This window comes from Protomyctophum parallelum, assembly GCF_964188405.1.
Source record: "Protomyctophum parallelum genome assembly, chromosome: 5".
Lineage (NCBI taxonomy): Eukaryota > Metazoa > Chordata > Actinopteri > Myctophiformes > Myctophidae > Protomyctophum > Protomyctophum parallelum.
The window spans coordinates 39,850,105-39,994,283 of record NC_139702.1 but is presented as its reverse complement, the minus strand read 5'-3'; the positions used below and the strand labels follow the sequence as shown (position 1 = coordinate 39,994,283).

Genomic DNA, 144,179 nt, shown 5'->3' with positions numbered 1-144,179 from the left:
TTGAGAAAAAAAATTAACCTAGTTTTTCATCATTTTTGAACATGGGCTATAGCCCATACCGTATGGCATACTATAGCACGCCGTTTTTCATCATTTTTGAGGTTTTGAAAAAATGGAAAAAAAAAACATGGGTTATAGCCCATCGTTTTTTGAAATTAAAAAAAAAAAAAAAAACATGGGTTATAGCCCATCGTTTTTTTAAATTTTGATATATTTTTTTAACCTCGTTTTTCATCATTTTTGAACATGGGCTATAGCCCATACCGTACGGCATACTATAGCACGCCTTTTTTCATCATTTTTGAGGTTTAAAAAAAAACAAAAAAACATGGGTTATAGCCCATCGTTTTTTGAAATTTTGATAAAAAAAAATTAACCTCGTTTTTCATCATTTTTGAACATGGGCTATAGCCCCTACCGTACGGTATACTATAGCACGCTGTTTTTCATCATTTTTGAGGATTTGAAAAAAAAAAAGAAAGAAAAAAGAAACATGGGTTATAGCCCATTGTTTTTTTTATTTTTTGAAAAAAATAATATCCTCGTTTTTCATCATTTTGGACCATGGGCTATAGCCCATATCGTACGGCATACTATAGCACGCCGTTTTTCATCATTTTTGCCATTGAGCCCCATTGTAAATTTTAAAGCACTATATTTCTAAAACTATGAAACATTTCAAAGATTCCTTTTCAGGCAAACATGTCCACCGTAAGATGAACCTAAGTAGGCTAGAATGGGGTTGCTAGGTGTAAGTATGTAGGACTAGTAGCATGCCAAATGTTGTGCTATTGCCATAGAGAATGCATTGGGCGTTTAAGTTAAATAACTCATAAACTACAAAACATAAAAATAAAAAAAAGTTCCAGCATGTGTCTCCACAGTAAGCTGAATAATAAAAAGTGTGAATGGAGTTTCTAGGTGAAAGTGACTTTTGACGTGCCTATAGAGCTGCCATTGAGCCCCATGTTAAATGTCTCAAATTTGAAAGCACTATATTTCTAAAACTATGAAACATTTCAAAGATTCCTTTTCAGGCAAACATGTCCACCGTAAGATGAACCTAAGTAGGCTAGAATGGGGTTGCTAGGTGTAAGTATGTAGGACTATTAGCATGCCAAATTTTGTGCTATTACCATAGAGAATGCATTGGGCGTTTAAGTTAAATAACTCATAAACTACAAAAAATAAAAATAAAAAAAAGTTCCAGCATGTGTCTCCACAGTAAGCTGAATAATAAAAAGTGTGAATGGAGTTTCTAGGTGAAAGTGACTTTTGACGTGCCTATAGAGCTGCCATTGAGCCCCATGTTAAATGTCTCAAATTTGAAAGCACTATATTTCTAAAACTATGAAACATTTCAAAGATTCCTTTTCAGGCAAACATGTCCACCGTAAGATGAACCTAAGTAGGCTAGAATGGGGTTGCTAGGTGTAAGTATGTAGGACTAGTAGCATGCCAAAGTTTGTGCTATTGCCATAGAGAATGCATTGGGCGTTTAAGTTAAAGGTATATTCAGTGATTTCACTTAATTCAAATATCACTTATTTTTTTGTTTTGTTGTGATAATCCTCCCTACTATAGAGTGTTCTGACCATATAAGGAGTTCCTCCCTGTCCCCAGTTAACCCCTGGGGTCAAAAAACCCTAGGTTTCGTTTTTGACTCTCTATCCTGATTGGACGAAAGGCTGGGTCCCACAGCTAAAAACGAAACCTAAGGTTTTTTGAGTGAAATCACTGAATATACCTTTAAATAACTCATAAACTACAAAACATAAAAATAAAAAAAAGTTCCAGCATGTGTCTCCACAGTAAGCTGAATAATAAAAAGTGTGAATGGAGTTTCTAGGTGAAAGTGACTTTTGACGTGCCTATAGAGCTGCCATTGAGCCCCATGTTAAATGTCTCAAATTTGAAAGCACTATATTTCTAAAACTATGAAACATTTCAAAGATTCCTTTTCAGGCAAACATGTCCACCGTAAGATGAACCTAAGTAGGCTAGAATGGGGTTGCTAGGTGTAAGTATGTAGGACTAGTAGCATGCCAAAGTTTGTGCTATTGCCATAGAGAATGCATTGTGTTGCGGAGGATGAGAGGAATGCTCTCATCCTCCGCAACACCCATTCTCATACAACGCTATACACCGCAAGGATATGGGCTATAGCCCATATCGTACGGCATACTATACTGTAGCACGCCGTTTTTCATCATTTTTGAGGATTTGGAAAAAATTAAAAAATTAAAAAAACGATGGGTTATAGCCCATTGTTTTTTTTAATTTTTGAAAAAAATAATATCCTCGTTTTTCATCATTTTGGACCATGGGCTATAGCCCATATCGTACGGCATACTATAGCACGCCGTTTTTCATCATTTTTGAGGATTTGAAAAAAAAGGGAAAAAAAAGAAAAAAACATGGGTTATAGCCCATCGTTTTTTGAAAAAAGAATTAACCTAGTTTTTCATCATTTTTGAACATGGGCTATAGCCCATACCGTACGGCATACTATAGCACGCCGTTTTTCATCATTTTTGAGGTTTTGAAAAAATGAAGAAAAAAAAACATAGGTTATAGCCCATCGTTTTTTGAAATTTTGAAAAAAAAAAAAAAACATGGGTTATAGCCCATCGTTTTTTGAAATTTTTATATATTTTTTTAACCTCGTTTTTCATCATTTTTGAACATGGGCTATAGCCCCTACCGTACGGTATACTATAGCACGCTGTTTTTCATCATTTTTGAGGATTTGAAAAAAACAAACAAAAAAGAAACATGGGTTATAGCCCATTGTTTTTTTTAATTTTTGAAAAAAATAATATCCTCGTTTTTCATCATTTTGGACCATGGGCTATAGCCCATATCGTACGGCATACTATAGCACGCCGTTTTTCATCATTTTTGCCATTGAGCCCCATTGTAAATTTGAAAGCACTATATTTCTAAAACTATGAAACATTTCAAAGATTCCTTTTCAGGCAAACATGTCCACCGTAAGATGAACCTAAGTAGGCTAGAATGGGGTTGCTAGGTGTAAGTATGTAGGACTAGCATGCCAAATGTTGTGCTATTGCCATAGAGAATGCATTGGGCGTTTAAGTTAAATAACTCATAAACTACAAAACATAAAAATAAAAAGAAGTTCCAGCATGTGTCTCCACAGTAAGCTGAATAATAAAAAGTGTGAATGGAGTTTCTAGGTGAAAGTGACTTTTGACGTGCCTATAGAGCTGCCATTGAGCCCCATGTTAAATGTCTCAAATTTGAAAGCACTATATTTCTAAAACTATGAAACATTTCAAAGATTCCTTTTCAGGCAAACATGTCCACCGTAAGATGAACCTAAGTAGGCTAGAATGGGGTTGCTAGGTGTAAGTATGTAGGACTATTAGCATGCCAAATTTTGTGCTATTACCATAGAGAATGCATTGGGCGTTTAAGTTAAATAACTCATAAACTACAAAAAATTAAAATAAAAAAAAGTTCCAGCATGTGTCTCCACAGTAAGCTGAATAATAAAAAGTGTGAATGGAGTTTCTAGGTGAAAGTGACTTTTGACGTGCCTATAGAGCTGCCATTGAGCCCCATGTTAAATGTCTCAAATTTGAAAGCACTATATTTCTAAAACTTTGAAACATTTCAAAGATTCCTTTTCAGGCAAACATGTCCACCGTAAGATGAACCTAAGTAGGCTAGAATGGGGTTGCTAGGTGTAAGTATGTAGGACTAGTAGCATGCCAAAGTTTGTGCTATTGCCATAGAGAATGCATTGGGCGTTTAAGTTAAATAACTCATAAACTACAAAACATAAAAATAAAAAAAAGTTCCAGCATGTGTCTCCACAGTAGGCTGAATAATAAAAAGTGTGAATGGAGTTTCTAGGTGAAAGTGACTTTTGACGTGCCTATAGAGCTGCCATTGAGCCCCATGTTAAATGTCTCAAATTTGAAAGCACTATATTTCTAAAACTTTGAAACATTTCAAAGATTCCTTTTCAGGCAAACATGTCCACCGTAAGATGAACCTAAGTAGGCTAGAATGGGGTTGCTAGGTGTAAGTATGTAGGACTAGTAGCATGCCAAAGTTTGTGCTATTGCCATAGAGAATGCATTGTGTTGCGGAGGATGAGAGGAATGCTCTCATCCTCCGCAACACCCATTCTCATACAACGCTATACACCGCAAGGATATGGGCTATAGCCCATATCGTACGGCATACTATACTGTAGCACGCCGTTTTTCATCATTTTTGAGGATTTGGAAAAAATTAAAAAATTAAAAAAACGATGGGTTATAGCCCATTGTTTTTTTTAATTTTTGAAAAAAATAATATCCTCGTTTTTCATCATTTTGGACCATGGGCTATAGCCCATATCGTACGGCATACTATAGCACGCCGTTTTTCATCATTTTTGAGGATTTGAAAAAAATGGGAAAAAAAAGAAAAAAACATGGGTTATAGCCCATCGTTTTTTGAAAAAAGAATTAACCTAGTTTTTCATCATTTTTGAACATGGGCTATAGCCCATACCGTACGGCATACTATAGCACGCCGTTTTTCATCATTTTTGAGGTTTTGAAAAAATGAAGAAAAAAAAACATAGGTTATAGCCCATCGTTTTTTGAAATTTTGAAAAAAAAAAAAAAACATGGGTTATAGCCCATCGTTTTTTGAAATTTTTATATATTTTTTTAACCTCGTTTTTCATCATTTTTGAACATGGGCTATAGCCCATACCATACGGCATACTATAGCACGCCGTTTTTCATCATTTTTGAGGTTTTGAAAAAAAAAAAAAAAAAAAAAAAACATGGGTTATAGCCCATCGTTTTTAGAAATTTTGATAAAAATAATTTAACCTCGTTTTTCATCATTTTTGAACATGGGCTATAGCCCCTACCGTACGGTATACTATAGCACGCTGTTTTTCATCATTTTTGAGGATTTGAAAAAAACAAACAAAAAAGAAACATGGGTTATAGCCCATTGTTTTTTGTTTTTTTTGAAAAAAATAATATCCTCGTTTTTCATCATTTTGGACCATGGGCTATAGCCCATATCGTACGGCATACTATAGCACCCCGTTTTTCATCATTTTTGCCATTGAGCCCCATTGTAAATTTGAAAGCACTATATTTCTAAAACTATGAAACATTTCAAAGATTCCTTTTCAGGCAAACATGTCCACCGTAAGATGAACCTAAGTAGGCTAGAATGGGGTTGCTAGGTGTAAGTATGTAGGACTAGTAGCATGCCAAATGTTGTGCTATTGCCATAGAGAATGCATTGGGCGTTTAAGTTAAATAACTCATAAACTACAAAACATAAAAATAAAAAGAAGTTCCAGCATGTGTCTCCACAGTAAGCTGAATAATAAAAAGTGTGAATGGAGTTTCTATAGTGAAAGTGACTTTTGACGTGCCTATAGAGCTGCCATTGAGCCCCATGTTAAATGTCTCAAATTTGAAAGCACTATATTTCTAAAACTATGAAACATTTCAAAGATTCCTTTTCAGGCAAACATGTCCACCGTAAGATGAACCTAAGTAGGCTAGAATGGGGTTGCTAGGTGTAAGTATGTAGGACTATTAGCATGCCAAATTTTGTGCTATTACCATAGAGAATGCATTGGGCGTTTAAGTTAAATAACTCATAAACTACAAAAAATTAAAATTAAAAAAAGTTCCAGCATGTGTCTCCACAGTAAGCTGAATAATAAAAAGTGTGAATGGAGTTTCTAGGTGAAAGTGACTTTTGACGTGCCTATAGAGCTGCCATTGAGCCCCATGTTAAATGTCTCAAATTTGGAAGCACTATATTTCTAAAACTATGAAACATTTCAAAGATTCCTTTTCAGGCAAACATGTCCACCGTAAGATGAACCTAAGTAGGCTAGAATGGGGTTGCTAGGTGTAAGTATGTAGGACTAGTAGCATGCCAAATGTTGTGCTATTGCCATAGAGAATGCATTGGGCGTTTAAGTTAAATAACTCATAAACTACAAAACATAAAAATAAAAAAAAGTTCCAGCATGTGTCTCCACAGTAAGCTGAATAATAAAAAGTGTGAATGGAGTTTCTAGGTGAAAGTGACTTTTGACGTGCCTATAGAGCTGCCATTGAGCCCCATGTTAAATGTCTCAAATTTGAAAGCACTATATTTCTAAAACTATGAAACATTTCAAAGATTCCTTTTCAGGCAAACATGTCCACCGTAAGATGAACCTAAGTAGGCTAGAATGGGGTTGCTAGGTGTAAGTATGTAAGACTAGTAGCATGCCAAAGTTTGTGCTATTGCCATAGAGAATGCATTGGGCGTTTAAGTTAAATAACTCATAAACTACAAAACATAAAAATAAAAAAAAGTTCCAGCATGTGTCTCCACAGTAAGCTGAATAATAAAAAGTGTGAATGGAGTTTCTAGGTGAAAGTGACTTTTGACGTGCCTATAGAGCTGCCATTGAGCCCCATGTTAAATGTCTCAAATTTGAAAGCACTATATTTCTAAAACTATGAAACATTTCAAAGATTCCTTTTCAGGCAAACATGTCCACCGTAAGATGAACCTAAGTAGGCTAGAATGGGGTTGCTAGGTGTAAGTATGTAGGACTAGTAGCATGCCAAAGTTTGTGCTATTGCCATAGAGAATGCATTGTGTTGCGGAGGATGAGAGGAATGCTCTCATCCTCCGCAACACCCATTCTCATACAACGCTATACACCGCAAGGATATGGGCTATAGCCCATATCGTACGGCATACTATACTGTAGCACGCCGTTTTTCATCATTTTTGAGGATTTGGAAAAAATTAAAAAATTAAAAAAACGATGGGTTATAGCCCATTGTTTTTTTTTATTTTTGAAAAAAATAATATCCTCGTTTTTCATCATTTTGGACCATGGGCTATAGCCCATATCGTACGGCATACTATAGCACGCCGTTTTTCATCATTTTTGAGGATTTGAAAAAAATGGAAAAAAAAAGAAAAAAACATGGGTTATAGCCCATCGTTTTTTGAGAAAAAAAATTAACCTAGTTTTTCATCATTTTTGAACATGGGCTATAGCCCATACCGTATGGCATACTATAGCACGCCGTTTTTCATCATTTTTGAGGTTTTGAAAAAATGGAAAAAAAAAAACATGGGTTATAGCCCATCGTTTTTTGAAATTTTGAAAAAAAAAAAAAACATGGGTTATAGCCCATCGTTTTTTGAAATTTTGATATATTTTTTTAACCTCGTTTTTCATCATTTTTGAACATGGGCTATAGCCCATACCGTACGGCATACTATAGCACGCCTTTTTTCATCATTTTTGAGGTTTAAAAAAAAACAAAAAAACATGGGTTATAGCCCATCGTTTTTTGAAATTTTGATAAAAAAAAATTTACCTCGTTTTTCATCATTTTTGAACATGGGCTATAGCCCCTACCGTACGGTATACTATAGCACGCTGTTTTTCATCATTTTTGAGGATTTGAAAAAAAAAAAAAAAAAAAAAAAAACATGGGTTATAGCCCATTGTTTTTTTTATTTTTTGAAAAAAATAATATCCTCGTTTTTCATCATTTTGGACCATGGGCTATAGCCCATATCGTACGGCATACTATAGCACGCCGTTTTTCATCATTTTTGAGGTTTTGAAAAAAAAAAAAAAAAAAAAAAAAACATGGGTTATAGCCCATCGTTTTTTGAAATTTTGATAAAAATAATTTAACCTCGTTTTTCATCATTTTTGAACATGGGCTATAGCCCCTACCGTACGGTATACTATAGCACGCTGTTTTTCATCATTTTTGAGGATTTGAAAAAAACAAACAAAAAAGAAACATGGGTTATAGCCCATTGTTTTTTTTATTTTTTGAAAAAAATAATATCCTCGTTTTTCATCATTTTGGACCATGGGCTATAGCCCATATCGTACGGCATACTATAGCACGCCGTTTTTCATCATTTTTGCCATTGAGCCCCATTGTAAATTTGAAAGCACTATATTTCTAAAACTATGAAACATTTCAAAGATTCCTTTTCAGGCAAACATGTCCACCGTAAGATGAACCTAAGTAGGCTAGAATGGGGTTGCTAGGTGTAAGTATGTAGGACTAGTAGCATGCCAAATGTTGTGCTATTGCCATAGAGAATGCATTGGGCGTTTAAGTTAAATAACTCATAAACTACAAAACATAAAAATAAAAAGAAGTTCCAGCATGTGTCTCCACAGTAAGCTGAATAATAAAAAGTGTGAATGGAGTTTCTAGGTGAAAGTGACTTTTGACGTGCCTATAGAGCTGCCATTGAGCCCCATGTTAAATGTCTCAAATTTGAAAGCACTATATTTCTAAAACTATGAAACATTTCAAAGATTCCTTTTCAGGCAAACATGTCCACCGTAAGATGAACCTAAGTAGGCTAGAATGGGGTTGCTAGGTGTAAGTATGTAGGACTATTAGCATGCCAAATTTTGTGCTATTACCATAGAGAATGCATTGGGCGTTTAAGTTAAATAACTCATAAACTACAAAAAATAAAAATAAAAAAAAGTTCCAGCATGTGTCTCCACAGTAAGCTGAATAATAAAAAGTGTGAATGGAGTTTCTAGGTGAAAGTGACTTTTGACGTGCCTATAGAGCTGCCATTGAGCCCCATGTTAAATGTCTCAAATTTGAAAGCACTATATTTCTAAAACTATGAAACATTTCAAAGATTCCTTTTCAGGCAAACATGTCCACCGTAAGATGAACCTAAGTAGGCTAGAATGGGGTTGCTAGGTGTAAGTATGTAGGACTAGTAGCATGCCAAAGTTTGTGCTATTGCCATAGAGAATGCATTGGGCGTTTAAGTTAAATAACTCATAAACTACAAAACATAAAAATAAAAAAAAGTTCCAGCATGTGTCTCCACAGTAAGCTGAATAATAAAAAGTGTGAATGGAGTTTCTAGGTGAAAGTGACTTTTGACGTGCCTATAGAGCTGCCATTGAGCCCCATGTTAAATGTCTCAAATTTGAAAGCACTATATTTCTAAAACTATGAAACATTTCAAAGATTCCTTTTCAGGCAAACATGTCCACCGTAAGATGAACCTAAGTAGGCTAGAATGGGGTTGCTAGGTGTAAGTATATAAGACTAGTAGCATGCCAAAGTTTGTGCTATTGCCATAGAGAATGCATTGGGCGTTTAAGTTAAATAACTCATAAACTACAAAACATAAAAATAAAAAAAAGTTCCAGCATGTGTCTCCACAGTAAGCTGAATAATAAAAAGTGTGAATGGAGTTTCTAGGTGAAAGTGACTTTTGACGTGCCTATAGAGCTGCCATTGAGCCCCATGTTAAATGTCTCAAATTTGAAAGCACTATATTTCTAAAACTATGAAACATTTCAAAGATTCCTTTTCAGGCAAACATGTCCACCGTAAGATGAACCTAAGTAGGCTAGAATGGGGTTGCTAGGTGTAAGTATGTAGGACTAGTAGCATGCCAAAGTTTGTGCTATTGCCATAGAGAATGCATTGTGTTGCGGAGGATGAGAGGAATGCTCTCATCCTCCGCAACACCCATTCTCATACAACGCTATACACCGCAAGGATATGGGCTATAGCCCATATCGTACGGCATACTATACTGTAGCACGCCGTTTTTCATCATTTTTGAGGATTTGGAAAAAATTAAAAAATTAAAAAAACGATGGGTTATAGCCCATTGTTTTTTTTAATTTTTGAAAAAAATAATATCCTCGTTTTTCATCATTTTGGACCATGGGCTATAGCCCATATCGTACGGCATACTATAGCACGCCGTTTTTCATCATTTTTGAGGATTTGAAAAAAATGGGAAAAAAAAGAAAAAAACATGGGTTATAGCCCATCGTTTTTTGAGAAAAAAAATTAACCTAGTTTTTCATCATTTTTGAACATGGGCTATAGCCCATACCGTATGGCATACTATAGCACGCCGTTTTTCATCATTTTTGAGGTTTTGAAAAAATGGAAAAAAAAAACATGGGTTATAGCCCATCGTTTTTTGAAATTTTGAAAAAAAAAAAAAAACATGGGTTATAGCCCATCGTTTTTTGAAATTTTTATATATTTTTTTAACCTCGTTTTTCATCATTTTTGAACATGGGCTATAGCCCATACCATACGGCATACTATAGCACGCCGTTTTTCATCATTTTTGAGGTTTTGAAAAAAAAAAAAAAAAAAAAAAAAAACATGGGTTATAGCCCATCGTTTTTTGAAATTTTGATAAAAATAATTTAACCTCGTTTTTCATCATTTTTGAACATGGGCTATAGCCCCTACCGTACGGTATACTATAGCACGCTGTTTTTCATCATTTTTGAGGATTTGAAAAAAACAAACAAAAAAGAAACATGGGTTATAGCCCATTGTTTTTTTTAATTTTTGAAAAAAATAATATCCTCGTTTTTCATCATTTTGGACCATGGGCTATAGCCCATATCGTACGGCATACTATAGCACGCAGTTTTTCATCATTTTTGCCATTGAGCCCCATTGTAAATTTGAAAGCACTATATTTCTAAAACTATGAAACATTTCAAAGATTCCTTTTCAGGCAAACATGTCCACCGTAAGATGAACCTAAGTAGGCTAGAATGGGGTTGCTAGGTGTAAGTATGTAGGACTAGTAGCATGCCAAATGTTGTGCTATTGCCATAGAGAATGCATTGGGCGTTTAAGTTAAATAACTCATAAACTACAAAACATAAAAATAAAAAGAAGTTCCAGCATGTGTCTCCACAGTAAGCTGAATAATAAAAAGTGTGAATGGAGTTTCTAGGTGAAAGTGACTTTTGACGTGCCTATAGAGCTGCCATTGAGCCCCATGTTAAATGTCTCAAATTTGAAAGCACTATATTTCTAAAACTATGAAACATTTCAAAGATTCCTTTTCAGGCAAACATGTCCACCGTAAGATGAACCTAAGTAGGCTAGAATGGGGTTGCTAGGTGTAAGTATGTAGGACTATTAGCATGCCAAATTTTGTGCTATTACCATAGAGAATGCATTGGGCGTTTAAGTTAAATAACTCATAAACTACAAAAAATTAAAATAAAAAAAAGTTCCAGCATGTGTCTCCACAGTAAGCTGAATAATAAAAAGTGTGAATGGAGTTTCTAGGTGAAAGTGACTTTTGACGTGCCTATAGAGCTGCCATTGAGCCCCATGTTAAATGTCTCAAATTTGAAAGCACTATATTTCTAAAACTATGAAACATTTCAAAGATTCCTTTTCAGGCAAACATGTCCACCGTAAGATGAACCTAAGTAGGCTAGAATGGGGTTGCTAGGTGTAAGTATGTAGGACTAGTAGCATGCCAAAGTTTGTGCTATTGCCATAGAGAATGCATTGGGCGTTTAAGTTAAATAACTCATAAACTACAAAACATAAAAATAAAAAAAAGTTCCAGCATGTGTCTCCACAGTAAGCTGAATAATAAAAAGTGTGAATGGAGTTTCTAGGTGAAAGTGACTTTTGACGTGCCTATAGAGCTGCCATTGAGCCCCATGTTAAATGTCTCAAATTTGAAAGCACTATATTTCTAAAACTTTGAAACATTTCAAAGATTCCTTTTCAGGCAAACATGTCCACCGTAAGATGAACCTAAGTAGGCTAGAATGGGGTTGCTAGGTGTAAGTATGTAGGACTAGTAGCATGCCAAAGTTTGTGCTATTGCCATAGAGAATGCATTGTGTTGCGGAGGATGAGAGGAATGCTCTCATCCTCCGCAACACCCATTCTCATACAACGCTATACACCGCAAGGATATGGGCTATAGCCCATATCGTACGGCATACTATACTGTAGCACGCCGTTTTTCATCATTTTTGAGCATTTGGAAAAAATTAAAAAATTAAAAAAACGATGGGTTATAGCCCATTGTTTTTTTTTATTTTTGAAAAAAATAATATCCTCGTTTTTCATCATTTTGGACCATGGGCTATAGCCCATATCGTACGGCATACTATAGCACGCCGTTTTTCATCATTTTTGAGGATTTGAAAAAAATGGAAAAAAAAAGAAAAAAACATGGGTTATAGCCCATCGTTTTTTGAGAAAAAAAATTAACCTAGTTTTTCATCATTTTTGAACATGGGCTATAGCCCATACCGTATGGCATACTATAGCACGCCGTTTTTCATCATTTTTGAGGGTTTGAAAAAATGGAAAAAAAAAACATGGGTTATAGCCCATCGTTTTTTGAAATTTTGAAAAAAAAAAAAAACATGGGCTATAGCCCATCGTTTTTTGAAATTTTGATATATTTTTTTAACCTCGTTTTTCATCATTTTTGAACATGGGCTATAGCCCATACCGTACGGCATACTATAGCACGCCTTTTTTCATCATTTTTGAGGTTTAAAAAAAAACAAAAAAACATGGGTTATAGCCCATCGTTTTTTGAAATTTTGATTAAAAAAAATTAACCTTGTTTTTCATCATTTTTGAACATGGGCTATAGCCCCTACCGTACGGTATACTATAGCACGCTGTTTTTCATCATTTTTGAGGATTTAAAAAAAAAAAAAACATGGGTTATAGCCCATTGTTTTTTTATTTTTTGAAAAAAATAATATCCTCGTTTTTCATCATTTTGGACCATGGGCTATAGCCCATATCGTACGGCATAGTATAGCACGCCGTTTTTCATCATTTTTGCCATTGAGCCCCATTGTAAATTTTAAAGCACTATATTTCTAAAACTATGAAACATTTCAAAGATTCCTTTTCAGGCAAACATGTCCACCGTAAGATGAACCTAAGTAGGCTAGAATGGGGTTGCTAGGTGTAAGTATGTAGGACTAGTAGCATGCCAAATGTTGTGCTATTGCCATAGAGAATGCATTGGGCGTTTAAGTTAAATAACTCATAAACTACAAAACATAAAAATAAAAAAAAGTTCCAGCATGTGTCTCCACAGTAAGCTGAATAATAAAAAGTGTGAATGGAGTTTCTAGGTGAAAGTGACTTTTGACGTGCCTATAGAGCTGCCATTGAGCCCCATGTTAAATGTCTCAAATTTGAAAGCACTATATTTCTAAAACTATGAAACATTTCAAAGATTCCTTTTCAGGCAAACATGTCCACCGTAAGATGAACCTAAGTAGGCTAGAATGGGGTTGCTAGGTGTAAGTATGTAAGACTAGTAGCATGCCAAAGTTTGTGCTATTGCCATAGAGAATGCATTGGGCGTTTAAGTTAAATAACTCATAAACTACAAAACATAAAAATAAAAAAAAGTTCCAGCATGTGTCTCCACAGTAAGCTGAATAATAAAAAGTGTGAATGGAGTTTCTAGGTGAAAGTGACTTTTGACGTGCCTATAGAGCTGCCATTGAGCCCCATGTTAAATGTCTCAAATTTGAAAGCACTATATTTCTAAAACTATGAAACATTTCAAAGATTCCTTTTCAGGCAAACATGTCCACCGTAAGATGAACCTAAGTAGGCTAGAATGGGGTTGCTAGGTGTAAGTATGTAGGACTAGTAGCATGCCAAAGTTTGTGCTATTGCCATAGAGAATGCATTGGGCGTTTAAGTTAAATAACTCATAAACTACAAAACATAAAAATAAAAAAAAGTTCCAGCATGTGTCTCCACAGTAAGCTGAATAATAAAAAGTGTGAATGGAGTTTCTAGGTGAAAGTGACTTTTGACGTGCCTATAGAGCTGCCATTGAGCCCCATGTTAAATGTCTCAAATTTGAAAGCACTATATTTCTAAAACTATGAAACATTTCAAAGATTCCTTTTCAGGCAAACATGTCCACCGTAAGATGAACCTAAGTAGGCTAGAATGGGGTTGCTAGGTGTAAGTATGTAGGACTAGTAGCATGCCAAAGTTTGTGCTATTGCCATAGAGAATGCATTGTGTTGCGGAGGATGAGAGGAATGCTCTCATCCTCCGCAACACCCATTCTCATACAACGCTATACACCGCAAGGATATGGGCTATAGCCCATATCGTACGGCATACTATACTGTAGCACGCCGTTTTTCATCATTTTTGAGGATTTGGAAAAAATTAAAAAATTAAAAAAACGATGGGTTATAGCCCATTGTTTTTTTTAATTTTTGAAAGAAATAATATCCTCGTTTTTCATCATTTTGGACCATGGGCTATAGCCCATATCGTACGGCATACTATAGCACGCCGTTTTTCATCATTTTTGAGGATTTGAAAAAAATGGAAAAAAAAAGAAAAAAACATGGGTTATAGCCCATCGTTTTTTGAGAAAAAAAATTAACCTAGTTTTTCATCATTTTTGAACATGGGCTATAGCCCATACCGTATGGCATACTATAGCACGCCGTTTTTCATCATTTTTGAGGTTTTGAAAAAATGGAAAAAAAAAACATGGGTTATAGCCCATCGTTTTTTGAAATTTTGATATATTTTTTTAACCTCGTTTTTCATCATTTTTCAACATGGGCTATAGCCCATACCGTACGGCATACTATAGCACGCCTTTTTTCATCATTTTTGAGGTTTAAAAAAAAACAAAAAAACATGGGTTATAGCCCATCGTTTTTTGAAATTTTGATAAAAAAAAATTAACCTCGTTTTTCATCATTTTTGAACATGGGCTATAGCCCCTACCGTACGATATACTAAAGCACGCTGTTTTTCATCATTTTTGAGGATTTGAAAAAAAAAAAAAAAAAAAAAAAACATGGGTTATAGCCCATTGTTTTTTTTATTTTTTGAAAAAAATAATATCCTCGTTTTTCATCATTTTGGACCATGGGCTATAGCCCATATCGTACGGCATACTATAGCACGCCGTTTTTCATCATTTTTGCCATTGAGCCCCATTGTAAATTTTAAAGCACTATATTTCTAAAACTATGAAACATTTCAAAGATTCCTTTTCAGGCAAACATGTCCACCGTAAGATGAACCTAAGTAGGCTAGAATGGGGTTGCTAGGTGTAAGTATGTAGGACTAGTAGCATGCCAAAGTTTGTGCTATTGCCATAGAGAATGCATTGTGTTGCGGAGGATGAGAGGAATGCTCTCATCCTCCGCAACACCCATTCTCATACAACGCTATACACCGCAAGGATATGGGCTATAGCCCATATCGTACGGCATACTATACTGTAGCACGCCGTTTTTCATCATTTTTGAGGATTTGGAAAAAATTAAAAAATTAAAAAAACGATGGGTTATAGCCCATTGTTTTTTTTAATTTTTGAAAAAAATAATATCCTCGTTTTTCATCATTTTGGACCATGGGCTATAGCCCATATCGTACGGCATACTATAGCACGCCGTTTTTCATCATTTTTGAGGATTTGAAAAAAATGGAAAAAAAAAGAAAAAAACATGGGTTATAGCCCATCGTTTTTTGAGAAAAAAAATTAACCTAGTTTTTCATCATTTTTGAACATGGGCTATAGCCCATACCGTATGGCATACTATAGCACGCCGTTTTTCATCATTTTTGAGGTTTTGAAAAAATGAAAAAAAAAAAACATGGGTTATAGCCCATCGTTTTTTGAAATTTTGAAAAAAAAAAAAAACATGGGTTATAGCCCATCGTTTTTTGAAATTTTGATATATTTTTTTAACCTCGTTTTTCATCATTTTTGAACATGGGCTATAGCCCATACCGTACGGCATACTATAGCACGCCTTTTTTCATCATTTTTGAGGTTTAAAAAAAAAAAAAAAAAAAAAAAACATGGGTTATAGCCCATCGTTTTTTGAAATTTTGATTAAAAAAAATTAACCTTGTTTTTCATCATTTTTGAACATGGGCTATAGCCCCTACCGTACGGTATACTATAGCACGCTGTTTTTCATCATTTTTGAGGATTTAAAAAAAAAAAAAACATGGGTTATAGCCCATTGTTTTTTTATTTTTTGAAAAAAATAATATCCTCGTTTTTCATCATTTTGGACCATGGGCTATAGCCCATATCGTACGGCATAGTATAGCACGCCGTTTTTCATCATTTTTGCCATTGAGCCCCATTGTAAATTTTAAAGCACTATATTTCTAAAACTATGAAACATTTCAAAGATTCCTTTTCAGGCAAACATGTCCACCGTAAGATGAACCTAAGTAGGCTAGAATGGGGTTGCTAGGTGTAAGTATGTAGGACTAGTAGCATGCCAAATGTTGTGCTATTGCCATAGAGAATGCATTGGGCGTTTAAGTTAAATAACTCATAAACTACAAAACATAAAAATAAAAAAAAGTTCCAGCATGTGTCTCCACAGTAAGCTGAATAATAAAAAGTGTGAATGGAGTTTCTAGGTGAAAGTGACTTTTGACGTGCCTATAGAGCTGCCATTGAGCCCCATGTTAAATGTCTCAAATTTGAAAGCACTATATTTCTAAAACTATGAAACATTTCAAAGATTCCTTTTCAGGCAAACATGTCCACCGTAAGATGAACCTAAGTAGGCTAGAATGGGGTTGCTAGGTGTAAGTATGTAAGACTAGTAGCATGCCAAAGTTTGTGCTATTGCCATAGAGAATGCATTGGGCGTTTAAGTTAAATAACTCATAAACTACAAAACATAAAAATAAAAAAAAGTTCCAGCATGTGTCTCCACAGTAAGCTGAATAATAAAAAGTGTGAATGGAGTTTCTAGGTGAAAGTGACTTTTGACGTGCCTATAGAGCTGCCATTGAGCCCCATGTTAAATGTCTCAAATTTGAAAGCACTATATTTCTAAAACTATGAAACATTTCAAAGATTCCTTTTCAGGCAAACATGTCCACCGTAAGATGAACCTAAGTAGGCTAGAATGGGGTTGCTAGGTGTAAGTATGTAGGACTAGTAGCATGCCAAAGTTTGTGCTATTGCCATAGAGAATGCATTGGGCGTTTAAGTTAAATAACTCATAAACTACAAAACATAAAAATAAAAAAAAGTTCCAGCATGTGTCTCCACAGTAAGCTGAATAATAAAAAGTGTGAATGGAGTTTCTAGGTGAAAGTGACTTTTGACGTGCCTATAGAGCTGCCATTGAGCCCCATGTTAAATGTCTCAAATTTGAAAGCACTATATTTCTAAAACTATGAAACATTTCAAAGATTCCTTTTCAGGCAAACATGTCCACCGTAAGATGAACCTAAGTAGGCTAGAATGGGGTTGCTAGGTGTAAGTATGTAGGACTAGTAGCATGCCAAAGTTTGTGCTATTGCCATAGAGAATGCATTGTGTTGCGGAGGATGAGAGGAATGCTCTCATCCTCCGCAACACCCATTCTCATACAACGCTATACACCGCAAGGATATGGGCTATAGCCCATATCGTACGGCATACTATACTGTAGCACGCCGTTTTTCATCATTTTTGAGGATTTGGAAAAAATTAAAAAATTAAAAAAACGATGGGTTATAGCCCATTGTTTTTTTTAATTTTTGAAAGAAATAATATCCTCGTTTTTCATCATTTTGGACCATGGGCTATAGCCCATATCGTACGGCATACTATAGCACGCCGTTTTTCATCATTTTTGAGGATTTGAAAAAAATGGAAAAAAAAAGAAAAAAACATGGGTTATAGCCCATCGTTTTTTGAGAAAAAAAATTAACCTAGTTTTTCATCATTTTTGAACATGGGCTATAGCCCATACCGTATGGCATACTATAGCACGCCGTTTTTCATCATTTTTGAGGTTTTGAAAAAATGGAAAAAAAAAACATGGGTTATAGCCCATCGTTTTTTGAAATTTTGAAAAAAAAAAAAAACATGGGCTATAGCCCATCGTTTTTTGAAATTTTGATATATTTTTTTAACCTCGTTTTTCATCATTTTTGAACATGGGCTATAGCCCATACCGTACGGCATACTATAGCACGCCTTTTTTCATCATTTTTGAGGTTTAAAAAAAAACAAAAAAACATGGGTTATAGCCCATCGTTTTTTGAAATTTTGATTAAAAAAAATTAACCTCGTTTTTCATCATTTTTGAACATGGGCTATAGCCCCTACCGTACGATATACTAAAGCACGCTGTTTTTCATCATTTTTGAGGATTTGAAAAAAAAAAAAAAAAAAAAAAAACATGGGTTATAGCCCATTGTTTTTTTTATTTTTTGAAAAAAATAATATCCTCGTTTTTCATCATTTTGGACCATGGGCTATAGCCCATATCGTACGGCATACTATAGCACGCCGTTTTTCATCATTTTTGCCATTGAGCCCCATTGTAAATTTTAAAGCACTATATTTCTAAAACTATGAAACATTTCAAAGATTCCTTTTCAGGCAAACATGTCCACCGTAAGATGAACCTAAGTAGGCTAGAATGGGGTTGCTAGGTGTAAGTATGTAGGACTAGTAGCATGCCAAAGTTTGTGCTATTGCCATAGAGAATGCATTGTGTTGCGGAGGATGAGAGGAATGCTCTCATCCTCCGCAACACCCATTCTCATACAACGCTATACACCGCAAGGATATGGGCTATAGCCCATATCGTACGGCATACTATACTGTAGCACGCCGTTTTTCATCATTTTTGAGGATTTGGAAAAAATTAAAAAATTAAAAAAACGATGGGTTATAGCCCATTGTTTTTTTTAATTTTTGAAAAAAATAATATCCTCGTTTTTCATCATTTTGGACCATGGGCTATAGCCCATATCGTACGGCATACTATAGCACGCCGTTTTTCATCATTTTTGAGGATTTGAAAAAAATGGGAAAAAAAAGAAAAAAACATGGGTTATAGCCCATCGTTTTTTGAGAAAAAAAATTAACCTAGTTTTTCATCATTTTTGAACATGGGCTATAGCCCATACCGTATGGCATACTATAGCACGCCGTTTTTCATCATTTTTGAGGTTTTGAAAAAATGAAAAAAAAAAAACATGGGTTATAGCCCATCGTTTTTTGAAATTTTGAAAAAAAAAAAAAACATGGGTTATAGCCCATCGTTTTTTGAAATTTTGATATATTTTTTTAACCTCGTTTTTCATCATTTTTGAACATGGGCTATAGCCCATACCGTACGGCATACTATAGCACGCCTTTTTTCATCATTTTTGAGGTTTAAAAAAAAAAAAAAAAAAAAAAAAACATGGGTTATAGCCCATCGTTTTTTGAAATTTTGATAAAAAAAAATTAACCTCGTTTTTCATCATTTTTGAACATGGGCTTTAGCCCCTACCGTACGGTATACTATAGCACGCTGTTTTTCATCATTTTTGAGGATTTGAAAAAAAAAAAAAAAAAAAAAAAAACATGGGTTATAGCCCCTTGTTTTTTTTATTTTTTGAAAAAAATAATATCCTCGTTTTTCATCATTTTGGACCATGGGCTATAGCCCATATCGTACGGCATACTATAGCACGCCGTTTTTCATCATTTTTGAGGTTTTGAAAAAAAAAAAAAAAAAAAAAAAAACATGGGTTATAGCCCATCGTTTTTTGAAATTTTGATAAAAATAATTTAACCTCGTTTTTCATCATTTTTGAACATGGGCTATAGCCCCTACCGTACGGTATACTATAGCACGCTGTTTTTCATCATTTTTGAGGATTTGAAAAAAACAAACAAAAAAGAAACATGGGTTATAGCCCATTGTTTTTTTTAATTTTTGAAAAAAATAATATCCTCGTTTTTCATCATTTTGGACCATGGGCTATAGCCCATATCGTACGGCATACTATAGCACGCCGTTTTTCATCATTTTTGCCATTGAGCCCCATTGTAAATTTGAAAGCACTATATTTCTAAAACTATGAAACATTTCAAAGATTCCTTTTCAGGCAAACATGTCCACCGTAAGATGAACCTAAGTAGGCTAGAATGGGGTTGCTAGGTGTAAGTATGTAGGACTAGTAGCATGCCAAATGTTGTGCTATTGCCATAGAGAATGCATTGGGCGTTTAAGTTAAATAACTCATAAACTACAAAACATAAAAATAAAAAGAAGTTCCAGCATGTGTCTCCACAGTAAGCTGAATAATAAAAAGTGTGAATGGAGTTTCTAGGTGAAAGTGACTTTTGACGTGCCTATAGAGCTGCCATTGAGCCCCATGTTAAATGTCTCAAATTTGAAAGCACTATATTTCTAAAACTATGAAACATTTCAAAGATTCCTTTTCAGGCAAACATGTCCACCGTAAGATGAACCTAAGTAGGCTAGAATGGGGTTGCTAGGTGTAAGTATGTAGGACTATTAGCATGCCAAATTTTGTGCTATTACCATAGAGAATGCATTGGGCGTTTAAGTTAAATAACTCATAAACTACAAAAAATAAAAATAAAAAAAAGTTCCAGCATGTGTCTCCACAGTAAGCTGAATAATAAAAAGTGTGAATGGAGTTTCTAGGTGAAAGTGACTTTTGACGTGCCTATAGAGCTGCCATTGAGCCCCATGTTAAATGTCTCAAATTTGAAAGCACTATATTTCTAAAACTATGAAACATTTCAAAGATTCCTTTTCAGGCAAACATGTCCACCGTAAGATGAACCTAAGTAGGCTAGAATGGGGTTGCTAGGTGTAAGTATGTAGGACTAGTAGCATGCCAAAGTTTGTGCTATTGCCATAGAGAATGCATTGGGCGTTTAAGTTAAATAACTCATAAACTACAAAACATAAAAATTAAAAAAAGTTCCAGCATGTGTCTCCACAGTAAGCTGAATAATAAAAAGTGTGAATGGAGTTTCTAGGTGAAAGTGACTTTTGACGTGCCTATAGAGCTGCCATTGAGCCCCATGTTAAATGTCTCAAATTTGAAAGCACTATATTTCTAAAACTATGAAACATTTCAAAGATTCCTTTTCAGGCAAACATGTCCACCGTAAGATGAACCTAAGTAGGCTAGAATGGGGTTGCTAGGTGTAAGTATGTAGGACTAGTAGCATGCCAAAGTTTGTGCTATTGCCATAGAGAATGCATTGTGTTGCGGAGGATGAGAGGAATGCTCTCATCCTCCGCAACACCCATTCTCATACAACGCTATACACCGCAAGGATATGGGCTATAGCCCATATCGTACGGCATACTATACTGTAGCACGCCGTTTTTCATCATTTTTGAGGATTTGGAAAAAATTAAAAAATTAAAAAAACGATGGGTTATAGCCCATTGTTTTTTTTTATTTTTGAAAAAAATAATATCCTCGTTTTTCATCATTTTGGACCATGGGCTATAGCCCATATCGTACGGCATACTATAGCACGCCGTTTTTCATCATTTTTGAGGATTTGAAAAAAATGGAAAAAAAAAGAAAAAAACATGGGTTATAGCCCATCGTTTTTTGAGAAAAAAAATTAACCTAGTTTTTCATCATTTTTGAACATGGGCTATAGCCCATACCGTATGGCATACTATAGCACGCCGTTTTTCATCATTTTTGAAAAAATGGAAAAAAAAAAACATGGGTTATAGCCCATCGTTTTTTGAAATTTTGAAAAAAAAAAAAAACATGGGTTATAGCCCATCGTTTTTTGAAATTTTGATATATTTTTTTAACCTCGTTTTTCATCATTTTTGAACATGGGCTATAGCCCATACCGTACGGCATACTATAGCACGCCTTTTTTCATCATTTTTGAGGTTTAAAAAAAAACAAAAAAACATGGGTTATAGCCCATCGTTTTTTGAAATTTTGATAAAAAAAAATTAACCTCGTTTTTCATCATTTTTGAACATGGGCTATAGCCCCTACCGTACGGTATACTATAGCACGCTGTTTTTCATCATTTTTGAGGATTTGAAAAAAAAAAAAAAAAAAAAAAAACATGGGTTATAGCCCATTGTTTTTTTTATTTTTTGAAAAAAATAATATCCTCGTTTTTCATCATTTTGGACCATGGGCTATAGCCCATATCGTACGGCATACTATAGCACGCCGTTTTTCATTTTTTTTGAGGTTTTGAAAAAAAAAAAAAAAAAAAAAAAAAACATGGGTTATAGCCCATTGTTTTTTTTAATTTTTGAAAAAAATAATATCCTCGTTTTTCATCATTTTGGACCATGGGCTATAGCCCATATCGTACGGCATACTATAGCACGCCGTTTTTCATCATTTTTGCCATTGAGCCCCATTGTAAATTTGAAAGCACTATATTTCTAAAACTATGAAACATTTCAAAGATTCCTTTTCAGGCAAACATGTCCACCGTAAGATGAACCTAAGTAGGCTAGAATGGGGTTGCTAGGTGTAAGTATGTAGGACTAGTAGCATGCCAAATGTTGTGCTATTGCCATAGAGAATGCATTGGGCGTTTAAGTTAAATAACTCATAAACTACAAAACATAAAAATAAAAAGAAGTTCCAGCATGTGTCTCCACAGTAAGCTGAATAATAAAAAGTGTGAATGGAGTTTCTAGGTGAAAGTGACTTTTGACGTGCCTATAGAGCTGCCATTGAGCCCCATGTTAAATGTCTCAAATTTGAAAGCACTATATTTCTAAAACTATGAAACATTTCAAAGATTCCTTTTCAGGCAAACATGTCCACCGTAAGATGAACCTAAGTAGGCTAGAATGGGGTTGCTAGGTGTAAGTATGTAGGACTATTAGCATGCCAAATTTTGTGCTATTACCATAGAGAATGCATTGGGCGTTTAAGTTAAATAACTCATAAACTACAAAAAATAAAAATAAAAAAAAGTTCCAGCATGTGTCTCCACAGTAAGCTGAATAATAAAAAGTGTGAATGGAGTTTCTAGGTGAAAGTGACTTTTGACGTGCCTATAGAGCTGCCATTGAGCCCCATGTTAAATGTCTCAAATTTGAAAGCACTATATTTCTAAAACTATGAAACATTTCAAAGATTCCTTTTCAGGCAAACATGTCCACCGTAAGATGAACCTAAGTAGGCTAGAATGGGGTTGCTAGGTGTAAGTATGTAGGACTAGTAGCATGCCAAAGTTTGTGCTATTGCCATAGAGAATGCATTGGGCGTTTAAGTTAAATAACTCATAAACTACAAAACATAAAAATAAAAAGAAGTTCCAGCATGTGTCTCCACAGTAAGCTGAATAATAAAAAGTGTGAATGGAGTTTCTAGGTGAAAGTGACTTTTGACGTGCCTATAGAGCTGCCATTGAGCCCCATGTTAAATGTCTCAAATTTGAAAGCACTATATTTCTAAAACTATGAAACATTTCAAAGATTCCTTTTCAGGCAAACATGTCCACCGTAAGATGAACCTAAGTAGGCTAGAATGGGGTTGCTAGGTGTAAGTATGTAGGACTAGTAGCATGCCAAAGTTTGTGCTATTGCCATAGAGAATGCATTGTGTTGCGGAGGATGAGAGGAATGCTCTCATCCTCCGCAACACCCATTCTCATACAACGCTATAGACCGCAAGGATATGGGCTATAGCCCATATCGTACGGCATACTATACTGTAGCACGCCGTTTTTCATCATTTTTGAGGATTTGGAAAAAATTAAAAAATTAAAAAAACGATGGGTTATAGCCCATTGTTTTTTTTAATTTTTGAAAAAAATAATATCCTCGTTTTTCATCATTTTGGACCATGGGCTATAGCCCATATCGTACGGCATACTATAGCACGCCGTTTTTCATCATTTTTGAGGATTTGAAAAAATGAAAAAAAAAAAACATGGGTTATAGCCCATCGTTTTTTGAAATTTTGAAAAAAAAAAAAAACATGGGTTATAGCCCATCGTTTTTTGAAATTTTGATATATTTTTTTAACCTCGTTTTTCATCATTTTTGAACATGGGCTATAGCCCATACCGTACGGCATACTATAGCACGCCTTTTTTCATCATTTTTGAGGTTAAAAAAAAAAAAAAAAACATGGGTTATAGCCCATCGTTTTTTGAAATTTTGATAAAAAAAAATTAACCTCGTTTTTCATCATTTTTGAACATGGGCTATAGCCCCTACCGTACGGTATACTATAGCACGCTGTTTTTCATCATTTTTGAGGATTTGGAAAAAAAAAAAAAAAAAAAAAAAACATGGGTTATAGCCCATCGTTTTTTGAAATTTTGATAAAAATAATTTAACCTCGTTTTTCATCATTTTTGAACATGGGCTATAGCCCCTACCGTACGGTATACTATAGCACGCTGTTTTTCATCATTTTTGAGGATTTGAAAAAAACAAACAAAAAAGAAACATGGGTTATAGCCCATTGTTTTTTTTAATTTTTGAAAAAAATAATATCCTCGTTTTTCATCATTTTGGACCATGGGCTATAGCCCATATCGTACGGCATACTATAGCACGCCGTTTTTCATCATTTTTGAGGATTTGAAAAAAATGGAAAAAAAAAGAAAAAAACATGGGTTATAGCCCATCGTTTTTTGAGAAAAAAAATTAACCTAGTTTTTCATCATTTTTGAACATGGGCTATAGCCCATACCGTATGGCATACTATAGCACGCCGTTTTTCATCATTTTTGAGGTTTTGAAAAAATGAAAAAAAAAAAAACATGGGTTATAGCCCATCGTTTTTTGAAATAAAAAAAAAAAAAAAAAACATGGGTTATAGCCCATCGTTTTTTGAAATTTTGATATATTTTTTTAACCTCGTTTTTCATCATTTTTGAACATGGGCTATAGCCCATACCGTACGGCATACTATAGCACGCCTTTTTTCATCATTTTTGAGGTTTAAAAAAAAACAAAAAAACATGGGTTATAGCCCATCGTTTTTTGAAAATTTGATAAAAAAAAATTAACCTCGTTTTTCATCATTTTTGAACATGGGCTATAGCCCCTACCGTACGGTATACTATAGCACGCTGTTTTTCATCATTTTTGAGGATTTGAAAAAAAAAAAAAAAAAAAGAAAACATGGGTTATAGCCCCTTGTTTTTTTTATTTTTTGAAAAAAATAATATCCTTGTTTTTCATCATTTTGGACCATGGGCTATAGCCCATATCGTACGGCATACTATAGCACGCCGTTTTTCATCATTTTTGAGGTTTTGAAAAAAAAAAAAAAAAAAAAGAAAACATGGGTTATAGCCCATCGTTTTTTGAAATTTTGATAAAAATAATTTAACCTCGTTTTTCATCATTTTTGAACATGGGCTATAGCCCCTACCGTACGGTATACTATAGCACGCTGTTTTTCATCATTTTTGAGGATTTGAAAAAAACAAACAAAAAAGAAACATGGGTTATAGCCCATTGTTTTTTTTAATTTTTGAAAAAAATAATATCCTCGTTTTTCATCATTTTGGACCATGGGCTATAGCCCATATCGTACGGCATACTATAGCACGCCGTTTTTCATCATTTTTGCCATTGAGCCCCATTGTAAATTTGAAAGCACTATATTTCTAAAACTATGAAACATTTCAAAGATTCCTTTTCAGGCAAACATGTCCACCGTAAGATGAACCTAAGTAGGCTAGAATGGGGTTGCTAGGTGTAAGTATGTAGGACTAGTAGCATGCCAAATGTTGTGCTATTGCCATAGAGAATGCATTGGGCGTTTAAGTTAAATAACTCATAAACTACAAAACATAAAAATAAAAAGAAGTTCCAGCATGTGTCTCCACAGTAAGCTGAATAATAAAAAGTGTGAATGGAGTTTCTAGGTGAAAGTGACTTTTGACGTGCCTATAGAGCTGCCATTGAGCCCCATGTTAAATGTCTCAAATTTGAAAGCACTATATTTCTAAAACTATGAAACATTTCAAAGATTCCTTTTCAGGCAAACATGTCCACCGTAAGATGAACCTAAGTAGGCTAGAATGGGGTTGCTAGGTGTAAGTATGTAGGACTATTAGCATGCCAAATTTTGTGCTATTACCATAGAGAATGCATTGGGCGTTTAAGTTAAATAACTCATAAACTACAAAAAATAAAAATAAAAAAAAGTTCCAGCATGTGTCTCCACAGTAAGCTGAATAATAAAAAGTGTGAATGGAGTTTCTAGGTGAAAGTGACTTTTGACGTGCCTATAGAGCTGCCATTGAGCCCCATGTTAAATGTCTCAAATTTGAAAGCACTATATTTCTAAAACTATGAAACATTTCAAAGATTCCTTTTCAGGCAAACATGTCCACCGTAAGATGAACCTAAGTAGGCTAGAATGGGGTTGCTAGGTGTAAGTATGTAGGACTAGTAGCATGCCAAAGTTTGTGCTATTGCCATAGAGAATGCATTGGGCGTTTAAGTTAAATAACTCATAAACTACAAAACATAAAAATAAAAAAAAGTTCCAGCATGTGTCTCCACAGTAAGCTGAATAATAAAAAGTGTGAATGGAGTTTCTAGGTGAAAGTGACTTTTGACGTGCCTATAGAGCTGCCATTGAGCCCCATGTTAAATGTCTCAAATTTGAAAGCACTATATTTCTAAAACTATGAAACATTTCAAAGATTCCTTTTCAGGCAAACATGTCCACCGTAAGATGAACCTAAGTAGGCTAGAATGGGGTTGCTAGGTGTAAGTATGTAGGACTAGTAGCATGCCAAAGTTTGTGCTATTGCCATAGAGAATGCATTGTGTTGCGGAGGATGAGAGGAATGCTCTCATCCTCCGCAACACCCATTCTCATACAACGCTATACACCGCAAGGATATGGGCTATAGCCCATATCGTACGGCATACTATACTGTAGCACGCCGTTTTTCATCATTTTTGAGGATTTGGAAAAAATTAAAAAATTAAAAAAACGATGGGTTATAGCCCATTGTTTTTTTTAATTTTTGAAAAAAATAATATCCTCGTTTTTCATCATTTTGGACCATGGGCTATAGCCCATATCGTACGGCATACTATAGCACGCCGTTTTTCATCATTTTTGAGGATTTGAAAAAAATGGAAAAAAAAAGAAAAAAACATGGGTTATAGCCCATCGTTTTTTGAGAAAAAAAATTAACCTAGTTTTTCATCATTTTTGAACATGGGCTATAGCCCATACCGTATGGCATACTATAGCACGCCGTTTTTCATCATTTTTGAGGTTTTGAAAAAATGGAAAAAAAAAAACATGGGTTATAGCCCATCGTTTTTTGAAATTTTGAAAAAAAAAAAAAACATGGGTTATAGCCCATCGTTTTTTGAAATTTTGATATATTTTTTTAACCTCGTTTTTCATCATTTTTGAACATGGGCTATAGCCCATACCGTACGGCATACTATAGCACGCCTTTTTTCATCATTTTTGAGGTTTAAAAAAAAACAAAAAAACATGGGTTATAGCCCATCGTTTTTTGAAATTTTGATAAAAAAAAATTAACCTCGTTTTTCATCATTTTTGAACATGGGCTATAGCCCCTACCGTACGGTATACTATAGCACGCTGTTTTTCATCATTTTTGAGGATTTGGAAAAAAAAAAAAAAAAAAAAAAACATGGGTTATAGCCCATCGTTTTTTGAAATTTTGATAAAAATAATTTAACCTCGTTTTTCATCATTTTTGAACATGGGCTATAGCCCCTACCGTACGGTATACTATAGCACGCTGTTTTTCATCATTTTTGAGGATTTGAAAAAAACAAACAAAAAAGAAACATGGGTTATAGCCCATTGTTTTTTTTAATTTTTGAAAAAAATAATATCCTCGTTTTTCATCATTTTGGACCATGGGCTATAGCCCATATCGTACGGCATACTATAGCACGCCGTTTTTCATCATTTTTGCCATTGAGCCCCATTGTAAATTTGAAAGCACTATATTTCTAAAACTATGAAACATTTCAAAGATTCCTTTTCAGGCAAACATGTCCACCGTAAGATGAACCTAAGTAGGCTAGAATGGGGTTGCTAGGTGTAAGTATGTAGGACTAGTAGCATGCCAAATGTTGTGCTATTGCCATAGAGAATGCATTGGGCGTTTAAGTTAAATAACTCATAAACTACAAAACATAAAAATAAAAAGAAGTTCCAGCATGTGTATCCACAGTAAGCTGAATAATAAAAAGTGTGAATGGAGTTTCTAGGTGAAAGTGACTTTTGACGTGCCTATAGAGCTGCCATTGAGCCCCATGTTAAATGTCTCAAATTTGAAAGCACTATATTTCTAAAACTATGAAACATTTCAAAGATTCCTTTTCAGGCAAACATGTCCACCGTAAGATGAACCTAAGTAGGCTAGAATGGGGTTGCTAGGTGTAAGTATGTAGGACTATTAGCATGCCAAATTTTGTGCTATTACCATAGAGAATGCATTGGGCGTTTAAGTTAAATAACTCATAAACTACAAAAAATAAAAATAAAAAAAAGTTCCAGCATGTGTCTCCACAGTAAGCTGAATAATAAAAAGTGTGAATGGAGTTTCTAGGTGAAAGTGACTTTTGACGTGCCTATAGAGCTGCCATTGAGCCCCATGTTAAATGTCTCAAATTTGAAAGCACTATATTTCTAAAACTATGAAACATTTCAAAGATTCCTTTTCAGGCAAACATGTCCACCGTAAGATGAACCTAAGTAGGCTAGAATGGGGTTGCTAGGTGTAAGTATGTAGGACTAGTAGCATGCCAAAGTTTGTGCTATTGCCATAGAGAATGCATTGGGCGTTTAACTTAAATAACTCATAAACTACAAAACATAAAAATAAAAAAAAGTTCCAGCATGTGTCTCCACAGTAAGCTGAATAATAAAAAGTGTGAATGGAGTTTCTAGGTGAAAGTGACTTTTGACGTGTCTATAGAGCTGCCATTGAGCCCCATGTTAAATGTCTCAAATTTGAAAGCACTATATTTCTAAAACTTTGAAACATTTCAAAGATTCCTTTTCAGGCAAACATGTCCACCGTAAGATGAACCTAAGTAGGCTAGAATGGGGTTGCTAGGTGTAAGTATGTAGGACTAGTAGCATGCCAAAGTTTGTGCTATTGCCATAGAGAATGCATTGTGTTGCGGAGGATGAGAGGAATGCTCTCATCCTCCGCAACACCCATTCTCATACAACGCTATAGACCGCAAGGATATGGGCTATAGCCCATATCGTACGGCATACTATACTGTAGCACGCCGTTTTTCATCATTTTTGAGGATTTGGAAAAAATTAAAAAATTAAAAAAACGATGGGTTATAGCCCATTGTTTTTTTTTATTTTTGAAAAAAATAATATCCTCGTTTTTCATCATTTTGGACCATGGGCTATAGCCCATATCGTACGGCATACTATAGCACGCCGTTTTTCATCATTTTTGAGGATTTGAAAAAAATGGGAAAAAAAAGAAAAAAACATGGGTTATAGCCCATCGTTTTTTGAGAAAAAACATTAACCTAGTTTTTCATCATTTTTGAACATGGGCTGTAGCCCATACCGTATGGCATACTATAGCACGCCGTTTTTCATCATTTTTGAGGTTTTGAAAAAATGGAAAAAAAAAAACATGGGTTATAGCCCATCGTTTTTTGAAATTTTGAAAAAAAAAAAAAACATGGGTTATAGCCCATCGTTTTTTGAAATTTTGATATATTTTTTTAACCTCGTTTTTCATCATTTTTGAACATGGGCTATAGCCCATACCGTACGGCATACTATAGCACGCCTTTTTTCATCATTTTTGAGGTTTAAAAAAAAACAAAAAAACATGGGTTATAGCCCATCGTTTTTTGAAATTTTGATAAAAAAAAATTAACCTCGTTTTTCATCATTTTTGAACATGGGCTATAGCCCCTACCGTACGGTATACTATAGCACGCTGTTTTTCATCATTTTTGAGGATTTGAAAAAAAAAAAAAAAAACATGGGTTATAGCCCATCGTTTTTTGAAATTTTGATAAAAATAATTTAACCTCGTTTTTCATCATTTTTGAACATGGGCTATAGCCCCTACCGTACGGTATACTATAGCACGCTGTTTTTCATCATTTTTGAGGATTTGAAAAAAACAAACAAAAAAGAAACATGGGTTATAGCCCATTGTTTTTTTTAATTTTTGAAAAAAATAATATCCTCGTTTTTCATCATTTTGGACCATGGGCTATAGCCCATATCGTACGGCATACTATAGCACGCCGTTTTTCATCATTTTTGCCATTGAGCCCCATTGTAAATTTGAAAGCACTATATTTCTAAAACTATGAAACATTTCAAAGATTCCTTTTCAGGCAAACATGTCCACCGTAAGATGAACCTAAGTAGGCTAGAATGGGGTTGCTAGGTGTAAGTATGTAGGACTAGTAGCATGCCAAATGTTGTGCTATTGCCATAGAGAATGCATTGGGCGTTTAAGTTAAATAACTCATAAACTACAAAACATAAAAATAAAAAGAAGTTCCAGCATGTGTATCCACAGTAAGCTGAATAATAAAAAGTGTGAATGGAGTTTCTAGGTGAAAGTGACTTTTGACGTGCCTATAGAGCTGCCATTGAGCCCCATGTTAAATGTCTCAAATTTGAAAGCACTATATTTCTAAAACTATGAAACATTTCAAAGATTCCTTTTCAGGCAAACATGTCCACCGTAAGATGAACCTAAGTAGGCTAGAATGGGGTTGCTAGGTGTAAGTATGTAGGACTATTAGCATGCCAAATTTTGTGCTATTACCATAGAGAATGCATTGCGCGTTTAAGTTAAATAACTCATAAACTACAAAAAATAAAAATAAAAAAAAGTTCCAGCATGTGTCTCCACAGTAAGCTGAATAATAAAAAGTGTGAATGGAGTTTCTAGGTGAAAGTGACTTTTGACGTGCCTATAGAGCTGCCATTGAGCCCCATGTTAAATGTCTCAAATTTGAAAGCACTATATTTCTAAAACTATGAAACATTTCAAAGATTCCTTTTCAGGCAAACATGTCCACCGTAAGATGAACCTAAGTAGGCTAGAATGGGGTTGCTAGGTGTAAGTATGTAGGACTAGTAGCATGCCAAAGTTTGTGCTATTGCCATAGAGAATGCATTGGGCGTTTAACTTAAATAACTCATAAACTACAAAACATAAAAATAAAAAAAAGTTCCAGCATGTGTCTCCACAGTAAGCTGAATAATAAAAAGTGTGAATGGAGTTTCTAGGTGAAAGTGACTTTTGACGTGCCTATAGAGCTGCCATTGAGCCCCATGTTAAATGTCTCAAATTTGAAAGCACTATATTTCTAAAACTTTGAAACATTTCAAAGATTCCTTTTCAGGCAAACATGTCCACCGTAAGATGAACCTAAGTAGGCTAGAATGGGGTTGCTAGGTGTAAGTATGTAGGACTAGTAGCATGCCAAAGTTTGTGCTATTGCCATAGAGAATGCATTGTGTTGCGGAGGATGAGAGGAATGCTCTCATCCTCCGCAACACCCATTCTCATACAACGCTATAGACCGCAAGGATATGGGCTATAGCCCATATCGTACGGCATACTATACTGTAGCACGCCGTTTTTCATCATTTTTGAGGATTTGGAAAAAATTAAAAAATTAAAAAAACGATGGGTTATAGCCCATTGTTTTTTTTTATTTTTGAAAAAAATAATATCCTCGTTTTTCATCATTTTGGACCATGGGCTATAGCCCATATCGTACGGCATACTATAGCACGCCGTTTTTCATCATTTTTGAGGATTTGAAAAAAATGGGAAAAAAAAGAAAAAAACATGGGTTATAGCCCATCGTTTTTTGAGAAAAAAAATTAACCTAGTTTTTCATCATTTTTGAACATGGGCTGTAGCCCATACCGTATGGCATACTATAGCACGCCGTTTTTCATCATTTTTGAGGTTTTGAAAAAATGGAAAAAAAAAAACATGGGTTATAGCCCATCGTTTTTTGAAATTTTGAAAAAAAAAAAAAACATGGGTTATAGCCCATCGTTTTTTGAAATTTTGATATATTTTTTTAACCTCGTTTTTCATCATTTTTGAACATGGGCTATAGCCCATACCGTACGGCATACTATAGCACGCCTTTTTTCATCATTTTTGAGGTTTAAAAAAAAACAAAAAAACATGGGTTATAGCCCATCGTTTTTTGAAATTTTGATAAAAAAAAATTAACCTCGTTTTTCATCATTTTTGAACATGGGCTATAGCCCCTACCGTACGGTATACTATAGCACGCTGTTTTTCATCATTTTTGAGGATTTGGAAAAAAAAAAAAAAAACATGGGTTATAGCCCATCGTTTTTTGAAATTTTGATAAAAATAATTTAACCTCGTTTTTCATCATTTTTGAACATGGGCTATAGCCCCTACCGTACGGTATACTATAGCACGCTGTTTTTCATCATTTTTGAGGATTTGAAAAAAACAAACAAAAAAGAAACATGGGTTATAGCCCATTGTTTTTTTTAATTTTTGAAAAAAATAATATCCTCGTTTTTCATCATTTTGGACCATGGGCTATAGCCCATATCGTACGGCATACTATAGCACGCCGTTTTTCATCATTTTTGCCATTGAGCCCCATTGTAAATTTGAAAGCACTATATTTCTAAAACTATGAAACATTTCAAAGATTCCTTTTCAGGCAAACATGTCCACCGTAAGATGAACCTAAGTAGGCTAGAATGGGGTTGCTAGGTGTAAGTATGTAGGACTAGTAGCATGCCAAATGTTGTGCTATTGCCATAGAGAATGCATTGGGCGTTTAAGTTAAATAACTCATAAACTACAAAACATAAAAATAAAAAGAAGTTCCAGCATGTGTATCCACAGTAAGCTGAATAATAAAAAGTGTGAATGGAGTTTCTAGGTGAAAGTGACTTTTGACGTGCCTATAGAGCTGCCATTGAGCCCCATGTTAAATGTCTCAAATTTGAAAGCACTATATTTCTAAAACTATGAAACATTTCAAAGATTCCTTTTCAGGCAAACATGTCCACCGTAAGATGAACCTAAGTAGGCTAGAATGGGGTTGCTAGGTGTAAGTATGTAGGACTATTAGCATGCCAAATTTTGTGCTATTACCATAGAGAATGCATTGGGCGTTTAAGTTAAATAACTCATAAACTACAAAAAATAAAAATAAAAAAAAGTTCCAGCATGTGTCTCCACAGTAAGCTGAATAATAAAAAGTGTGAATGGAGTTTCTAGGTGAAAGTGACTTTTGACGTGCCTATAGAGCTGCCATTGAGCCCCATGTTAAATGTCTCAAATTTGAAAGCACTATATTTCTAAAACTATGAAACATTTCAAAGATTCCTTTTCAGGCAAACATGTCCACCGTAAGATGAACCTAAGTAGGCTAGAATGGGGTTGCTAGGTGTAAGTATGTAGGACTAGTAGCATGCCAAAGTTTGTGCTATTGCCATAGAGAATGCATTGGGCGTTTAACTTAAATAACTCATAAACTACAAAACATAAAAATAAAAAAAAGTTCCAGCATGTGTCTCCACAGTAAGCTGAATAATAAAAAGTGTGAATGGAGTTTCTAGGTGAAAGTGACTTTTGACGTGCCTATAGAGCTGCCATTGAGCCCCATGTTAAATGTCTCAAATTTGAAAGCACTATATTTCTAAAACTTTGAAACATTTCAAAGATTCCTTTTCAGGCAAACATGTCCACCGTAAGATGAACCTAAGTAGGCTAGAATGGGGTTGCTAGGTGTAAGTATGTAGGACTAGTAGCATGCCAAAGTTTGTGCTATTGCCATAGAGAATGCATTGTGTTGCGGAGGATGAGAGGAATGCTCTCATCCTCCGCAACACCCATTCTCATACAACGCTATAGACCGCAAGGATATGGGCTATAGCCCATATCGTACGGCATACTATACTGTAGCACGCCGTTTTTCATCATTTTTGAGGATTTGGAAAAAATTAAAAAATTAAAAAAACGATGGGTTATAGCCCATTGTTTTTTTTTATTTTTGAAAAAAATAATATCCTCTTTTTTCATCATTTTGGACCATGGGCTATAGCCCATATCGTACGGCATACTATAGCACGCCGTTTTTCATCATTTTTGAGGATTTGAAAAAAATGGGAAAAAAAAGAAAAAAACATGGGTTATAGCCCATCGTTTTTTGAGAAAAAAAATTAACCTAGTTTTTCATCATTTTTGAACATGGGCTGTAGCCCATACCGTATGGCATACTATAGCACGCCGTTTTTCATCATTTTTGAGGTTTTGAAAAAATGGAAAAAAAAAACATGGGTTATAGCCCATCGTTTTTTGAAATTTTGAAAAAAAAAAAAAACATGGGTTATAGCCCATCGCTTTTTGAAATTTTGATATATTTTTTTAACCTCGTTTTTCATCATTTTTGAACATGGGCTATAGCCCATACCGTACGGCATACTATAGCACGCCTTTTTTCATCATTTTTGAGGTTTTAAAAAAAACAAAAAAACATGGGTTATAGCCCATCGTTTTTTGAAATTTTGATAAAAAAAAATTAACCTCGTTTTTCATCATTTTTGAACATGGGCTATAGCCCCTACCGTACGGTATACTATAGCACGCTGTTTTTCATCATTTTTGAGGATTTGAAAAAAAAAAAAAAAAAAAAAAACATGGGTTATAGCCCATTGTTTTTTTTATTTTTTGAAAAAAATAATATCCTCGTTTTTCATCATTTTGGACCATGGGCTATAGCCCATATCGTACGGCATACTATAGCACGCCGTTTTTCATCATTTTTGCCATTGAGCCCCATTGTAAATTTGAAAGCACTATATTTCTAAAACTATGAAACATTTCAAAGATTCCTTTTCAGGCAAACATGTCCACCGTAAGATGAACCTAAGTAGGCTAGAATGGGGTTGCTAGGTGTAAGTATGTAGGACTAGTAGCATGCCAAATGTTGTGCTATTGCCATAGAGAATGCATTGGGCGTTTAAGTTAAATAACTCATAAACTACAAAACATAAAAATAAAAAGAAGTTCCAGCATGTGTCTCCACAGTAAGCTGAATAATAAAAAGTGTGAATGGAGTTTCTAGGTGAAAGTGACTTTTGACGTGCCTATAGAGCTGCCATTGAGCCCCATGTTAAATGTCTCAAATTTGAAAGCACTATATTTCTAAAACTATGAAACATTTCAAAGATTCCTTTTCAGGCAAACATGTCCACCGTAAGATGAACCTAAGTAGGCTAGAATGGGGTTGCTAGGTGTAAGTATGTAGGACTATTAGCATGCCAAATTTTGTGCTATTACCATAGAGAATGCATTGGGCGTTTAAGTTAAATAACTCATAAACTACAAAAAATAAAAATAAAAAAAAGTTCCAGCATGTGTCTCCACAGTAAGCTGAATAATAAAAAGTGTGAATGGAGTTTCTAGGTGAAAGTGACTTTTGACGTGCCTATAGAGCTGCCATTGAGCCCCATGTTAAATGTCTCAAATTTGAAAGCACTATATTTCTAAAACTATGAAACATTTCAAAGATTCCTTTTCAGGCAAACATGTCCACCGTAAGATGAACCTAAGTAGGCTAGAATGGGGTTGCTAGGTGTAAGTATGTAGGACTAGTAGCATGCCAAAGTTTGTGCTATTGCCATAGAGAATGCATTGGGCGTTTAAGTTAAATAACTCATAAACTACAAAACATAAAAATAAAAAAAAGTTCCAGCATGTGTCTCCACAGTAAGCTGAATAATAAAAAGTGTGAATGGAGTTTCTAGGTGAAAGTGACTTTTGACGTGCCTATAGAGCTGCCATTGAGCCCCATGTTAAATGTCTCAAATTTGAAAGCACTATATTTCTAAAACTATGAAACATTTCAAAGATTCCTTTTCAGGCAAACATGTCCACCGTAAGATGAACCTAAGTAGGCTAGAATGGGGTTGCTAGGTGTAAGTATGTAGGACTAGTAGCATGCCAAAGTTTGTGCTATTGCCATAGAGAATGCATTGTGTTGCGGAGGATGAGAGGAATGCTCTCATCCTCCGCAACACCCATTCTCATACAACGCTATACACCGCAAGGATATGGGCTATAGCCCATATCGTACGGCATACTATACTGTAGCACGCCGTTTTTCATCATTTTTGAGGATTTGGAAAAAATTAAAAAATTAAAAAAACGATGGGTTATAGCCCATTGTTTTTTTTAATTTTTGAAAAAAATAATATCCTCGTTTTTCATCATTTTGGACCATGGGCTATAGCCCATATCGTACGGCATACTATAGCACGCCGTTTTTCATCATTTTTGAGGATTTGAAAAAAATGGAAAAAAAAAGAAAAAAACATGGGTTATAGCCCATCGTTTTTTGAGAAAAAAAATTAACCTAGTTTTTCATCATTTTTGAACATGGGCTATAGCCCATACCGTATGGCATACTATAGCACGCCGTTTTTCATCATTTTTGAGGTTTTGAAAAAATGGAAAAAAAAAAACATGGGTTATAGCCCATCGTTTTTTGAAATTTTGAAAAAAAAAAAAAACATGGGTTATAGCCCATCGTTTTTTGAAATTTTGATATATTTTTTTAACCTCGTTTTTCATCATTTTTGAACATGGGCTATAGCCCATACCGTACGGCATACTATAGCACGCCTTTTTTCATCATTTTTGAGGTTTAAAAAAAAACAAAAAAACATGGGTTATAGCCCATCGTTTTTTGAAATTTTGATAAAAAAAAATTAACCTCGTTTTTCATCATTTTTGAACATGGGCTATAGCCCCTACCGTACGGTATACTATAGCACGCTGTTTTTCATCATTTTTGAGGATTTAAAAAAAAAAAAAAAAAAAAAAAAACATGGGTTATAGCCCATCGTTTTTTGAAATTTTGATAAAAATAATTTAACCTCGTTTTTCATCATTTTTGAACATGGGCTATAGCCCCTACCGTACGGTATACTATAGCACGCTGTTTTTCATCATTTTTGAGGATTTGAAAAAAACAAACAAAAAAGAAACATGGGTTATAGCCCATTGTTTTTTTTATTTTTTGAAAAAAATAATATCCTCGTTTTTCATCATTTTGGACCATGGGCTATAGCCCATATCGTACGGCATACTATAGCACGCCGTTTTTCATCATTTTTGCCATTGAGCCCCATTGTAAATTTTAAAGCACTATATTTCTAAAACTATGAAACATTTCAAAGATTCCTTTTCAGGCAAACATGTCCACCGTAAGATGAACCTAAGTAGGCTAGAATGGGGTTGCTAGGTGTAAGTATGTAGGACTAGTAGCATGCCTAATGTTGTGCTATTGCCATAGAGAATGCATTGGGCGTTTAAGTTAAATAACTCATAAACTACAAAACATCAAAATAAAAAAAAGTTCCAGCATGTGTCTCCACAGTAAGCTGAATAATAAAAAGTGTGAATGGAGTTTCTAGGTGAAAGTGACTTTTGACGTGCCTATAGAGCTGCCATTGAGCCCCATGTTAAATGTCTCAAATTTGAAAGCACTATATTTCTAAAACTATGAAACATTTCAAAGATTCCTTTTCAGGCAAACATGTCCACCGTAAGATGAACCTAAGTAGGCTAGAATGGGGTTGCTAGGTGTAAGTATGTAGGACTATTAGCATGCCAAATTTTGTGCTATTACCATAGAGAATGCATTGGGCGTTTAAGTTAAATAACTCATAAACTACAAAAAATAAAAATAAAAAAAAGTTCCAGCATGTGTCTCCACAGTAAGCTGAATAATAAAAAGTGTGAATGGAGTTTCTAGGTGAAAGTGACTTTTGACGTGCCTATAGAGCTGCCATTGAGCCCCATGTTAAATGTCTCAAATTTGAAAGCACTATATTTCTAAAACTATGAAACATTTCAAAGATTCCTTTTCAGGCAAACATGTCCACCGTAAGATGAACCTAAGTAGGCTAGAATGGGGTTGCTAGGTGTAAGTATGTAGGACTAGTAGCATGCCAAAGTTTGTGCTATTGCCATAGAGAATGCATTGGGCGTTTAAGTTAAATAACTCATAAACTACAAAACATAAAAATAAAAAAAAGTTCCAGCATGTGTCTCCACAGTAAGCTGAATAATAAAAAGTGTGAATGGAGTTTCTAGGTGAAAGTGACTTTTGACGTGCCTATAGAGCTGCCATTGAGCCCCATGTTAAATGTCTCAAATTTGAAAGCACTATATTTCTAAAACTATGAAACATTTCAAAGATTCCTTTTCAGGCAAACATGTCCACCGTAAGATGAACCTAAGTAGGCTAGAATGGGGTTGCTAGGTGTAAGTATGTAGGACTAGTAGCATGCCAAATGTTGTGCTATTGCCATAGAGAATGCATTGGGCGTTTAAGTTAAATAACTCATAAACTACAAAACATAAAAATAAAAAGAAGTTCCAGCATGTGTCTCCACAGTAAGCTGAATAATAAAAAGTGTGAATGGAGTTTCTAGGTGAAAGTGACTTTTGACGTGCCTATAGAGCTGCCATTGAGCCCCATGTTAAATGTCTCAAATTTGAAAGCACTATATTTCTAAAACTATGAAACATTTCAAAGATTCCTTTTCAGGCAAACATGTCCACCGTAAGATGAACCTAAGTAGGCTAGAATGGGGTTGCTAGGTGTAAGTATGTAGGACTATTAGCATGCCAAATTTTGTGCTATTACCATAGAGAATGCATTGGGCGTTTAAGTTAAATAACTCATAAACTACAAAAAATAAAAATAAAAAAAAGTTCCAGCATGTGTCTCCACAGTAAGCTGAATAATAAAAAGTGTGAATGGAGTTTCTAGGTGAAAGTGACTTTTGACGTGCCTATAGAGCTGCCATTGAGCCCCATGTTAAATGTCTCAAATTTGAAAGCACTATATTTCTAAAACTATGAAACATTTCAAAGATTCCTTTTCAGGCAAACATGTCCACCGTAAGATGAACCTAAGTAGGCTAGAATGGGGTTGCTAGGTGTAAGTATGTAGGACTAGTAGCATGCCAAAGTTTGTGCTATTGCCATAGAGAATGCATTGGGCGTTTAAGTTAAATAACTCATAAACTACAAAACATAAAAATAAAAAAAAGTTCCAGCATGTGTCTCCACAGTAAGCTGAATAATAAAAAGTGTGAATGGAGTTTCTAGGTGAAAGTGACTTTTGACGTGCCTATAGAGCTGCCATTGAGCCCCATGTTAAATGTCTCAAATTTGAAAGCACTATATTTCTAAAACTATGAAACATTTCAAAGATTCCTTTTCAGGCAAACATGTCCACCGTAAGATGAACCTAAGTAGGCTAGAATGGGGTTGCTAGGTGTAAGTATGTAGGACTAGTAGCATGCCAAAGTTTGTGCTATTGCCATAGAGAATGCATTGTGTTGCGGAGGATGAGAGGAATGCTCTCATCCTCCGCAACACCCATTCTCATACAACGCTATACACCGCAAGGATATGGGCTATAGCCCATATCGTACGGCATACTATACTGTAGCACGCCGTTTTTCATCATTTTTGAGGATTTGGAAAAAATTAAAAAATTAAAAAAACGATGGGTTATAGCCCATTGTTTTTTTTAATTTTTGAAAAAAATAATATCCTCGTTTTTCATCATTTTGGACCATGGGCTATAGCCCATATCGTACGGCATACTATAGCACGCCGTTTTTCATCATTTTTGAGGATTTGAAAAAAATGGAAAAAAAAAGAAAAAAACATGGGTTATAGCCCATCGTTTTTTGAGAAAAAAAATTAACCTAGTTTTTCATCATTTTTGAACATGGGCTATAGCCCATACCGTATGGCATACTATAGCACGCCGTTTTTCATCATTTTTGAGGTTTTGAAAAAATGGAAAAAAAAAAACATGGGTTATAGCCCATCGTTTTTTGAAATTTTGAAAAAAAAAAAAAACATGGGTTATAGCCCATCGTTTTTTGAAATTTTGATATATTTTTTTAACCTCGTTTTTCATCATTTTTGAACATGGGCTATAGCCCATACCGTACGGCATACTATAGCACGCCTTTTTTCATCATTTTTGAGGTTTAAAAAAAAACAAAAAAACATGGGTTATAGCCCATCGTTTTTTGAAATTTTGATAAAAAAAAATTAACCTCGTTTTTCATCATTTTTGAACATGGGCTATAGCCCCTACCGTACGGTATACTATAGCACGCTGTTTTTCATCATTTTTGAGGATTTAAAAAAAAAAAAAAAAAAAAAAAAACATGGGTTATAGCCCATCGTTTTTTGAAATTTTGATAAAAATAATTTAACCTCGTTTTTCATCATTTTTGAACATGGGCTATAGCCCCTACCGTACGGTATACTATAGCACGCTGTTTTTCATCATTTTTGAGGATTTGAAAAAAACAAACAAAAAAGAAACATGGGTTATAGCCCATTGTTTTTTTTATTTTTTGAAAAAAATAATATCCTCGTTTTTCATCATTTTGGACCATGGGCTATAGCCCATATCGTACGGCATACTATAGCACGCCGTTTTTCATCATTTTTGCCATTGAGCCCCATTGTAAATTTTAAAGCACTATATTTCTAAAACTATGAAACATTTCAAAGATTCCTTTTCAGGCAAACATGTCCACCGTAAGATGAACCTAAGTAGGCTAGAATGGGGTTGCTAGGTGTAAGTATGTAGGACTAGTAGCATGCCTAATGTTGTGCTATTGCCATAGAGAATGCATTGGGCGTTTAAGTTAAATAACTCATAAACTACAAAACATCAAAATAAAAAAAAGTTCCAGCATGTGTCTCCACAGTAAGCTGAATAATAAAAAGTGTGAATGGAGTTTCTAGGTGAAAGTGACTTTTGACGTGCCTATAGAGCTGCCATTGAGCCCCATGTTAAATGTCTCAAATTTGAAAGCACTATATTTCTAAAACTATGAAACATTTCAAAGATTCCTTTTCAGGCAAACATGTCCACCGTAAGATGAACCTAAGTAGGCTAGAATGGGGTTGCTAGGTGTAAGTATGTAGGACTATTAGCATGCCAAATTTTGTGCTATTACCATAGAGAATGCATTGGGCGTTTAAGTTAAATAACTCATAAACTACAAAAAATAAAAATAAAAAAAAGTTCCAGCATGTGTCTCCACAGTAAGCTGAATAATAAAAAGTGTGAATGGAGTTTCTAGGTGAAAGTGACTTTTGACGTGCCTATAGAGCTGCCATTGAGCCCCATGTTAAATGTCTCAAATTTGAAAGCACTATATTTCTAAAACTATGAAACATTTCAAAGATTCCTTTTCAGGCAAACATGTCCACCGTAAGATGAACCTAAGTAGGCTAGAATGGGGTTGCTAGGTGTAAGTATGTAGGACTAGTAGCATGCCAAAGTTTGTGCTATTGCCATAGAGAATGCATTGGGCGTTTAAGTTAAATAACTCATAAACTACAAAACATAAAAATAAAAAAAAGTTCCAGCATGTGTCTCCACAGTAAGCTGAATAATAAAAAGTGTGAATGGAGTTTCTAGGTGAAAGTGACTTTTGACGTGCCTATAGAGCTGCCATTGAGCCCCATGTTAAATGTCTCAAATTTGAAAGCACTATATTTCTAAAACTATGAAACATTTCAAAGATTCCTTTTCAGGCAAACATGTCCACCGTAAGATGAACCTAAGTAGGCTAGAATGGGGTTGCTAGGTGTAAGTATGTAGGACTAGTAGCATGCCAAATGTTGTGCTATTGCCATAGAGAATGCATTGGGCGTTTAAGTTAAATAACTCATAAACTACAAAACATAAAAATAAAAAGAAGTTCCAGCATGTGTCTCCACAGTAAGCTGAATAATAAAAAGTGTGAATGGAGTTTCTAGGTGAAAGTGACTTTTGACGTGCCTATAGAGCTGCCATTGAGCCCCATGTTAAATGTCTCAAATTTGAAAGCACTATATTTCTAAAACTATGAAACATTTCAAAGATTCCTTTTCAGGCAAACATGTCCACCGTAAGATGAACCTAAGTAGGCTAGAATGGGGTTGCTAGGTGTAAGTATGTAGGACTATTAGCATGCCAAATTTTGTGCTATTACCATAGAGAATGCATTGGGCGTTTAAGTTAAATAACTCATAAACTACAAAAAATAAAAATAAAAAAAAGTTCCAGCATGTGTCTCCACAGTAAGCTGAATAATAAAAAGTGTGAATGGAGTTTCTAGGTGAAAGTGACTTTTGACGTGCCTATAGAGCTGCCATTGAGCCCCATGTTAAATGTCTCAAATTTGAAAGCACTATATTTCTAAAACTATGAAACATTTCAAAGATTCCTTTTCAGGCAAACATGTCCACCGTAAGATGAACCTAAGTAGGCTAGAATGGGGTTGCTAGGTGTAAGTATGTAGGACTAGTAGCATGCCAAAGTTTGTGCTATTGCCATAGAGAATGCATTGGGCGTTTAACTTAAATAACTCATAAACTACAAAACATAAAAATAAAAAAAAGTTCCAGCATGTGTCTCCACAGTAAGCTGAATAATAAAAAGTGTGAATGGAGTTTCTAGGTGAAAGTGACTTTTGACGTGCCTATAGAGCTGCCATTGAGCCCCATGTTAAATGTCTCAAATTTGAAAGCACTATATTTCTAAAACTTTGAAACATTTCAAAGATTCCTTTTCAGGCAAACATGTCCACCGTAAGATGAACCTAAGTAGGCTAGAATGGGGTTGCTAGGTGTAAGTATGTAGGACTAGTAGCATGCCAAAGTTTGTGCTATTGCCATAGAGAATGCATTGTGTTGCGGAGGATGAGAGGAATGCTCTCATCCTCCGCAACACCCATTCTCATACAACGCTATAGACCGCAAGGATATGGGCTATAGCCCATATCGTACGGCATACTATACTGTAGCACGCCGTTTTTCATCATTTTTGAGGATTTGGAAAAAATTAAAAAATTAAAAAAAACGATGGGTTATAGCCCATTGTTTTTTTTTATTTTTGAAAAAAATAATATCCTCGTTTTTCATCATTTTGGACCATGGGCTATAGCCCATATCGTACGGCATACTATAGCACGCCGTTTTTCATCATTTTTGAGGATTTGAAAAAAATGGGAAAAAAAAGAAAAAAACATGGGTTATAGCCCATCGTTTTTTGAGAAAAAAAATTAACCTAGTTTTTCATCATTTTTGAACATGGGCTGTAGCCCATACCGTATGGCATACTATAGCACGCCGTTTTTCATCATTTTTGAGGTTTTGAAAAAATGGAAAAAAAAAACATGGGTTATAGCCCATCGTTTTTTGAAATTTTGAAAAAAAAAAAAAACATGGGTTATAGCCCATCGCTTTTTGAAATTTTGATATATTTTTTTAACCTCGTTTTTCATCATTTTTGAACATGGGCTATAGCCCATACCGTACGGCATACTATAGCACGCCTTTTTTCATCATTTTTGAGGTTTTAAAAAAAACAAAAAAACATGGGTTATAGCCCATCGTTTTTTGAAATTTTGATAAAAAAAAATTAACCTCGTTTTTCATCATTTTTGAACATGGGCTATAGCCCCTACCGTACGGTATACTATAGCACGCTGTTTTTCATCATTTTTGAGGATTTGAAAAAAAAAAAAAAAAAAAAAAAACATGGGTTATAGCCCATTGTTTTTTTTATTTTTTGAAAAAAATAATATCCTCGTTTTTCATCATTTTGGACCATGGGCTATAGCCCATATCGTACGGCATACTATAGCACGCCGTTTTTCATCATTTTTGCCATTGAGCCCCATTGTAAATTTGAAAGCACTATATTTCTAAAACTATGAAACATTTCAAAGATTCCTTTTCAGGCAAACATGTCCACCGTAAGATGAACCTAAGTAGGCTAGAATGGGGTTGCTAGGTGTAAGTATGTAGGACTAGTAGCATGCCAAATGTTGTGCTATTGCCATAGAGAATGCATTGGGCGTTTAAGTTAAACTAGAAAGCAGTTCCTGTAGAAACTGCGTGGGCTCGCGTAAAATGCTTTGTATAAAGTTATTGCCGTGTCAAGTTTGAAACTCGGGGACCGGAGTAATGGTGTTACCATTGGTGGTCTAAGTCCATAATCAAAATTTCTGGACTGTAACATATTGTAAAGAAAAGTAGAAAATGTATTAAAGCTGAAGTAAAAGTTAAAAAAGTATGAACATTTGTAAAAACTATAGTTTAAGCATAAATAACTGCATAAAGCGGAAATAAAGTATGTGGAAGTAGTATGATGCCCAAAAAGGGGCAGAATAAAGTAAGTAAAGTATTACTGTCTACTAATGATTTGTAATGTATGAATAATGCTTTACAATGTATTCTTGATGAATCAAGAAAAGGTAAAAAATAAAAAAAATAGTCAATCCAATGGAGTATACATATAAAAGCATTCATGAGCTTAACAGAAATACCATACTTTTACATGTAAAAAGAAGGTTCAAATAGCATATAGGCCTATCTTTAAAAGCATAAACACAATGATTATTGATAATGGTCTAAGATATTTCTTAAAAAAAATATTAAGATAAAAAATATTAAGTTCTTTAATTATTATTTTTTTCCTTTTAAGTTTAAAAAAAAGTTAAAGTTTTAATTTTTTAATGTTTTTCATTTTTTGTAATTTTTTAATCATGCTAATGCTAACATGCTAACATGCTAATGCTAACATGCTAACATGCTAATGCTATCATGCTAACATGCTAATGTTAACATGCTAATGCTATCATGCTAATGCTAACATGCTAATGCTAACATGCTAATGCTAACATGCTAATGCTAACATGCTAATGCTAACATGCTAATGCTAACATGCTAACATGCTAATGCTAACATGCTAACATGCTAACATGCTAACATGCTAACATGCTAATGCTAACATGCTAACATGCTAATGCTAACATGCTAACATGCTAACATGCTAACATGCTAATGCTATCATGATAACATGCTAACATGCTAATGCTAACATGCTAATGCTAACATGCTAACATGCTAATGCTAACATGCTAATGCTATCATGCTAACATGCTAATGCTAACATGCTAACATGCTAATGCTAACATGCTAATGCTAACATGCTAACATGCTAATGATAACATGCTAATGCTATCATGCTAACATGCTAATGCTAACATGCTAACATGCTAATGCTAACATGCTAACATGCTAATGCTAACATGCTAACATGCTAATGCCATCATGCTAACATGCTAACATGCTAATGTTAACATGCTAATGCTAACATGCTAATGCTAACATGCTAACATGCTAATGCTAACATGCTAATGCTAACATGCTAACATGCTAATGCTATCATGCTAACATGCTAATGTCAACATGCTAATGCTAACATGCTAATGCTATCATGCTAATGCTAACATGCTAACATGCTAACATGCTAACGCTAACATGCTAATTTTTAAGTTTTCATTTTTTTCATTTTTTTCAATTTTTTTCAATTTTTTCATTTTTTTTCATTTTTTTTAATTTTTTTTAATTTTTTTATTTTTTTTTAAGTTTTTTTAATTTTTTTTAATTTTTTTTATTTTTTTTTATTTTTTTTATTTTTTTTAAAGTTTTTTTAATTTTTAAATTTTTTTGAAAATATTTTTGAAAATATTTTTTTATAAACGTGTGTGTGTGTGTGTGTGTGTGCGTGCGTGCGTGCGTGCGTGCGTGCGTGCGTGCGTGCACTTGCGAGAGCTGTGTAAAGGCCAGCCAATAGGAAGACAGGGTGTGTGTGTGCGTGCATGCGTGCGTGCGTGCTCTTGCGAGAGCTGTGTAAAGGCCATCCAATTGCACAAATAGCAGACCTACAAGCCCACAAGGTATCGCAGAGCAACTCATTGAGATCTTGTAACTTTAATTTCAGCCCTGTAATTAAGCTCTTATATGTCTCAGCTGTGGAAGTGTAAAAGACAAACAAGTGGCGCGCAACTTGAAGGTCTTGATCTTGAATGGTCTTGAATGGGGGGAAACTATGCCCGAACAAATTGCTCTATCGCAAAAAGTAAAAGTCGAATGCAAATAATTCTTTCGCTGTGAGTGGCCTGAGATATTGAGGTACACCATGTGCGATTGTGGTGTTGGTACGATCGAAAATGTGGTTATAAGAGCGAGTTAAGAATTGTCATCGCGATAATTTCCTCGTAAGATTTCTACAATGGATGTCAATGAGCAGATTGACTGTATTTGTGTCACTTAAAAGGCCGTAGTTCACATTCTGTATGTCTCTGTGTTTTGGTGGTCACATTGTGTGAAAGAGGACATGTGTGGCTACAAAATGACCAAAGAACATGCGTGTAAAGTGAATATTTTGGCCGGGACGGCAATTTGTTTGGTAAATTTTCAAGGAAAGATTTTCTGTTCTACGCACTCTAGTGAAAAAAGCCCGCACTCTAAGTTGGCACTAATTAGGCGAAACGGCCTGCGATTGAACTGCGATTTCGGAAAAACCGTTTAACGTATTCGAATACGGTTTGAACCACGAAAAAGTCCAGAGTCGTGTGAGCTTTCTAAAGTTTAAATCACGTTTCTACGACAAAGTATGCCAGAGTAATGAGGCTGCAAAAGTGAGGTTGATTTAGAGATAAATCCCATACATTGTCAATGGGAGGAAAAAACTATAAATAAAGTTAAATATTTTAAAAAGTATAAACTTTTTCAAAACAACTTTTTCACCAATGAAAGTTCAAAGATAGATGAACATTATAAAGTTTGAATGAAGTTTCAAAGTGAAAGTATGACGGAGTAATAAGAGCTCAAAAAAGTTAACTGTGAAAAATGGGACCTTTCTTCCATCGACTCTCACTATAAAGAATGTAAAAAAAAGTTAAAAAGTTAAAAAGTATAAAAAGTATAAAACTTTGTAAAAATTCTAATTGGAGCAATAATAACTGCAAAGAGCTGAACAGTTTGAAGTTTGAACTAAATTTCTAGTATAAAGTATGCAGAAGTAGTTAGGTGCCAAAAAAAAGGGTGGAATAAAGAATAAAGAAGTATAACTAGAAAGCAGTTCCTGTAGAAACTGCGTGGGCTCGCGTAAAATGCTTTGTATAAAGTTATTGCCGTGTCAAGTTTGAAACTCGGGGACCGGAGTAATGGTGTTACCATTGGTGTTCTAAATCTATAATCGAAATTTCGGGACTGTAGCATATTGTAAAGAAAAGTAGAAAATGCATTAAAGCTGAAGTAAAAGTTAAAAAAAGTATGAAAATGTGTAAAAACTATAGTTTAAGCAGAATAAAGTATGTGGAAGTTGTAGAAGTGTTTTTAAAGTTTTTCTTTAAATGTAAAAAAAAAAAAAAAATCTAAAAAATTGAAGTTTTTTCTTTTTAAGTAAAAAAGAAAAAAAAAATTTAAGTTTTCATTTTTTTCAATTTTTTTCATTTTTTTCAATTTTTTTCATTTTTTTCATTTTTTTTAATTTTTTTAATTTTTTTTCATTTTTTCAATTTTTTTTAATTTTTTTAATTTTTTAATTTTTTTTTAATTTTTTTAATTTTTTTGAAAATACTTTTTTGAAAATACTTTTTTGAAAATACTTTTTTGAAAATACTTTTTTGAAAATACTTTTTTGAAAATACTTTTTTGAAAATACTTTTTTGAAAAGACTTTTTTGAAAAGACTTTTTTGAAAAGACTTTTTTGAAAAGACTTTTTTGAAAAGACTTTTTTGAAAAGACTTTTTTGAAAATACTTTTTCATCTCTATCTGATCTATCTGTGTAAAGGCCATCCAATTGTAAAGGCCATCCAATTGCACAAATAGCAGACCTACAAGCCCACAAGGTATCGCAGAGCAACTCATTGAGATCTTGTAACTTTAATTTCAGCCCTGTAATTAAGCCCTTATATGTCTCAGCTGTGGAAGTGTAAAAGACAAACAAGTGGCGCGCAACTTGATCTCTTATTTTACAATGGTTCTGAATGGGGGGAAACTATGCCCGAACAAATTGCTCTATCGCAAAAAGTAAAAGTCGAATGCAAATAATTCTTTCGCTGTGAGTGGCCTGAGATATTGAGGTACACCATGTGCGATTGTGGTGTTGGTACGATCGAAAATGTGGTTATAAGAGCGAGTTAAGAATTGTCATCGCGATAATTTCCTCGTAAGGATTTTACAATTGAGGTCAATGAGCAGATTGACTGTATTTGTGTCACTTAAAAGGCCGTAGTTCACATTCTGTATGTCTCTGTGTTTTGGTGGTCACATTGTGTGAAAGAGGACATGTGTGGCTACAAAATGACCAAAGGACATGCGTGTAAAGTGAATATTTTGGCCGGGACGGCAATTTGTTTGGTAAATTTTCAAGGAAAGATTTTCTGTTCTACGCACTCTAGTGAAAAAAGCCCGCACTCTAAGTTGGCACTAATTAGGCGAAACGGCCTGCGATTGAACTGCGATTTCGGAAAAACCGTTTAACGTATTCGAATACGGTTTGAACCACGAAAAAGTCCAGAGTCGTGTGAGCTTTCTAAAGTTTAAATCACGTTTCTACGACAAAGTATGCCAGAGTAATGAGGCTGCAAAAGTGAGGTTGATTTAGAGATAAATCCCATACATTGTCAATGGGAGGAAAAAACTATAAATAAAGTTAAATATTTTAAAAAGTATAAACTTTTTCAAAACAACTTTTTCACCAATGAAAGTTCAAAGATAGATGAACATTATAAAGTTTGAATGAAGTTTCAAAGTGAAAGTATGACGGAGTAATAAGAGCTCAAAAAAGTTAACTGTGAAAAATGGGACATTTCTTCCATCGACTCTCACTATAAAGAATGTAAAAAAAAGTTAAAAAGTTAAAAAGTATAAAAAGTATAAAACTTTGTAAAAATTCTAATTGGAGCAATAATAACTGCAAAGAGCTGAACAGTTTGAAGTTTGAACTAAATTTCTAGTATAAAGTATGCGGAAGTAGTTAGGTGCCAAAAAAAAGGGCGGAATAAAGAATAAGAATAATAAATATAGGCTGCCAATATCTAGTGTGTGCTCGCTGTGGCGAGCCCACAACTAGAAAGCAGTTCCTGTAGAAACTGCGTGGGCTCGCGTAAAATGCTTTGTATAAAGTTATTGCCGTGTCAAGTTTGAAACTCGGGGACCGGAGTAATGGTGTTACCATTGGTGTTCTAAATCTATAATCAAAATTTCGGGACTGTAGCATATTGTAAAGAAAAGTAGAAAATGCATTAAAGCTGAAGTAAAAGTTAAAAAAAGTATGAAAATGTGTAAAAACTATAGTTTAAGCAGAATAAAGTATGTGGAAGTTGTAGAAGTGTTTTTAAAGTTTTTCTTTAAATGTAAAAAAAAAAAAAAAAATCTAAAAAATTGAAGTTTTTTCTTTTTAAGTAAAAAAGAAAAAAAATATTTTTAAGTTTTCATTTTTTTCATTTTTTTAATTTTTTTTCATTTTTTTCCATTTTTTTCATTTTTTTCATTTTTTTCATTTTTTTCATTTTTTTTCAATTTTTTCATTTTGTTTAATTTTTTTAATTTTTTTTATTTTTTTTATTTTTTTTTAATTTTTTTTAATTTTTTAATTTTTTTTAAGTTTTTTTTTTTTTTTTTTTTTTTTTTTAATTTTTTTGAAAATATTTTTTTATAAACGTGTGTGTGTGTGTGTGCGTGCGTGCGTGCGTGCGTGCACTTGCGAGAGCTGTGTAAAGGCCAGCCAATAGGAAGACAGGGTGTGTGTGTGCGTGCGTGCATGCGTGCGTGCGTGCTCTTGCGAGAGCTGTGTAAAGGCCATCCAATTGCACAAATAGCAGACCTACAAGCCCACAAGGTATCGCAGAGCAACTCATTGAGATCTTGTAACTTTAATTTCAGCCCTGTAATTAAGCTCTTATATGTCTCAGCTGTGGAAGTGTAAAAGACAAACAAGTGGCGCGCAACTTGAAGGTCTTGATCTTGAATGGTCTTGAATGGTCTTGAATGGGGGGAAACTATGCCCGAACAAATTGCTCTATCGCAAAAAGTAAAAGTCGAATGCAAATAATTCTTTCGCTGTGAGTGGCCTGAGATATTGAGGTACACCATGTGCGATTGTGGTGTTGGTACGATCGAAAATGTGGTTATAAGAGCGAGTTAAGAATTGTCATCGCGATAATTTCCTCGTAAGATTTCTACAATGGATGTCAATGAGCAGATTGACTGTATTTGTGTCACTTAAAAGGCCGTAGTTCACATTCTGTATGTCTCTGTGTTTTGGTGGTCACATTGTGTGAAAGAGGACATGTGTGGCTACAAAATGACCAAAGAACATGCGTGTAAAGTGAATATTTTGGCCGGGACGGCAATTTGTTTGGTAAATTTTCAAGGAAAGATTTTCTGTTCACGCACTCTAGTGAAAGAAGCCCTGCACTCTAACTTGGCACTAATTAGGCGAAACGGCCTGTGATTGAACTGCGATTTCGGAAAAAACGTTTAACGTATTCGAATACGGTTTGAACCACGAAAAAGTCCAGAGTCGTGTGAGCTTTCTAAAGTTTAAATCACGTTTCTACGACAAAGTATGCCAGAGTAATGAGGCTGCAAAAGTGAGGTTGATTTAGAGATCAATCCCATACATTGTCAATGGGAGGAAAAAACTATAAATAAAGTTAAATATTTTAAAAAGTATAAACTTTTTCAAAACAACTTTTTCACCAATTAAAGTTCAAAGATAGATGAACATTATAAAGTTTGAATGAAGTTTCAAAGTGAAAGTATGACGGAGTAATAAGAGCTCAAAAAAGTTAACTGTGAAAAATGGGACCTTTCTTCCATCGACTCTCACTATAAAGAATGTAAAAAGAAAGTTAAAAAGTTAAAAAGTATAAAAAGTATAAAACTTTGTAAAAAGAAAAAAACAAGCACACATCACTGCAAAGAGCTGAACAGTTTGAAGTTTGAACTAAATTTCTAGCATAAAGTATGTGGAAGTAGTTAGGTCGCAAAAAAAAGGGTGGAATAAAGAATAAAGAATAAGAATAAATATAGGCTGGCAATAACTATTGTGAGCTCGCTGTGGCGAGCCCACAAATATAGACTGGCAATAACTATTGTGTGCTCGCTGTGGCGAGCCCACAATAACTCATAAACTACAAAACATAAAAATAAAAAGAAGTTCCAGCATGTGTCTCCACAGTAAGCTGAATAATAAAAAGTGTGAATGGAGTTTCTAGGTGAAAGTGACTTTTGACGTGCCTATAGAGCTGCCATTGAGCCCCATGTTAAATGTCTCAAATTTGAAAGCACTATATTTCTAAAACTATGAAACATTTCAAAGATTCCTTTTCAGGCAAACATGTCCACCGTAAGATGAACCTAAGTAGGCTAGAATGGGGTTGCTAGGTGTAAGTATGTAGGACTATTAGCATGCCAAATTTTGTGCTATTACCATAGAGAATGCATTGGGCGTTTAAGTTAAATAACTCATAAACTACAAAAAATAAAAATAAAAAAAAGTTCCAGCATGTGTCTCCACAGTAAGCTGAATAATAAAAAGTGTGAATGGAGTTTCTAGGTGAAAGTGACTTTTGACGTGCCTATAGAGCTGCCATTGAGCCCCATGTTAAATGTCTCAAATTTGAAAGCACTATATTTCTAAAACTATGAAACATTTCAAAGATTCCTTTTCAGGCAAACATGTCCACCGTAAGATGAACCTAAGTAGGCTAGAATGGGGTTGCTAGGTGTAAGTATGTAGGACTAGTAGCATGCCAAAGTTTGTGCTATTGCCATAGAGAATGCATTGTGTTGCGGAGGATGAGAGGAATGCTCTCATCCTCCGCAACACCCATTCTCATACAACGCTATACACCGCAAGGATATGGGCTATAGCCCATATCGTACGGCATACTATACTGTAGCACGCCGTTTTTCATCATTTTTGAGGATTTGGAAAAAATTAGAAAATTAAAAAAACGATGGGTTATAGCCCATTGTTTTTTTTAATTTTTGAAAAAAATAATATCCTCGTTTTTCATCATTTTGGACCATGGGCTATAGCCCATATCGTACGGCATACTATAGCACGCCGTTTTTCATCATTTTTGAGGATTTGAAAAAAATGGGAAAAAAAAGAAAAAAACATGGGTTATAGCCCATCGTTTTTTGAGAAAAAAAATTAACCTAGTTTTTCATCATTTTTGAACATGGGCTATAGCCCATACCGTATGGCATACTATAGCACGCCGTTTTTCATCATTTTTGAGGTTTTGAAAAAATGAAAAAAAAAAAACATGGGTTATAGCCCATCGTTTTTTGAAATTTTGAAAAAAAAAAAAAACATGGGTTATAGCCCATCGTTTTTTGAAATTTTGATATATTTTTTTAACCTCGTTTTTCATCATTTTTGAACATGGGCTATAGCCCATACCGTACGGCATACTATAGCACGCCTTTTTTCATCATTTTTGAGGTTTAAAAAAAAACAAAAAAACATGGGTTATAGCCCATCGTTTTTTGAAATTTTGATAAAAAAAAATTAACCTCGTTTTTCATCATTTTTGAACATGGGCTATAGCCCCTACCGTACGGTATACTATAGCACGCTGTTTTTCATCATTTTTGAGGATTTGAAAAAAACAAACAAAAAAGAAACATGGGTTATAGCCCATTGTTTTTTTTATTTTTTGAAAAAAATAATATCCTCGTTTTTCATCATTTTGGACCATGGGCTATAGCCCATATCGTACGGCATACTATAGCACGCCGTTTTTCATCATTTTTGCCATTGAGCCCCATTGTAAATTTTAAAGCACTATATTTCTAAAACTATGAAACATTTCAAAGATTCCTTTTCAGGCAAACATGTCCACCGTAAGATGAACCTAAGTAGGCTAGAATGGGGTTGCTAGGTGTAAGTATGTAGGACTAGTAGCATGCCTAATGTTGTGCTATTGCCATAGAGAATGCATTGGGCGTTTAAGTTAAATAACTCATAAACTACAAAACATCAAAATAAAAAAAAGTTCCAGCATGTGTCTCCACAGTAAGCTGAATAATAAAAAGTGTGAATGGAGTTTCTAGGTGAAAGTGACTTTTGACGTGCATATAGAGCTGCCATTGAGCCCCATGTTAAATGTCTCAAATTTGAAAGCACTATATTTCTAAAACTATGAAACATTTCAAAGATTCCTTTTCAGGCAAACATGTCCACCGTAAGATGAACCTAAGTAGGCTAGAATGGGGTTGCTAGGTGTAAGTATGTAGGACTATTAGCATGCCAAATTTTGTGCTATTACCATAGAGAATGCATTGGGCGTTTAAGTTAAATAACTCATAAACTACAAAAAATAAAAATAAAAAAAAGTTCCAGCATGTGTCTCCACAGTAAGCTGAATAATAAAAAGTGTGAATGGAGTTTCTAGGTGAAAGTGACTTTTGACGTGCCTATAGAGCTGCCATTGAGCCCCATGTTAAATGTCTCAAATTTGAAAGCACTATATTTCTAAAACTATGAAACATTTCAAAGATTCCTTTTCAGGCAAACATGTCCACCGTAAGATGAACCTAAGTAGGCTAGAATGGGGTTGCTAGGTGTAAGTATGTAGGACTAGTAGCATGCCAAAGTTTGTGCTATTGCCATAGAGAATGCATTGGGCGTTTAAGTTAAATAACTCATAAACTACAAAACATAAAAATAAAAAAAAGTTCCAGCATGTGTCTCCACAGTAAGCTGAATAATAAAAAGTGTGAATGGAGTTTCTAGGTGAAAGTGACTTTTGACGTGCCTATAGAGCTGCCATTGAGCCCCATGTTAAATGTCTCAAATTTGAAAGCACTATATTTCTAAAACTATGAAACATTTCAAAGATTCCTTTTCAGGCAAACATGTCCACCGTAAGATGAACCTAAGTAGGCTAGAATGGGGTTGCTAGGTGTAAGTATGTAGGACTAGTAGCATGCCAAAGTTTGTGCTATTGCCATAGAGAATGCATTGTGTTGCGGAGGATGAGAGGAATGCTCTCATCCTCCGCAACACCCATTCTCATACAACGCTATACACCGCAAGGATATGGGCTATAGCCCATATCGTACGGCATACTATACTGTAGCACGCCGTTTTTCATCATTTTTGAGGATTTGGAAAAAATTAAAAAATTAAAAAAACGATGGGTTATAGCCCATTGTTTTTTTTAATTTTTGAAAAAAATAATATCCTCGTTTTTCATCATTTTGGACCATGGGCTATAGCCCATATCGTACGGCATACTATAGCACGCCGTTTTTCATCATTTTTGAGGATTTGAAAAAAATGGAAAAAAAAAGAAAAAAACATGGGTTATAGCCCATCGTTTTTTGAGAAAAAAAATTAACCTAGTTTTTCATCATTTTTGAACATGGGCTATAGCCCATACCGTATGGCATACTATAGCACGCCGTTTTTCATCATTTTTGAGGTTTTGAAAAAATGGAAAAAAAAAAACATGGGTTATAGCCCATCGTTTTTTGAAATTTTGAAAAAAAAAAAAAACATGGGTTATAGCCCATCGTTTTTTGAAATTTTGATATATTTTTTTAACCTCGTTTTTCATCATTTTTGAACATGGGCTATAGCCCATACCGTACGGCATACTATAGCACGCCTTTTTTCATCATTTTTGAGGTTTAAAAAAAAACAAAAAAACATGGGTTATAGCCCATCGTTTTTTGAAATTTTGATAAAAAAAAATTAACCTCGTTTTTCATCATTTTTGAACATGGGCTATAGCCCCTACCGTACGGTATACTATAGCACGCTGTTTTTCATCATTTTTGAGGATTTGAAAAAAAAAAAAAAAAAAAAAAAACATGGGTTATAGCCCATCGTTTTTTGAAATTTTGATAAAAATAATTTAACCTCGTTTTTCATCATTTTTGAACATGGGCTATAGCCCCTACCGTACGGTATACTATAGCACGCTGTTTTTCATCATTTTTGAGGATTTGAAAAAAACAAACAAAAAAGAAACATGGGTTATAGCCCATTGTTTTTTTTATTTTTTGAAAAAAATAATATCCTCGTTTTTCATCATTTTGGACCATGGGCTATAGCCCATATCGTACGGCATACTATAGCACGCCGTTTTTCATCATTTTTGCCATTGAGCCCCATTGTAAATTTTAAAGCACTATATTTCTAAAACTATGAAACATTTCAAAGATTCCTTTTCAGGCAAACATGTCCACCGTAAGATGAACCTAAGTAGGCTAGAATGGGGTTGCTAGGTGTAAGTATGTAGGACTAGTAGCATGCCTAATGTTGTGCTATTGCCATAGAGAATGCATTGGGCGTTTAAGTTAAATAACTCATAAACTACAAAACATCAAAATAAAAAAAAGTTCCAGCATGTGTCTCCACAGTAAGCTGAATAATAAAAAGTGTGAATGGAGTTTCTAGGTGAAAGTGACTTTTGACGTGCCTATAGAGCTGCCATTGAGCCCCATGTTAAATGTCTCAAATTTGAAAGCACTATATTTCTAAAACTATGAAACATTTCAAAGATTCCTTTTCAGGCAAACATGTCCACCGTAAGATGAACCTAAGTAGGCTAGAATGGGGTTGCTATAGGTGTAAGTATGTAGGACTATTAGCATGCCAAATTTTGTGCTATTACCATAGAGAATGCATTGGGCGTTTAAGTTAAATAACTCATAAACTACAAAAAATAAAAATAAAAAAAAGTTCCAGCATGTGTCTCCACAGTAAGCTGAATAATAAAAAGTGTGAATGGAGTTTCTAGGTGAAAGTGACTTTTGACGTGCCTATAGAGCTGCCATTGAGCCCCATGTTAAATGTCTCAAATTTGAAAGCACTATATTTCTAAAACTATGAAACATTTCAAAGATTCCTTTTCAGGCAAACATGTCCACCGTAAGATGAACCTAAGTAGGCTAGAATGGGGTTGCTAGGTGTAAGTATGTAGGACTAGTAGCATGCCAAAGTTTGTGCTATTGCCATAGAGAATGCATTGGGCGTTTAAGTTAAATAACTCATAAACTACAAAACATAAAAATAAAAAAAAGTTCCAGCATGTGTCTCCACAGTAAGCTGAATAATAAAAAGTGTGAATGGAGTTTCTAGGTGAAAGTGACTTTTGACGTGCCTATAGAGCTGCCATTGAGCCCCATGTTAAATGTCTCAAATTTGAAAGCACTATATTTCTAAAACTATGAAACATTTCAAAGATTCCTTTTCAGGCAAACATGTCCACCGTAAGATGAACCTAAGTAGGCTAGAATGGGGTTGCTAGGTGTAAGTATGTAGGACTATTAGCATGCCAAATTTTTGTGCTATTGCCATAGAGAATGCATTGGGCGTTTAAGTTAAATAACTCATAAACTACAAAACATAAAAATAAAAAGAAGTTCCAGCATGTGTCTCCACAGTAAGCTGAATAATAAAAAGTGTGAATGGAGTTTCTAGGTGAAAGTGACTTTTGACGTGCCTATAGAGCTGCCATTGAGCCCCATGTTAAATGTCTCAAATTTGAGGATTTGAAAAAAATGAAGAAAAAAAACCAAACATGGGTTATAGCCCATCGTTTTTTTAATTTTTGGAGAAAAGAAATTAACCTCGTTTTACATCATTTTTGAAAATGGGCTATAGCCCATACCGTACGGCATACTATAGCACGCCGTTTTTCATCGTTTTTGAGGATTTGAAAAAAATGGAAAAAAACCAAAACATGGGTTATAGCCCATCGTTTTTTGAATTTTTGATTCTTTTTTTTAACCTCGTTTTTCATCATTTTTGAACATGGGCTATGGCCCATAGCGTATGGCATACTATAGCACGCCGTTTTTCATCATTTTTGAGGATTTGAAAAAAATGGAAAAAAAAACAAAACATGGGTTATAGCCCATCGTTTTTTTTCCGTTTTTTTTCTCATTTTTTTAACCTCGTTTTTCATCATTTTTGAACATGGGCTATGGCCCATACCGTACGGCATACTATCGCACGCCATTTTTCATCATTTTTGAGGATTAAAAAAAAAAAAAACATGGGTTATAGCCCATTGTTTTTTGAATTTTTGAAATTTTCTTTTATCCTGGTTTTTTCATCATTTTTGACCATGGGCTATAGCCCATATCGTACGGCATACTATAGCACGCCGTTTTTCATCATTTTTGAGGATTTGAAAAAAATTAAGAAAAACAAACAAACATGGGTTATAGCCCATCGTTTTTTTTTTTTTTGGAGAAAAGAAATTAACCTCGTTTTACATCATTTTTGAAAATGGGCTATAGCCCATACCGTACGGCATACTATAGCACGCCGTTTTTCATCGTTTTTGAGGATTTGAAAAAAATGGAAAAAAACCAAAACATGGGTTATAGCCCATCGTTTTTTGAATTTTTGATTCTTTTTTTTTAACCTCGTTTTTCATCATTTTTGAACATGGGCTATGGCCCATACCGTACGGCATACTATAGCACTCCGTTTTTCATCATTTTTGAGGATTTAAAAAAAATGAAAAAAACAAACAAAACATGGGTTATAGCCCATCGTTTTTTTTTCTTCTTTTTTTTAACCTAGTTTTTCATCATTTTTGAACATGGGCTATGGCCCATACCGTACGGCATACTATAGCACGCCATTTTTCATCATTTTTGAGGATTAAAAAAAAAAAAAAACATGGGTTATAGCCCATCGTTTTTTGAATTTTTGAATTTTTCTTTTATCCTGTTTTTTTCATCATTTTTGACCATGGGCTATAGCCCATATCGTACGGCATACTATAGCACGCCGTTTTTCATCATTTTTGAGGATTTGAAAAAAATGGAAAAAAAAAAACCGATGGGTTATAGCCCATGGTTTTTTGATTTTTTTGATTTTAATCCTTGATTTTAATCCTCGTTTTTCATCATTTTTGACCATCCCACTGAGCAATAGCCGGCTATTAAACGTGCGTCTAAAAATGGGATAAAAAACGTCTAAAATAGACGTCTAAAAAACTTTCATTTTTAGACGTGTTTTAGAAGTCTATTTTTAGACGTTTTTTATCCCATTTTTAGACGCACGTCTAATAGCCCATATCGTACGGCATACTATAGCACGCTGTTTTTCATCATTTTTGAGAATTTGGAAAAAATGAAAAGAAAAAACGATGGGCTCCATCGTTTTTTTTTTTTTTTCATTTTCTTTCCTTCTCGTTTTTATCATTTTTGTCCATGGGCCCATATCGTACGGCATACTATAGCACGCCGTTTTTCATCATTTTTGAGGATTTGAAAAAAATGAAAAAATCTTTTTTTAAATTTTTACATTTTGAAAGAAAGGTGAAAATCGCAGAAAAGCGAGAGGCTATTGTCCATGGTGTCGGAGGGCATACTATATAGTATGTATCATCTGTATGAAAAGGCAACACAATGAGCGGAAAATATAAAGTAACCATGTAAATAAAACAAAATTAGTAGAGCACTGCAGGGAGTTGAACCCCGTACCAGTAAACCAGAAGTACCACACCAGTGCCTTAGTTTTTGTTTTGTTGCCATTTACAGGTCCATTCGTTGAAATGTAAATTTTACATTTCAAGAGTAAAGAAGAAAAACACAGAAGCACAAAACTAGGATTTGGAAAAAAAGGCGAAAAACACGGAAAAGCGAAAGGCTATACTATAGTCCATGTTCTCGGAGGGCATACTATAGTATGTCATTTTTCACGATTTCGGAGGATTTGAAAAAAAAGGCGAAAATCACTCGAGACAATGGACTATAGCCCATGGTTTCGGGTTGACTTTCGTCTTTTTTGCAAATCCTCGTTTTTCATCCTTTTTGACCATGGGCTATAGCCCATACCGTACGGCATACTATAGCATGCCGTTTTTTTGAGGATTTGAAAAAAAGACGAAAATCACTCGAGACAATGGACTATAGCCCATGGTCTTGGACGACATACTACTACTATGTGGACCTGGTGAGACGTAGGAGGGGCCCGGACAGGTGTCAACCCACAGAGCCTAGTCCTTCCATGTGCCAGAATGGTACCTCCCAGTCCCGGCAGAGTAGTTAAGGAAGGAATGGATTGTGTGGCCCTGGTTTTTCCCTAATGGGACTTATCGAGGGTAGCTACTGGGACGTAAGTCGGGACTTGATCACTCCCGGCTGGGTCACCTGAGTGAGGGGTATGATGTTGCGAGACCCGAAACCCCGATGACCTTGGGATACATCACTGAGGATACGTCCCAGGTGCATCCATTTATGTATGTATTTTGTTATATTATAGCATGCCGTTTTCTTCATTTTTTAGGATTTGAAATAAGACGAAAATCACAGAAAAAGCATGGCGGAAAAGCTTGACGAAAAAACGTGGCGAAAAAGCGTGTTTCTTGTTTTTCATCTTTATCTCAGAACCTCAAAAATCGAGAAAAACAACATGTCCACCGTAAGATGAACCTAAGTAGGCTAGAATGGGGTTGGTAGGTTTAAGTATGTAGGACTTTATAGCATGCCAAAGTTTGTGCTGCCATAGAGAATGCATTGGGTGTTTAAGTTAAATAACTCAGAAACTACAAAACATTTCAAAGTAAAACGTTCCAGCATGTGTCTCCACAGTAAGCTGAATAATAAAAAGTGTGAATGGAGTTTCTAGGTGAAAGTGATTTTTTGACGTGCCAAAATCTGCCATTGAGCCCCATGTTAAAAGTCTCAAATTTGAAAGCACTATATTTCTAAAACTATGACACCTTTCAAAGATTCCTTTTCAGGCAAACATGTCCACCGTAAGATGAACCTAAGTAGGCTAGAATGGGGTTGGTAGGTTATGTATGTAGGACTAGTAACATGCCAAAGTTTGTGCTATTGCTGGCATAGAGAATGCATTGGGCGTTTAAGTTAAACTCAGAAACTACAAAACATTTCAAAGTAAAAAGTTCCACCATGTGTCTCCACAGTAAGCTGAATAATAAAAAAGTGTAAATGGAGTTTCTAGGTGAAAGTGTTTTTTTGACGTGCCATTGAGCCCCATTGTAAATTTCTGTGAAAATCACGGAAAAGCGACATGCTAGTCCATGGTCTCGGACCGCATACTATAGTGTGCCATTTTTCATGATTTGAGGATTTGAAAAAAATCACGGAAAAGCGACCCCACACCCTACCTGAGCCCACACTATGTGGCTCCCAGGCCGACTCTCCCCATACTGACTTACACTTACTCACTCTTCCCCTACCTTCTCTAGGTGTTGGCAATTTGAAGCAGCACCGTCCTACTAGGAGTGCGTTGCGTTTGAACCAACACACTTCTACTAGATATTCTACGGATATCATCCGTTTCATCCTCTGGACCAACGGCACACACTGCTACGTACTCTAGGTGTTGGTGATTTGAACCAGCACACTTCTACCAGGTATTCTACGGATATCATCCGATATATCCACTGGTGTTTTTCAAAAGTCGGCCTCCTGGTGGCCGTTCTGGACAGGCCGTTCTGTAAAACGTTCTGGCAGAGGTTCATTGATGGCATCCAGGGTGTGTGTGCAAAATTTGGCATTTACCGGGTTAACGGTACCGGAGATTAGCTGGCAACAGACGGACACACACAAACGGACGGAGTGCAAAACATACTCTCTCCCCATGCCGTCGGCCTGGTGGAGACAATAAACCATGTAAATACAACAAATTGAGCAGGACACTGCAGGGAGTTGAACCCCGTTCCGGTAATCCAGGAGTACCACACCAGTGCCTTAGTTTTAGTTTTGTTGTCATTTACAGGTCCAAACACAATTAAATACAGTATTTCAAAATATAATTACTAAGACATTCACCTTAAGTGTTTTCATTTTTCAAAAGAATTGCATACATTTAAAATCTAATAAATTACATTAAAAATATTAAAATAAGAGCTTGAAAATAGAACATCTACAAGCTAAGCTATACTAGGTTCTGGGGAGACATCACAAGTCTCTTTTGGTTGTTTGCCAAAAGATGTGGTAACCATTGGACAGTGAAATGTTTACATTACACAGATAAATTTATTCCGAGAATGAGCATCGCGAGCATCACGCAAGAATGACACATCACGCCAGAATCAGCAGCATCAGTTCTCAGTCCAGCATCAGTCCTCTTCTGCCAAATGGTTGGAGTTTGGCTTGAAAACAGAGGTGCTCCATTCAGTTTTTTGGGGACCGATCCCGCTCACCGATTGTTTTTCTCATGATCGGCCGATGCCGATTTGAATATTTCCAAACTTATATTATGTCAAAACCCACGTCAAAACTGTTCCCGTGTGTGCCTGCAAACAGAGAACCATAGCAGAGGTAACAATTAAAATGAGTCAACCGTCCACACATTATATTATAAGATTATCACACTGCAGTTATTATCAAGTGACATATTATTTAGGTATTGGTATTTTTACTGATGGCAATATTAGATGTTTAGAGATATGCATGACAGCCAGCCAGGGCACAGACTATAGATCAGATCTACAGACCCTACACATCAGAGTGGTTAGATTAGATCTACAGACCCTATCAGTGTGGTTAGATTAGATCTACAGACGCTACACATCAGTGTGTTTAGATCTACAGACCCTAAACATCAGTGTGGTTAGATTAGATCTACAGACCCTACACATCAGTGTGGTTAGATTAGATCTACAAACTCTACACAGTGAGTGTGGTTGACTTTAAGCAGTGATGGGGAGAAAAGTACTATGTTTTTACTTAAGGAAAAGTGTCAATACTGCAATGATAGAAATACTCTGTTACAAGTAAAAGTGCTGAATTCATATTTTGGGCCTATACTACTTGAGTAAAAGTACTGGCATCAAAATATACTTAAAATTATATTGTGCCCTCTCATTTCAAGTTTTCAATTGTATAAAAAAATATTTTGAATGCGATGCATTGTGAGCTTGTGTATCGGCTATTTTCAAATGTCCAGAACGTCTATATAAATGTATAGGCTATAGGGCTGAAGTGGTTCATGTATGTTTTGTAATAACTATAGTAACTAAAGGTTGCAAATAATTGTAGTGGAGATAAAAGTAGGCCTACAATATTTTCCAGTATGTTGCATTGACTTCTGCTTGTAACATTGACCCATGGTGAAACAAGGTTCCAGTGTCTCTGCTCACTTCTGCATAGATAATGATAATGTGCGTGCATGTGTTCAACCCATACAGGAAGGTCATAATGATGCAGACAAACCAAGCTGTAAGTAAGTGGAAACCACAAATGACTCCTGACAACGGGAGGGATACTATATGATCCGACAGAGCATTGGTTCGAAGGAGCATTGGTCCGAGGTGGGGGGGGGTCGGGGTTAGGTGTGCTGCCCCGGGGGAGGTTAGGGTTAGGCTGAGGGTTTGAAGTAGGTTGTCGTTCGGACCAAACACATGAACCCCCTGACAACATGCTCCAAATCTTGACACGGTTGTATTGAACTTTGAATGCAAGCTATTCTCTTTATTCAGACCGCAGCCATCTTGCCAGCAAGGTGATACCTAGGTGACACTCCCCATAGACAGCCCATTCATCCAAACAGAAAAGCTCCTCTAATTATATTAAACATTTCAGACATTTCCCTGGATCTTAAGACAGCATCATCATAGAGTTAGCACTCTAGGCTATAGTAGTTTATGGAGGGTATGCGTGTGACATCAAACCAGGAAGTTAAGCCCTGTTACATAATATATATTTCCCTTTGGCACACTGGAAGTCCATTTACAACAATAAAATCACAAATAACAATCATTAGACTACACTAATTCTGACTACACCCCTGTCTCAGGCGAGGGTTGTATGAACAAACGGATGGCAAGGCAATGCAGTTTGGCAGAGTTTTAACACAATTTATTCACCCAAGTGACAACAACAAAAGAGACCATATACGTCTGCAAAATAGAAATAAAAAGGAATATTCAAAACCAAGTACTGCATATCATATATAACATCATAAATCCAAACCATTAATTTCCAAATAAATCATTATCATATGATATAAGCAAGTATTTATAAATCCGGCCTTTTCAAATGTAAATCAAATAATTATAATATATATATAATATATATATCATAATAAACATCACAATAATAGATCTATGTATTTCAACCATGGTATTAACTAATAAGCAAAACATCACCTCCTCAGAGACACGCTTCCTCGTCCAACCCCAGCAGACTGACTGAAATACTCAATCTCTGCAGCTATATACCCCCCATGGCCCCTCCCACTAGACTGGACCAACTGAATAGGGGTCAACATGATCTACAACATGTCAACTCTGCTTGGTTTGGCACAAAACACATTCATATATATATATATATATATATATATATATATATATATATATATATTCACATTCACATTTCAGTTGAGCTTGTAGCTCTTCTATTTGAAAGTCTTTTTAGTTTACCCAAAAGTCCTTTTATCCTTCGATGTCCCTCGGTGACAAGCAATCCTCCTCCTCCCTAGAAGGGGAGTTGGTTTGGCCCAAATAGAGTTCAGCTGCTTAAAGAGACAGGAATTTGAAGAGCAGTGTGTGTGTGTGTGTGTGTGTGTGTGTGTGTGTGTGTGTGTGTGTGTGTGTGTGTGTGTGTGTGTGTGTGTGTGTGTGTGTGTGTGTGTGTGTGTGTGTGTGTGTGTGTGTGTGTGTGTGTGTGTGTGTGTGTGTGTGTGTGTGTGATCCGTTCACACAAATAAAAAATGTCTGGACAATTTTGAACATTTTTTAACCTAAGACTTTTGACCTTTACCCTAATAAAAGTAGGTAAAATAATTGTAATATATGTTTTTTTGTGATCATTAGAATGTCTAGAACATGTTTTATTCATTATTGTGAAAGATATCCCCAAAATGTAAATTATTAATTTATTATATTATTATATAATTATATAAACTTTTCATCAAACTTTTTATTTTTATTTTTTTTAACATATTTATTAGTCTTAGTCCTAGTAGTACAAAGTAGTAGTAAGGTTGAAATCTATTTTTTGCAAGTAGAAATGAATGCGGGTGTTAGAGGGCTAAGGATGAATACAATATCAATATCAACATCTTAAAACCAAAATGTTGAATTGTGGGTTTGAGCTCACATGCCCTTTTGATGTAAATCAAAAGGGGGGTAACTTACCTGTCAGTGGGGAGTGTTGGCTGGGAGGAGGAGTAGGACTAAAGGTGGTCAGCTCACCACCGGAGCGGTGGTCACCTTACCACCGAAAATCCAGACTATGAATAGGCCTTAAGGCCCTGTTCGTCCTCTCTGGGGGGGTAGTGTTGGCTGGGACTAAAGGCCTATTCATAGTCTGGATTTTCGGTGGTGAGGTGACCACTGCTCCGGTTGTGAGCTGACCACTGGAGCTGAAATAACGTTGAGCAGTGGAAACCAAGAACACACAATACTTCAAAAATCACAAGAGCACAACAGAAAAGTAAAACACCAAATAAAACTAAGAACAAGGAACACTAGAAAACATAACACATGTCACGGAACGTGACAATAGATAGATAGATAGACAAACATTTTAACGGAGGCATCAAACATTAACCACTTAAATCAGGCTTAAATAAAAATGTAGTCCAGTCAACCAAATTCCAAACGGAGCTACAGTACTTTGTAGATTTGGATTAGCCTATTATTACAAAACACACTAACCACTTCAGCCCGAGTCTATAAGCCTACATAATTATTTCGGCCATTTGAAAATAACAGCTCTACAAGCTTGCAATCACCAATGCATTGTGAGCTTATATATATAATATTTTTTTTTACTTGTACTTTTGAGTAGTTTTCCTTTTGGTATTTAAGTATATTTTGATAGCAATACTTTTGTACTTTTACTCAAGTATTTTTTTTATAATTGATATAAAGGTTATTTTCAATGGATTCTGGTAGTATTGGGCATGCTACTGTAACTACTACAAAAATCTACTTCCTAGAAAGCCTCATTTTCAAGGTGCAGTTTTCAGATTCATGACTATTTTGCTATATCTCACTCAAATGGAAAAAAAAAATTAACAGATTCTGGTACCTCTTTTTGATTGATTGATTGATTGATTGATTGATTGATTGATTGATTGATTGATTGATTGAAGTATTTACATAGACACTCTACCCTAACCCTACCAATGTGCCTGATGCCTCTACCTCTAATGCATTGGCGTTTTGCTTGGTCCAGCTTTACGCACATTATTTGATTGGCCCAACATCCACCTGTCAGTTTCCACGCGTGGAGCATTCCTATTCGCTCAGACGCTACAGCCTCCGTTACTAAGGAACAGTGGAGAGCGTCATTGCTGGAATTGTAGTTCAAATATATTCGAACAAGCTTCAGGAACGACGTCAACATCCGAATATGAAACTACGTATCCCACAATGCAATGCTTCGGGGGAGGCGGGCAGATCCCACCCACTTCGAGCACATGACTTGTGTGTGGTACTCATCAATGATCAAACCATAACAAGGAGTGTAAACGGCACTGGCCGGCTAAATTGTTCATATTTCAACACTGTAAACATTATTTACGTTGTTAATAGACGTGCATAGATCGCATCGGTAAGATGAAGTGTGTGTGTTTGCTCACCGTGTTGTTGTGTCTCGCTGTGGATCATGCGATGGCAGGGAGATATTCCAGGGAGGCGAATGAAGCTAAACCCAGCAGTGATGGAAATAATAAGGCGATAGAATTCAGGATAGCTAAATTGAACCAGGTGTGGGAGAAGGCTCTAAGGGTACGTATCTATCAACATTTAAAGCATAGATGTTTTTGCATAGTACTGTAAGTAAATGTGTAGTAATTAGTATGTCATAATGATAATGTTCAGATGATTTGAATATGAAGGACCCCAATGGAAACAAGGCATAATATAGTGCTTTCTTTGGTTATAAATTCTCTTCGCAGACATTGAACTGTACTTTTCTGTGCTTTGATTTTCTTGAAACTATGTTAAAGTATTTAATCAATCAATCATGTTTGGATGGGTGAAGAATGTATTGTACGTTTTTGATTATTTTTGTAGTAGGCCTACATACTCTGCCCCCCTCTCTGCTGTATTATATTGTTGAGACTTTGCATAAATCATATTTGAGATCAGGTTAGAACCCTACATTAATTTACTACATAAATGCATATTTATGTACTGTACTTAAGTACAATTTCGAGGTAGGTTCTTTACTTTTACTCCACTTCAATTATTTGAAAACTTATTTGAAAACATGCATGATTAAGTACCACTTCAAGCCTATACATTTCCTCCATTTGAAAATAGATGATCTACCATCACTGCTAAGCACTATTGTGATTGTCATAATGACTTGTGTATAGATGCAGTTGTCCCCGGTGCGCCTGTCAGAGCTGCACAGCGATCTGAAGATTCAGGAGAAGGATGAGCTGCAGTGGAAGAAGAACAAGGCTGAAGGACTGGACGAGAATGGAGAAAAGGAGGCCCAGCTCCGACGCAACTTCAATGGTGAGTGCTACCAGGGAATACCAGAACGCTCGCCTCAAAACACAGTCGCCTCAGGCGTACAGCCCGACGTAAATGCTCTGCCTGCTAGTCCTAAACGAATACCTTAAACCTAACCCCATTCGTACCAGCTCAGTGGCCTTGTGGTTAGAGTGTCCGCCCTGAGACTGGGAGGTCGGGGGTTCGATCCCTGGCCGGGTCATACCAAACAAAGACTCTGAAAAATGGGAGCCAGTGCCTCCCTGCTTGGCACTCAGCATCAAGGGTTGGATTCGGGTAAAGTTCCTGTGACATACTAGCAACATGTCCAGGGGGTTTACTTATACGTCACGCTGCTACAGAAACAGGAGATGGGCTCCTGACCTATGGGCCTCATGGCTCGGCAAGGCTTACTTATTCATATTCCTACCCTAGTAATAAAACTAGCCTAACCCTAAACTTATTTCTAACCTTATTCTCAGTAAAGCAAATGCATGAGTACAAGAACCCGCCCCCACCGAGCAGTCAGCGTGAGGTTGGTGGAAAGAAATGAGGACAAGTGTGTTTTACGGTGAGCATTCCGGTTACCCTACCATGAGCCAAGGTCGACCTGCTGTGTGTTCTAAGTTCACTTTATATTCTGCCTCACAGAATGAATCTGATTCAGAACCATAAGCTATGATGTGTTGACCTTGCAGTTTGCACTAAAGCACACATATGGCCAATGAGGAGTAACCGCAGAGAGGAACTAAACTGAGCTTTACACGTATTACACAAACACAACAACACTGATATCAACTATCAAGCTCCTACTGTATTTACATAGGCCATTAGGCCCTGTGTTATGATAACCCTAATGCAAAAGACGAGATATATGCACCATCCATGTGACAGACATAACTCTGTCTAATGGAAATGGAAAATGGATTGTGCTTTTGAATTCAATGATACGTTTAATCAGTAGTGTTTGAGAATCGATACGTCACAAAAGACAAAACGTGCGTTTGTAATATTGCAATACTCAAGAGTATCAATTTTAAGATTAGAATATCTACCTGGAAACGAACACTTCAGTCATACTGATTCCTTTCCCACCCTGAGCTTGGCTTTTTGGTATTGTAAGCTTCTTTGGTGTTCAGTAGAGCTTTTATTTTTTGCTTATTCCGTGTGTGTGTGTGTGTGTGTGTGTGTGGGTGTGTGTGTGTGTGTGTGTGTGTGTGTGTGTATGTGTGTGTGTGTGTGTGTGTGTGCGTGCGCGCGCATCTGGAGGTGATGCATGAAGCATTGCTCATATCTTTCAAAACGTATTCAAGTCTTTTCAAGAAGCAATTAATTTAAAGGACCAAGGATCACACCTATTACGATTACCAAAGGTGCCAGCAAAAAGAACATTTGCTGGCACATCTTCTTCTGTGAGACTTAAGACAAGTAAAATAAAAAAAGGAATGTCTTGGTCCGTTCTGATAATCTGCCCTTAGCTAGCTTGACTAAATGAAGGCTTAGTTGACAGGTGGCTGGCTACACTTCATTTTTACCAGCTCATTGGAAGATGCTATACTGTACGTATATCCCTTTGCTGTCCTAATGAGAGCGCGAGCAAGCAGGCAGTGGCTGATAACACCACTATAGTTGGGCTTATAGAAAGTATGGTGACTATATGGAGCCATTTACTGAGGCCTTTGTCACTGAATGCGGGGACCCAGGTAATTGGATTGTAGCTCAGCATGCCCCAGAGCACTCTTATTACCGTCTGTCTGAGAGGTAGTGCATGTGTATGACTCAGAGTGATGGAACGGGCACAACTATACACAGTACTTGCCAGTGTACGATTCTATTATGCTTTCCGTTCACTTGATTGCCATTATCTTACCGTTACCATGATCAACTTCTTGAAATCTATCTATCTATCTATCTATCTATCTAAGAGGAAGGTGTGAGACATAAGACTGAACAATACAAATTAAAATACGGTTGTTATCAAAGCAAACCTGGGCTTTCATAACACGTCAACAGTGCCACAGGCTGATCACCTCCATGCCACGCCCCATTGATGGAAAAAAAAGTTCAACAGTTTGTTGAGATACAGTTTTGATTTTCATGAGCTGTACGCCATAATCATTAAAACAAACAAAGTTTTAGTAAATTACTTCACTTTATGCACAATGAATTGAGAATAATATTCTCAATTCTGTGTGTGTGTGTGTGTGTGTGTGTGTGTGTGTGTGTGTGTGTGTGTGTGTGTGTGTGTGTGTGTGTGTGTGTGTGTGTGTGTGTGTGTGTGTGTGTGTGTGTGTGTGTGTGTGTGTGTGTGTGTGTGTGTGTGTGTGTGTGTGTGTGTGTGTGTGTGTGTGTGTGAATTCAAGTGTAACTTTCATATATTATATGAAAGTTACACTTTCTGAATTATATTATGGTAGAAAATGAACTTTTACACAATATTCTAATTCATTGTGATGGAGCTGTATATTCCTTGGATCATGACTCAACTCCCCATAGTGTGGCGTTATGCCAAGTAAGAATTACAGGCATGCGTATTGATTAATATGAGTTCAGGTTAAGATTCTACCCACTGACTGTATTGGTGCATGAGGTCCATTGTGCTCTATTCAAAGCTATGCTGCTGCTGCCACAGATGATTATTCTGGGTGAAAATAGCAGATCTCCAATCTCACAACAACGTGTCACTTTGCTGTGTCAAGTACTTTGCTGTGTCAGTATTAGTTTTGGCATGCTGTATGGAAGCAGTCCTAATGTCTCTTTGATGTCTACTGTCTAGTGATCCTGGCCAAGTATGGGATGGATGGGAAGAGAGACACCCGGCCACTGGAGAGCAACTCTCTGAAGGACCATGACCACCAGACTAAAGATGGAGACACGTTCGATGACCCCAGGCTGGACAAACTCTGGAACAAGGTGTGTGTGTGTGTGTGTGTGTGTGTGTGTGTGTGTGTGTGTGTGTGTGTGTGTGTGTGTGTGTGTGTGTGTGTGTGTGTGTGTGTGTGTGTGTGTGTGTGTGTGTGTGTGTGTGTGTGTGTGTGTGTGTGTGTGTGTGTGTGTGTGTGTGTGTGTGTGTGTGTGTGTGTGTGTGTCATGCTTGTGTGCAACCTAATAATGAATATTATACAACGGGTAGTTTTCGAGGAAGCAATCTAATTGGTTGAAATAGCCATGCATCTAGCCATGCTTAAACGAGCATGATGGCACACCTGATCAAAACATAAAAATCAGCTGTGCCAAGTCTGGCAGGGCAGAGCCGGTTGAGTAGCTTGGCTAGCAGTTAGCACGATGGGACATTTGTGGTTGTTAGATAGAGTTTTTATTAAAGTGTCCTACATCATAAGATGCCCAGCCTGCACGGGCGACTGTGGCTCAAGAGGTAGAGCAGGTCGGCGGTTCGAATCCAGGCTCCTCCTGTCTACATGTCGTGTGTCCTTGGGCAAGACACTGAACCCCAAATTGCTCCCGATGTGCTGGTTGGTACCTTGCATGGCTTCCGCTGCAATCGGTGTGTGAATGTGTGTGTGAATGGGTGAATGTAATGCACAATCTACTGTATGTAAAGCGCCTTGGATAAAGGCGCTATATAAATGCACCATTTACCATTTAACCATGCCATGCCTTCTCTATGAATTTTCCTAAAACAAAAACTTCACTGCTGTACAACCATGAAACATTCAGACATCCAAAACTAATCTGGGTTCTTATCCTGATTTATTTTCAAATAAAGAGTTTCTTAAATCATGGTATAGTAGACAGTAGAAAACGAAATGAAACTCATCCTCTACAACTCCCAGGTCACAAAGAATCACTGCTCCTCAGGAATGCCAGTGTATCTGCCCACCTCAACTGCCAGAGCTCCAGATCTTAACTGGGAACAGAGGGACCTCTGTCCTCTTTTTAAATGAAATGCAACATAAGGTTCAGTCCTGTAGTCCTCTTTGAATTGAATATAATTTCTTAATTTCACAATGTCCACCCTCCATTGCTGCTGGTAACATGGACAGTTTATATTTGACTGTATTAATGTTACAATGAAGGTTATTTAAAAAATATACATTTAAGTCAAAGTGAGAAAATTGATGAGACCTCTTCTGGCAGTTGGGTTAAGGCGATTCCATAATCTGATCATTTCACATCTCTGCCTCATCAGGCAGCTTTCCCAACCTGTGTCACCTTCAATGGCCAATTTAGTGGTATACTTATGCACCCCGAGAAAACACCTCAAAACTCTACTCTGAATGTTTTTACATTCGGTGGCCTCCTTAAAGCCCCACACACCTGCTGCATAAAACAAAATGGAAGAAACAATGGTGTCATGAAAGCTTGGTAAATATAGCAAAACCAAAAAGCTAAAGCCTTGTTCCTGACCACATCACTGGCGTCTCAATAATCACGATAAACACATCCTCTCGTGTAATTATTGCTTAAGTTAAATACATTTAAATAGTTGAACACTCTAGTAATTGATACAAAAAATATGACATTTTCTACTGACAGATAATATCTTATTTTCCCTGATGAAGACGATGTTGAAAAGTCGCCCTATTCATATTTTTCCAACGAGGCTCGAGTGACTCTTTTTATTTGACCTTTTAGTTTCTGGGCCCACAGCTGTCGTCAGCACTTACTGCAGCAAACACAAGTTCCTCTACATCCCATTCTTTGCAATATCAAATTCAAAATACCGGTAGTCATACTAAAAGCATAAAAGTAACATGTGTGTCTTCTATGTTGGGGAGAGAAGGGTCATTCCAACCCTTTTTTGTTATTATCTGCTGTCAAATGATAACCTGGAATCACAAAAGCTTAGTTGAAATTGATTTTCAGTTCATTTCATACACCACTGAACTGAGAAACTTGTCAAACTAAAACTAAATGTGAAATTACATCAGCAAGCTCCTATGAACATTCACCTGGGTGATTCCCATAGCTCAAATTGTTCCTCCACACGCAGGTGTGATTGTGGAGACCAGTGTTGGGTATCGTTACTTTCTAAAGTAACTTCGTTGGGTTACTGGATTACTACCGTTAATAATAATCCTGTTGCGTTACAAGATTACTCACTGAGAAAAGTGACAATTGCCTGACAATTAAAACCCATTTACGAATGCTTGCACAACTTGGTTACATTGTATTACTGCCTACCGTTATTGCGCCGCCTTGTCACGGCCCATATTAATCAATTAATTAACTCAACTTATTAACGAATATAATTTCCCAGCCTATACACATAGGACTGGACAGAAAATCAAGAGTGTACAGACAATATGTCATGTAATGAGGCCACTTGAAGAGAAGAGAGGAAGCAAGCACTCAGTTGAGTAATTAAACGTAATAAAGTACTGTTCAGGTAGAGACCGTCTATAGAAAAGAATGCCAGCACTCACTTTGTATCCAATAGGATTCTTCTTATATAGGCTACAACAAATACAACTCATACTCCTATTTCAATTTAAGGTTTCCCCCAGCAGCAAACAAACATTTATTTGCTGCAAACAAACATTTGTTTGCTGCTGGGGGAAACCATAAATGTAATGAGGCCAATCAGGCCATATAGGCTACAACAAATACAACTATATAACCAGCGAGGGCTCACACACTGCTCTGCGCTGTTGCGCTCCAACCTGCCAGCGTGCGCACTCCTCGGGGGTCCCTGCCCTCTCCACGCCGCACACCACAGCATGCATAAATTTAACCGCAAAACAAAAATCATACGATTCAATTTCAGAAGTTGCCTGTGCCTGTGTGTTAGGCACACACACAAGCTCACAGCGTACACCACTTCAGCCTGTGTGTGTAGGCACACACACACACACACACACACACACACACACACACACAGGCTCACAGCCACACCACTTCAGCCTGTGTGTAGGCACACACACACAGGCTCACAGCGTACACCACTTCAGCCTGTGTGTGTAGGCACACACACAGGCTCACAGCGTACACCACTTCAGCCTGTGTGTAGGCACACACACAGGCCTACAGGGTCACAGCCACACACCACTTCAGCCTGTGTGTAGGCACACACACAGGCCTACAGGGTCACAGCCACACACCACTTCAGCCTGTGTGTAGGCACACACACAGGCCTACTGAGGCCTACTGAATCTAATTCTAGATGGTGGGTCAAAACGAGCACAAAAAAAACCCTTTGTTTACTATTCTCTCCCTCTCTCGTCCTCTCCTGTTTCTCTCCCTCCCACTCTCCTCCTCTCCTGTCTCTCTATAAATGGTAAAGGGTGCACTTTTATCCAAAGCGCTTACATAGATTGTGCATTACATTCACCCATCCACACACACATTCATACACCGATGGCGGAGGAAACCATGCAAGACACCAACCTGCACATGGGGAGCAATTAGGGCTTCAGAGTCTTGCTCAAGGACACTTGGACACTAACTCTGATCGAACTGGGAAACTTGCGGGACCATCTGTTCAATGTGTTCATTATTGTGTTGCTTATTTTATCACTCAGTTCAGAATGATGGAACAGGCAGAACTACTTTACAGATTTACGATTCTATTATGCTTTCCATTCACTTGATTGCCTTTATCTTACTGTTACCATTACCAACATGAACCAAATTTATTTTCATGATGGCGCCTACAACTCTCGAACCATAGCTCATACAACTCCCCCTGTTGTGGTGTTATGCTGTTTAACTAAGGCTTAGCTATTGTGGAAATTAATTAATGTTTCCTTACCAGGCCAAAAGCTCTGGGAAGTTCTCCAGCGAGGAGTTGCTGAGCCTGAAGAGGGAGTTTCAGCACCACAGGGACAAGATCAACGAGTACAACATCGTCATGGATACCGTGAGCCGCACTGAGGGTCAGTGAGCTGCCTCACGGCCCAGTTAACACCAATTTATACATGATTTCAGGGACGCGTGCAGGGATTTGGAGGGGCAGGGATTTGGAGGGGCACGGGCTGAAAATGTAAAAGCAAAAGTATGCAATGTTGTTTCTTGCAAAATTGTCCAGTTTGTGATGCCCAATAAAGAATGTGACATGGCTTCATGTACATTCTGTGAATACATCTATATACTCTATGGGCTGTATTTTGCGTGTCTTAAGTACCAGGTCTTATTCCCTAACTTGAGTAAACTAAAGACCTGGAGGCGTGATCAATGCTCTTTGGCCACTCAGAATAGCCAAATGGCATTGATCACGCCTCCAGGTCTTTAGTTTACTCAAGTTAGGGAATAAGACCTGGTACCTGTACGCAAAATACAGACCTATATGTCATATTCTGAATACTCAACAATTTCAACAACAAAAAAAATGTAATTTCTTGATATATTTCAGTTATTTGTCAAATCTGCCCTGTGCACTTTTTTACCACGAAGCCTAAAAGGCAAACGGAATTGCAGTTTATATTCACGTTCAAATTTTTCCAATTTCCAATGCCAAAAAAACATTAATCATTAATCGCAAATTAATTGTCTACTTAAATGTGCAATCGTGATGTAATGTGGCGCAAATCTTTGAATATATATTCTTTCAGAACATTTTTTACTCAAATCTGCTCCTGGGGGTGTCCCTGGAACGACATATTTTCAGATGTGGGTGAAATGAAAATGTTTGAGAACGACTGACATACACAGTGGAATCATAGGTTTTTCAGTAAACGGTCAGGATTTAGAAGCCATTTGTAGAATCGTCCTCTGGTCAAAATGGGTTAACTCCCTGCTAAATCCTCCCCATGTTTCCCCAGAGATCCATAAGAACGTGATCACTCCCCTGGAGGGCGAGGGGAAGGAGCACGTGCTGCACCAGAAGCACTCGGAGCTGAAGCTGAAGATGAGGAACCTCAACCAGGGCTTCGAGAGACTCCGCAAATTAAGCCATGAGGGCTTCACCGAAGACAGTGGTAAGCAACACACAACAACACACACGCATGCACACGTTTTTACAGAACCTACCCATCTGATGATCTGCCCCAGGGCCTTTTTTTTGCTTCTGCTGTCCATTTCTAATCTAATCAATGTGTGTGCGTAAACAGGAGATTGCGGTCAGACTGACCTCGGTGTGTAACAGGAGATGTGGTCAGATTGACCTCGAGATACTGTAAATGAAAGATGGGATTTAAAAGTAGGCCACTGCAGTCAAACCTTTCTTTGTTTTCTTTTCCCTCGTGGGATTTGTTTCATCTCACATAGCCTTCTACCACGTTGGGGGTTTTGGCCCCCCACACGAGACACAATTAAAAATGAGTTGAAAGTTCTAAGTTCTAGTTGTACTCTAGAGAGGGACGGTTCTCTGGGGACCCCACGTCCCATTGGCCCTTTCTGTCCTACTTGGAAGAATGGAAGTTAATTGCATTCACCTGGAGCCCAAAGTCCCTGATCGGAAGGAATAGCACAGGCTAGATCTGCTTGTAGATCTGCCATTTCCGCTTTTTTATGTATGAACATCTTTCAACATGGACACGATTACGATCATTGCGATTACGTCAAATAATTGCGATTAGACGATTATATGAAAATGGTGACAAGACGAAGACAACCCTAGTTTGTTACTGTAACTTTGTGGTTGGATAGAGAACTCAGAACTGGCAGTACTTGGGAGGGTAGGTGGAGGGATGGAAGAAGAATGACTGTGTGGGATCTTTAGAGCCAGTCTCAGTCAGTCACATACTAGTTAAGCTGAAGGGAATCGGTCTCACTTTGAATCCCACTGACTCACCGAGTCGTTCATCTTCACACCCTACTTCTACTCCTTCTCGTGTCAAAAGGCTTATTGCACTTTTCCCTTTTGACTGTAGTAACTGTACCCATCTATCGTTATATGAATGTGTGTGCCGAGTTATGAGACAGGAAATGCACTCCAGTGAGTGACCAACATTCCACACTCGCTAGGCCTCTCTCTCTCTCTCCATTTCATACTGGGAATATTGAATGCTAGAAAAGTGTGATGCTGTGGAAAATTATGTAGTTAAAAATAAAAATAGATTAATTTCAAATGCATGTTTTTGAACTGCAACTGCTATACAGTACTGTAGGTTGCAGTTTAGGGAACCGCTTTTGGTGTTTTAAAGCATTATGTTATGCTTTAGCTATTGAAAAATAGCAGATCTACAAACTCATGGCGCAGCACAGAGTGCTGTGCTACGAGCTTGTGAGATCTGCTATTTTTTTTTATCGTGAAAATGTGACACAAATCTTTGAATATACGGTATATATATTATAGTCTTTCAGAGTGAGCATTTTTAACTCACATTTTTGTTTCTGGTGGGTGCCTGGAACAACATATTTTCAGATGGGGGTCGATTACATATCATTTTTGGGGTCCTTGACATGAAATATTGAGCACCACTAACGGGTTTTTCAGAAAACTGTCATGATTTAGAAAACCTTTTTTTCTTTTTTTTACGTCAGGCTTAAATGATTAAAGCAATGCCAAAGTTTGTGCCGACATTTGGGTACTTCTCTTTCGTCCTTACAGAGTTCAGAGAGCCTCGTGTGATTGAGCTGTGGGAAGCTGCCAGGAGAGCAAACCTCACAGACGACGAATTGGAGTCTCTTAAGGTACTGTGTTCTCTGACGTTCTCGTGGCAATGTCTCCCAGTGTCAAGTTTTCTAATGGCAGCAGACCTTTAATTAATCAATAAGAATCACTTAAGCTCCCAAAGTTCCATTCACATCTAGTACTTTCATTTAACCTTGGCAGCGTACTTTGAGGCGAATAAGATAAATGATTCGCGTGCATGTACGCTTGAAATCCTGAAGCATATGTGCCTCTCCGTCCATTATTCCTTCAGGAGGAGTTGCGTCACTTTGAGACCAAGGTGGAGAAGCACAGCCACTACCAGGAGCAGCTGGAGCTGTCTCACCAGAAGCTGCTGCACGTGGAGGCCTTAGGAGACCAGGACCACATCAAGAGGAACCAGGACAAGTACAACACGCTGTCTGATAAGGCCAGAGAGATGGGCTACAAGGTAGGCAGGGACAGAAGGTACTACGGGTACAGGCTTTAGTTCCGACACTATTATTGGTCCGACAGTCATTAGACTGACAACCTACTGCATGTTCAAGCAGCTAGTCCGACCGTTGTTCCCACACGTCGAAATGACCATCGGATCCCGGTACTACACAACGGTCTGAGAAGGCCTGGCCTGGGTTTATGATCCGCTCGGGAGCGGGATGGTAATTTACGTCATGTTGTAGTCACTGGTTTGTAGCCATCAGGCAGGAAACCACACAGCAGAATCGGCAGTACCCAAAATTCCACTTGATCAAGGGCATCATCATTTTAGGGCCTACTAATAAAATCCTTGATGGATGTACTGTATGAATCCGACACGTTTCTTCAAGTAGGTCTTGGAATAATTCGTAGCAGATCTACAAGTGAGATCTACAAGTGAGCTCGTAGATCTATTTTCAGTATTTGTATTTTGTGTTGCACCCCTAGAGAGAACCGTACAAGATAACAAACTGAAAGATGTTAATGTTGACGGCTTATAGCTAGACGTTGGTTGGGAGAGACAGCACAGGGGAGATGTGGGCAGTATTATGCTTAGTATTAATCCACTCCCTCTTGACTTTCAGATGAAGAAACATATGCAGGACCTGCACAACAAGATCTCCAGCCAGGGACTGAAGCACAATGAACTCTGATACGAGTGTCTGCCTGGCTTCTTTGAGTGAACTATACTCCCTCCATACGCTGCCCCATTACTTGAAACTACTGTAAGAGTCACTGTTTTTTATAAATCAATTTTGTAGTGATTTTTCTAGTGTTACATTCGCAATGACCAATTATTGATGATGTGTATGAGTATTCGTAAGCCTGTCTGCTCAAAGGATACGTGACATGTTTGTTGGGGATGTCCCGATCACGTCTTTTTTTTTGCTCCCGATCCGATTCCGATCATTTGTTCTTGAGTAAGTGCCGATGACGATCATAATTTTATATCACAATAGTACAATATGAAAAATCACAGACAATATCCAGTCTAATATCATGATATGGATATAATATTGATACTAGGCATGTCCAGATCAAATTTCTTTGGTTCCGATCTGATTCGGATCATTTGAAAATGACATGATCGGCCCCCGATTTCAGATCACATGATCGGATCGGGACTACCCTATTGTTTGTATATAATGTCATGTTTTTTTTTTTTATAAATCAAAACCTTGATTCATGTATTGTTACCAGTTTAGGAATAAATGAAAACAATGAACTTGAAAACATAACGGCAATCTTTTTTTTAATATTCAACAATATACAACATCATACAAAGGTCACCAATATTTAAAAAATATAGTTTCATATAATTCATCTAGAGTCTTGGCATAAATAAAAGCGATCATTATTTACAAGCAAGTCCTGATATTAACAAGTTAAACCCATTCTGGACGGGAACCCCTTTTGGTGTTTTAAGCATTATGTTATACTTTAGCTATTGAAAAATAACAGATCTACAAGCTCATAGCTCGGCACCGAGTGCCGCGCTACGAGCTTGTAGATCTGCTATTTTTTTTTTATCGTGAAAATGTGGCACAAATCTTTGCTTCTGGGGGGTCCCAGGAACAACATATTTTGAGATTCGGGTCGGCGGCCAATGAACCACTGACATAGAAACAGAAAACTGTCAGGATTTAGAAGGCATTTGTAGAATCGTCCTGAGGTCTAAATGGGTTAGGGTGTTCCATAAGGTCTTGGTACTAGGTTCCATTAGGGCTGTCACGATTACAAATTTAAGTTGACGATTAAGTGTCACAATTAATTGTAATTAACGATGTAATTGTGTTTCTGGCATTGAACATTGTGTTACAGTTTGTATTTCTGTTTGCCTTTTAGGTTTTGTAAAAATGTGAGTGGTTGTCATAATTGAATATGCAGTACCCCATCAATTAGCTACATCCCCATGAGAGGTACTGAATAGACAAACCGGTGGCAAGCAAGGCTTCATTAATTCTACTTTGCAAGTCTGTGTTTGCGTCATGTTTTCTACTGAAGAAAGTGTCGACACTTTTTTCCAGTTGAATATACAACATTTTTGTGACTTAACCCATTCAGGATGGGAACCCCTTTTGATGTTTTAAGCATTATGTTATACTTTAGCTGTTGAAAAATAGCAAATCTACAAGCTCAAGCTACGAGCTTGTAGATCTGCTATTTTTTTAAACTGTGAAAATGTGGTGCAAATCTTTGAATATATATTCTTTCACAGCGAACATGTTTAACCCAAATCTTTGCGATCTGGGAGGTCCCTGAAACAACATATTTTGAGATGGAGGTCTGCGGCCTCCTTGACATGAAATTGTTTGAAAACGACAGCTATAAAAACAGGTTTTTCAACCATTACATTGACCATATTCACACGTTGGACATGCTGGCTTGTGGTGGATTTTTTTTTGTAAATCTTTTCCATGTGTACACTCTGAGTTACTAGTTGGGACTCCTAATATGCCATAGTGTCAGTAATTGGGTCTTGTGATCAAAATAAGAACATTACAATGGTGTGTAAGTAAAAAAAGAGAATCAAAAATGTGTACGGACATGTTGACCCTTGCACTTACATCATACTCTGTCTATGTGGGGTTTCCCATCACCAAATATGGCCACCGTTTGAATATGGTCAAATGCTCACACACACGTGCACACACACACACACACTGGCCACATGGGCCTGAATACATACCGGTATGTGAATTGTACTGTGTACAGTATCTGAGCAGCTTATTTCAACCGATTACTTACCGATGTGGAATGGTCGCTTAGATTGCTGGATCTTGTCTACCTTAAAATGACACTGTGTAACCTTTTTCATGAATAAACTGTAATTTTGTCCAATTTGTATGGTGGGGTATGTTAATACAATGCAATGTAATCTGTAAATTGGGGTGGTTGTTATGGTTTTATCTGAAGGCAGGCTCTATGCATTAACATTTCAGCACTTGAGCAGGAGGAGACCAGGTACAAATCCGGGGTAAAAGTTACATAGTGCAGCTTCAATGTGGGGAGCTAGGAGACTTTAGACATCTCCAATGTACCATTCATGTTCTCCTCCAACTTGGAATGGTTTCACAAACCGGTAAAATAATGTGAATTAAAACCAAGACTTTTAAAAGTGCCCTCGGGCATATCCAAACTGTATCAACAAACACAGGTCTTTGTCTTACTCCAAAATGTAGAGTTATTTAGTGGCTCGCCTTGAGAGATTCTAGTAAGGCGGATGCAAAGTGAAAATAAATGTTTACTTTGGTAGAAGTATAGGACATACACCTAAGCATGTGGATATAACTCGACTAGCGTTTAATGATAAGTTAAAGGAGAGCAACACACCAAATATATATTTTTGAGTTAATTAAAATAATTTGTCTATGTGGAAACAACATTCCTGTTCATATTATGAACAGCTTTATGTGCCAGTGAGTAACAAGCTATCTTCCATGCATGTCCTTGATTTGGCTCAGTGGTGCCCGTACTGGTAGAAACCTCCAACCAACCAAAGTGCGCATCATTTGGATTGATGTTTCCTCGTAGTTTTGTCTTAGAAAACCAGTAATCGGTATCCAAAATGTCCACGCCTCCACTATAACAGGTGGTGACAGACAGTCTCTCTGCCTCCCTCTACAATGCTGCTCTCTCAACACCCACTTCATGGCATTTTGGCAACGAGTGGAGTTGCAGGAGAGGAAATAAAACTGCCGGTCACAGCACCTTTTAGAATCTATAAGAGGCTCGACAGATTATTTTACTGGTACTCAGGGCACTCTGTAAAACGCAGAAGCAATTTTTTTGGCTGTCCTCAGGAGGCAGTACTGGGAACCCAGAAGTTATAGCCTACTTTCAAAATGTTTCCAAAAATGGTAGAAAACAATATAATAATAAATAGCCTGACTTTTTTTTGTATGACTACCCTCAGTAGTTCTGATTTATAATTGAAATGTGAACAAAAGAAAAACATCACAGAACTTCACAGGTTCAAGTTTCAGGGTAAGGAAGGTCCAAAGGGTGACCCTTTGTAGTAAAAGAAAAAATCAGACCAGTCTGAAGTGAGTGGTGCAACAGCGCCCCCTGTTGGTACTCTAAACATAGGGACATACATAGGGATGGACATAGGGACATTGTTGTTCCTTGGAGTGGTTACACCACTCAAAAAAAGAAGAAGCTGTAAGTATTTACTGAACAAAGACGAGGTGAAGTCAGTTCGGAGCAGCTCTCCTCCGGCCCTCCAGCTGAGGCAGTCTGTCCTCTCGGCCCTGGGCATGCTCCGCCCCCACTCTCTGGGCCGTCTCCATGGCAACCAGGTCGATGTGGGCGTACCTGATGGAGCCTCCTTCTGGAGGGGAAGAGCAGGGAACACTGAGGTCACGACCTTTGGGTGTCACCATTACACATTTAACGATAATGATTACGACTAACGAGTCAATTGTGATTTTGGAACGTTACAACCTGTATTTTTGTTTGCATTTAGGCTTCGTAATCACAAATTGCACATGGGCAGATATTACCATTTTCCCCATAAATCAATGCTATAACTGAACAGCCTTTACATTATTTAAAAAAAATAACCGATGAAAAGTACCGTATGAAAAATTTACATTTTGGAGTTAGGTGGTTTCTCCCCGACAGTAGAGATATATTCTGCGTAGCCTGTCATGGTGTTAGTAATCATTCACATATTTGTACTGTGGCAGCTTCACTAATGATTGAGTTATAGCTGCATGCCAAGTTTATTTCCGTAAGTAGTAGGCCTACTGTAAAACCCTAGTCATACCAAAAATCCATTAATAACGGCTAAATGGTATTGGTATGAATATGTAAATAAACATTTCCAAAATGTGCTTTTATATAACAGCATGTGACAAAAATGGACAGCTGTGAATTTCAGAACGTTTGCCGTGAGGTAGGAAAGGCTGACATAAAGCAGTTACCAAATAAACCATGTAGGCCTGGGCCATGAATGAAACAAAGAAGCAGTAAATCTGTGATCTGACTTGATTTTGAAGGTCAAAGCTTTGCTTTTGGAAAATGTTGCAGATGTTGCAGTATACAGTATGTTCACTTGACACTTTTATTAGTAATATGATTCAATGTATTTACGCTGTAGGTAGTGTACTGTAGCTCTTGATTGTTTTATTTATTGATGTACTGCATTGCCTGTATATACTGACTGTATATTGTTGCAATGTTGTTTGTCTCAGACCAAAAAGGACCACAATGGAAATAAGTCGAATTAGACTTTCTTTCCGTTTGTATCCTTGACGTTTCTTCGATGAACATGATGTAACTGTGTTTTTCCATCCTGCATGACGTCTAATAAAATCAAAAACAAGCAATTCCAAAATTGCAATTTCAGGACAGTGTTCTTACTGGGTCTGCACAGCTCCAAAGTGTTACCTCGCACGGCGTTGGCGCCGGGGCTCAGCGCAGAAGCTGTCGTTCTGCGGCGCTCATGCAGATCCAGTTCCATGTAGAGAAGTTCTCTGCTGGCTTTAGCTGCCATGGGGCTAATAGGGATGTTGACATAATTGGCACTGTAGCTGCTGAACAGTCTGGTGGCCGGGGAAAAAGAGGTAGGAGCTTCATGCGAAGACTGCAAAAATGTCCCTACAGCAGAAAGAGAAACATACAGTATATTATTGGGTGCTTTTTTTTTTTGGTTCCAAAATGACTGCGAACGTACGTGGCAGCTTTGCTGACTGCGGAATCATGTAAAGCAGGCCGGGGTAGGCAACCTTTGGCACCGGTGCCAGCATTGGCACAAAGGAGGGTTATCATCGTTGGCAAATTAAGTCCCTGACATTTGTATGTAAATTAAATCCTGCACATAATTCTACATTCATTAAAACTCTGACTGGGGAGGGAGTCTGGTGGTGGAGTCTAATGATCTAATGATATTTTAGGAAGGGAAAATATTAAATAAATAATAAAAAATATGTTGGATTGTTTTTATTGGTGTCATTAAAATGTATGTTGACATGGCACTCTGACTATCTAGAAAATAAAAACATTCAAAAAGGTTGAAAACACCTGATGTGAAGTAACATAGGGCTGAACAAAGGATTAAAGTAGTGTTTCTCAATGAGGGTGGTACAGAAAAGTTCGGAACATTTTTTTTAATGGGAGGTGGTGGTCATTGTGTCTCCATATAATATCATGTTCTGTATCAGTGTTACAGTGTTACATACTGTGATTTTGACAGCACATTTTCAATAAAACTTCATTTGGTTTTAGTCACCTGAAATGTTTTAGTGTTTTAAAAGTCTAGTTTTAGTAGACATTGCGCCTTGATGGCTTGTACGATTTTACACTTGGTTGCATGCTGAAAATAGCCAATCTACAAGCTTACACCGCGCCAGCTTGAAGATCCTACCAGCTTGGCCAAAGCTAGCTTGGCCTTATATGATCATTCAGAAAGCAATGGAACAACTGAAAACAACTCGACCTTATTACTGACATGACACTGACCATTAAACTGGCATATAGGAAATCATTAAAACAAAGTAAAACAAACGCGCCCCAGAGCACCTCAATCAATGCTCCCCTTTCAGAAATAATATTGCTTCTAGCAAAACACCCCCAGTGTTCCCTAAACGCTTAACCCTGGGGGGTGATATAGCGGCCCCGCTGAGAAACACTGATGTAGAGAAGGTATGTGGACTGCCTCCCCCTGACCAGCCAGGGCGCCTGGTGGTATCTGTTCAGTAGACTATTATTGTTAGAATAGGTGGAGTTTGCATGTTCTCTCACAAAAAACATGGTCAATAAACTACCTCCCTCCGGTCAGCCTGGGCGCCTGATGGAGGGGAAAGGAACTGATCGGAATAACGTGTTACTTCCACGTGCAACGTCCAACCTAGGGAAACTTCCCCCTGTCAGGTGAAAAGAAGCGGCTTGGACTCCTCATGCATTGAAGGAAGCATGAGGTCAGTCCGTTGCTCTCCCCAGGTAGGCAGAGGGAGTGTAGAGCCCAGGATTACATTACATAATTGACACTGGGTGGAAAAAATGAGTTACAAAATTGTGGGATAAAAAAAGAATTATGAAAGAATGAAGGTATGTGGACATACTGTATTCATCCAGCCTGAGGTCTCTTCTCTTGGACACATCGGTCTGTTCGTAGCTTGACCTCGGACCTATAAAACAGGATCCAAACAGACAGTGGGGTAAAGTAACTTAGTACATTTAATCATGTTCTGTAGCACCGGTATTGATACTTGATACTACTAATTTTGAGTACATTTCCCACCACCGGAAAATGGAATGTCCATTTCAAACTAGACTAGACTAGAGAGACTACTAGACTCATTAAATAAACACCTGGATTGAAATCTGCATGCGGGAAACCAAACATCCACCGCTTTCCCAGCCAATTAAGGGAGATATTAGGCCTCTCGGGGCAAAAAAAGACACATTTACATAGCGGTATTATGCCTACGGTGTATGGCCATTTTGGGACATTACTTGCAAGTAAAATGGTCGGATCATGTTCTTACCAGGGGCTGATGGCTGTATTTGGAGGCTTAGCGTGCACGGTGGAGGCGGGGGGGTGGAGGCGGGCAGGTAAGAATGTGAGCTCTCCTCCGGACCCTCCAGCGCGCTGCCGGCATCACTGCCGTCGTCTCCCGGCTCCCTCACGAAGAGACAGATGTCTGAGAAAGTACAGACACCAATTAGACTGTAAAGTCTAACCCATTTTTTGTATTCGCTTTGCCATGGTTCCCTTGTCAACACCGTCCGACCCAACATTCATTCGGCTCATTCATGCGCGTCGTGCACCAACCTGGTGTATGTGCGCTGGGTTGCGACGACTCTGACTCTGGAAGGTTTGTAGCCTAAAGAATAAAATACAAATGCTTACACTCTTTCTTCGACACTTTTAAGAGAATGTCAGTGTGTCTGAAAACAACATTTCAGTGAAAGACATTTGCAGAACAGAACACTGTATTATTAAAGAAAGCAAACTAAGCTTTATCCGTTTGTATGGCTGTATACTCTAAATACAGTATGTAGCCTTGACACTCCATTTCAAATTTCCATTTTGTTTCACTTCATTATTCGCCAGTCAGAACATAATGTATTTAATTGCCAAGGCAAGCGGTTCAGGGCTGAAGCCAGGCTAGTAAATATGTACATAATCTATCAATTATTTATTGATCTGGAGAGCATGGGTTTCCAAACCTTTCAGCTCCTGACCCCAAAATAATGATGCCATTTCAGAATTGCGACCCCAACCTAACCCCAGCAGGGCTGTCTGTATTAGGTCTGCACGTTTTCTTGCCCTCTGCACCAAATCTCTTCATCAAATCAATTCAAACTTAATTTGTATAGCACATTTCCAACGACCAAGGTCGAACCAAAGTGCTGCAGATAGCATAACACTGTAACATACAGAAAGGCAGGAAAAAAATAGGAAGAAGATTAAAGGAAGAAAAACACAAAGATAAAAAAGAACATATCAATACAACATATCAATATATGCAGTACATCAATGGTAGGCTGTGAGGAACAGGGTAAGCTACTTATACACATTGAAAGCGAGCGAGAAAGAAATGAGTGAAAACCGCCCAGCAGAGCGAACATGGGGCGGCAGTGTCTCCGGCATCGGTGTGTGAATGTGTGTGTGTGAATGGGTGAATGTAATGCACAATCTATGTACAGCGCCTTGGATAAAGGCACTTTACATATGCACCATTTACCATTTACTTACTGGGTCCGGCCACAGCTTTAAGCTTTCACTTCTTGAAATGTTCACCCCACAACAGAGATGCTAGGGTCCATGCGGCCATATTCCACACCTTATTTAACCACATAATGTGGATTAAATAGGGCGTGGAATATGGCCTGCCGTATATCCGATGAGTCAGTGCATTTTAGAGTCTTCAAGGTAGTCTACAAATTGGTCATGCATGTACCCAATTAGGACCGAGCCATCCCAACTCCCTGTCCCACACTTACCATACATATTATAGATCAGTGGTTTTAAACCAGTGGGCCGGGACCACCAGTGGTCCTTGAGGAGGTTCCAGGTGGTCCCCAGCTAAATGGAGAGTTGGTAACCAAATGGACCCTTATTACAGTAGAATCTACTGTACTGAGTAGATCTTTAACTCTTGAGTGTGAAATGTTACGCTCTCAAGAGTTACATTATTGCTAAACATCAGTCCCATATGCTCATTATTTAGCTCATACAGAAGCCATTTAGCGACGAAAGGTAAATGGGATCAAATGTGTACTTTTTCCTCGTAAAAGTAGACAATCAGGGCTTTCATTCGGTGTATAGAATGCATAGGATTTCTTTCTATTTATTTTTAAAACTGCCTGTCAACGTCTGACATAAAACAGCTCCTAACTCGGCTTCTGTTCAAGATGAGCCTGTCACTACAAAAGCAGGTGTTACATAAAGATAATTATCTCCAGAATGGAATATTTTGTGGACAAATGTAGCTTTCTTTTGAGGTATGAGGTATGCTTCTCGCTATAAGAGAACATTTACTGTCGGCCTAGGAAAAGTGTGTTTGTCCAATGCTATCATCATAGCATACCGGGTAATCAGTTTGCGGGAGCCGTTAGCAAGCAATCGGTTAATAACCCCCCCACCCCGGCGCCACAATGGACTAAATGAAGACATACTTTATATGGTGTGCGTGGGTGATGCATGGCTGATTTAATCAGACACACATGGCCTGAATCCAAATTGAACGCCCGCGCTCGAGATATTGAAAGCCTCTCTTTTTTTATATTCTTTATTTATTTTTATTTTTATTTTTTATTTTTATTTTTTGCGGCTTACGCCTTTTATTGATTTCTTAAGGGATAGAAAGTAGGCTGACAGGAAACGGGAGAGAGATGGGGGGATGACATGCGGTAAAGGCCGTGTCGGGTCCGGGAGTCGAACCCGCGGCACACCGCGACTGGATCACCAGTCCGGTGCCCAGACCGTTACGCTACGGCCTGGGCCTATATTCTTTATTTAGGGACATCCACAATCATATTATACAACCATTTTTTCAAATAGTGTTTCTTTGTCCACACTCTTTTTTAGACAGGAACAAAAAAGAATAAAAATAAATAAAATAAAGCATATGGGAGAGATGGATGATGTGTACAGAAATTAAAGTACAATACAATATAATACTCATAGGGAGACATAAGGGAGTATTTGAAACTGTGAGCAGTAATTAAAATAAAAACAACAGAACCAAAAAAGAGACATGAGTAAGACAGAATCATTCAATCCTTGCCGCTACAAAATCTGGTAGTAGAAAGCCTCTCTGTCATGACAGCACGTCACTCTTCAAGAAGAAATGTGTTTGAACCATAGGCTATACAGTCAGTGCCTAACCTGTTTCCCTGAGTGTCAGAGGAACCCATGAAGGACCGTGAAAAGGGAAATGCCACGGAGGTGGTGGAGAGAGAGAGAGAGATATTCTGTGGCTAATCTCACAAACGACTAGACTGATCAGCCCAACTCCAATCTCGGCTGCCAGTAGGTGGCAAAGTAAACCACAAGCTACCACTGCATGGTGGACAATTAAAACTCCAAATGTATGTCCATATATGGAGATTTCTGTGTGAGGCATGCCCAAATATGGAGTCCAGGCCATTCTGTGACCCAAATTATGTTCTGAGAGAACCTCATTATGAAACCCGGCCATATAGTGTACGTGTACGGAAACAAATCCAGAACCTGCATGTGAAATGTTAAATATGTCTGAGTTCTGAATGCTAAACCCTGCATGGAGTGTTGATTTTGACAGCACATTTTGATTTAGTTTTAGTCCTAGTCTTTTTTTAATACAATTATGTTTTAGTAGTATTTTAGTGGTCTGAAATGCTTTTGTTAGTCTAGTTTTGTCATAAGATATTAGTATAAAATCTACATGTTGATTTAAGGTAGTCGACTGAAATGTACTGTATGTTGGTGAGCCTTGATGGCATCGTAATGGCTGATTTTTTGGTTGCATGCTGAAAATAGCCGCTCTACAAACTCACAACGCAGTCGCAGCGCGACACGTTGTGAGCTTATAGATTTGCTATTTATTATTTTCAGAGGGCAACACCAGAGCGCAACCAAACATTTATTTTAATTTTCATTGACCTTTATTTAATCAGGGAAGACCATTGAGAGCAATGAACATAAAATGACTTGTCTTTTAGTTCTACTGGATCTCTTCTCCACTAGTCCCTTCCGAATATTTTAGTCTGGGTAGTGGGCAGGTCAGGGGTAGAGTTGCTGGTAGAGCAGCCGAATGGAAACCGCAAGGTTCCCAGTTCCATCGCGGGCTCCCCCAGAGTTATAGGGCTGTATTTTGTGTGTCTTAAGTACCAGGTCTTATTCCCTAACTTGAGTAAACTAAAGACCTGGAGGCGTGATCAATGCTCTTTGGCCACTCAGAATAGCCAAATGGCATTGATCACGCCTCCAGGTCTTTAGTTTACTCAAGTTAGGGAATAAGACCTGGTACTTAAGACACGCAAAATACAGCCCTATAGTGTCAAAGTGTCCTTGAACCCCATAATTGCTCCCGATATGCAGGTTGGTGCCTTGCATGGTTTCCTCCACCATCGGAGTGTAAACGGATGAATGTAATCATAGGCGGAGCTTGAACTTGACACCTGGGGGTGCGACTGCTTGGCGAACGACACCGCGATTTCTTTTACCTTTACTTTATTATTTTAGCGTTTTTAGAATGCCCTAACCCCTAAAAATGAGTTATTTAGGTAGTACAGCAGCTCACACACATACACACATGCACTACAGCCGTACAGCGAGTCATCATATCATGATAAGAGAGATGATTACAAACTACAGTCAGAAGCCAGAAGTTAAGTTAAAAAAAAAAAAAAAAAAAAGGGTTTTCTTTTAGTTTTGTTTTTTGCCAGGGGTTGCAGTGTCTGACCAATCACATGATTGGTGAGGTCAGCGGAGGTGTTCAGCTAACTGGAACATCTTATTGGAGATGCAAGGAGTTCGGGACAGCTGTCCGGCAAGCACAACTGAGGACAATCCTTCTAATGAGAGGGGAAATGGTCTCCGCTCCACCTTTATCCAACACACTTTACAATGTGCATTACATTCACTGTGGAGGCAACCATCATTCTTATACTATACCACAATATATTACCTAACGTGCCTTAGTGTACAGGGTTTGATGAGATCAATGTCAGAACAAGTAAGCTCCATATATGGAGATCTAAGTGGCAGTGGCAGCAGGGGCAGTGTCTTGAATGTACAGGGTGTGATGAGGGCCCAGGTAGGGCCGGGGCCTTAATTTTCCGACCTGTTGAGAACTCTAGTTTTCGCCGGTTACCGGGCGCGGCTGCACTAATAACTTTGGGGCAGGCCCGTCTAGAGTTTAAATGGACGGGGTTTCAGTCAAAAGGGAGACATCGAAGAGGAAGGATGGATGGGCAAGGATCAACATATGGAATGTCAGAACAGGTCAGCTCCATACTGTATATGGAGATCTAAGGGTTTGAGGTGAGATGTAGAGTTGCTGGCCAATATTGATGACATGAGGGATCTCCATATATGGGCTTAATATTGATGACATCACGTGATATCACGAGGCATGACCATACTGTATATTCGGTGTGACTGACTGACATACTGATTGACTGATTGACTGAATGACTGACAGTAAATATACGATTTCATAGTTAACTGCGACTTGCGGTCGCAATTATTATATTATCTTACACTATTACATGTATTATTACTTGCACAAGCAGAGCGCGCAAGTAATGTTTTCGCCCGGTCTCCTTCGTCGTGACAGCTGTTCCGCCATTCGATGCTTACGCAGAAAAACATCAAATCTGTGCCTGTGTTGCTGGACCAAATGACCACAAATGACCAGTGTTGTGACTAACGCCCTTACATGCGTTACGTTACATAACGTAATTACTATTTGCAGTAACTTGTAACCTAACGCTTTACATTTCCCCATTCCATAACGGCCTTATAGTTATTGTGCGAGCGTTACCCGCGTTATGGCGTTATGTCAACTTATGTGATCAGTGAAAAGTCTCGCAGTTCCGTGAGTCTATCATACATCATGCGTCTCTGTGCTGCTGACTGCAGTGCAGAGAGAGAGCACTCTCTGTGTTGACAGTTTCGTTTGTGCTGCCTCTCATACTAGCCTGAGTCAGCCACATGGCTTACACCCTAACATGATAAAAGCACGTCGCAGAAGAGGTCATTGATTGGCTAACGTAGGGACAGATTTCAGGGTAAGCCAATCAGAGACAGTCTACAGGGTGGGCGGGCTTACTGCGTTTTGTAAACAGTAACAGATTTATTCACAGACACACGAACCCTTGTAACACATACATAGATACTATACACAGACAGAAATCGCCGGTAGAACGAAAATCATAATACAGTACCACACGCTAAAATGGCAAATGCGGATCATGACAGCGAGATCGGTTGCTTTGGGAGTTGGAAATTTAAACACTATTTTGAGTACTTGCGACCCAAGGACGACAAAAACATTGAGGTGAAATGTAAATTGTGTGGCGGACATAAAACATTGTCCTCCAATTGTTTTGAAGGCAAGTTGAGGCTATACAATAAAGATGCCTGTCAAAATTCCTGAACATGTTTTATTGTTCCACTACATTTCATAATGTTAGGAGGGAGTTGTGTTTTCTCTTACTGTGCGAAAAGTAAAGTAAAGTAAAGTAAAGTAAAGTAGTTACTTTCATAATTTACAGGTAAAGTAAAGTAACAAATTACTTTTTTAGATAAGTAACGATAACTATAATTCCTTACTTTTTAAAAGTAACTTCCCCAACACTGCAAATGACCATATCTCTTACGTCATCATTTAGAGCTAGTCATGCGTATACTATATACATATCAGTAAATCAGTTAATTAAAAAAATTAAATAGCAAATTGTGCCTGATCTGCTGGGACCAGAGTATGTGGTGTGTATGTGTATGACTAGCTCTTAATGATGACGTAAGAAATATGGTCATTTGTGGTCATTTGGTCCAGCAACACAGGCACAGATTTGATGTTTTTCTGCGTAAGCATCAAATGGCGGAACAGCTGTCACGGTTTTTGGCGCAAAGTAACCACAGTATACCGCTAATCAACTTACAACTACACACTTTATACAGTATAGAGTATAGAGTATATATGTATACGTATATAGTATATGCCTATATACTATATATATACTATATATATTTCTTACGTCATAATTTAGAGCTAGTCATACGTATACTATATACATAATCAGTAAAAAATAAAATAGCAAATTGTGCCTGATCTGCTGGGACCAGAGTACGTGGTGTGTATGTGTATGACTAGCTCTTAATGATGACGTAAGAAATATGGTCATTTGTGGTCATTTGGTCCAGCAACACAGGCACAGATTTGATGTTTTTCTGCGTAAGCATCAAATGGCGGAACAGCTGTCACGGTTTTTGGCGCAAAGTAACCACAGTATACCGCTAATCAACTTACAACTACACACTTTATACAGTATAGAGTATAGAGTATATATCTATACGTATATAGTATATGCCTATATACTATATATATACTATATATATTTCTTACGTCATCATTTAGAGCTAGTCATACGTATACTATGTACATAATCAGTAAAAATAAAATAGCAAATTGTGCCTGATCTGCTGGGACCAGAGTACGTGGTGTGTATGTGTATGACTAGCTCTTACTGATGACGTAAGAAATATGGTCATTTGTGGTCATTTGGTCCCAGCAAACCAGGCACAGATTTGCTGTTTTCTTGCATAAACATCAAATATATCTACAACGATAAAACAGTATTTCTTATATAGATAGAAACTTGAATCATACTTAATAATACTAGATGTTTATATGTATAAAGTAGGTAGCAAATAGTTACATCTAAACATTAATCATTTCAAACGTTCCTTCACAGAGATACTGAGATTTGACAGTTTACAGCGGTCGAAAGAACTTGCGCGCTCTGCTTGCGCACTAGTTGGCCATTTAGTGTGCAACAAGCAAGTATGCACTCGACAGAGTGCAGTTCTAGTTATTGCTATTGCTACTTGTATTTGCCTGTATATCCCTCTACGTCTCTCCTTCTCTCTCTTTCTTTCCCCCCCGACACAGTCGAGGCAGATGACCGCCCAGTGCCCACCCTAGAGTCAGCTTCTGCTTGACGTTTCTTCCAGTTAAGGGGGAAGTTTTTCGTTACCACTGTCACAAAATTGCTTGCTCAGGGTGGAATCTCTGCCGGTTCTCAGTTTTCAAATTGATGTAGTGTAGTAAAAGCACAATTTATCTCTGAGATGTAGTGGAGTAGAAGTAAAAGTACTGAAATTTTAGATACTCCAAGTAAATCAACATTGTACTTACTGGTTACTTTTCACCACTGAGAGCTATACCATTATAAGTTGCACATACAGTACAACGTTTATTAGAACATTTTGCTTAGTTGGAATGTTTTTTCTGAGTGCAATTCTGTGAACCATAATTACTGTGAATTGTTATTATTCAAAGACAGATTATTCAAGGGCTGTCTCTTTCTCTCGCGGAAGTGTTCTACCCACACCGCCCCTCACATTAGTTAATTCATTCAAGCATTGTTTTCTCATGAATTAATCAAAAACAATTAAAAACTAAGTGTACTGTAGAGTATGTACTCTACCATAAACAAAGCTATCAAAGAAGTCGAGTGGGCATTTAGAGTCTGAACCTACCCTTTACAAAGTTGTGTTCAGACTTGCTAATTAGTTTCGTGAAACAGTGTTTGCTCATTTTGTTTTGTAAAAATGTAAAATGTCGTTTTGTGCTTTGCAACGTATACTGAATACAACTGGGACTTAAACTAGAGTTGATCGAATTTAAATCAACCAATAAAAAAATACCAAAAGTAAAATGGGAAATCAGTCCCACATTATACAAACCAACCACGGCTCAAACTACCATTGCATTTCTACTGCTCAAGAGTTTTTATAATACATTTTTCCCCATGGCACACAGGGTAGGGATAGATTTGATTCTGTTAAGACATGTTCCACACTACTGCACCCGCCAAAAAATAAGCTTGCCTCGGGGTTTAGCAGTGAAACTGTGGCCTTGTGTGAGTCCTCTCTAAATCATCTTACCTCCGTGAGGCCTCTGTTCCTCGCCGATCGCCACTGCTCCGCGGTGATGTAGTTGTCGACATCAGGACTGCACTGCACGGGGACACAATGAAGTAGTGGAGTTCAGTCAAGGTCAGTGGTTCAATATAGCAGGGGTTCATTGCCAACGTAGCATGGGGAGTCTTGTGGACTCGCGACAATGAAAAGTAATGGCCGGTGTAATGACGAAAAGTGAAAGAGTTGTTAGTTAATGTCTGATGTATGGCTGGGGAAGACAGTAGCTGTCAGCCGCTGTTGGCTGCAGACAGAAATGGGCGGACCGAGGGCAAGGAGAGGATTTAAAAAAAAAATAGGACCGTCACGATTACACATTTAAGTTGACGATTTAATTTAATATGATTTTGATTTCCGTTTGGTTTGTAGGCTTCATAATCACAACATGCACAGGGCAGCTATGACAAATATCTTAAATATACAAATAAATGACTTTCATGACATTTCATGATTTTATACTTGATATACGTTGATAAGTTGATAATATGACGATTATGCAAAACAATTGCAATTATCTCAGATAATTGCGAGGATCAGAAAACAGTGAGGACGAGAGGATTATAGAATAGAGATGTGAGCAGAGATGTGTCAGACTCAGAGCAGCCTATGTCAGAGACAGGAGAAAAAATGTACTCTTAAGGTCCCTGCACACTGCTGTGTTTTTCGGATTTTTAGCAGCGCCGGTTTTCCGAAAAACGCATCCAGTCTGGTGGTGCTCAATGGTTATTGTTACATTCTAAGATCTTAACATGCATGCTGTACGGTGTACGCGCACATAATGCCCTACATGGTTAGTTTATGTACATATAAAACGTTAAGACATAAGGGAGGATTAGTCTGTGCGGGTACTGGAGTGAGAAGAGATTTGCATAATGATTTGCAATCCGTTTGTTTTAATTCATTCTATATCCTTGACCACTTAAGTGTCTGCCGCGTCCACACACGTCCACACTCCTGCCTATCATATTGTCCGTTTGAGCCATATTAACACATGCATTGCATTAAACAATTTTATTTCATCAATATCAAGTATCAATGGTCATTTGTCATGTGGTGTGTGCTGTGAACAAAACACAAATAATTTAGCCTTTTTTCAGCCTTATTTAACATTACCAAATGTAATCCGATGTGCAGAACGTCTTTCTGTCTGTTTAGCTACCAAAGTGGTTACCATTGACGATACAGTGGTTAAGCAGAGCTACAGTACATCTCTAATTTCATTTGCATTACAATGACAGTCATTTATGTTCTCTAATCCTGCCCTAGCTCTACCTTAAAAAAAAAAAAAAGGGACAGATCATGGTTACCTGTGTTATTTCACAGACTGCACCGTCTGTGAGCAATAATGCCGGCCTGGGTGTGCACCTCTCCACACTTGCCACAGAGAGCGCCCTCTCACTGCCCCAGGAGAGGGAGCGCTGCATGGTGGCTCTGTGCTCTGCAGGACCATTGTGGCACGGTCCGAGTCCCTGACCGCCAGGGGCGTCCTTTAGGCCCTGAGCGCCTGCAGGGGCGTCCTTTAGGCCCTGGACCAGCCTCCTGGGGACGTCGTACTGCAGCATGAGCATGCTCGGCCTCTGGTATTCCTCGCTGTGCCTACGAGGGGTACTAGAGGAGCCACTCGAGCTCGGTCTAGAAGAGCATGAGGAGCAGGAGGTGTTGTTGGCAGAATGACGCTGTGGAATATCTACAGACGGAGGAGGAGGAGGAGGAGGAGGAGGATGAGGAGGCGGAGGCGGAGGAAGGCTCGCCACGGAGCCAAACTCCTCCCCTCCACCCTGACTGGCCGTGTCCAGGCTTCCCGTGTAGGACGAGAAGCTCCCGCTGTAGGACGATTGGCTGCCCGAAGCGACGATCCCAATCCCACTGTCCAGCGAGCTCTGTCGCCCGCTGTCCAGGAGTCCGCGGAGCTGTTTGGAGGACGACGACGTCGTCGTGCCAATCGCGGCACTTCCCATGACGGCGGCGTAAAGCCTCTCGTCCTGATTGGTCCCGGACGACCCCTTCGCCGCGGAGGAAGGAGGACCACCGGCCGACAGCGCTTCGGTGGACAGATAGGAGGACCGGCTGGAGGAGACGGTGGCCTCGGGCCACATCATGTGAAGCCGGCCGCTGCCGTAGCTGGCGTCTGATTGGCTGGAGGAGGAGCTGGACACGCTGCTGTGGTCGTCCCCGGCGACCGAGGTGCTGCCGCTGTAGGTGGAGGCTGTGAAGGGTCAGAGGTCACAGGTTATTGATCCATCACTGCTTCCCAAACAGTGGGGAGGGGCCTATTTGTTGTGGGTCACGGGTCAATTTGTATGGGTCACACAGGAGTAAAACATTATTTTCCTACTTTTTTATTATATATATTGTATAAGTTGTCCGTCTCTATTCCCTGGAGTGTGCATGACCTTCCTTTTCCTCTAAAAATAATAATGATTAATAGCCAATCTACAATCTAACAAAGCGGCGCCAAGCAACACGTTGTGCACTTGTAGATCGGCTATTTTCGCTAGTTTGGTTCCCATGAGGCAAACGTCTAATCTCTGTTTTGGGTCTCGTCCTGAAACGTTTGGGAGCCACTGTAATTAAGACGGATTGATTGATGGATCCCATGCAGCCCTAGCTGTGTCTTTTCTGTCAATGCCACATGCTTCTACAATTGGGAGAAAAATCACACCCCTAAATCACACCCCTAAAGAAAACCTTACAGTAAGGTAAGGTACGTAAGGTTTTCTTTTAGGGGTGCCAGGTTTTCTTTTAGGGTGTGAGCACGAAAACAGCATGGCTGTTTTTCACCACCTGTGCGCAACCTAACACACACACAAACACACACGCACATATTAACTGTATATGATGATTTCGGGTGTGCCAGTACAGTACAGTGACAGTACAGTACAGTAGAGGGACCCCCACATGGTAACTCTCTCATTTCTCTACCGTTTTGGACGTGGGGCGGCTTGCCGGAACCGGGCCGGCACCCTGGTCATGGTCCTGTGAATCTGGAACTTCCGGGGACCCCCGGGGACCCCCACACAGAGTTGCACCACTCTCTTCACACAGGGTGTGAGCAGCAGTGAGCACACTCATGTTATTTATTCTGTTGTTGGTTGTCATGGCTACCAGTTCCCACTTGATGTTGTGTGGGAGTTCTGATTGGTCCAGAGCGTACTGAATAACTGCTAGCTTACATAATGTCTTAAGACTAGGATTCAAGTCTAAGATGAACAGCTCATCAAAGATAGTGTAATCTCCTTTCCTTCCTCCAAAGAGGATGATACGATCTCCTACAATGCAACAGCACATGCTATACATTGGACATGGTCCTTTCCCCTTGGGCTCAACCTCGCATAGCCGCCCCCATAATTCCTATAGCCCCCAGAATTCCCATAGCCCCCATTCCCCCCATAATTCCCATAGTCCATTATAGCCCCCTATAGCCCCCCTATAGCCCTCGAATACAAACATCTTTGTCCCCATGATAGTAGCAGAGTGATATGATGAAGGATGTGATGGAGTTACTTTGGTGTTAATTAAAGACCAGACCATTGTGCTGGTGTCCAACTTGTACATTAGTGGATCCAGACAGCTTGGTCCAACCTCCATGGACAAACATGACCTTCTCCAACACACTGAGTGGCCGGACCTCTCCTTTGGAACAGTCCCAGAAACACTGGGTTTGAACCATCTGTGGGCGTCGACATCAAATGCATAAAGCACATTATAGTACTCCTCTCTCCAGTATCCTCCCCAGATGTAGACTGTATCTTCAACCAACACAGCTGTGTGGCCGTAGCGCCTGGATGGAACCTCTAAGTGGCGTCCTCCTCTTCCAGGTTTCACTGGAGGTAACTTCTTCCAGCATAAAGACACTGTGTTGAAGACATGGACATCCGATGTTGTTGGTCAATCCATCATAGTCGCCACCAAAGCAATACAGTTTGTTCCTCACTGCTACAGCAGCATGTCGGTACAGGTCTCGCTTTGGTCTTCCTGCTTTGGAAACGGTCCAAGACAACATCACTCTGTCTGTCTGTCTGTCTGATTCTGTGTCCCTCTACTCTCCCTCAACGTTTACAGTCATTTTCAACATGGTGCATCATCTTATATCTTCTGGTGTGAAATCGCACCCGCTACACAAACAATTTGTGCAGCTGTTCTTAATCTGCACCCTTTTCAGCATAGCATCCGTCCACATGAAATTAACTGAAATCCCAAGAGCTTGTCGGGGGGGGGTCCGCAGATATGATTTTTTAGGGGTGTTTGCCCCGCCTATGCCCAGCTTTCCGGGTTTGTGTAAACACAAACATTGTGATGAACGAAGATGTATGATGATGTATGATGATAGGAGCGCCCCTCACTTCACACAGGTGTAATTTATTTAGGGGTGCTTGCCCCTCCTACAGTATGCCCAGCTTTGTGTGTTTACGTGACCACAAACATTGGCTGATGATTGGCTGATCACCCCATAGCGATGATTTGATTGGCTGAGCAAAGTACATATTGAAGATAAAAGTGAGAGCAGAAAAGTAAAGACGGCAAACGTGAATGGTCGGACGTTTGTGATGACTTGATTGGCTGAGCACGGAATGTGATGTACAATGATGTATGATGATAAGAGCGCGCCTCACTTCACACGGGTGTGATTTTTTATTTTTCGGGGGGTCCCCAGTTCAAATGATTATTATTGATGCATGGCTTTCTGAAATTATATCATGTGGCAGCCAAGTCTATATGGACTTTTAATTTTTGTTTAGAGCGTAGCCTAATTATAAATTCCCTGTCGCCAGCCAAGTCTATGGTGGACAAAAGTAAATCACACCCATGTGAAATGAGGGGCGCTCTTGTCATCGTACATCAAATAAGGTACATTGATACCAGAGCTATTGAAGGAGAATTGCGTCACCTCCGTTCACTTCATCGAGCCAGGTCTTTTACACACACACACACACACACACACACACACACACACACACACACACACACACACACACACACACACACACACACACACACACACACACACACACACACACACACACACACACACACACACACACACACACACACACACACACACACACACACACACCTATTGGCGAATAGTGACTAAGTACATAGCCCACCTAAATAAAGTGGACAGCTTGGGGTGTTTGTTACCTGTGCTGCTGGGTCTGCTGCACTGAGACAGCATGCTGAGTCTCTTCTCCAGTTCTGATGCCTCCTCATTGATCTGCTCCTCTGACGATGATGACGCAGCACTGGGATCAACTACACACACACACACACACACACACACACACACACACACACACACACACACACGTTTACATTAATGTTGTAACCACGCTGTATAATAGCATCCTTAAGACATTGGTACTTTAGCACCTTGGTAACGAATGCCTCTTCCATGGTCACAACATCTGCTTAATTAACTGTGACATCTCAAAAAGGCATACTTCTCATTATTGTGCATGAACATGGCAGTTAAAACACAAGAGTGCTTGTACATTTTAGCAGATGCTGAAACATGTGAACGTATGTCCTTCACCAATAGGTCAACAATTCTGTTCAATGTACATTCCCTTATACTGTATGCATAGCAGCCATTCAGGATATGTGACAGAGTGTCATGGTTTAGAGTTCAGACAATGAGGACGAAACGTATTAGGGTACCACAGAGAAAGACTGGTTGGAAGGACCTGTAGTCTGGCTTTGACCGTTAAGGTGAAATATCCTCATCAACTGCATCATTTTTTTATATTGTATGAGAGAGTGTGTGTTCTCTGCAGGAGGAAGGAAAGCGCGCGCACGCGCACACGCACACGCACACACGCACACGCACACGCACACGCACACGCACACGCACACGCACACGCACACACACACACACACACACACACACACACACACACACACACACACACACACACACACACACACACACAGCAACTGTCTGTTAGATCCTGGTTGATCCCATGGATCAGCCAGAACAACAGCAGCATAAGCCCTTCAGATCTGTAAGCATTATGTACTGTATACAGACAAACACGCCCCCACACACACATTCCCACATGAATCACAACGTATGTCCACTGTATGTCTACTGTATGTATGTTATGTGTCATTCTCCATATGTAGCCGTCTGTCAGTTCGATAACAAGCACCAATTTGTACGAGATTAATATTTATTTATCCCTGTGACAATGTATTATTAATTATTATCATCAAACATTCTTCTCTGTACAAAGTCTGACTATGTGGGTGGCGCTGGCTCAGCGGTATAGTGGCTGAATGGTAACCGCAAAGTTGCCAGTTCAAACTCGGGCTCCCCCAGAGTTAGTGTCGAAGTGTCCTTGAGCAAGACACTGAAGACCTGGTGTGCTGGTTGGTGCCTTGCATGGTTTCTTCCGCCATCGGTTTATGAATGTGTGTGAATTGAGTGAATGTAATGCACATCTACAGTATGTAAAGCGCCTTGGATATAAAGGCGCTATATAAATGCACCATTTACTATAATAGCTATAGCAATAATAACCCCACTTATCCCCTAGACCAGCATTTGACATTGCTACATAAGGTACATTGATACCAGAGCTATTGATGGAGAATTGCGTCACCTCCGTTCACTTCATCGAGCCAGGTCTCTCTCTCACACACACACACACACACACACACACACACACACACACACACACACACACACACACACACACACACACACACACACACACAATAGGAAGAGCAGCTGTTTTGTGTTCAACTGATTGCAATCCTTAAATATATTTAAATAATTGTATGATTCAAATTAGGTGGAGCAAAGTAAAGCCATCTTTAATCAGTTGTATTTTGTATCTTAATTGAGCTGATGATGTGTTTAATCTTTAATCATTAGTTGTATTTTGCATCTTAATTGAGCTGATGATGTGTTTAATCTTTAATCATTAGTTGTATTTTGTATCTTAATTGAGCTGATGATGTGTTTAATCTTTAATCATTAGTTGTATTTTGTATCTTAATTGAGCTGATGATGTGTTTATAATCTTTCTCTGAATTTGATTTTTCAGGAAAAACACAAGCTGTACTTCCAAAACTGTACTTCCAAAACTGGCTCTGATCCTCTACTTTAAGTATGAAATGAAAGACAAACAACAAAAACGCTACAGGTCAGAACATATTTCTCTAGATACATCTTATCAGGCCTCCTAAATATAGAGAAGGGAATATTTCAAAACTAATTAGAAAGCATAGAACCTCTCTTGGGAAAATATCAGACCTACAGCAAATTAAGTCACAGAAAGGCTACAATAAACTATACACATGTTTTCTGTTGAATGTGACTCATGCTATTATGTAATTATAGCATAAAAAGAAAAAAATCACACGTGTGCAAAGTCATCGAGGGCGCCTCACTCCTTTGGTATTCATATTGTTTCACATGACGTCACATGACGTTTACTGCTGTAAACAAACATTAAAAGTCCATAGACTTTGCTGCCATCTACAGTATATCTATAAATGTGCCAGGTCTCTGTAATCCACATAACTCGAGAACCGTTCGCCCCACCAACTTCAAATTCGACACAGGCGTTCCACACCACCCCAGGGAGTAGTGGGGTTCCGTCTCCATGTTAAATTTAGTTGTCATTTACAACTCATGTAAAAGTTTCACTTTCAGTACTAATTTGAAGGTGAGGGTCTATAGAACCATTTTGGTTCGAGTGGCAATCACCAAAATAAAATAATTGGCCTCTAGGGGGCGTAGTCAGGTGCCAACCCCCATCAGCCCTACCAAAATATGTAAACTGTTGTAACTTTTGATTAGATTGTCCAATCTGAACATATGAGATATGTATGGATTCACAATCAGGAGTAGCATTTGGTACTTAAACCTTATTACACGTATAATATTTGTTTCCACCCAGTATTGGTGTATATCCACAAAAATAGCAGGAAAAACGAGCTAAAAACAAGTAGTGGGGTCCCTAGACAGACCGTCATTTACAACTCAACAAAAGTTTAACTTTCACTTCTAATTTGTAGATAATGACCTATAGAACAATTTTAGTTCGAGTGGCAAGTCTATACAAATTAAAAAAATATATATTTTTGCCAAAGTTCCAAAATGGCCAAAATCGGAATTATGTTTATTTGAAAAATGTCTTAATTTTCTTATATTGCTGTTTTTCTTGCTATATCAAGTCAATCCTGTGTGAGGAATAAACTGGATTTCAAATATTAATGTTTTGAATAATCTGATATAGAAACAAAATAATGATCGCTGCCAATGTACATTGAATTACTACATTACGCCTAACTTCTATCCTGTTGAACCTAGAATGGTGATGTTGGTGCCTATACCTATGTTATCATGAATGACTAATTGTATAAAAACAAAATACATATAATAGGACAATATATAATATTTCACACAAATGAGACAATGCAGTACATATGTGGGGAACTAAAGTTAGATATTGGAATATAATACACCACTCATGTGTTACATTTGTTTATTTTATTTTATTAGTTATACTATGTACTGCCACTATAGGGGGCAGAGTAGCAATTGACTTCAGACTTGGTAGCTTGTTAGTTATAAGACTAAGCATACTCCAGAAGAGCATGAGCTGCACTGATTGCTCTCTTGTGGTATTGATAATTTGAAGGTAAGCAAAAAAGTTAAACATGTCATGAAGGATCCTAAAGTGTTTTTTATTAATATGGATAGTCATGGAGTGCCACGTCTTCTCCCAGCGCAACTGCCTTGTCGTTTATCTCTTGGGTGAGTTCTACCTTCTGGAATGAATGGTCTGCTGCATATGTTCTTCACCACAAAAGAGACCTTTATTACGATTAACAGGTGCACCAGTCCGGCATGATCTTCTTGCCAATGTCAAGTGCTGTTGCCCTGTAAAGATGCGGACAAGTTGTATGCCAGGATGCACAATTTAGCTTCATGGATTCTGCATCTGGAAGTTCTACGTCTGGGTGGGGAGAAGCGTAAATTGCTCTGAACTGACTTGCAAGGCCTAGCCCTAGCCTATATATGATGTCTGTGTAGGCAGTGGCTCCTTCTCTACGACTGGCAACTGGATTTGCAAGAGGGCAAACAATTCTTTCCTCAGTTTGCTTTTGGCACAAAATGCACAATTGCCATTTTGTTGTCCCAGCCATAACAGACGAATACTTTATACAGGTTTAGTTTTCTGTTAGGGTCATATCATGAAAATTATTATATTACTATATTATTATATAACTTTTGTATTTAACAGTTTGCCTCAACATATTAATACAAGAAAACAGTCAGCAGTGCATATAGCTACATTCACATTTACCATTGTAATAATGAAAATAATGAAAACTCAATTTATTCCTCAGCATAATTGCTATACTGTAGCTATAGTATAGTTTTAGCCTGTGCTATAGGCTACTGTGGTTGATGCTAGCTCATACTATTGGGATGTAGTACTTTGGCCACTTATCCCACATGACTGTCCATATTCATAAAAAACACTTTAGGATCCTTCATGATATGTTTAACTTGTTTGCTTACCTTCAAAATATCAATACCACAAGAGAGCAATCAGTGCAGCTCATGCTCTTCTGCAGTATGCTTAGTCTTATAACTAACAAGCTACCAAGTCTGAACAATTAAGACACACCTGCTACTCTGCCCCCTATAGTGGCAGTACATAGTATAACTAACTAAAATAAAATAAACAAATATAACACAGGAGTGGTGTATTATATTCCAATATCTAACTTTAGTTCCCCACATATGTACTGCATTCTCATTTGTGTGAAATATTATATATTGTCCTATTATATGTATTTTGTTTTTATACAATTAGTCATTCATGATAACATAGGTATAGACACCAACATCACCATTCTAGGTTCAACAGGATAGAAGTTAGGCGTAATGTAGTAATTCAATGTACATTGGCAGCCATCATTATTTTGTTTCTATATCAGATTATTCAAAACATTAATATTTGAAATCCAGTTGATTCCTCAAACAGGATTAACTTGATATAGCAAGAAAAACAAAGAAAAAACAGCAATATAAGAAAATTAAGACATTTTTCAAATAAACATAATTCCGATTTTGGCCATTTTTGAAATTTGGCAAAAATATATATTTTTTTAATTTGTAGACTTGCCACTCGAACTAAAATTGTTCTATAGGTCATTCTCTACAAATTAGAAGTGAAAGTTAAACTTTTGTTGAGTTGTAAATGACGGTCTGTCTAGGGACCCCACTACTAGTTTTTAGCTCGTTTTTCCTGCTATTTTTGTGGATATACACCAATACTGGGTGGAAACAAATATTATACGTGTAATAAGGTTTAAGTACCAAATGCTACTCCCTATTGTGAATCCATACATATCTCATATGTTCAGATTGGATAATTTAATCAAAAGTTACAACAGTTTACATATTTTGGTAGGGCTGATGGGGGTTGGCACCTGACTACGCCCCCTATAGGCCAATTATTTTATTTTGGTGATTGCCACTCGAACCAAAATGGTTCTATAGACCCTCACCTTCAAATTAGTACTGAAAGTGAAACTTTTACATGAGTTGTAAATGACAACTAAATTTAACATGGAGACGGAACCCCACTAGAGTGCATTGGCCCGGCCTTTAGTCGGTGAATGAAACATTGTAAAGCACTTTGAGCACTTGGAAAAGCGCTATAAAAATGCAATTCATTATTATTATTATTATTATTACTGCCCAGGCTCCATATATGGAGCTGGCCTGTTCTCACATTACAATGCGTTCTGACATCTGCATATATAGACTCCGTATTTGGGCATGCAAGGGACACATAATAACTGGGTGGGGCATACATTTCCAATTTGCATCGTTCCAAGTAGGCCAGTGCCCAACGACAGTATATACAGTATGACATCATTTCAAAAGCCAGCCAGAGGGAGCTATACCACCCCTCAATATATCCAGTTCACTCAGTGTAAATATGAACCAAAATTCACCTGTAAGTCTGTCAAGATGTAAACACTGAGGATTTCACTGTATTTGGAACACATTTCGGAGTGTTGTTAAGTCTCTGTATACACTAGTATAGACCCACACATAACATTTATGTACCAAACTGTTACAATTTAGACTGTAATGTGTTTCATAACATGCGAATCATGAAGGTTCTTAAACATTTGCGTAAGACATGGTTAAATGCCTTGTGCAGCAATTAGTTATCACAAAACCAGTTAACATCAACACCTGGTCCTAATTATACTATCACCAATCTAGAGACACAACAGGGAGTTGGAAATTGTCTTTCTCCTAATGGCTTGAGCCTGATTTATACCGAGTTGCACGTCAGCGTCACGCACCAAAAATAGCAGATCTGCAAGCTCACAGAGCATCACAACGCATTGTGCGGTGCGTGACACCCACCGTGCACAACCAAGTCTAACTCAGGCTGTAAGCATAGCGAATGTGCAATGTACCGTCTGCTTGTAAACCTATCGTCTGCAGCATAATGTTTTAACAGGGGTAGGCAACCTTTGGCACCGGTACCAACACATGGCACAAAGGAGGATTATCATTGGCACACTGCTGGCATAAGTGTGAAAGAGAGGATCTTTTGTTTAAAATAAACTATCTACCAAATCTAGTCAAATAAATGAAGTCCCTCACATTTGTATGTATATTTCATCCTGCACAACATTTCTACATTTATTAAAACTCTGAACTCTGCATGGGGAGAGAGTCTGGTGGAGTCTAATGATTACCTAATACAGTCTGGCCTACATCCACCCAGGCATGTATGAGTGGTGTACAACCGCACGTCTCTCTCTCTCTCACACACACACACACACACACACACACACACACACACACACACACAGACACGCACACATGTCCAGGTGTCAACAACCTAAGCCCTGGCTCACTGCCCCATGGCCTGACGTTACATGCTAACTGCTAATACCCGTCCCGCCAATGCTGCCAGGTTTCTTCACTATGCTCCGTGAGGTGTCGGCTAACATTTGCTAACTCTGCCAGTTTACACTAATTATAGCTCCTTCACAGCATACAGTATGTCTCGGGGTTGAAAAAGGACCCAACAAAATCAAGCATGCAAGGGGGTCTGACATGACACAAAATGTTCACTTGTAAAAGTTGCAACCAAAATGGTAATGCTAAAGTTTGAAGTGAACTTTCATTTTAAATGCAGCTTGAACACACACAGTTCGAACCCGGGCTCCCCCAGAGTTAGTGTCGAAGTGTCCTTGAGCAAGACTCGGAACCCCTAATAGAGGGTATGCGCATGCATAAAGTCAATGGCAAATCGAGTGGAAAATCGAGTGGCAAAGTGAGTGGAAATGTGAGTTTAATGTTGTTTAATATTGTTTAATACAATCAGACAGGACATTTCTGTTTGGATGTATGGCCTGTCAAGGCCAGAAAGTAGTTTTTTGCCACTCAGTATAAGTCTAAAACCCAGATATTTGGGACCACGCTGGTATACCAGTGGTTTTCAACCTTTTTTCATATCAAGTCCCATTATTTATTCAGCATTTGAGCCACGGACCACCATCTGATGACATCCTCTCAGACCCAAAACGAAAGAATATTTTGTTATCGTTGGATAAGATTTTGTCCACAATTCCAATGCTGTATTTATGTTGGTATCATAACAATCAAAATAACAATTATTTTAAATTATTCAAAATTATGTAGGTGTTTAACAATAATTGAACTCAACCGGGTCCATTTGGTTTCATTTCACGCTCTCATGAAGAGTTAAAGATCTAGAAGGGTCCATTTGGTAACCAACTTTCCATCATTTGCTGGCTGGGGACCACCTCGAACCCCCAAACCACTGACATAGACAGCATGTGTGCCTGTCCCAACCCCCTGCCTTGGATTAGGTCTAAAAGCCGGCTGCACTTAGCAAGACACAGTTCCTGGCAGCAAAGTTGAAAGATGCCACACCATGCTGGCACTCAGTAGGCGTTCCCGCATATCTTCCGGGAATGATAATGATGTCACGTGTCACGTGCATACCCTCTATTGCTCCTGATGTGCTGGTTGGTGCCTTGCATGGTTTCCGTCGCCATCGGTGTATGAATGTGTGTGTGAATGGGTGAATGCAATGCACAATCTATGTAAAGTGCCTTGGATAAAGGCGTTATATAAATGCACCATTTACCATTTAACCGGCACCTTGTAACAACTGTTTTGAAAGGCGCTCTATAAATAAAATTACCTTACCTAACCCCACTGTAGGCTACTGTAACTGTATTAGTTGACAATGACGCAAAGGGAGCTATAGTGTGGGTTTCTGATTCTATTCCTTTGATCTCAGTTGGGGGTCTTTTGTGCGTGACTTTGATCCTGGATGTTAGAGGACCAAAAATACATTTCACATAAATATTCAAGTGCTATTCAGTTTTGAAATGGATTATAACTGCATGCTTCCAACATAATTGGTATGCACTTGTCGAGGCCATGCCTCGGCCACACTCTTGGTGTAAAATGCATTTCTTGTACAAAACATTATTTATTATTTAAAGTAATTCAAAATGTAGGTGCAAGGATGAAACATTTTCAGCATAACAAGGAAAAACATACCATGGAAGAGAGAGATTAAGTAAACAAAGAAGACAAAAATAAATATCATACTGTATATAAAAAATATATATAAATAAACTAGAATGAGAGTGGCAAAAGCTAAAAATAAATAAAGAAAATATGTTGGCAAAATGTTTTCAAAATATGTTTTCACCTACTAATACTAGCCTGAGATTCAGTCACCCAAGGCAATGAAGTGTGTTTCAGGAACAACCAATGGGGTCAAATGATGGATCTCAGCCTTCTGAAATGTAACTATAGAAGCCTGGCTTCTAAGTAAGGCTTTAGATAGATAAAGATAGATTCTATATTTATGTGTCATGCACCAAAGTTGCCCAGTACACAGGACACGTACACCATATAAATCACCGCTTCAAGATTGCATAGTTGTACGATAAAAAGAAATTTGGAGCGTATACTACAGTATATATATTAAAGGTCCTGAGTGTGAGAGCAATGATGAGATTACTTTCTTTACTCACTAAAACTTAATACAGTAGATCATTTCTCAGTCTAAATGCTTGTGTTATAAACGGTATGGTAAAATATGCGAGTACACGCACATGTAAACGTGCGCACACACCCCCTTAATCCACACACTGAACCTGAGGGCCTTTAAAGCATGTGCTTCCCCTAACCTAATCTGACACACGCACACGCACACGCACACGCACACGCACACGCACACGCACACACACACACACACACACACACACACACACACACACACACACACACACACACACACACACACACACACACACACACACACTAAACAGCCAGTAAAGCCTTATAGTGAAAGGCACAGACTCACATACTGTAGCTCTGTGATGGAGTGTTCTTATTATAGAACAGTGGGGCTCGTTGACACATTCTAGGTAATAAAAAAGAAAAACAGTAACATGAATGCTGCTATTAAATGAGAAATGCACCGGTACAGACGTGTGTGTGTGTGTGTGTGTGTGTGTGTGTGTGTGTGTGTGTGTGTGTGTGTGTGTGTGTGTGTGTGTGTGTGTGTGTGTGTGTGTGTGTGTGTGTGTGTGTGTGTGTGTGTGTGTGTGTGTGTGTGCGCGCGTGCGTGCGTGCGTACCTGGCAGGGCGGGGCGAACCCCATGCGGGGTCCTGGTGAGAGAGATGCCTCTGACGATACAGTCAAACAGGAAGCTGATCTGCTCCCCCTCAGAGCAGGACAGGAAGAAGACTCCAGCCCCTGGGGGGAGGGGGAAGGATCGGGGGGGAACACATGGTTAACAACACACTGGTTCTCAAAGTCTTCAGGCTGTGACCCCCAACATAAACATAATATTTGAACCCCCCCCCCCCCTCCCCCCAAAAAATTACATTTTGTTTGACTCGGTTCCACAGATAAATATTGTGAAAGTATAGGCCTATCCCACAGCCCTTCCCCGCCCCCTTTCAACGCCCCCTTTCCAGACCTATGGTGTTGACGTGACGTCACCCCATAGATATTACATGTTATTGTTGTTACATTGTTTTCTTCATAATAATATTGGTCTTTTACATTTTAACATTTGGAAACGGCCTTAAATGGTGCCGAGAAAGCAGGTAGGGATGTAGCTCTGGTCCATGAGTAAGGTTATGGACCAGATCACTTTTCAGGTAGATCCCTACCTGAAAAGTGCTGTGTTAGTCTGATGTACGTACAGTATTGTGCCAGTTCCTCACCACAAAAATGTATACAATAAAAAACAGATAATTGAAATTTAAAAACAGACAAGATCTAGTTATCAGCTTAAACAGTGAAGTCGTTTCTGCATTTAACAGAGACAACAACGACCATTAAACGTAGGTTCTCATGCAGTGTTTAGAGCTAGCCAGTTAAACGTCACGCGGCTCACGCCGTTACTGTGCATTAAATTCTGCTCTGTGAACCTGCCCTGACTCTATACTTCTCTTCTCCTCTATGAACCTGCCCTGACTCTATACTTCTCTTCTCCTCTGTGAACCTGCCCTGACTCTATACTTCTCCTCTCCTCTGTGAACCTGCCCTGACTCTATACTTCTCCTCTCCTCTGTGAACCTGCCCTGACTCTATACTTCTCTTCTCCTCTGTGAACCTGCCCTGACTCTATACTTCTCTTCTCCTCTATGAACCTGCCCTGACTCTATACTTCTCTTCTCCAGTGCTTCCAGGACTCGAGCTCTGTAGAGCAGCCTACGGGGCCCTTATTATTCCTGCTTTCTCCTCACCTGTGTTTGTGAATAAAGATCCGCCCGGCCCCGGGAGGGCTTTAACACTCCTTTGCCTCTCCTTGCTGTGCATTTGGGTCCCACCACACTCCAAGGTGGTAACCATAGGTGGTTATGTTATGTAGGCTATTATGTATTGGAGAATAGGTGAACTTACTAGGTTAATGATCAGCTTTTCAGTTTTCACAGTTTCTGGTTATGGACATGTGCCAATAAAAATTAAATCAAAGTGGGCTTTTAGTATTTAGTCCCAACCCCCTGCCTTGGATAAGGTCTGAAAGCCGGCTGCACTTAGAAAGACACAGTTCCTGGCAGCAAAGTTGAAAGATGCCACACCATGCTGGCGTGCAAACAAACGCGCCCACACACACACACACACACACACACACACACACACACACACACACACACACACACACACACACACACACACACACACACACACACACACACACACACACACACACACACACACACACACACACACACACTCTGGCAGCCTCTCCAGTGGGCCTATAGAGTTGGGAGCAATCCCGCTGCATTAGGCTCTCGCTGGGATATATAATCAGCTTGAGCAGAGGTCTTGATGGATGTTGGATCTAAGACAGTGACTGCTGGTGGTGGGAAAACATAGTGGCAAGGCGCACGCACGCACGCATGCACGCACGCACGCACGCACGCACGCACACACGCACGCACGCACGCACGCACGCACGCACGCACGCACGCACGCACGCACGCACGCACGCACGCACGCACCCAAGCACCCAAGCACCCAAGCATGCACGCACACACTGTCGTGTTACAGTCTGAATGGGTAAAGTTGAGTGTCTGTGCTAATGAGTTGATGTCATAGTTCTCAGTGGAGGGCCGCGTTGAAAACGGTGCCCATCTGTCTTCCTCTGCATCCTGTCTGTGCATGCATATATACTGTATATGGATGCAGTATATATATGCACATGTATATGATATATTATAGAAGATGTGCATATATGCTGGTATGGCCCATCTTCAGCATCTAAGTAGGTTTCAAGCTTTTATGTGTTATTATGGTAAAAACAATCTTCTGAAAGTGCTGTAGGAAGCACAGGCCCATTTCTTCTCTCTCCTCAGCAGTGGTTATATGGACTGTCTGGCTCGGTGTGTCTTTTTGCACACACTAGAGAGTGTGATGTAGTGTCACAGAGACTCGATGTGATTGTAATAGTTCATATACTGCAGTAAGCGCTGCCAGATGTATATAGGCTACAGAGCTGTGGTTGAGGGAGGAGAAGCTGGTGTACACAGCAGACGACTCTTTAACCACTTAAGTCCTTTACGTTGCGTTCATTGGGATCCCCAGCGCTCTACACTAGGTCAGCTCCTTTCCCCCTCAGTCCACTTTGGAACATTAACAGACTGCTCGGGGACAGATGAAAATGAGCTTTTGACTAACTGGCTCATTTGTCAACTGACATGTTGATTAATGTGCAACGTTCCTGGTAAATAAGTCAATCGCAAATCTCTCTCGCCAAATAGTTTTTCTCCATCTTTAGAGTTTATTTAATACCATATCCATGTGGGGAGAATTAGTAGTTTCATTCATTTCGATTTCCCTTCTTTTTTTAAGGACATTTGGGTAATCTAATATTGACTGCCTTTTTAAGGACATTTGGGTAATCTAATATTGACTGTCTTTTTAAGGACATTTGGGTAATCTAATATTTCCTGTCTCATTGACTTCATCATGAATTCAACCGTTAAACTCCTCCGTGCATAATAAAATGGCTCCATTGAATTAAATTGCAATCAAAATTCTATACGCCATGAATAAGCAATGACTGGGTAAATCAAGTCCTCTTGACACTGGAGCAGTATGGGTTGGCGCCCCAGCCTGCATCCTCCGTGAGGAGGAAGCCCAAAAACCTTCGATGAGGCCTTTAGGAGGGCCATTCGAGCTGCATGCGGAGCCTGCGGCACCACCGTTGCCCAGGTGGAGCCTGCGGCACCACCGTTGCCCAGGTGGAGCCTGCGGAACCATTGCGGCTCAAGAAACCACCACTGCTGAATGAAGTGTCTGGTGCTTGGAGTCGTGTGCAACGCACAGGTCCTGGCGGTACTCCTGGTGAGAGCAGGAGTGGACCTGGTGAGACGTAGGAGGGGCCCGGACAGGAGTCAACCCACAGAGCCTAGTCCCTCCACATGCCAGAATTGTGCCTCCCAGTCCCGGCAAAGTAGTTCCGGAGTGGTTCCAACGGATTGTGTGGCCCTGGTCTTTCCCTAGTGGGTCTGATCGAGGGCAGCTACTGGGACGTGGGTCGGGACTTGCTCACCCCGGCTGGGTCCCCCGAGTGAGGGGGTATGATGTTCGCGAGATGACCTTGGGATACATCGCTGAGGATACGTCCCAGGTGCATCCAAGCGATGTATTTTCGTTCCGTAAAACTAGAGTGAACCCTGTGTATTTCAGAGCACTAACCTCTTTTTTCATTCAAGCTTATTTCATTCATTCATTCATTAATTCTAGCACTCAGGCTAGAGTTGTCACTTTTCACACTTGTGTAAAGTGAAGGGCACCCTTTGGGGGCATGTCCATGCAAAATTAAAATGTTTATTACAAGATTATGTGTTTATATCAGCGAAACGATGTCCCTAATTATTTACCCTAAACAAACATTAAAGTCCATAGACTAGAAAAGAATACTACTAATAATAATATGGCACTGTGCTTTGCAGATGAGATGTGACCATGCAGTAAACGGGACAGTACAGCTAAGAAGTCACACGAGAAGGTCTGGGGAATCTATTTAACCACAGCGATCCTGTTCTGGGGACGTTCAGCGAAAATAGCCAATCTACTGTGAACATGAAGATCGGATCTTTTGGTGTAGACTGTAGAGTGAAAAAAGAAGAGGATCTAGTGGGACTCCAGTCAATATGTATGCCATAGGGTTTGAGACTTAACATTCATCATAACAGAGGCACCTTGTTGGCTCAGTCAGCGACGTGCCATGTTTCTACTTTGATTCCCAGCCAGAGACCATGTTCTCCTTCCCGCCTTAATTACTTTCCTGTTTCTCTCCACTGCTCTGCACAAATAATGCGATAAAAATGCAATACAAGTAATCATACTAAAACAGGTTTATTACTGACTGTCTCCTGTTTAATAGGTCTTCCTGTAAAAGAGCTGATGGGGTAATTAGATGTTTCACTTGGGAATCCTACAGTACTCCATTTTGAAGGTAGTCAACAGTGTAGAACAGATTACTTCAGACTCAGACGTGAGAACACAGAGAAAAGCCCCCCTTTTTGTACGTGTTCTAGTTACAGAACAGAAGCTTATATTGTACGTATTATAACTACAGTAAATTCTGTTAATTTTGGTACAAATTGCTTCAGTGAACACACTTTTCAGTTCTTGACCTTTTTTCAAATGTATAGTATTCACTGATACTCAGCAAGCACATCTGTTATGGACAATAAATTGATTTAATGAAACCAAAAAGGCTGCTGTTACTTAAAAACCTTGGCTTAATAATTCACTACAATATGTTTTGCCTATTTTGTAAACGGGTGCCCAATTAGATCAGGCTGGTTCTGGATAACCGACCTCACACTCAACATTGGGTTCTCAGCAGTAGTAGACTTGACGGACACAGACACAGACACAGACACAGACACAGACACAGACACAGACACAGACACAGACAGACAGACAGACAGACAGACAGACAGACAGACAGACAGACAGACAGACAGACAGACAGACAGACAGACAGACAGACAGACAGACAAAGGTTATTATAGTTTATTATAGCAGCTAGTATAATGGAAACTGTGACCAATTGTGTGAAGATAGGTTGAAAACTGGTCATCCTTTAAGTTTAGTAGGGGGTTTAGTAACTCAACTTATGGTCTAACTGTGCATTATGTCTTAATGTATGTTTTCATATAGAGAGTATTTATGTCTTTTAGTGTACTTGAGCTGGACGTTATAGCAATCAAATCAGCAGCATTTTTAAGTATTTTCTTTTAAATTATGGTTCCAGATGTTCTGGACCTGCCGGTGTTGTGGTGTCCAGTGAAAAGAACTTCATCTACAGAGAAAGGATTCAAATAAAAGAGCATCTCTGAAGAAGGCATATAAATTAAATATATATAATTTAAAAGGTGGAGACAAGTCAGGGAACCAGAGACAATGTGCAGAAACATTCCAGCACAGTCAGAAATGTCCTTAACAATGCAAGGATAGGCACTTCGGCATGTTAGAAATTAATTGAATAGCTTTGCAGAATGTTCTGGGATTATTCAAATGGCCAGTTGTTTCAGACAGATACAGTTCTGACTGGGTGCGTCCAATAAATGGCTGGGAGCCTGAAATGGAGCCAATCAGCCCTCATCCCTGTTGTCTTCGTCCCAAGCCACATTTCTCTCTTGAATGAACCAACCAACCAACCAGGGAATAGAGTGTTAGAGGGGCAGGGGCTGAAATAAAGAGGGCACTTTTGGGCAAAAATAGCTAAACTAACAGATCTACAATCTCACATTGAGAGCTTGTAGATCAGCTATTTGCGGGGCACAACCCAGCATCTACTGGAGATGCGGTTTACGACATGGATTTCTAAACAAATCTGTTCAACGCAAAATACTGTGTGTTCTAGTTCAGGAGACTTCGGGGAAAAAAGCAATTCTCCTGAATGCTGCCTTCTGGCATGGCATGGCATGGAAAGGAGTCGCATTTGCATTTCTTTCACCATGTAGTAAATGCTGCATTCGTGGTCTGGAGAGGACAGTTGTCTCACAGACGGGTAAAAGGGCAGGGGCTGAAGCCCCCTTTGATGTCTATGTGTCCACGTCCCTGCAACCAACCAACCAACCAACCAACCAACCAACAAATGAACAAAGTTTACAGTAGGCCTACATGTTTGACTAATAAAGAATTCAATCAATCAATGTTAGCCTATGGCCTATGGTAGCTTGGGTTTGAAATTAGATTTTACATCGAGTTCCGCTCTAAAATATCGTAATTATTTGTGCCACTGTTTTCTTTTCTATTTGCCTGCCCTGATAATATATAGGTTCCTGAAATAAACTACTGCACTAGACTAATAATAAACCACTTGTCAACATGCCACACGTGTGTTGTTTATACACAATTTCTGATTATTTCTGAATTGCTGCATTTCAAGTGATTGTCTGGTGGTGTTTGAGGCTGCAGTGCACGTTTATAATAATTGTCATGATATGTGACGTAGGTTTGGTCTGTTTAACAAAGTAATTCAAACCACAGCCTGTCCACTGGTCACTGAACTTCATATCATTTCTCTCCAGGGAGGAATTAACATACGGTAAGTGATTGTTCCGTTTCTTTATCGTCCATTTTCACTGCCTTTGAAGTTTTGTCTAATTACATGCTCTAAATAGGAATGCTCTTAAGTCTGTATGTTTTTTTACATGTCAGGTAAAGTGCAACCGTGTATTTGTGGTTTCACAATGGCTTACGTCAGCCATGCAAGTTGCTTCCATCTCTTTCCCTCCCTCTACCTACCTACTGTATCTGCCCCCCCGTCCCCCCTGTCCCCTCCCAACCAGTGTTGCCAGATTGTGTGAGAGAAATAAGTAGCCAGGTCTATGAAAACAAGTCCAAAAGAAGGCTACATGAGCACTCTATCACACCGGCTATTTGAAAATACTGTAGCTGATCTCTCTGAAAATGGTGACAAATGTGCAATATTTTTTAAACATTGTAACAAAAATGCCAAAAATGCCAGTCTTTCTCTCTCTGCACTTTCCCCATAACCTGACGCTGCCAGATGAGGGCGGTATTGGGTAACCATGTTTCCCAACACAGCAATCATCTGGGATCTCTCAGGCAGTTGAGCTGACAAAAATCCGTTCCGTACCAGACCAATCAGCGTGAGCTAAGGGCGGGATATGTGCGAAACCGGACGTGAAGCTATATAGACACGTCAATATGATTGGTTGTGTTTGCACGCCCACACGGTGATAGACAGACGGTCCCATCGAATCATCTACTAAGTATCTTGAAAAAAAGGAACAGCCCCGTCATCGAATTTGCTTCCGCGATCCCAGATCCCAATAAGCTGTGAAACAAATTTGTGTAGCAAGCTTCTTGGATCTGGCAGCGTCAGGTTACTTTCCCCAGGGCTGCTGGGTAACATGCAGATGAGTTGAAGGAGAGGGCAGCTGTCATAGACAGTGCAGCCACTAGGCTGTGTGAGCAGAAGTAAAGGGAGGGAGGCTGGTATTTATAGCATGTTGTTCATCAGAGCAAGGAAACCAGACACCAGGACCCTGCAGTTATTCCTGTAGGAGCCACTAGTCTGCTCATCAGACCAGCGCACGCATGCACGCACACACGGTTCACAAGGTTGAACCACAAAGTTGAACAAAAATATATACATTCTGTGTTTTCATATACTGTATTATATATAGGCCTACTGCAAGTAAATTAGTATAACTAGTGTAAATGATAAATAAATGGTGCATTTATATAGCGCCTTTATCCAAGGTGCTTGCATAGCTTGTGCATTACATTCAAATGCCCATTCACACACCCGCATTCATACACCGATGGTTGATGCAAGGCACCAACCTGCTCATGGGGAGCAATTAGGGGTTTGTCGTCTTGCTCAAGGACAGTTTGACACCAACTCTGGGGGAGCCCGGGTTCGAACTGAAGCGGCGGCTCTACCCCTGAGCCACTAGTGTCTCCCCTCATTGCACACTGTCAGACTTCAAACTGCAGCTATGGTGAAATGGAAATGACTACTACCGGTACGTACTTTGTTCAGTCAGTGAAAGTTTCCCCAACCATTAACTTTTTTAATAGTGTCAGCACCACCCTCTAAACACTTTCTTTCTCACACGCGTGTGCGCACACTCACACACACACACACACACACACACACACACACACACACACACACACACACACACACACACACACACACACACACACACACACACACACACACACACACACACACACACACACACACCTGCCGAAAACATAAAACCGCCTCTCATTCTTCACATACAAGCCCCCATCAACAGGACATTCAGAGGATACCTACAGTACATACCAGTGTGCTCACTGCTCACAACGTGGTGTGGTGGGATATGGAGAATTATGAATCATACATACAGTACATGACTAGTGTCTGAAGTTAACTCTCTAAAACAAGCAATGCAATGACCACAGTGGCCTGGCCCGGAATACAAGTCTTGTGTTTAAGTGACATTAAACAAGTACGACAGGATCATTCTGCAGAATAAGTGTGGGACAGTACGTTCTCTTGTGTACAGGTCACAAAACTCCAGTACAATGTGCTTGTCTGTAAGAAGTTCTAGTGTGTGTACAGTAGAGGAGGAACTATGATATGTCCATGGTGTAGGTACTAGTGGGACGGGAGCCGAGGGATTGGTTCATGTTGCAAGATAATGCATTTTCCTCAGGATCTACAAGCTCATAGCGCGGCACCGAGTGCCTCGCTTGTAGATCATGCTATTTTTGAAAAATGTGGCACAAATCTTTGAATAGATATTCTTTCAGAGCGAACAATTTTAACTCAAATCCTTGCTTCTGGAGGGTCCCTGGAACAACATATTTTCAAATGGGGGTCCCCAGCCAAATAGAGGGTATTCGCATGCATAAAGTGAATGGAAAATCGAGTGGCAAATTGAGTGGTAAAGTGAGTGGCAAAGTGAGTTTAACGTTGTTTAATGCAATCAGATAAGACTTTTCTGGTTGGATGTATGGGCTGTCAAGGCCAGAAAGTATTTTTTGCCACTCAGTAGGCGTTTCCGCATACCTTCCGGGTATGATGATGATGTCACACACATACCCTCTATATCATCATCATCATCATCATACTATAATTCTAACAATGTCTGTCTGTCTGTGTGTGTGTGTGTGTCTATCAGAAACACTGCCGTAGCTCCTTACTGCCTGCACCAATCACTCCCACTTTTCACACAGGCATTGACCATATGAATATGGAGGGCGTAACGTTTTCGATTTGACACATTAATGATTATTAATTAATTAATTAGTCAATTACAAACGCACCCGGGCGCAGTACCCCCCACGGCCACAAGGGGGGGCAAATATCTCACAACGGGTAAGGACTAGTACAGATAATTCTGGGAGTCCTTGACAGTAAATAGTTTGAGATGCACTGACATATAGAAACAAGAGATTTTTCTGAAAACCGTCATGATTTAGAAGACATTTTGTAGAATCAGGTCTAAATGACCACTACTCACAGTATCCGCAGCGAGTCCCGCCCTCGAACACGAAGCCATTGGGCACGGCGCCGTAGCGCCGCAGCTCAGACAGCTTCCAGTGGCCACTGACGGCCGGAGGCAGCTTCCAGTGGCCAATGATGGCCGGAGGCGGGTCCCTGGCGAGGACCAATAGGTTGTTGCACAGGTGCAGGGAGGCGGAGCCGCTCTCCAGTTTAGTACCTGGCTGGATGGTGACGCTGAACCTGTGGACTGATGTGGAATACAGAGAGAATACTGTACTTCAGAGAATATTCAAAGTGTGTGTGTGTGTGTGTGTGTGTGTGTGTGTGTGTGTGTGTGTGTGTGTGTGTGTGTGTGTGTGTGTGTGTGTGTGTGTGTGTGTGTGTGTGTGTGTGTGTGTGTGTGTGTGTGTGTGTGTGTGTGTGTGGTTTTGAGGACTACCATTTTTAATTGCCATTACTGTTTACCGAAACACCCAAAGACCCCCAGGATACATCACTGATGATGTGTCATCAGTTGCACCAAAAGTGTTTGTTAGAACTTTACACACACAACAGCGTAAATGTGATGCTCTCACAAAGTGTGAAATAGCTTTTATTTTCTTTGGTTCTTTGGTCTTTCTTTATTTTCATTTTGGTTAAAACTTAAAAGTATTGTCTAGTACGTTTATTATTTTTATTATTCAAATGGTCACAAGCCAAGAGATATCAGTGCTATATCATTGTAGTTCACTAGAATGAGGAACGCGGAACCTTTCTGTCGTGGTAAATGTTTCCTGACACTTCTTTTTAAGGGTAAAGTACCGCCCCCAAAACGTGTATTTAGTCAATTATCTCCACTTTTTCAAGAGATGCACACGGACATCTTTCTCTCCGGGCGAGGGGGGGCCGGAATGATCGATGAACTGATTTTACAAATACGTCCTGTTTACCACAGACGTCATCACCAATTGACCAGGGAAACACAAAAGTTTGCAGTCACACAATTGGCAGGTGGTGTGATTAATTACCCAGCACCTATCGCAAAGCACCTGCCAATTGTGTGACTGCAAACTTTTGTGTTTCCCATGTCAATTGGTGATGACGTCTGCGGTAAACAGGACGTATTTGTAAAATCAGTTCATCGATTGTTCCGCCCCCCCTCGCCCGGAGAGAAAGATGTCCGTGTGCATCTCTTGAAAAAGTGGAGATAATTGACTAAATACACGTTTTGTGCCAGAACTTTCACATGGATATAAAACTAGAGGACCATTTTTCACACCACGTCTTTGGAATTATTTAATGGGTGAGTACAAACGGAGCATTTATCACATTTATGCCGCACATGTTAAAGTTCTACCACAAATCAAGGAGGGTGTACTATGGCTCTTGTATGTGAAATACTGTACATACTGTATGTAACAACAAGAGCCGTTCTAGGGCTATGACTATCCATTCTGTTTTTCAGGTTAGTACAACGTGAAAACAATATTAACTTATCCCTTGAGGATCGAGTGCTTATGTGGAGATACTGTGAGACGTTTGAGGAAGAATTTGAGTGCTTTAGAGTGTGTTTAAATACGGTGAAAATGCAGCGGTTTTTCAAGAGTTGTTGCATCATGCTGTTATGTAATGGCGTCGCCCTGTTACATACGGTAACCACTGTTGCATAATGGTGTCCGCCTCGTGTATTGAATACAGAGAGGTGTTGGTTTATATTTACCCCCGACATGATTAATGCTGGTTACCTGATTACTTGACAGATATATTATTGTGTGAAAGGATTTGTGAACAGCTAATTTTCGGTTTTACATTAATAGCTGCAGAGCAGATATGTGCATTTACACTACTTTTATATTTCTACTCTATTTACATTTTCGAAGTATTTGGGTGCTTAATGGTTTATTATGGAGTACTGGGTTTATTGTAGAAGTGCCTTTAGTGAGGTTATTGTGAGTTGAGTGTATTTGATATGCTCACCTTTTGTTCTATAATTCCCTATCTATGTGATGATGTCAGTATGTCTTGAAAAGACAACAGTCGAGTATTAAGAGCAGCTTAAAGCTAAACAAAATGTGAATGTATATTCATACTGCACTATGGTTGTGTTTTGTAGCGTCATGGCACAACTATGAAACTATTTGCACTGTAATTGACAGTATTATTGCACTACAGAATGGTAGCTAAAAGGAACCAGTATCAGTACTGAAGAAATGCACTTTGATGTATTTGTATGTGGTGACTTTGAGGTTTATTGATATCGATGAAGCCAAAGAGTTATGTTGAATGTGAAAAGAGTTTTATTGCAAATAGAAAGATGTTAATGTACTTTTACAATACACATTCATTCACCTGCACACAGACATACCATACCTACCTCATCCACATACACACACTGTTGCCTGGAACCCACTCACACACACACAACCTGAAAAGAACAATAATTGTACACACATATTTCTATACCCACCTTGAACCTGACAGAGGACTTTGAACAAACAGACATTATTGCAGTATTGGGAAATGTTTGATTTATTGTTTTGTATTGTGAATTATACTTGATTGTATTGGTGAATAAATGAGAGGAAAATTAGGAACGAAAGAGAACAGTTCTGTGTCTTCATTTCTGTGACTATTCATTCTGTTTTTCAGACCTACATCATCCACTCAACCAATATTGTAAATGTGGTACCCACACAGCTTGGGACCCGTTACATAAACAATATTTCAAGGGCGAGAAATCACAATAAAAAATCCTAAGCATTCTTCCTCCACACTGGGAGAAAAACAGCATCTGAAAGTTTGATGGTGCATTTCTTCTCATGAGTGTAACTTTTCCATTGCATCTTATGAACGGTGAGGTGCAAGTGCTGCTGGCCTGCACACGCATACTGGTGCTTATCAGTGTGACGTCGTCTGTTAAGGATCTATAGATCTATACATACTGGTGCTTATCAGTGTGACGTCGTCTGTTAAGGATCTATAGATCTATACATACTGGTGCTTATCAGTGTGACGTCGTCTGTTAAGGATCTATAGATCTATACATACTGGTGCTTATCAGTGTGACGTCGTCTGTTAAGGATCTATAGATCTATACATACTGGTGCTTATCAGTGTGCGTCGTCTGTTAAGGATCTATAGATCTATACATACTGGTGCTTATCAGTGTGCGTCGTCTGTTAAGGATCAATAGATCTATACATACTGGTGCTTTGGGGTTTAGCGTTATGTGTGTCTGATTTAGCCTTAGTGCTGGTGTCACGCACCGAAAATGACGGATCTACAAGCTCACAATGCATCACAAACCGATGCGTCATGAGCTTGTAGGTCGGCTAATTGTCGGCTTTAGGGGAAAGGTTAAATGCTGATCACAAGTATAGTATTACAAACGTGCACGTGTGTGTCCCTCTGTGCATGTGTGCATGCGTGCGTGTCTGTGTGGTCATTAACCATTGCCTAATGACTTTTTAAGACAAGTGGCCAACACCAATCAGTCAGCAAATGAGACAGAAAGTGCAAACAAACTAACAGCCCAGATGCACAGATCTTGATTTATTATACAGCGATAATGAAGATAAAAAAAATCTTATTAAAGCCATGCTGCTTGGTCATTTGTCATCATCACTCTGTTTTGACATATGTTTACTTTAAAGGGCAAGTTGTGCTGCACGCACGCTCGCACTTCGACACCAACTCTGGGGGAGCATGGGATCAAACTGGGAACCCACGCGGTTCCCATCCGGCCGCCGCTCTGCTGGCCACTCTATGTCCCTGATCTACTGCAGCCCACGACACACTTTTTTTTTTAATGTATTTTTTGTGGCTTTCGCCTTCATTTATTTTTAAGGACTAGGCTGACAGGAAATGGGGAGAGAGATGGGGGGGGGGTGACATGCAGTAAAGGCCGTCGGGATCGGGAGTCGAACCAGTGGCACACTGCCAGGCTGGATTACCAGCCAAGGTGCCTGGACCGCTGAGCCACGGCCCAGGCCATGCACAAACACATTTCAAAAGGTCAAAGCAGCGAAGCACTGACCTTCTCCCAGACTGTAGCGCAGACGGGCGTCCCAGGCCGCCAGGGCCTCTCGGCTGTGGAAGCCCAGGGTCAGACTGTAGCCCAGGCAGAGGATGGACAGACTGTAGGCCACACCGTCGTAGCCCGGCCCGGGCTCCACACCGCAGATCCCCTGCATGACAAGACACGACAAGACAAGACAGACAAAAGTTTAGTCAAATGTTTTACTTATCAATAGTATACTGTATATTAATGTACTGTAGATAAACTGTAGATAGTACAAAAAGTAAAAGTACACATATTATTGCAAGTTCAAAATGTGCACACAATCTTTTGAAAATACCCGATCTACAAGCTCACAAGCTTGTAGATTGGGTATTTTCAAATGGCCGAAATGTACATAGGGTTGAAGTGGTTAAATGTATGTTTTCTAATCCAAATTAAAGTTTTCAAATAAATGCAGTGGAGTAAAAGTACAACATTTGCCTCTGAAATGTAGTGGAGTAGAAGTAAAATCAATCAATCAATTCTGCTCCATGTATTTCTTCCAATACCTACAGAGAGACCACCCTATTTTATATCTAGAGAGGTTAATGTCATCAAACGGTGGTCCGTGGCGCAAATGCTGAATGAATAATGGGCCTTTGTAAAGAAAAGGTTGCAAACCACTGATCCAGCGCAAAGCAATCCAAAAAACGGTGAGTATGCCAGCAGCAACGTCCATGTCCTGAGCCAACTCTTTCCACTCACCGTCGATAAATCCCACCGGGCAGAAATATACAGTTTTGTCCACCAGCCGGAGTTACTTGTTGACAGTACAGTATATGTGTTAAGTTCAAGGTTTGTCCTTGAAGTTAACTCAGGTACGAACAAATTATCACCTGGCATTCATCACTGGCCCTCATTATAATCCAACCTCGGCAAACTCAGAATAACTCTTCCTATACTTCCTGGCCCCTTCCCTACCTCCTTCACAGGTGTTACCGATGATATCAATAATTAAGGCTCTGTTCCAGTTAGCCGTGAAGTGGTTCTCAAAGTTTTTTTAATTTCAAGGAACCCCATAACTCTAGCTCAGAGTTGCACACCCCCACTCAAGGACACAATTGAGACCCACTGGTGTAGCAGAGTGTTTCCAGTGAGCCAACACACACCCTCACCAGAATGGAACAGAGCCTTCATTAGTGTCATCTGTAACACCTGTGAAGGAAGTAGAGAAGGCGCCCGGAAGTAAGAGTAATTATGCTGTGTTCATTGAGCCTATTATTACAAATGTTGTGATAATCTATATGAATATGAAGATGAATATCCTTTGGGACAATAGATTATTATTATTATAGATTTATTTTAAAGCAATAAAAGGAGATAATCTGTCTGCACTCCAACATTTTATTGGGCTTCTGAGTCATTTGAGATTTATCAGAGCGTGTCTATATAAACAGCCTGAAATGAACAGGTGCAACACCTACAGATTGGAACATTATAATACCCACAAGGGAGGGACACATTAGAATAACACATTATGTGAATTGTAAAAACAAAGAGAATGGATAAATCCATTTCTGAGCGTTTACCCTGAGGATTTCGCTGTGCACACTTGTTTCATTTATTTGCTAATGGAATAGTAGAAAGCAGCAGGCTGAGAGGTGTATTTGTGCTCATATAGAGCCATATTGATTCTTTTTTTAAAGGAAAGCTCATCTGGTTTCAGAAGAGGTCCTCGGGCACAACACAATGAATACAATACATAGACAATACATAGAGAAAACACTACATAGGCCTATGTATCAACACACAACAATACACTTGCAACATCAAAAACAATCAAACATCCACTCAAAACACTACATCAAAGACCAGTAGCATCTGTAGCATCTATTAAATTCACTCACGGTAGCAAGATATCAATGAATCTGAACTGAAGCACAGTAGCAATTAGCTCTTATTCAAAGACTTTCAAAGAGTGAGGAGGCGATGATCCTCAGTGGCTCACTTCAATAAGACCTCAGTAAACTGGCTAATGAATGATCAGAGGTTGAAAGATAGAAAGTACATTTACTTAAGTAACTTTTTAGGTATTTCTACTTTACTTGAGTGTGTCCCGGGAGCAGTATGGGTTGGCGCCCCAGCTTGTGTCTTCCGTGAGGAAGAAGCCCAACAAACCCACAGTGAGGCCTTTAGGAGGGCCATTCAAGCCTCAAGCGGAGCCTGCGGCACCACCAAGGGCAAGGTGGAGCCTGCGGAACCATTGCGGCTCGAGAATCCACCATTGACTGGTGCTGGGAGTCTGGTGCAACGCACAGGGCCTGACCTGGTGAGAGCAGGAGTGGACCTGGTGAGACGTAGGAGGGGCCCGGACAGGAGTCAACCCACAGAGCCTAGTCCTTCCACGCGCCAGAATGGTACCTCCCAGTCCCGGCAGAGTAGTTCAGGAGGAACGGATTGTGTGGCCTTGGTTTTTCCCTAATGGGACTGATCGAGGGTAGTTACTGGGACGTAAGTCGGGACTTGATCACCCCGGCTGGGTCACCTGAGTGAGGGGTATGATGTTGGGAGACCCGAAACCCCGATGACCTTGGGATACATCACTGAGGATACGTCCCAGGTGCATCCATGTATGTATTTTGTTTTAGTTTGTCCAATATGTCCAATACTTTTTACTTTTACTTACTTTTTACTCACAGAGCACAGCGGTTCAGGCTGGAACCCACCAGGCTATTGCAGATCTGCTATTTTCAATACTTTTAGTATATACATTTTCATGCAAATACTTGACTTCTGGACTTTTACTTTAAAATATTTATTTCTATATTGCAGTCTCTACAGTATAATGAGTTATCCCTGCCATCTATTAGATTATTGTCTGTCGGTTAAAGGCATAGTTCAGATTTCTTTAACTTAAGCTGTATGAAATACTTGCCAACGGGGAGCGACAAATCGCGCCTATAGTTCATTTTCAATGAGACCTGTGTTTTTGCTCGGAGCAAGCGTATTTATGTGAGCGCGGTCCCGTGAATTTGTTGCGCGCGTGCTCGTTTCGTGCACACGCCCACGACTCACCTGACCTGGGTTCGGTTTAGCTTTTCCTTTTACGCTTGCGATGTCGCGGCCCTCTTGAGCAGACCTGTAGCAGACCTGTCGTTGATCCAGGCAATAATGTGTGCGTTCCTCGCTCCCCGTTGGCAAGGCCCTATTGGGTCTCATGATCAGAGAAAATCTTAAATTTGTCACGGACAAGAAGACAAGTCTTGCCACGGACACATTTGGTCTGTGTACAGACATATTAATGACCCCTGCTCATTGACCATATTGGCGTCATTGGTCATTATATGTGCTCCTATATGTCGTACAGTATATGGGGGTTAGGGTGGTGAGGAGGGAGGGGGGGGTGGGTTGAGGGTGACATACCTCCAGGGTCACATTGAGCCTCTCCTTATGGCCACTGACCCTCTGCTTGTCTTTCTTCTTCTTCCTCCCCTTAAACACCTGCAGAGACAGGCAGTCTAACAGACACAGAGAGAGGGAGGGAGAATAAAGTAACCACATGCTTGGGGTATTTTGAGGTGACAGAATGGGAGAAAGTGTCAGTTACTAACTTACTACAGACATCCTGGATTAAAAATAAAGAAAAGGTATTCTCTGTGTGTGTGTGTGTGTGTGTGTGTGTGTGTGTGTGTGTGTGTGTGTGTGTGTGTGTGTGTGTGTGTGTGTGTGTCCACAACAGCACAGCTGTCATAACAGATCCTGAAACAATGAACTGATACATGAGCACAGCTGAAGATAAATTCGAGACGTGCTCTCACACACACACACACACACACACACACACACACACACACACACACACACACACACACACACACACACACACACACACACACACTTTTTTTCTCCTTCTTTGTTTCACATCGTCTTGCTCGCCCACCACACAATGAAATTCACATTACATTATTGTCTGGTCTACTGTTTCCCAAACACTGGTTCGGGACCCATTTGTGTGTCGTGGACACATTTCTGTTTTTTATGGTGTTGTTTTTTTATATATATAGTTTTTTATGTTTCATTTTTATTATGTTTCCTTTATTTTCTTTATTTTTTATTTTTTTCAACATTTCGACCACTGGTTGAGAACCACTGGTCTACAACATTGCTGATATAAGCTTGTAAGTAAGTAAGTAAGTAAGTAAGTAAGTAAGTACATTTTATTTATATAGCACTTCTCACAAAGTGCTTTACATACAAAGAATAAAAACAGAAAGAGGTCTATACAATCAAGACAGCAAATAATACTTGTGGAGAGCGCAACGCTGTATGCACACAGTTCATGACAGCTAGTTCAGGTTGGCCAAATATCAAGCTATGCCAAGCCTTGTGTTACGTAGAACAAATAACCAGAGTCAAGCATCACTAACTCTAAACTCTACTCTCTGTTTAATAGGAGTGTTGTGAAATATCCCCACGTGCTGATATGTGATATTTGCCTGCTGTGCCTCAGTGTGGCACATAGCCAGTGTCCAAATTATATTGTGTTGCAATTAGTTGAATAATTCCACAGTCTCTGACGGGATAAATGAGAAATTCAAAGTCCCCATTAAATATTTATTTCATTTATTTTGAATGTGAATAAATTCAATTGTATAATGTACAACTATCTGTCACCTTTCCTATGGAAGGGAACTAACATATTTTACTCCATGCTACTGTGGAAATCAAATACATTTACAAACAGTTTAAAATGTTCTTTGTCCTGTTGTGAATGTGTGTCAGAGTTGATCTGGTTTCTCTATGAAGTGCTGGTGGATGATATAAAAATAGAAGCGGTTTGCTACATACCGGCGACCGGGGAGGGTTTCCGCAGCACGACCCAGCGACTCTTCCACTGTTCAAAAGGTTAGAAAACAACAATAAATCACCACGCATATCCACTGGCTGCTGAGAGAGAGAGATATACTGCACACTACACAGGCTTAAAAAAAGAACAACAATAACGAGAATTAAACCTTTTTTCCATCTCTAAACTTGATTTGTCCCTCCACGACAACTGTATCCGTCATCTTCTGTCATGGTTCCGAGCAGCTGTGTGTGTGGCTGTGTGCGCGTGTGCATGTGTGTGTGTGCGTGCATGCGTGCGTGTGTGTGTGTGCGTGTGTACTGTGTGTGTGTGTGTGTGTGTCTTGCACAGCCGATACTGCCCGCCCGCCTGGTTTGTCCTCCCCGAGGGGCCACTTTGGAAATAGCTTTTGAAGAGGCCAGGCCACCCCCAGCAGCCAGCCAGCAGAGGCCCTCAGACAGACCTGAGACACAGCCAGTCATTAGCCACTCTCCGGATCCTCGGTTACCTTTTCTGTATTTGGGAAGGAGGTATACCGCCGTCCCAAATACAGAAAAGGTAAATAAAGGAGGTTAAAGTATAGCTCAGTCAAAACAAATTCATTTTAGGGAAGAAAGGAAAAACAGACAAGCTAAAAGTATTCTGTACTTTATAGCTTTCCTAGAAACGTAGGCTACTTGAGTAAAAGTAAAAATGTTTGTCTTGGAAAAGTATCAAAAAATAACACTCAAGTAAAGTATAGGCCTGCCTGTGTACATGTACTCGTGATACCGTGCACCACTGCTGCCAGGTTAGTGCAGTTGTCAGCCTGCGTCAAGCGATGATCGTTTACATTGGAGATAATTCAATTAAACTCGCATAACAGGCGTACCTTTCACTTAACTGGACGAGCGCTGGCATGCAGTCTGGTCTTAGACAGCAAAGCTTTCCTCTCATCAGCCTAGTCTTAGACAGAGATCCAGGGCAGCTTTCCTCTCATCAGCCTAGTCTTAGACAGAGATCCAGCACAGCTTTCCTCTCATCAGCCTAGTCTTAGACAGGGATCCAGGGCAGCTTTCCTCTCATCAGCCTAGGGATCCAGGGCAGCTTTCCTCTGATCCCAGAAGCCTTTAACATGATTATCTGTGGAATCTCAACTTAATCCTATATAGGCCTTATTTTCAATTGTTAGTCGATATAACAAAGACACAATGAAATCAAACGATATTCAAACTGTATGCAAAATCCAAGTGATCCATTGCATTATGAATATGTACCTGCATAACAGACACAAAAGTATTGAAATTATTCAGTGATTTTATTTTAATTCATTCATTTAGTAAACGGTGCAATGACAGTGTAGAGACCAAAAGAAAGAAAAAGGTATATCCCATAGTCTCGGAGTGTAGGCTACTATAAGATACCTCAGCCTTCCTTCATCTGTAACAAAACATTGTATTAATAGGACATTGATATAATAATGCATTACTGAATCGAACCTTACTGTACACTATATTATTGTTACAATACAAGCTTAAAGATTACGTTTTCAGGAGTGTCCTATGAAGAGAGTCTTGGAGTAGTTTTGCGAGCGGCGTGTCCCACACCAAAAATAACAGATGTACAAGCTCACAAGAGCTATTTCCGGTGGATGACACCGTCACACGGATAATGTATAAATCAGGCTTTAGTGTGATGCGAAAGCTCGGCCCGAGATGGGTTGGACTGAGGGCTGTCTGTGTAGAAACCTGCCAACCAGTGACATCATCCGTGGAGATTCCAAGCTAATGGACAGTACAGTAGTAGAGCATTTCTCTCTCTGGAACGTTAGCATGCTGTAGTAGAAGAAGCCATTGTTGTTGCATTATAATACAAATCTAAATGTATTTCTTTATTTTTATCGCAACTGCCCTCCACTGAGACTTAAATGGGTTAATGGTGCCATCTTATAATGAGCATTAGTGAGAACCAATGATATGAACATACAGGTTGAAAAGGGGTGAAGTGGTTATTTACGTGAAGACAAGGTTCAGAAGAGGTGGGCCTCTGTGGGCAGTGTTCTAGTCAGTGGTTTTCAACCCTTTTCACATTGAGGTCCATTATTTATTCGGCATTTGAGCCTCGGACCACAATTTGATGACATTTGGCCTCTAAGACCGAAAGCGAGAGAATATTTTGTTGTTGTTGGATACGTTTTTAAATAACAATTCTTCTACATTTTCTGGTTGTGTAGACTTCTGTAAGATGTTTAACAAAGATTTTACTCTTTAGAGCGTAGATCTTTAGGTTACCAACTCTCCATCATTTAGCTGGGGACCACCTGGAACCCACTCGAGGACCACTGGTGGTCCCCGGACCACTGGTTGAAATAACAGTGGTTCCCAAACATTGGGTCCGGCACCCATTTGTGGGTCCTTTTTGTTTCCTACATTTTGTTTAAGTATTATTAAAAATAAAATAAAAAAATGCACGTCTCTCTTTTGGGTCTCAAGCTAAAACGTGTGAGAACCACTGTTCTTGTAGATGACTGTGTAGAGAATGTGAGGTCTCAAAGTGGTCCAGGGACTCTCTGGGTTCCTGAGGGGGGACTAAATGTACCCTTACAAGTATGTAACTCTGACAGTATACGATAGACCAGGGGTCCCTGTAGCATTAAAAGTAGCAATAAATTATAAATAAATTAGTTCTTGGTCAGGGTCTATCGGATAGACCCTGACCAAGAACTTTTGGTCGAAACGCGTAGGTCCTGTTTGCTCGTCCTTGCTCATCAATAAACTATACGAGTCTTTTTCACCAAAGAAAAGAGTGCCTTGGATTCCTTTTTTTCTTTGCGAAAGAAAGAAAGTAAGTCTGCAATTTACACCTTTGGGAATGAAGCAGTACAACTTGAAGGAAAGAAACCTTTTTTTGTCTATATGGTTGTTATATATTACCAAAGAGCACCCATCTAAGAGCCACTAAACGGATCCCTGCAGCACTTCCATTTCTCTATTCTTATACAATACCCTGTCTCAGTGAAGGCAATCAAACGCAACGCACGTGCTTTAATAGTAAGGGAGGTAGAGATTCCAAGATGGCGTTTTTTCAAACGAAGGTCGCCTTAAACTTGCTCCGGTCAACTGGACCCTTTTGACCCAGTCCACGTCCCCGGTCCCCCCCACCCTGCTCAGACCGCCCCCTGGTGGTGGTGGAGGCGACCTGTTTGGCGGTGACCAGGGAGGGCAGGTCCGACACCTGGTACACCGCTGACCTCATCCTGCTGCCGCGGCAGCGCAGTTCAGAGGCCACGCCTTCCCACTTCCTGTCCAGTTCCGAATCGCGAGAGCTCCCCCGCGCGCGCAGGGGCGACTTCCCGGAATCCTCCTCCGGGTCGGAGGAGATGACTCCGATCTTGTCCAGGTCCAGGGCTTGGCTGCGGGCCGCGCGGCCCACACGGGCGCAGGAAGGGGACTTTGACCTGTGGCGCCGCGACTGTGGCGGCGGGGCGGGGCGTGGGGGCGGGGTGGGAGGCGGGGGGAGAGGCGGGGCTTTGGTAGGGAAGGGCGTTCTTCGGTTGGGCATTCTGAAACTGCCTCCTCCTCCCTCTCTCCGCCCTCTCCTGTCTCTGTTGCCTCTGCCTGCTTTGACACAGGAATGGATGAATGAGTGAGTGAGTGAGTGAGTGAGTGAGTGAGTGAGTGAGTGAGTGAGTGAGTGAGTGAGTGAATGCCTCTGTCTGGGGAACCAGAGCCTGCTTTAACACATGAATGAATGAATGAATGAATGAATGCCTCTGCCTGCATGGGAACAAGAGGCTGCTTCAACAGAGCCAGGCATAAGTGAGTGAGTGAGTGAGTGAGTGAGTGAGTGAGTGAGTGAGTGAGTGAGTGAGTGAGTGAGTGAGTGAGTGAGTGAATGAATGTCTCTACCTGGGGAACAAGAGCTTTAACAGAACAATAGCAAGACCTTCACCGCAAACACCACAACACCCATGCAGTGTTGATGTCGTCTATCGTTTTTCACTGACATACATTTTTATTCACACAACATATAGGAGCATCCATCAGAGGCACAAAACACACGCTAATGCACCGCATTCGCAGATGAAAACTGATGGATGTCTAGAATGCAGTCCATTTACTGGCATTCATTATCTTCACTGGGAAGAGATCCTTGTCTCCTGCTGCGTGTGTGTGCGTGCGTGCGTGCATGCGTGCGTGGCTGCGTGCATGCATGCATGTGGGCATACACGTACGTACATGCATGCGTGTGTGCGTGCATCATATGACCGCAACAGATTTTTGAGAATTTTTTTTATAAAATAAATGTTCTTTTCGGCAAGCAACGCAGACTTAGATTAACCTTCTGCATATTCCTATTGTTTCACTTTTATAGTCTGATATCACAGCTTCAGCCAAATGAACAGATGGCACCAAACGTTCTGAGGTCACTGGCACATCAACAACTCACTGAGTTGTGTTCGGGCACAGACAGTCAGGCACCACACACACACATTGTCACACACACGCACACGCAAACACATGTGTGTGTGTGTGTGTGTGTGTGTGTGTGTGTGTGTGTGTGTGTGTGTGTGTGTGTGCACGTGCACGTGCACACAGACAGCTGGGTGGCAGGCAGTAGACTAAGTGGATGTGACAGATATTCCCGTGCAGGCTGCTGGGTATGACATCATGGGAAAAGAGGCTTCCATGGCCCTGCGTGTGTGTGTGTGTGTGTGTGTGTGTGTGTGTGTGTGTGTGTGTGTGTGTGTGTGTGTGTGTGTGTGTGTGTGTGTGTGTGTGTGTGTGTGTGTGTGTGTGTGTGTGTGTGTGTGTGTGTGTGTGTGTGTGTGTGTGTGTGTGTGTGTGTGTGTACACACTGCACAGGGTGAAATTAATGGACTGTAGGATGTCATCTACTGGATGAGTGAGACACAGGCTAGGTACAGTGAGTGAGACACAGGCTAGGTACAGTGAGTGAGACACAGGCTAGGTACAGTGAGTGAGACACAGGCTAGGTACAGTGAGTGAGACACAGGCTAGGTACAGTGAGTGAGACACAGGCTAGGTACAGTGAGAGAGACACAGGCTAGGTACAGGGAGTGAGACACAGGCTAGGTACAGTGAGTGAGACACAGGCTAGGTACAGTGAGTGAGACACAGGCTAGGTACAGTGAGTGAGACACAGGCTAGGTCCAGTGAGTGAGACACAGGCTAGGTACAGGGAGTGAGACACAGGCTAGGTACAGGGAGTGAGACACAGGCTAGGTACAGGGAGTGAGACACAGGCTAGGTACAGGGAGTGAGACACAGGCTAGGTCCAGTGAGTGAGACACAGGCTAGGTACAGTGAGTGAGACACAGGCTAGGTCCAGTGAGTGAGACACAGGCTAGGTCCAGTGAGTGAGACACAGGCTAGGTACAGTGAGTGAGACACAGGCTAGGTACAGTGAGTGAGACACAGGCTAGGTACAGTGAGTGAGACACAGGCTAGGTCCAGTGAGTGAGACACAGGCTAGGTACAGTGAGTGAGACACAGGCTAGGTACAGTGAGTGAGACACAAGCTAGGTACAGTGAGTGAGACACAGGCTAGGTACAGTGAGTGAGACACAGGCTAGGTACAGGGAGTGAGACACAGGCTAGGTCCAGTGAGTGAGACACAGGCTAGGTACAGTGAGTGAGACACAGGCTAGGTACAGTGAGAGACGAGAGAGCAGGGGTGGAAAAAGTACCGTATTCACATTTTTAAAATCATGACAGTATTCAGAAAAGTTGTTTCTATGCAGTGGTTCGCAAACTATTTCATGTCAAGGACATATGTATTTGGTCACCGACCCCCATCTGTAAATAATGTTGTGCCAGGGTCCCCCCCCCAGAAGCAAAGATTTGAGTTAAAAACGTTCACTCTGAAAGAATATATATTCAAAGATTTGCAGATCTTCAAGCTCGTATAGCACGGCACTCGGTGAGCTTGATGAACTTGTAGATCTGCTACAATTCGGCCATAGCCACTCCCCCAAATGTGCCCAATGTGCTGACCTCATCACATTTGTGATGACGGCTATATGGCCGTTTTTAGCCCAAGGTGTGGTTTTATGTGCAAAACTAATGCTTGGAATGGATTCAGAATCATGAAAACCCCCTAGTTTGACACGTCACATGCTACTTAAAGTATAGTGAAATGTAGAACATACAAGTTGCCTTATATAGGCTGGAAATAGAGAGACTTAGTCCTGACGTCACTCGCTCATCCCCTGGTTTCCCCTGCAGGTTCACGGAAGTAATTTCTCTATGGAGAATAAACATGGGCTCATCTTAAAATAGTTTCATATAAGCAAGTCAGTCACTCAATATATGATACAGTCTGTTTCTAGTGAAAATTTAACTAATTCAGTAGCAGTGACATTAGCGTTTTCTCAGTTGATTCTTCATATCCATTTGAGTGAAAGGGCTGTGATGACATGTTTATTTTTCAAACACAGTTCTTATATGAGGCGATCAAAAATCCCCCCTATGGGGATTACAATGCAAAAGTACATGAACGCGTGGATTTGCACCCTCTACCGATATTGACGTCAGACTTGGCCGCTGTGGCGACCCTTGAAGGTCGCTGGCTCGGGCGCCTTAGCTAAATCATTAGAGCAGGCCCTGCATGGGCAACATACTGTATGTGCAAGATGTGGCACTTTTAGACAAAGTGCAAAATCACCATTCTCTCTCCCTATGCTCTTCTATACTACAATGAGCATGTGAAGAGTTAAACCACTTGAACCCTATATACAGGCGGCCAGTGGTTCCCAAACTTTTTAATGTGAAGGACCCCCACATTGGCACTAATTAGTCTGCGGACCGCCCATTTGAAAATATATGCCAAGGACCCAAAAAAAGAGAAGATTATTTTACGGCTTTAACAGTGACTTTCAGGACCCTCAGTTTGACATAAACGATGGGAGTGCTCAAAGCCAATCAAATCAAATGGGGAGCCATAGCGTCCCCCGCCCCCTCCCTCCTCCCCCCCCCCCCTCTCTCTCTCTCCCCTCTCTCTCTCTATTAATTTTATTTCTGGCACAGCACAAATGGCTATATGGCTGACTCAAATCATCGCTATGGGGAGCCATAGCGTCCGTCCGTCCGTCCGTCCGTCCGTCCGTCCGTCCGTCCGTCCCTCCCTCCCTCCCTCCCTCCCTCCCTCCCTCCCTCCCTCTCTCTCTCTCTCTCTCCTCTCTCCTCTCTCTCTCTATTAATTTTATTTCTGGCACAGCACAAACGGCTATATGGCTGACTCGGAAGAATAAAACAGAGGGAACTGGGAACACAGACCCAGTACAAGTGCTTGAAGGACTGTGGCAGCACGCCTTAGGGTGGACTTTGCCTACCACAAACTGGTGGACAATTTAGAGGCCTTTAGCCTTTTCTGGCTCAGGGAGATGTGTGGTGCAGGATGGGGAATTGTGCCTTTCTTTTTGAAAAACAGGTGTTGTCATCTTTATTCTAAGCCTTTCATATGAGTTTCAGTTAACTGCAACTGTGAAGTGACATTTGTTATGTACTGCAGTGTTTTAATAACACATGCTTTTAACCCATTCTGACCTGAGATCAGATTCATACGAGGTTTCCGCCGGACACACACTGGTCTGATGAACCCATTCTGACCTGAGATCAGATTCTAAAAATGTCAGTCGCTCTTCGATTTTCAAAAATAGCAGACCTACAAGCTCGTATAGCGCCACTCGGTGGCGCGATATGAGCTTGTAGATCTGCTATTTTTAAATAGCTAAAGCATACATACCAACACTAGATGCCAAGCAACGGTAAAGGTCAAGGGTCTCGTCTCTATGCGGTAAAGGTCAAGGGTCTCTCTCTCTCTCTCTCTCTCTCTCTCTCTCTCTCTCTCTCTCTCTCTCTCTTCTCTCTCTCTCTCTCTACTCTTCTCATCTCTCTTCTCTCATCTCTCTCTCTCCTCTCTCTCTCTCTCTCTACTCTCTCTCTCTCTCTCTCTCTCTCTCTCTCTCTCTCATCTCACTCACTCACTCACCTCACTCACTCACTCACTCACTCACTCACACACACTCACACTCACTCACACACACACACACACACACACACACACACACACACACACACACACACACACACACACACACACACACACACACACACACACACACACACACACACACACACAGAGTACCATGTGAATGTGTGTTTGTGTGCTTTAAGGAAAAGATGGAAATCTTCTTTGCTGAACTACTTTCTGTCTTCAAAACTGTTTGTGTGCGTGTGTGTGTGTGTGTGCGTGCAAACAGAGCGCTCTCTTGTGTTTTCGGGATACCAATAAGCCCAGCATGACAGCATGCCTAACTAGGCGTTGCACAGAGGGGAGACCATGCATAGCTAATGGCCCAGTTCCCTCAAAGCCTTTCTACTGTCACACAAAAGAAGCATGCACGCACGCACGCACGCACGCACGCACACGCACACACGAGGAGAATAGAATCAAAAGAAGTGACAGAGAAGTCCAATGAGAGGAATATCAAGTGAGCTACCATATGCAGCAGAACAAACAACGCAATATGCAAAACAAACTATAAGGTAGACCAACAAATGAACAAAATAAAAAGCCTGAACCACAAAACCATTCAAATATTTTGGCAAAAATACATTCTCATGTACAGTACATACAGTGGATCGATTCTGACTGGAATCAACTTGGACATTGTATATATATTATGCCATTGAGTGTTATTTATGCCGTAATAGGCAATAGACAACATTCAGCCACTAGATGTCACACTTTTACAACACCTGTTGCACAAGGTTCGCAATTTCTATGTCACATCTAATATGGAGTCTGGACCATATGCAGACCGCGGCCATCTTGCCATATAAGTTAATGGCACCTAGGTGCAACTTCCCATTGGCAGAACAGAAAAGTCCTATCTGATTGTATTAAACAACGTCAAACTCACCAACATTGCAGCTGTGTGGAAAGCTTGAATTATACTCTTTCTATCCTCTATCCACTGTTATGAGCTACTTTCTCTCCTTGCAGGTGAATATATTTCTAAGTGTTGCAGTTTGGAAGTGCTCGTTAAGATATCACTAAATTTCCCTGCGTACCACCTGTTTTGAATTTGCACATAACGCAGGAGGCAGATTGCTGAAAGCCCTATATGCCCTATCACGCATGCATGCACGCTGCAATGGGCTGCATGCATGCATGCACGCTGCAATGGGCTGCATGCATGCATGCACGCTGCAATGGGCTGCATGCATGAGCGCTGCAGGCAGGATGCAGAAGAACCCGGCCACTCATCATACGACGCAGTGCAGAGGAAGGCTTAAGCCCTAACCACACCAAAGGGTCACAATGGAGGGTCACCATCCTTGGTTCCAAACGGTTGCAAGGAGTTAACGCTAAAACAGTCTTGACCCTTTGGTGTGGTTTGGGCCATTGAATTCCATGCGTTGAATCACTAGGGTCAACGTGGGTCAACGTGCAACAAGACATATCACACCGCAGGGACAAAGCTAAAACCGTCTTGACCCTTTGGTGTGGTTAGGAGGGACGTTGACGCTTTACAAATCAGTTTACATTCTCCGTGAATGAAACAAGTGTTGTGATTGGTCGCAAATAAATATCGTATCCGGGGGAAATACATCCGACGGATGTTTTCCGGCCCCGGCGGTTCCGCCGATACACTATCTGCCTTATAGGTTGTGACCAGGCCGTTTCTCTGCCTTATAGGTTGTGACCAGGCCGCTTCTCTGCCTTATAGGTTGTGACCAGGCCGTTTCTCTACCTTATAGGTTGTGACCAGGCCGTTTCTCTGCCTTATAGGTTGTGACCAGGCCGTTTCTCTGCCTTATAGGTTGTGACCAGGCCGTTTCTCTACCTTATAGGTTGTGACCAGGCCGTTTCTCTGCCTTATAGGTTGTGACCAGGCCGTTTCTCTACCTTATAGGTTGTGACCAGGCCGTTTCTCTACCTTATAGGTTGTGACCAGGCCGTTTCTCTGCCTTATAGGTTGTGACCTGCAGGCCTTTTCTCTGCCTTATAGGTTGTGACCAGGCCGTTTCTCTACCTTATAGGTTGTGACCAGGCCGTTTCTCTACCTTATAGGTTGTGACCAGGCCGTTTCTCTGCCTTATAGGTTGTGACCTGCAGGCCTTTTCTCTGCCTTATAGGTTGTGACCAGGCCGTTTCACTACCTTATAGGTTGTGACCAGGCCGTTTCTCTACCTTATAGGTTGTGACCAGGCCGTTTCTCTACCTTATAGGTTGTGACCAGGCCGTTTCTCTGCCTTATAGGTTGTGACCAGGCCGTTTCTCTACCTTATAGGTTGTGACCTGCAGGCCGTTTCTCTACCTTATAGGTTGTGACCAGGCCGTTTCTCTGTCTTATAGTTTGTGACCAGGCCGTTTCTCTGTCTTATAGGTTGTGACCAGGCCGTTTCTCTGTCTTATAGGTTGTGACCAGGCCGTTTCTCTGCCTTATAGGTTGTGACCAGGCCGTTTCTCTGCCTTATAGGTTGTGACCAGGCCGTTTCTCTGCCTTATAGGTTGTGACCAGACCGTTTCTCTGTCTTATAGGTTGTGACCAGGCCGTTTCTCTGCCTTATAGGTTGTGACCAGGCCGTTTCTCTACCTTATAGGTTGTGACCAGGCCGTTTCTCTGCCTTATAGGTTGTGACCAGACCGTTTCTCTGCCTTATAGGTTGTGACCAGGCCGTTTCTCTGCCTTATAGGTTGTGACCAGGCCGTTTCTCTGCCTTATACAGTAGGTTGTGACCAGGCCGTTTCTCTGCCTTATAGGTTGTGACCAGGCCGTTTCTCTGCATTATAGGTTGTGACCAGGCCGTTTCTCTGCATTATAGGTTGTGACCAGGCCGTTTCTCTGCCTTATAGGTTGTGACCAGGCCGTTTCTCTGCCTTATAGGTTGTGACCAGGCCGTTTCTCTACCTTATAGGTTGTGACCAGGCCGTTTCTCTACCTTATAGGTTGTGACCAGGCCGTTTCTCTACCTTATAGGTTGTGACCAGGCCGTTTCTCTGCCTTATAGGTTGTGACCAGGCCGTTTCTCTGCCTTATAGGTTGTGACCAGGCCGTTTCTCTGCCTTATAGGTTGTGACCAGGCCTCTCTTCGCAGATGAGTAAGGCTGGGACTGAGCGAGGCTACCCTGATTCAGGTTAGACTGAAAAGAAATCACTGAGATCAGAATAGTTGGTACAATATTTCAGTTGATTCTGTATTATGGTGATCTAGCATTTCACTCTTCAATTTACCTCTCCCCCCCCCCCCCCCCCCCCCACCTCTCTCGTCTCTTGATTCCCAAACCAGATGACCTCAAAATGAGTTTTCCTCAAAACACGTTTGGGAATCTTTTGGGAATCGCTTACACGCAACGACTGCATGTGCAGTCTTAATGTTTATGAATGTGGTTACATTATTTGTACAAGGAGTTACACATGGATAAATGCACAGTGAGGATTTTACTGTGGGGGGGGGGGGGGGGGGGGGGGTAAGCTTATACAGACACTGTCACAAATCGAAATATATGACTGAATAATATTATGTTGATATCATATTACAATTTTGTATATGGTGTAAAAAATACCATATCCAAGTACGGGGGAGATACAAAAATATGAAAAGTGTTTTGAAATGGATATGAAGTACATACCGGTACTAAAAGTTTATAATTGACACATACTTTCACAAACATTCGTTATTTGCTTTTATGTGAACAAAGCCTATGCTAACTGTTAGTTCAACACCATTTAAACTGTGTAACAAATGAAGTGAGTGAGTGAAGGTAGTTCAACACCGCTCGACCGCAATTAAACAAATGCAGTGAATTAAGACAAACGACAGAGGAAAGTCTACAGTGACAAACAAAAGGAGGCTGTCCACACGCGGCTCCACAGAGTGACTCACACCTCTAGAACATTTATTAGATCTATTTACAGAACAGTACAGTCAATCTTTAAACTCAACAGAATATATGGCAACTCTCAACGTGAAGAAACATTGTGACCCAGAATGCAATTCAACAATGGCTACAGTAAAACGGTGCGTTCCAAAATAAGTTGACTATATACAAATTAATACTTTTCGTCGAAACAGTATAATATATAAAAAACAAAAAAAAACAAAGAAAGAGTCGTGGGATAAATTAATGTTTTCTTTGTAATATATTACACAAACAAAATTACATTTTGAATCGTTATTCCCGGTTCTCTTTGCGAGGCGTCGTAAAAGGCAGAGCCGTTTTGAAGCATTGTTGATTTGCTTAAAAGACTGAAAATAGCAGAGCTATCAGAAGAGAGACAGGGAAAGAGAGACCCAAAGAGAAGAATATAAGGTTAGAATGAGACAGAATGTATTGTTGTACGTAATTAACTGCGTCGCAGTAAGGCGAAGGACATTTTCTCCATTAGGACGGAACTGGATGGAAGCTTTCTGAGATGAATGGCACCAGACCAATACGCCCTGTTGTGTTGTGCTGTGCAGAAAGGTGCGGAAAAGGAGTCAAATAAATGTGGAGGATATGGACCGACAGAGGCCTTGTTGGTGATATGGGTGATAGGGTATCTGCACACACTATAATTCCAGAGTTACACAAGTTAATTGATGTAGAACAGCTTCCCTCCCATTTCATCGTTTAATTCACATTTTTAATACGTTTTAAGACTTACAGAGAGGGATAAGTGACACGTTCAGATGACGTCGCTGGAAAGTTTTAACTCCACGACAAAGGCTCACACCATTTTCAGGCGGATTTTCATGAAATAGAACGATGGTGTCGGTGGTTCTTCAAAGGTTAGTGAAAAACTAGGCAGTCGAATGGGGATTGTGATGTTTTTATCGCGCAGTCAAACTGTTAAGGCTCTGTTCCATTCAGAGGCAGTGAGTGGTGCTGCTATTGTGCATGTGGGCTCGCTGGAAACACTGGTCTCAAAGTGACCTCGAGTGGGTTCCAAATGTCCCCGTACGGGTAAATCTGAGAGTGTACAAATGGCACCGAATGGACCCGTTCCATTTGTAAACTCTCAGAGTTATGGGGGTCCTTGAAATAATAATAAAAAGTTTCAGAACCGTACTGAACACTAAATGGAACAGAGCCTTGTTAGTATCATCAGTAACACCTGAAGGAATTGGGAAAAGAAGAAAAAAAAGTTCCCAAACTAGCATGGCCACATTCTGTCTGTCAGTAGTGTGTGTGTGTGTGTGTGTGTGTGTGTGTGTGTGTGTGTGTGTGTGTGTGTGTGTGTGTGTGTGTGTGTGTGTGTGTGTGTGTGTGTGTGTGTGTGTGTGTGTGTGTGCGTGCGTGCGTGCGTGCGTGCGTGAGTGCGTGCGTGTGTGTGTGGAGACACTGTGCATGACTATGCATGTATGGTGTTATGTGAGTGATTGCGAGCGCATGCATTGCATTTATTTCTGTTTTAAATGCCGGCATGAAAAAATGCCTGTGGCAAGAACACAATAGTGAATAGTCTGAATACACAAAGATCTGCCCCCAGGTGATTGAGGGGCAGATTTGTGTGTGTGTGTGTGTGTGTGTGTGTGTGTGTGTGTGTGTGTGTGTGTGTGTGTGTGTGTGTGTGTGTGTGTGTGTGTGTGTGTGTGTGTGTGTGTGTGTGTGTGTGTGTGTGTGTGTGTGTGTGTGTGTGTCAGAGGGAGCATGGAAGCATGGGTCACTTGGTTCAAAATGTGTAGCAAGCTCAATTAGATACCTTTACACCCCTAAGCAGAATCCACTTAAAAGCGCACTAATGTGACTTCAGAACCCACGGTGAAATTCCATGACCTTTTTCAGGTTTGGAAAAGCTTGCGACTGTTGCAGAGTCTATATGAGTCTATATGACAACCTAAGTGTCTGTAGCACAGAACAGGGCTGAACAAGAGAAAATAATAATAATAATAATAATAATAATAATAATAAGGGGAGGGGGAGGTGGGGGGGGGGGGGGGAGGGGGTGTCAAATATAGGTCATGTACAAAGACATCTCTTTTTATAACTGACTAAAGTGCATTTTTAAGGTTCTGTACACTAGGGGCAAAGGAGGGAGTTTAAAACCGATCTTCAGAAAATCACAGACTAGAGTTTTGAGCTAGTCTGAAGAAGAAAGAAAAAATAAAAAACACACAAATCCACAGCAAGTTCACTCCAGAGTTCACACAGAAACAGGCCACACTAGGACGAAGGGTGCGAAATAGTCAGTTTTAGTTTAACTAACACTGAGGATTTCACTGTTCCGTTCGTGCATTCTGTGAATGCATCCTTCCCTCCTGCCTTTGAGTCATATATTATCCTAACGAGCTAACGCGCTACATCTGTTTCCCAGTTAGTCTCTCGTCTAAGACATGTGCCTGTTAGAAATGTGGCAATTTGTGGCAATGTCCAAGTTGTTGGACAAACCTTCGTTAGTCTGATGAGCTCTACTGGAAAACGCAGCCAGCATTTTGTGGAAAGTGATACAGTACCTAATACTATGATGCAGTTTGTTCCCAGACCTTAATGTTTAGCCCGTGACCCAAAAAGAGAAATTTCCCCCGGGACCCCGAACTAGTGAATATATAGCCCATCTACAAACAAGATCTACAAGATCTACGCGTCGCTCCGCGCCATGCTGTGTGCTTGTAGATCGGCTATAATGAATTTGCTACTGTTTTTTTATGACATTTATTCGATATTTATTTTATTTATTCAATCACTTACTTTAATTCATGAAACAGTTTCGTTGTTTGGGAACAAAATGCTATAATGTGAGCACCAGTATAAAAACTGGAATAATTATTTCGGTTTGAAATGTAAACAAGAGAGCAGGATGCAGTCTGGGAGCAGCCGAGCAGGAACAGCCCTGAGCCCTCAGGGAAAACGGGGACTTCACACTGACTTTTATAGGCCAATTTAGTTGACTCAGGGAGAATTAAGAGCACAATACAGTATATATGGCCACGCGGATGCAGGAGAGAAGGGCGATGGATGGAGAGTTCAGAGGTCACACAGGGGAAGTACCTGAGTTGGGCCAGCCGCCGCCACCGCCGCTGCCGCCATGGCACGCTTTCTGCTGCTGCTGAGGTTTGGACGGAGGAACGGGCGAGGGGGTGACGTAGGTGAGGCTGGGGCTGTTAATGTCCCCCTCTCCCACCACGGTCAGGTCGGACACGGTGTCCTCCTGCAGCATCTTGTCCGAGGGGCTGATGGGGGACAGGGGAGGAGGAGGAGGAGGAGGAGGAGGGGGCCTGGTTCTCCTGCACCCCCCTCCTCCTCCTCCTCCTCCCGTGCAGCCGCCTCCCAGCGAAGAGTCCAAGCTCTGCGATAGGTGGCCCGTAGCGACGAGCGAGGAGCGGGAGTGGCTTCCTCCCCCTCCCCCTCCCCCTCGGTCGTTGTCGTTGGCCTTTCCGTTGTTGCCCCGCCGCCCGTTGCTTGGGAAGCCTCCGCTGGAGGAGGAGGAGGTGGTGTTGGTGGGGGTGGAGGTGGTGGTGGGCTGGTGGGGGTCGTAGGGAGAAGAAGGACCTGTTGTTGCCACCGGCGGCGTCAGGCGCAGGAATTCCGGGAGCTGTAAATCGCTCTTGTTTAGCAGACCTCGCTGGTCGTCTGCTCGGTTGCTCTGAGCTTTGGATATGAGGTTGAAGAACTCTGCGGAATGAGCGAGGGCGCACGCACGTACGTACACACACGCACACACACACACACACACACATACACACGCAAGTATACGAATGAACAGCATTTGCACAAGTGCAATATGCACGCACGCATGCACGCACGCAGCCCCACACACACACACACACGCACACGCAAATGAATTCATGGCAACAACCAAATCTGAACGCTATATACAGTTCTACATCAGAGCATGCAAAGGGACAGGGGCGTGCATGAATCAGTTAGGGACAAATCAAAGCTACATTCGGTGAGAGAGAGTTTGGTGACTTGTGCAGTAGTGCTACATGTAGCTTGGCTAGCACTGAAAGCATCGGTGCTGCTTCTGCAATACCGCAGACAAGGCAAACGAGGGTTAGTAGTGTATAGGGCAGGCCACAGCGGCCCTGCAGCTACACAGGACTTACAGGAAAGAAGAGAGATCACACAAGAGAAGAGAGAGAGAGAGAGAGGGAAGGCGTTTTTTTTTTTTTTGGTTTCTTTACCTTCAGCTTCGTCTATATTAATCTTTTTCTGCTTTCTCTTTTCCGGTGCCTTATGGAGAGAGACAGAATGGTTGGGTAAGGCCCGAGCACTCTGGTCTGGGCCGGAGCCGGCCCTGCCGTTCTCCCCACGGGGGTGGGCCGAGCCGGGGGTCTCGGATGGCCCGTCCTGAAGGCCACAAGGAGAGTCGGAGCGGGACGTTAAGAACTAGGGATGGAGCTCCAAACCCCCCCCCCCCGAGCCCATTGCACACTCCATGACAACATGTATGGAGTACCCGGGGTTTGGGGGCTTATCGAGCCTGTTATTGAGCACAGCGGCCCATGACGTAATAGATCTAATCACCCTCGCTGGCACCGACATCGGTGGTCTAGATTGATGCCATGCCAGCTAACCAGCGCTGCCCGGATAAACGTAATTACGCTTTTAAATTGACGTACTGTACACACGTTAACCACTTAACCGTTTCTTCTAAATTGTTTTCCAAAAGTTAATTAAAAGGACACTTGCCTTCCGTCTGTTATAGAACAGTCCTGTACTGTATTTGAAGGCCCAATAGTAAAATGAAGTGCAAGTGATATTTTTTGGTTAAATAAACTAAAATGCATGTTCTGTTCTTAAAGAGCTGAAGAGACCTAGAGATTTTATCGTAATTATTACAGTACTATTCACAATATAAAGCCATTTTTAACATGTATTGCACATTAATGAATAGTTGATTTAATGATCTTTCAGCAAGATAGCAGTTTTGTTCTGAATTTGTCGTCTCACGTCTCATATTAGAAAACGTGGCGGGCTCGATAAAAGCTGGGATCAATAAGCAGGATCGATAAGGTGGTCAGCATTGGTAAGAATTAACGAGCTCCATCCCTATAGTTGAGACCCTGAAGGCGGTCAAGGCTCATTATGATTCTGTTATGGCGACACGTTATGACGAGGCATGTTCCCTTGTGAGAATAGAGTATTATGCTGATGTAGGTGCAGGTGGAACATACTGTATGATTGTAGTGCATATTTAGGACTCGGGTTGTCTGTTTCCATTATTTTAATGATGTTTGGGAGACAAGAAACAATTTCCTGGGGTTTTGTTTATGTGGGTAATAATGTGTTTTTAGATAATTGTAGTATTTCACAGTGTCTGTGATGTCATGGACACTGGGTTCGCTTACTTCCTGGACTACATGTTGTCTCAGTAAGACAGTCTTCCCCCTATCCACAAGGAGGAGCAGTGCACCAAAGCATTATGGGAATTGTAGTGAGCCTTAGTAAAAGTTCCCAAACATTTCAGGTCGAGATCCCAAAAGAGAGATTAGACGTTTGCCTGGGACGCAAACGGGTTAAAATAGCAGATCTACAAGCTCACCACACGCCGCTATTTTCACTACTACTACTTACTTACTTATGTATTCATTTATGTTTTTATATTATTTGTTTGTTTTAACATTTCCAAAATAATTGTACACATTTTATTAAAAATAAAATCTTTTGAAATATACATATTTTTTTTAATTTAGGAAAAGAAAAAAATATATTTACTCGAGTTGTGACCCATAAAAATTGCTCTATGACCCAGTGAGTGTGTGTGTGCGCAGTTTCAACGGGCCAATGGACACTATGCTGTTCGCAGACAGACGGAGGGATAGAGGACAGGGTGCAACACATGACGATGATGATGATGATGGGCTCACGTGAAGTGAACAATAGTGAAACCAGAGGAATATAGTAAGAGAGTGGCGACACTAGCGTTGACTTCCATTGTAACAATGGAATGCGGAAGTGCTCATTCTATCTCAATGGGATAGTTCCAATGTTTGGAACTATAGCCCATAGGCACCCGCTTTGCGGCGAGATCAAAGCGTGTCGCTACTCTCCTACTCTACACTCTGAGTGAAACAAAATACCGGATGGATTTTACTCATCCAATCAAAAGAGATCAAGGAGATATCATTCAATTTCACTGAAATAATATCACGACTAAACATTTTCAATAAAACACACACTAAAATGATCCTCAGTGTCAATGTATCCCTTATATCGGAGTGTACAGATGTAACCAAATGGACCCGTTACACAGTTCTACACTCTCAGAGTTAGATTAACACTGATGACGACTTCATACTAAGTGTAGACATATAAGGGAAGGAGTAAATGTTCCACTCAGACAATGAAAACATCCACCAATGGAGGTCGACACCGACAGCTGTCCCTGATGACGCCTAATTCTAGTGCATCGAGTATGAATTAGGCTGAAAGACAGACTGACCACCACAACACCACCACGACGACCACATCACCTCCAACCACACTGTAATAACCCCGCAAAGTGGGAAATGACAACGATTTAGGCAAATCCGATTAGATTCAAGCAAGATGTAAAAGCCTTTTTTTTTTTTTTTACAGATGGTTGTTGTTATAAAAGAACACTTAACTGATGAAGGAATCAAATTCCCACAGCATTCCGAAGCTCTATAACCGCCACCACCGGCTGACTTCCATTTTGTCCACATACACAAAAAGGGAGAGGCTTTTTTTTGGAGGTTTGGGATGACCCAGCCAAGGCTCTCCCTAAGCTAGGCTTGTACACCCACCCCGGCAGTGTGTGTGTGTGGGGGGGGACGGTTGTTTGTTAGGGAGGAAGAGAACCAGAGAGGAAAGTTATAACATTGCTCTCAGCCACAGGCAGATCACATCAAGAGAACATTAGGGACACTTTAGGGAGAGTGTGACAGGAGGACTCGTTGGCCAGCGCCGGCCGGCGTTGCACACGACACACGTAGACAATCACACAAAGTCCAGTCCCTCCCCAATCACACGGTACACGGAGTGAACAGTGATTTTAAATGCATGGCAAAAGAGATACATGGGTGGCTGAAGACAAGACAAACAGAGACACTTAGTAGCAGCGTGACATATCATGGTTCCAGCACGACCGTACTGTACACACATTCAGTAGTATAGCTGCGTGACATCATCCTCCAGCAACGCACATACATTGGGTGAGTGGTGGGAACATTCCGGAGTCATGACAAACAAACAGGAAGTGATGTGGGT

General features: G+C 39.5%; 3 protein-coding genes across 5 annotated transcripts in view; 1 reads left to right on the top strand and 2 right to left on the bottom strand.

The window, feature by feature from the left end:
• The first annotated feature begins 64,997 nt into the window (after window positions 1-64,997).
• Window positions 64,998-80,124, top strand: lrpap1 (low density lipoprotein receptor-related protein associated protein 1). Its single transcript, XM_083765425.1, has 9 exons — window positions 64,998-65,299; window positions 65,893-66,037; window positions 68,790-68,926; window positions 72,729-72,849; window positions 73,735-73,890; window positions 75,465-75,547; window positions 75,781-75,957; window positions 76,568-79,734; window positions 79,811-80,124. Exons 1-8 carry the CDS (start codon window positions 65,129-65,131, stop codon window positions 76,634-76,636), a joined length of 1,059 nt encoding a protein of 352 aa, XP_083621551.1. The 5' UTR covers window positions 64,998-65,128; the 3' UTR covers window positions 76,637-79,734; window positions 79,811-80,124.
• On the bottom strand, window positions 77,219-125,294 carry dok7b (docking protein 7b). Of its 2 annotated transcripts, none has more exons than XM_083765423.1 (14): window positions 125,182-125,294; window positions 125,015-125,060; window positions 123,590-123,684; window positions 120,203-120,353; window positions 116,204-116,434; window positions 106,815-106,934; window positions 97,273-97,383; window positions 93,438-94,336; window positions 92,098-92,169; window positions 83,764-83,815; window positions 83,477-83,632; window positions 83,051-83,116; window positions 81,351-81,587; window positions 77,219-80,316 (listed from the first exon to the last, which is right to left on the bottom strand). In XM_083765423.1, exons 1-14 carry the CDS (start codon window positions 125,233-125,235, stop codon window positions 80,180-80,182), a joined length of 2,427 nt encoding a protein of 808 aa, XP_083621549.1. In that variant the 5' UTR covers window positions 125,236-125,294; the 3' UTR covers window positions 77,219-80,179. The 2 variants fall into 2 exon arrangements, with proteins under 2 accessions (XP_083621549.1, XP_083621550.1); XM_083765424.1 differs by having other exon boundaries at window positions 81,378-81,587.
• An 11,598-nt stretch (window positions 125,295-136,892) lies between these two features.
• rgs12b (regulator of G protein signaling 12b) overlaps window positions 136,893-144,179 on the bottom strand; it is an 83,029-nt gene continuing 75,742 nt past the window's right edge. The window contains exons 19-20 of one of the 2 annotated variants that reach the window (XM_083765408.1): window positions 141,131-141,296; window positions 136,893-140,618 (exon numbers count right to left, since the gene is read on the bottom strand). In XM_083765408.1, coding sequence (XP_083621534.1) covers window positions 139,978-140,618; window positions 141,131-141,296 — 807 coding nt within the window. In that variant the 3' untranslated portion in view covers window positions 136,893-139,977. The remainder of the gene's footprint in view (window positions 140,619-141,130; window positions 141,297-144,179) is intronic. The other variant, XM_083765409.1, reaches the window with a different exon arrangement.

Bases quoted from the DNA above. Each gene is read 5' to 3' on its own strand.
- lrpap1 (XM_083765425.1), top strand. From the start codon at position 65,129: ATGAAGTGTGTGTGTTTGCTCACCGTGTTGTTGTGTCTCGCTGTGGAT. The intron at 65,300-65,892 runs GTACGTATCTAT...ACTTGTGTATAG, and splicing joins TGTGGGAGAAGGCTCTAAGG to ATGCAGTTGTCCCCGGTGCG. The intron at 75,548-75,780 runs GTACTGTGTTCT...TTATTCCTTCAG, and splicing joins ACGAATTGGAGTCTCTTAAG to GAGGAGTTGCGTCACTTTGA.
- dok7b (XM_083765423.1), bottom strand. From the start codon at position 125,235: ATGACGGATACAGTTGTCGTGGAGGGACAAATCAAGTTTAGAGATGGA. The intron at 125,061-125,181 runs GTTTAATTCTCG...CCTTTTGAACAG, and splicing joins AGTTTAGAGATGGAAAAAAG to TGGAAGAGTCGCTGGGTCGT. The intron at 83,633-83,763 runs GTTGGTGCACGA...GTACTTTCTCAG, and splicing joins ACCCAGCGCACATACACCAG to ACATCTGTCTCTTCGTGAGG.